Source organism: Erythrolamprus reginae, chromosome Z (genome assembly GCF_031021105.1).
Source record: "Erythrolamprus reginae isolate rEryReg1 chromosome Z, rEryReg1.hap1, whole genome shotgun sequence".
Classification (NCBI taxonomy): Eukaryota; Metazoa; Chordata; class Lepidosauria; order Squamata; family Dipsadidae; genus Erythrolamprus; species Erythrolamprus reginae.
In genome coordinates this window covers 114,191,465-114,335,643 of record NC_091963.1, presented here as the reverse complement: position 1 = coordinate 114,335,643, position 144,179 = coordinate 114,191,465, and the positions used below count along the sequence as shown (strand labels likewise).

At 39.4% G+C, this 144,179-nt stretch overlaps 2 protein-coding genes across 4 annotated transcripts; both read left to right on the top strand.

Annotated features, from left to right (window-relative positions):
* Positions 1 to 44,965: 44,965 nt before the first annotated feature.
* On the top strand, positions 44,966 to 59,235 carry PHB1 (prohibitin 1). 2 transcript variants are annotated; one of them, XM_070726224.1, is made up of 8 exons: positions 45,020 to 45,164; positions 46,326 to 46,360; positions 47,117 to 47,249; positions 51,252 to 51,413; positions 52,597 to 52,739; positions 53,808 to 53,924; positions 57,425 to 57,520; positions 58,851 to 59,235. In XM_070726224.1, the coding sequence occupies exons 3-8, from the start codon at positions 47,162 to 47,164 to the stop codon at positions 59,061 to 59,063; spliced, it is 819 nt and encodes a 272-aa protein (XP_070582325.1). In that variant the 5' UTR covers positions 45,020 to 45,164; positions 46,326 to 46,360; positions 47,117 to 47,161; the 3' UTR covers positions 59,064 to 59,235. The 2 variants fall into 2 exon arrangements, with proteins under 2 accessions (XP_070582324.1, XP_070582325.1); XM_070726223.1 differs by lacking the exon at positions 46,326 to 46,360 and having other exon boundaries at positions 44,966 to 45,164.
* A 4,018-nt stretch (positions 59,236 to 63,253) lies between these two features.
* Positions 63,254 to 119,669, top strand: ZNF652 (zinc finger protein 652). 2 transcript variants are annotated; one of them, XM_070767490.1, is made up of 6 exons: positions 63,254 to 63,441; positions 89,387 to 90,509; positions 93,392 to 93,539; positions 94,610 to 94,725; positions 115,430 to 115,574; positions 117,011 to 119,669. In XM_070767490.1, the coding sequence occupies exons 2-6, from the start codon at positions 89,604 to 89,606 to the stop codon at positions 117,529 to 117,531; spliced, it is 1,836 nt and encodes a 611-aa protein (XP_070623591.1). In that variant the 5' UTR covers positions 63,254 to 63,441; positions 89,387 to 89,603; the 3' UTR covers positions 117,532 to 119,669. The 2 variants fall into 2 exon arrangements, with proteins under 2 accessions (XP_070623591.1, XP_070623590.1); XM_070767489.1 differs by lacking the exon at positions 63,254 to 63,441 and adding an exon at positions 67,170 to 67,582.
* The last annotated feature ends 24,510 nt before the right edge of the window (positions 119,670 to 144,179 follow it).

The window sequence follows — 144,179 nt, the reverse complement described above, 5'->3', positions numbered from 1 at the left end:
AACAACTATACAAATAATAATTATACCGTGAAATGATACATTATGTACAACACTATATGCCTGCTCTTTTTAATCTTTGTATTGTAATAAAAAATTATTTTTTTTAAAAAGAAATATAGAAACATAGAAGATTGACGGCAGAAAAAGACCTCATGGTCCATCTAGTCTGCCCTTATACTATTTCCTGTATTTTATCTTAGGATGGATATAAGTTTATCCCAGGCATATCTAAATTCAGTTACTGTGAATTTACCAATCATGTCTGCTGGAAATTTGTTTTACTCTTTCATAAAATAATATTTTCTCACGTTGCTTCTGATCTTTCCCTCAACTAACCTCAGATTGTGCCCCCTTGTTCTTGTGTTCACATTCCTATTAAAAACACTTCCCTCCTGAACCTTATTTAACCCTTTAACATATTTAAATGTGAACACAAGCAGATCTATGATTCTGCATAAGCACCCAACTTCCATTCTTCCCTTTTATCTCTTTTTCTTTCATAAAAAAAAGTTTTCGTTTAAAAGTAAATACTTAATAGGGTATTAGAATTAATGCTGGAATTAATCCAAAACATTTTTCTTCCTGAAGCAGGACATTCATGATCAGTTCCAACCCACCTGCACCTCAAATCAATGAGCATATAACTAAAAATTATCTATGCAGTTGAAAATTCATCAGTCTTCTCTTTTCTTCTACAAATGGCAATAATAACATATGGAAAAGCAGTAGTTGATCACTACGTTGGATGCCTCATACACATTTCACATCTAAAAGGTCTGTACAGATTCAAGGTACTGGTGTTAGCATCCAAAGCCCTGAACAACTGTAGTGATTAGGCTTACCACACAATTGCATGCTTCATTTGTGTTGACTTCCAGAATCTCCGTGAGATACTCTTTACGATATGCTATGTGGATTTTCTACTTGGTGGCAATACAAAATGCACTTTCTCTGTATTCACACCTTTCCTTTGAAATGTAGTTTGTTGGATCTCAGCAGGAATACAGGTAATCCTCATTTAATGAACAGCCGTTTAGTGACTGTTCAAAATTTCAATGGAATCTCCCAGGGGCTACTTACAAATCCTTTTCAAAGTTCTAACAGCCGGATCTCCCCCTTCCCCTCCGCAACATACACATGGTTCTTTGAACATACTTTGCTGCCTGGCAACCAGTTTGTATTTACAGCAAGTTGCATGTCTGCACTTTTTGGCATTTTTGTTGACTTTTTTTGTTATTTACTTACAGTTTACTGTCAACTTCTCCCATTCCAAGAACGAAGTAAACATTGTTCTTCTTAAATGTTTCAAAGTTACAAACCTGTTTCATTTGGAAATGAAAATAGTTTATCTTAAACATCAAAGATAGGGAAGGTTGCTTCTGACGAGAATAAATAAAAATGAATTTATTAAAACAAAATAAAATATCTCAAAATAGTGGATAAGCTAATCTCTGTGAAAATGACATATATTATATATTCACTGTTGTTAGCCGCCCCGAGTCTGCAGAGAGGGGCGGCATACAAATCCAATAAATAAATAAATAAAATAAAATAAATATTATATATTGGGCGTGCCTAAGTGCATCTTTGTGCCTACCGTTCCTGTCCTAATGTGTTTTTATCTTTTCTATCTCTACTTTATACTTATATTATGTTAAACATACTACAATACAATACTATATTTGTATGACAAATAAAATAAATAAATAAAACTTCTGGATATTATTGCAATACAAATACTGTATAACTACAGTATTTGCAGTTTTGGGGTCTTCAGTACATGTACTATAAATCTTTCCCACAATATCTATTTAATTAATGTAGATAGAATATCAACATTGTTAAGCCTCCATTTCTTCCACCTATATTCTATTAGAGATAAAAAATGTGGGCTGCCTAGATATTGCAAGATTACAATTTCATGAAAAATAAGCAGCATGGGTAACGAAGAAGAATGCTGGGAATTGTAGTTTAACATTGCTTAACAGTCCTCTCTAAGTGGTTTTCAGAATCAGCATATTCTTCTGCTTCTGCTCTGGAAATCTCACACTACTTACCAGAGCTTACATAACTTTCACCAGACCCATCCTCGAATACAGCTCATCTGTTTGGAACCCATATCGCATCTCAGACATTAACACCCTTGAAAATGTTCAAAGATACTTCACAAGGAGTGCCCTTCATTCCTCCACTTGAAACAGAATGCCCTAAGAAACTAGACTTACAATCCTGGGCCTTGAAAGCTTAGAACTATGATGCCTTAAACATGATCTAAGTATTGCCCACAAGATCATATGTTGCAACGTCCTGCCTGTCAAAGACTACTTCAGCTTCAACCACAACAACAGAAGAGCACACAACAGATTCAAGTTTAACATTAACCGCTCCAAACCTGACTGTAAAAAATATGACTTTAGTAATCGGGTTGTTGAAGCGTAGAACTCATTACTGGACTCCGTAGTATCATCCCCTAACCCCCAACATTTTACCCTTAGACTATCCAGATTCCTAAGAGGTCAGTAAGGGGCATACATAAGCGCACTAGAGTGCCTTCCATCCCCTGTCCTATAGTTTCTCCTATATCTCGTTTTTCTTCTCTACTATATCCTCTATAACCTTCATTGTGTATTATTGTGTATTGGACAAAATAAATAAATAAAATAAATAAATATTGCTCCCAACAATCTGGATCATCCTTTTACCCACCTTAGAAGGATGGAAGACTGAATTAACCTTGAGCCTGGTGAGATTTGAACTGCCAAATTGCAGGCAGCCAACAGAAGTGATATATAGTACTGCATTCTAAGTATTGTGCCATCGCTGTTCTTACCCCAAATGTAAATAGCTAATATGATAACCGAAAGTTCAAAACAGCTGTCACATCTAGTTCCACATTTCACCCAAAATTGCTTATGTTCTCTATTCTGATGGAAAAATCAAACTAAATCCATGGGAAAAAATGGCTGGAGGAAAATTAACTTTTTACCCCTGCCTCAGCCACGCATTCTATTTTTCCATTTAGATTTGCAGTCTCCCATGAGTTGTTTTGTTTTTAGTAAATAAAAATATGCACAACTAATGTTCTTTTGCCCATCAAAGCTAGTTTGGCTGCATAATAGCTTTATTTATAATTTCCCTTCCCTGGAGCTGTAAATTATATGAGCCCACAAGCTTTCCTGAAACCAAATTGCTTGCTTCTACTGATCTCCATTGCCCAATCCCAGAGGAGGAACTGAGCAAACTGGAATCATTGTAATGATTAAGGAAGCATGCTGAAATCCTTAGGAACTATCCGATGGTTCTAAACTGTTTTCTTACTATAAATGGTGAAGAAATTCATTAGAAAAGAGGGCCCAGATATAAGCCCTATGATCAAGAGCTTTGACTAAGGATTACCAGATTTGGGCCAGGGAATAGACAGTCTCACAAGATGGCAGGAATGAATATTTCTTTGGTTGTCTGGATTTGCCCAGTTCGAGACCTGGTAGTCCTTCTTTGACATCCTCTCCAGAAGTTCACTTCAGTGCTCACTTATAATCTAGACTAAAGTCTCAAATCACACCAAGTGACAATAAGGTCCACATTGTCAGGTGGTTAGAATTCTTTCTTTAAAAACTTATACAGTGATACCTCATCTTACAAACTTAATTGGTTCCGGGACGAGGTTCTTAAGATGAAAAGTTTGTAAGACGAAACAATGTTTCCCATAGGAATCAATGGAAAAGCGATTAATGCGTGCAAGCCCAAAATTTACCCCTTTTGCCAGCCCAAGTGCCCGTTTATGAACCCCACCTCCAGACTTCCGTGTTTTTGCGATGCTGCAGGGGAATCCCAGCAGTGCAAAAACGGGTGCTTTGCTGGCAACGGAAGTTCGGAGGTGGGGTTTCCCAGTGAAGGGAGCATCAGTGAAATCGCAGCATCGCAAAAACACCAAAGTTCTCAAAACTCCACCTCCAGACCTCTGTGTTTTTGCGATGCTGTGATTTCACTGAGGCTCCCCTCGCTGGGAAACCCCACCTCGGGACTTCCGTTGCCAGCGAAGCACCCATTTTTGCGCTGCTGGGATTCCCTTGCTGGGATTCCCCTGCAGCATCACAAAAACACGGAAGTCCAGAGGTGGGTGTTCCCATGGAGGGGAGCCTCAGGGGAATCCCAGCAGCGTATAAATGGGTGCTTCGCTGGCAACAGAAGTCCGGAGGCAGGGCATCCCAGCGGCAGCGGTGGGTTTGTAAGGTGAAAATAGTTTGTAAGAAGAGGCAAAAAAATCTTAAACCCTGGGTTTGTATCTCGAAAAGTTTGTATGATGAGGCGTTTGTAAGACGAGGTATCGCTGTATTTAATTTGATGCTTCATGTCTGCACATAGGTCACACTCCTGACCTGTCTTCTTAATGTGCTCCCTCACCAGTATTGGGTTCTGAAACCCTTCAATACCAGTTTGCGCACATGGATGCAATGTGTGTCCTGCATAGGTGGGCGGAGCCTCTTGCGGCCGGCACTACTGGTTCACAGAACCAGGTTGAAGCGGGAGCAACCCACTGCTGTCCCTCCGATAACAGTTTCCTTCTCCTACATTCATTTATAGCCTTTTTAGGAAAAGAAATATGATCTGAAAGTTAATTGTCTGTGAAACAATTTTTAAAAAGAGATATCTGATAATTTGTCAGGGAGAAAATCATGTTTTTAATTTCCTTTTTTCTACCTTGCTAAACAGATCGTTTCAATAATGTAGCTTGAAAAAAGAAATCCATCTGAAACAAATCTTTAAGAATCCATTCTTACACTCTAGAATCAAAGCTCTCCATAACCCAATAGAGGAATCCAAACAATGAGCCGTACAAGCTGCTTTAGTTAGATATGTATCTGTGGAAGCTGATAATAAGGAAGTTCTCTCCATGATCCAGCACCTCTACTGGCTTTCTAAATCCTAATTCAGCACAGAAGTACAATGCTCTGATCCTAGATCACTATTACCAACTACAAAACCAGAAAATGTGAAATTCAGGAAGGGGTGTTCAACCTATAGTCAGAAAACTTGGGTTTATAGCAAAATTAGTCACATTGTACAGAACCTTAATTCATTTCTTCTCACTATAAGTTTGTCTAGGAGACAACTATTGTAAATGTTTGGGTAATCACTCCAGCTATGAAACCAAGAAATCCAAATGCCTGGAAACACATGCAATGGTACCTCTACCTAAGAACGCCTCTGCTTACAAACTTTTCTAGATAAGAACCAAGTGTTCAAGATTTTTTTGCCTCTTCTCAAGAACCATTTTCCACTTACAAACCCAAACCTCCAAAACTGAGAAGTCTCCGTGGGGCCTCTCTAGGAATCCCCTGGGAGGAAACAGGGCCGGGAAAGGTGGGGAGAAGCCTCCACGGGGCCTCTCTAGGAATCTTCTGAGAGGAAACAGGGCCTCCACCCTCCCTATGATTTCCCCAATCACACACATTATTTGCTTTTACATTGATTCCTATGGGAAAAATTGCTGCTTCTTACAAACTTTTCTACTTAAGAACCTGGTCACGGAACGAATTAAGTTCGTAAGTAGAGGTACCACTATACTACTAAGATAATAACAGAAAGCCATAGAAGGAAGTATAGGAAGCTCATGGAATTGGTAAAGCCACCACTGCTAATTTTCATCAGTATCTGGGAACCACTTTACATTCAACTCTGAGTCATTGTAGAATTGGTGGCTTTCAAGCCATCTGTTCTTTCCTGTCATATAAGCCATCTGTCTTTCTGGGTGGGTGGCCCAGAAGTTTGCACTTGCTAAGGACAGGAACAAGTAACTTATTCCTTATGGGTAGCAGAGTAGTTTGATCAGTGATAGTTAAATGAACATGAAATTTGGTTTAATGGAGAGAGCTAAGTTCTTTGCATCTAGAACAAAATGGCTTTTCAGACAAATGACAAATCCTACACTATGAGTTTATATTCTTCGCATTCAATCTACTTGTTTGTTTGTTTGTTTTATTTTGTCAAGTACATATTGGTAAGTATTCAATGATATAACAATGTTTATATACATATGGGTACTAATAATAGAGAAACATTAGGACCAGGACAGTAGGCATTTGTTATATATATAAAAGAGCTAAAACAATATTGGAAGGAAATTACTGATGTAATTCAAAAAAGAAATTGAAAAACAATATATAGCATGAATTTATATGCTCAGCATTGGAAAGATCCTACAATACCCACAATAGAAGAATGATTAATAAAGGTGATAAAACTCACAACCCTCATTAGAGAAAAAAATCACAGAAGAAATTCATCTATAATTGGAAGCCTTTTGTGGATTTTTGTAGGAGATGGAGAAAAATCAGATGTTGACATATGAATATGATGATTTTAAAACTTTAAAAATGAGAAAACATTTTTTTAATTTACTCCCCCACGCACCTTTTTGGGAAAATGGACATAAACTAAGAATCAATATTGATGGTCTTTGACCGTAAATAAAATTTTATTATTATTATCCATAGTTTTAATTATTAGATTTGTACTTATATTGTGTTATTGTTGTTGTGAGCCACCCCAAGTCTCTGGAGAGGGGCGGCATACAAATCTAATAAATTATTATTATTATTATTATTATTATTATTATTATTATTATTATTACTACTACTACTACTACTACTATTACTATTACTACTACTAATACTACTACTTTGGGATTGGGGGAAGAAACAATAGAGTCAAGTAGTGAATTCCAGGCTTTGAACACTCTATTGCTGAAATCATATTTTCTGCAGTCTAGTTTGGAGTAATTTACATTTAGTTTGTATCTATTGCATGCTGTTGTGTTGTTGTTGTTAAAGGTGAAGTAGTCGCTAACAGGGAGTACATTGTGATGTATGATTTTATGAACAATAGTTAAATCAGTTCGGAGGCAGCATAGCTGTAAATTTTCTAAACATAGTAATTGAAGTCTGGAGGAGTAAGGAAATTTGTTGCATGAGGAGGACTCTTCTTGTAAAGCATTTCTGGACTCTTTCAATTGTATTAATGTCTGTTATGCAGTGTGGATTCCATACAGGTGAGCTGTATTCAGGAATTGGTCTAACAAGCTGCGTAGAATTAAGTTTGTGACTCTTAGTGCTTTTGGGGAATACTGTTGCATTGAGCTCTGGCACTTAGGTCATTGGAAATGAGTAATCCAAGGTCTTTGACTGAGTGAGGGTCTTCTGCAATTTCAGTTTGTCCAAATGTGTTATTAGTATTCAGATTCTTTTTACCAATGTGTAGGACAGAGCATTTGTTGGATGAGATTTGGAGTTTCCAATTGTTAGACCATTCAGTTACATGGTCAAGGTCCTTTTGAAGGGTAGAAGTATTATCGGAGGTATTAAATAGATTAACATCATCAGCAAAGAGAACACAATTGTTTATAATATTATCACAGAGATTGTTTATGTAGAGTATAAAGAGAGTAGGTCCTAGGACACTGCCTTGGGGAACGTCACTGTTAACTGGAGCAGGATTAGATATGGCATTACCTATTTTGACCACCTGTTGTCTGTTTGACAGGAACGCTGATATCCAATTGTGCAGTGGTCCTGAGATGCCATAAGATTTTATAAGAAGTTTGTCGTGAACTACTGAATCAAATGCTTTGCAAAAGTCTCTATAGATTGCAGCAATTGATTTACCCTGGTCAATTTGGGTAGTCCATATGTTTTTGCAGTGTAAAAATTGCAGGTTGCAGGATTTTTTTAAAAACTGAATTGTTTGTTGGAAAGTAGGCTATTTGTTTCAAGGCGGAGTGTAATGTATTGGTTAATAAAGGATTCCATGACTTTGCAATTAACACAGGTCACGGGGATTGATCCATAATTTTCAACATTGCTAAGATCACATTTTTAAAAATAGGAATGACCATGGCTAGGGACCAGAGTTTGGGTAGGGAGCTAGTTGTAGAAGATATTTTGAAAATTATGCTTCAGCCAGAGTTGAGGTTTTTTAAGAAGTATGAACATAGTCCGTCAGGTCCTATAAACATTCACCCCACAAATTATGTATAGGTAGCAATACGAGCTATTTTATTCTTGGTCCTAAGACTTTTATTCTCCCTGTGTGATGAGAAAATTAAAATCTGCAAGTACAGCGGCATACTTCCTGTGCCCCTGGCAAAAAGCATTGCAAAAAGCTTTTCACATTTTACCCAAAGATAAGTAGCAATTAGCAACTCATCGATTGTTCAAGAGCAGCTAATTAGCAGTTTCCCTTGGAATCTGCTTTTGGTATCATCAGGCAAGCTCAGATTTGAGCACACTAGAGATTTCTGAGGTTTGGCCCAGAAGTAAAAGCCCTGGATCCTTTGGATGTGTTTTGTGAAGAAAGCAAAACAAATGAAGGGGAGCTGTGCTGAGGTGTTATTTTGGCTGTTTTTGAAGTCATCCAGAGGAAATAATATTCTAATTTGAACATTATCACATTTTCAGAATCCCAACATTCGGTGGTGTAATATGTCTCCATGTCATAGTTCCCTCTAAGGTGCACAGTGGGCTGGAGTGCACTAAAAAATGAAGCTTGGTGCATGCTTTTCTATGACTGCTCAGAGAGGAGGGTGGCGGAAGACCCCCCCTCACCGCCGCCCACTGCTGCCGCCACCACCAGGTCTTTGCAGGGACCGGCAAAGCGGCGTTTCACTCTTCCTCCTCCACCTCCTCCTCAACAGCAGCTCTGCAGGGCTTTGAAATGATATCAAGCCCTCCTCCTCCTCCACGCTGGTGGCTGCCCCCTGCCACCAGGTCCTTTCCATTGCCCAGAGAGAGAAAGAGAGAGCCACTGTGCTGGCGAGGGGCCAGTGATGGTAGAGGCACTGGCAGTGACATCACAACAGTGTCGCTCTCAGAGACCATGGATGGCGGAGAGGGCTGCGACGGCCGGTAAGGAGGCAGCCATGGGGGGGCAGTCCAGTGGGTGGGTGTGGCCTCTCTTGTGGGCTTTCCAGGTGAAGCAAGCAAGAGAGAGAAAGAAAGAGAGAGAGAGAGAGAAAGAGAGAGAAAGAAAGCGAGAGAGAGAGAAAGAAAGAGAGAGAAAGAAAGAGAGAAAGAGAGAGAAAGCAAGAAAAAGAGAGAGAAACAAAGAGAAACAAAAAAGAGAGAGAAGTGACTGTTGATTTAAAGCATATGGTAAAAAGCACCCAAATAATAACAGCCCCCAGTCCTCATCTGTTTTTGAGTTCTCTCTCTCTCTCTCTCTCTCTCACACACACACACACACACACACACACACACAAGGGAGGGAGGAGATGGATGAAAAAAGAGAGGAGACGTGAGAGGGGCAAAGAATGAGAGGAAGAGGGAGGAAGAGGGAGAAATAAGAAACAAACGAGAGAGAAAAGTGGGAGGGAGAGACAGGAGAAGTACCCAAAAATGAGTGGCAGAAATTTGAGGAGGGATGATTGATTATTAAATATGGATTGACTATGGAATGAGGGTAAAAGATATATTTAGGTGTTGTTTAATATTAGGATGTATTAATTCGTAAAATTGGATTAGAATTATACAACTATATAGAATTACATAGGTAAAATTAATGGAAAATACATATGATAAATAAGGGGGTTATGATATGTACTGTATGATTTTATGACTTTGCATTATGAATTTAAAATATACTTGAAAATGTAGAAGATTGATGAGAGTTAATAATAGTAAATGCTAAGTGCCTGAAAATTATTTGAGCTTGGAAATTTGAATGAAATTATAGCAAAGTAAATATGGAAATACTGTATATTAATTGATGCATTGGTGTTCAGATAGATTTTCATAGTATTATTAGATTACTATAATACTATGATAAATATTTAAGAAATGAAAATTTTAAAGCATGGATTTATTAATAGTTGTGTTTTTGGTTTTGCTGGTTGTTTTAGTTTTAATAGTAATAGATTTTGGTTTTGTTTTATTATTAATTTCTTTTAATAAAAAAGAAGGGATTTTTTTTCTTATTTATTTTTGTTTGTTTGTTTGTTTGTTTGTTTTTATTTATTTATATACCGCCCAGTCCCGAAGAGACTGCCGCTCAGACACTATACTTTTCCACCCACATCAAAAAGAAATTAGAGGGAACACTGCTCCATGTAGCTATTATAAGAATATGAATCTTATTGTAAAGTTTTAGCTACTTTCAGAAGTGACATGGAGCTTGGATTTTACTATTATTAAACCAAGTACTTTTGGAACTGATGTTCAAAATAATGAAAAGTTGCAGAAGGGAGGCATTTTTTCATATTTATTTAGGATTTCTCCATCAGCAAATAAGCTATATTGACAATGTAGAATGTTTGCACCCACCCCTCTCCTAGAAGAATGAAATATTTTGAGAAATATTAAAAATGCCAAATATTATATTTCCCCAGATGAGAAATAGAGAAACCTTTTTAGAGGCAGGAAGCAGACTCACTCTTAATAGCCACCACCTTTCTTAATAGCCCACAGCAGATGTCAGCATAAAGAGATAGCTAGCTCTATTCATAAGCAAATTCCTTGTAGTATGGTTTGAACAAAGATAGGATTAGCCCTCAGCCACAATAGGATTTACCCAACAAGCTTCTGCATTGCATTAGCCAAACGTCAACAAAACATAACTTAGACAAACTCCTAGGATTTGTACATGGCACCAGGGGTGTCTGACAACAGCTAATAGAATACACGTTCTTGCACAGGAATAGGAAGTTCAAGTGCAAAGCCCAAGAAAAGGTATAAATATCCCCTCTCCATGTTGTCAGCTGCCCCAAATCACCCATGTACTTCTGCTTCAACGATAAATGGACTCTCTCTCCAATCAGCCTTTAATTTCTATTTTGTCCCCAGTCCCTTTCTCCTGGATACTTCTTCCAAAAACTCCCTCAGACTTGCAAAATCTTTTTTAAAAATTATTACAGCCTTAAGGAAATACAGCAAGAACCAGGTGCAAAATATTTTTTTCAAAAGATACTCAGACCCTTCATTGTCCATCCTATCCAAGAACATAAATATGATCAAGTTTCTTGTTCGTAACTTGGAATGTCTATTATTTCTATTCCTTGATTTGCTTTTTGACTTGAAAAAGTTTTCTATCATTAGCTTCAAAGCCAAATAGATATGGCACATCTTACAGAATAATACTGTAAATTGGAGAGCCAGGAACTCTTGATATCTGTTCTAAATCAGCCAGGGAATCAGATTATGTATTTGTTTGTTTGTTTGTATTTCTCTCCGAGAATGCGGAGAAGGGTGGCATACAAATCTAATAAATTATTATTGTTGTTGTTGTTGTTGTTATTACTATTACTATTATTTCTCCAAGGGACTTGGGGCAGCTAACATAATAAAATGAATACAAAATACATAGTTTAAAAAACCCAAGTATAAAACTAAAACCCAAACAATTTAAAACTGTTGCGTCCAGAGACAGTTGAGAAAGGTGGCCCGCCCCTTATCTTTGGGCGGGAAAAATACAGAGCCTGGATTGGCTAGCTTGCCCTGGCAGCAGAAGATATAAATAGCTGCCAGGCACGGCCATGTTGTTGCTGTTGTTATAACTCCTTGCAGTTGCTGTTACTTGTACCAATAAAGCCTGTTAACAATTGCCAGGCCTACTGGGTTTTCCTTCTTGAGCAGACATAACAAAAACCATGCAAACTAATTCATTCCAACCACAATGATGATGATGATGATGATGATGAAAATCATCCCTGATTTACAGTACAAGTGTCAGCCACAAAACAATTGCCACTGATAATAAATGAAAGAACAACAGCAGAACACTCTTGCCTGTCTGTTACACCACTTCTTCTGTAATACAACTTTTTAATAAATCAGAGGCCCCATAATTAGTAAGGAAGATTTCTCCGCTGAGTCCTGAAAATCTGTGGGGCTGTGAGGCCAGGCTGACCCAGAATTCAACCAAAGCATCCTGTCTTTTAAGAATGCAATCAACACTCCCTAACCTGGAAAAATGAATGCTTTATGTGAGATGTAGTGTCTCCAGACTTAACACATAATCACAGTATCCTCATAATAAAACAGAAAAATGGGGGAGGGAGACATCAGTCAAACTCACCCTTGAGATATTCCTCTGACAATGGGGCTATTTTGTGGTTCCTTGTGCCTCCTCCCAGTCCGTTTAGAAAACATAACTGTCTCACTCTTTGGAATGTATCACCAGACTGTGACTGGTTGATGACAGGGACAGTGCATGTTGATTCCACAACCATAATGCACCAAATGCATAGAAGACAGTATAATAGCCCAGATATTTTGATCACTTTCCCTTCATTGTGCTTCCAAACAGTTGTGAAACTATGGCTTTTCAGGAGAGCATTAGGGATGAGTGGTGCATGAGTCCAGCTGTTACTGGTTGTTGTCATTTTTATTGTTTTCATTCTGCACTGGTCTGATGTAACTTGCCCAAAGTTTTTGGAATAGAATGGTCGATAAATCAAAATATTTAAAAAGAAATAATATCAGCCCAGCACTCACAATATCAACAATTTAGTGAACTTTTAGTAAATCAGCTATAAAATGATATATCTTTCAACTTGATTTCACAAAGTTATCTCCTTTTCCTCAGTTAGCATATTATTTTGTCTTCTGATCAAGCTAGCAGATGAATGGCACTTACCTGTTCTGTTGATGTCTGCATGAACTTACTAAGCAGAAAGTGACTGTCATAGTGGAAAGTTGCAAAGAACCATGAGGGGAGGGAGACATCAGTCAAACTCACCCTTGAGATATTCCTCTGACAATTGGGCTATTTTTTGGTTCCTTGTGCCTCCTCCCAGTTCGTTTAGAAAACATAACATGTTGCATGAGGATTATCTAGGCACTTGCCAGAACTCAAAGTTGGACAGGTAGCTTAAGGCTCAGTATCCTGACCAGGATATTCTTTATTCTTTGGGATTTGGCCATTTAGTTTACCCAGCCTGTTATGCAAAGGACATAGCAGTAAAGAGGTGCAGTAGTTCTCTGTCTAGCTTGTTTGTTACTTGATTCTTTCCCTAGCAAAGAGAACACCTTATGGTTATAGTATTAAGGAGGTGAAGGGATCGCATTTCAAGTGGATTTCAAAACATGGAGCCAGCACTGTGAATAAGTCAGCTCTCTGTACTATTCATAAAGTCTTAGCCGTACTGTCCTGATTGCAGAAAATGAATACATTTTGAGACCCTACTTAGAACCTAAAAATCATCTTGTTATGAACATAAAATAAAAATATATAAATTTGCTAGATGTTTTCAGCATAAATTTATTTGTTTGTTTGTTTGTTTGTTTGTTTGTTTGTTTATTAAATTTGTATGCCGTCCCTCTCCGTAGACTCGGGGCGGCTCACAACAGTAATAGAAAAAACAATGTAGAATACGAATCTAATAATTAAAACTAAAAACCCATAATTTAAAAAAACATGCTCACAACATACCATACATAAACAATATAGGCCTGGGGAAGTTATATCAGTTCCCCCATGCCTGACGACAGAGGTGGGTTTTAAGGAGTTTACGAAAGGCAAGGAGGATGGGGGCAGTTCTAATCTCAGGGGGGAGCTGGTTCCAGAGGGTCGGGGTCGCCACAGAGAAGGCTCTTCCCCTGAGACCCGCAAAACGACATTGTTTAGTCGACGGGACCCGGAGAAGGCCAACTTTGTGGGACCTAATCGTGCAGCAGAATTCGTGCAGCTGCGATTCGTGCAGCAGAAGGAGGTCCCGGAGATATTCTGGTATCTTATATCTGGCATGATGTGCTATAAACTGCAAGTTATGTTAGTATAATAAGTAAATTGTGTTTGTTAGATTCTAAATGTTGGCCTCAGGTACAGAAGCCCTCAGATGAATCTGAATAGAATGTATAATTTATTTAGCTATTGGCCTATTCTATCTAATAAGTAAAGGATAATCAACTGATCAAATCCTCCTAGGTAGAGAGAAACTAGTACATCAATCTCTCTGAAGAATTCTGTTCTGTATTCAGAATGTTCCAACTCCTTCAGATTCCAGGCTCCTTCAGATTAATCTGATTCTATATGTATGTTTCCATCTGGTTTAAATTTGGGGTTAAAGTAGAAACTGTACCGTTATCCTGCTAAACAAGCTCTGCCCAAAATTAATTAATCATACAATGTTGGGCTGAAAAGAACCATGGGGTTCTTTAATACCAAACTCTTCCCAATTATCCCCTTCCTTATATTATCTCCGACAGATGATTGGCCAGTGTTTTCTTGAAGATCTCAAGGGATGGAGCATCTATAATTGTTCTCACTATCAGGAAATTCTTCATTATTTCCAGGTTTTCTCTCTCTCTCCCTCTCCCAATTTCTCTCTCCCCCCTCTCTATTTATTTATCAGACATGTATAGCAGTGGTTCTGAAACTTTTTTAATGCCATGACCCCTTAATACAGTTCCTCATGTTGTGGTGACCCCCAACCATAAGCCTAGCACCAATTCTCCCAACAGAGTTTTAAGCTGATTGGCACGAAGGTCAGAGGGATACCCCCACTGTAAACGCCTGATTGGTCAGATTGTAAAAATATGTTCCAAGGCAACAGAATAGAAGCTTTACTTCCTCACACCATGGAAAATTTGTCTTTTCCTATGGTCTTAGGCGGTGAAATGGTCATTTGACCCCCAAAGGGGTCCCAACCCTCATGCTGAGGACCACTGATACATAGGACAGTAGTAGTTTGTATAAACATAAGTAAAAAGTAGTGATAAAAGAGGATAACAGAACAGTAGGACAGGGACGGTAGGCACATTGATGTGCTTATGCACGCCCCTTACAGACATCTTAGAAATGGGAAGAGGTCGACTGTAGACAATCTAAGGTTTCTCTCCCTCTCTCTCCCACCCCCTCCTCTGATGAACACCCATTGCTTCTTGTCCTGGCCTCAGATGCTATGGAGACTAAAGCAATCTCCTCTTCCCTGTGCTCTGCTCTGCACTCTTTCTAGTATCTCAACATCCGACATAATTAGTGCAGTATAGAATAGTACTAACACTTCCTGTGACTTGATGCTATCCTTCTGTTGATGCAGCCTAGGATTAAAATCACTGCTAACCAATATTTAAGTGGTGGTTCAACAAGACACCAACTGTAGACCTCTTTCATAGGCACTACTTTTGAACCAGGCCCTCTCTACTCTGTTCCTATGAATGTGGTTTTCCCTGCCTGAGTTAGGACTATTAAGATTAAGATTAGGTCTACAGTATTAAGATCCTTCTGAATCTTGAGTCTATCTTCCAAAGTATTAGCAACCCCCCCCCTCCCAGTTTAGTATTATCAGCAAATTAGATAAGTGTCTCTTCAATCCCCTCATCGAGGTCATTTATGAAGATGTTGAAGAACATTGGGCCCAAGACAGAACCTTTGGTACCTCACTGTATTCTTCCCTACATAGCAATAGCACTTAGACTTATATACTGCTTCACAGTGCTTTACAGCCCCCTCTAAGCAGTTTACAGAGTCAGCATATTGCCCCAACAATCTGGATCCTCATTTTACCCACCTCGGAAGGAGGGATGAGTCAACCTTGAGCCTGGTGAGATTTGAACTGGTGAACTACAGCCAGCAGTCAGCCGAAGCAGCTTGTAGTACTGTACTCTAACCACTGTGCCACCATGTGGATGTAGTTCTATTGAGGATCACATATTGAGTGTAATTGGTCAGCCAACTGCAAATCCATCTGGTGGTGGTCCAGTATATCTGTTCTATCTTAGCAAGAAGATGGTCTACTTTATCAAATGCCTTAACTAAGTCTAAAAATACTACATCTACATTTCTTTCATTTAGGCACTCCATTTAACAATTCCATGCTGGTTTCTAATAATCATCTTGTTATTTCTAGGTGCTTACAAATCCACATCTTGATTATCTTTTCTAGGATTTTTTTATTTTTATTTATTTATTTTTATTTATTTATTTATTTTTATTTATTTATTTTGTCCAATACACAATGAGGGTTTTAGTGGGTATATATATATATATATACACACACACACATAGTAAAATACATGATGAAGGTTATAGAGGAGATACTCATAGTAAAATATTTCTATGAAAGAATAGAAAAGAAGATATAGTAATATAACTTATCAATGAAAGAATAGAAGAAGAGATATAGGAATAGAAGAAAGGTACAGGAGATATAGGAGAGCAATAGGACAGGGGACAGAAGGCACTCTAGTGCACTTGTACTCGCCCCAGGTATTTTCTCAGGTATTGAGGTCAAGCTGATTGGTTTGTAACTTCCCAAATCCAATTTTTGCCCCTTTTTGAAGATTGGAACCAAATCAGCTCTTTTCTAGTTTTTTGGCAATTTGTCCGTGGCCCAGGACCCCTGAAATATTTCATTCAGTAATTCTGAGATCACTTTTGCCATCTCCTACTGGAGATTGCAGATCAAAATTTAAAACAACTACAGTAAAACAAGTTACAAACAACACAGAGATCTAACTTTCCACTCAATTTCCCCAAAACCTGATTGTTAGCAATGCATGGGCAATATACTGTAGATTACAAATGCAAACTTAGCATCTAATATGCTACAGTCCAGAGGTGGGTTCCTCCCAGTTCACACCAGTTTGCCTGAATTGATAGCGAGCCCATAGTGATGTCATGAAGATGTCACCGAACCAGATCAGTTGGTGCCAGTCTGCGGGTGTCGCCATCTTCCCCCCCCCCCCCCCCCCGATTTGGGGCACAGCAGTGGAAGTGATGTGCCGGTGCCTGGAGGCTGTTGGGGTCTGGATGGGTGTCAACAGACTCAAACTCAACCCTGATAAGACGGAGTGGCTGTGGGTTTTACCTCCCTAGGACAATTCTATCTGTCCATCCATCACCCTGGGGGGGAGTCATTGCCCCCCTCAGAGAGGGTCCGCAACTTGGGCATCCTCCTCGATCCACAGCTCACATTAGAGAAACATCTTTCAGCTGTGGCGAGGGGAGTGTTTGCCCAGGTTCACCTGGTGCTCCAGTTGCGGCCCTATTTGGACTGGGAGTCACTGCTCACAGTCACTCACGCCCTCATCACCTCAAGGCTTGACTACTGTAATGCTCTCTACATGGGGCTACCTTTGAAGAGTGTTCAGAAACTTCAGATCATGCAGAATGCAGCTGCGAGAGCAATCACGGGCTTTCCCAAAAATGCCCATGTAACACCAACAGTCCGCAGTCTGCATTGGTTGCCGATCAGTTTCCGGTCACAATTCAAAGTGTTGGTTATGACCTATAAAGCTCTTCATGGCACCGGACCAGATTATCTCAGGGACCGCCTTCTGCTGCATGAATCCCAGTGACCAGTTAGGTCCCACAGAGTGGGCCTTCTCTGGGTCCCGTCAACTAAAAACTGTCGTTTGGCGGGGCCCAGGGGAAGAGCCTTCTCTGTGGTGGCCACGGCCCTCTGGAATAAACTCCCCCCGGAGATTAGAATTGCCCCCACCCTCCTCGCCTTTTGTAAGCTCCTTAAAACCCATCTCTGCCGTCAGGCATGGGGGAACTGAGATATTCTTTCCCCCTAGGCCTTTACAATTTATGCATGGTATGTTTGTTTGTATGGATGTTTGGTTTTACAATAAGGGTTTTTTAGTTGTTTTAGTATTGGATTTACATGCTGTTTTTTATTACTGTTGTTAGCCGCCCCGAGTCTACGGAGAGGGGGCGGCATACAAATCCAATAAATAAATAAATAATAAATAAATATTTTGTTTTGTTTTGTGCATGCACAGACGTTGAATTTCTGGCACTGCATTTTGGTTTTGGCTTAATATTTTATTAATTGTATGCACGCACACACACACACACACAGCCCCACAGCATGGGAGGAAGCAAACTTGCACCGAAGTAAGTTGGGACCCACTTCTGCTCAGGTCTTTATCTACCAAGAGAAAGAGAGGGAAAAAATAACAGAAGGCAACCTTTACTGTTAAGAATAAGATGCAACTGTTGCCAAAAGGCCATTTTGGGACATGACCAGTGGTATCACTATAAAGATGACACTCAATTTTTCTCCGTGTAAATTTTAAATCCTAGTGAGACAATGGGTATTCTGAACCAAGGCTGGAGGAAAGTAATGGATTGAATAAGGGGGGGAAATTGGCATTCAGTTCAAATAAAAAGAGGAAATGTCTGGAATGAATGGTGCTCAATTTATCTTAGCAAGGACTGCGTTCCCATTAAAGGACTAGATACATATTTCCAAGATAGTTCAGCATTTATCATAGTCATTGGAGGCACAGATGGCCTTTAGAAGTAGCAGTGCCTTTTATCAGCTTAGGCCAGTTTCACAAAGTGACTCCTATGGGCATTAATTTATCTGCTAACATGTCCTTTGGCACTTACTGAGATCTCTTTTTCATCTGACTTTAGCTGTTCTCTGCTATGTTTTTAATTTTTAAAAAAATGAATAAATGGGAGCTGATGTGTAATATAGCAAACATCTATAGCTAGCATGAGTGGAGGACTCTTCTTGTGAAATATCTCTGGACATGTTCAATTGTATTAATGTCCAATAAACAGTGCAGCTTCCAGACAGATGAGCCGTATTCAAGAATTGAATGTTTTGTATGCTCTGATTAGTGGTACAATATTACCGGAGAAGAAGCTACACAAGATTAGGTTTACAACTCTTAATGCCTTTTTGGTAATGCTGATACAATGGGCTTTGGCACTTAGATCATTAGACACGAGTACTCCAAGGTTCTTGACAGAGTGAGGGTCGTCTACAAGGTCGAATCCACTTACCTTGTATTTTGTGTTCTGATTCTTTCTGCCAATGTGTAAAACAGAGAATTTGTTGGTTGAGATTTGGAGTTGCCAATTGTTTGACCATTCTGAGAAAAAGTTTTGAAGGGTAACAGCATTGTTGTTGATGTTAAATAGTTTTACATCATCAGCAAAGAGACGCAGTTGCTTATAATATGATCGCAACGGTCATTCATATAAAGTTTAAAGAGTGTTGGTCCTAAACACTGTCCCGGGGATTATGCTTAGAGGTTCAATTATAGCAGTGGAAAGCTTTTTAAAGTATGCACATAATCCATCAGGTCCAATAGATAGAGATGGTTTTAGGCCCTTTTCTTTTATATTTTTTATTTATATTTTTCTTCAGTTTCTTTTTAATTTGTTTTATTTTCCCTTTTTTTTCTTCCTTTTCCATTTATCTTTTGTTCTTTGAAAAGAATATTAATCAATACAATTTTTTTAAAGGAGAGAAATAAATAAGATTTTTTTAAAAAATTATGAATATGCATATTCCGACTTACTTGACCTCTAGTCTCACTCACAATGCTATTCTCAACATATTTCATACTTAGAACATTGTCCATCAACATTAAAAAAATAATATTGCTAATTTGAAAGAGTTGTCTGACACTCCTGCTATCTTTGGAGGCCTTCCTTGAGAACAATGGCAGAAAAGCTGTAACCATCTATAGGGAAAGTCTGAAGGGATGTCTTGGTCAGAGAAACAATTATATCTTAACTTCTTTCAGAAATTTTTTATAGTTTAATTTTGATTTTGAGTGTCCCTACTAAATTGAAATAGTCTTTTTATACGGTAATATTGAGAAACTTTCTTGTCATTTAACTACACTGTTTCACTATTTTATTTTAGATGTTTCTAGCCATCCAAAACCCCTGTTATTCAGTGAATTAAAAATATGGTAAATAAGTAAATAAATCTATAAATCCTGATAGGTTGGTATCGTTTAGTTCAGACCAGCAGTCATTTAATTTCCATCCTCCCGTGTAACTGCTTTTCCACCCAGGTGTTTCAGTCAGAGGAGTTTAATTATTCAAGGCTTCAGCAGTCAACAACTTAACCCCAATAGCTGGTCCATTACAGCCTTGATCTTCCAGATCCAATCAACAGTCCCTCTAATTGACAGTTTAACTTTTATTACAATGTCTGACATCTCTTGCTTTTCCTTCCAGCCATGCTCTCCCCTGAGGACCCTGAATCCTCTTGCCACTTCCTCCCTTGCTTCCAGTAAATAGGTTATTAGAAATTTTTGAACAATGTCCAAATTTATTATGTCATGGTCTCTTTCCCTTCCTCCATCCCAGGAGATAAGCCACCACGCACCTGTAAGCATCTTCCCCCTTCTCCCTTTCCTTAAATTCTGCTTGCCAAAGCTGATCAGACATAAAAGAACTTTTGTGATTGCGGGAGAAGGATTTGACAGAAATGCAAAGCCCTTTTCTATACATCCGCTCTATCATACATCTCTTCCATGCAGCTGGTGTCCAGTGCAATATGGAACCCAGGTATGTTTGTACAGTATTTTTAAAAATAAAACAGGAACACATTTGCAGCCAGAAGGGACATCAGCCACAAACCTCTCAGTATTCAGGATTCTTACACGGGATGGAATAAAGAGGTTATGTTTTAGATGTTTGGCTGTGAAAGATCTTTGGTGATTCATGAACCTTGAAATCTGTTTTTTTTCTGGATATGATGCTGGTTGAAGACATGCTTGTTCATTGCAGCTGCTTTTTAGACCACCCACTGTCGTCTGAGTGTAAATAACAGCAGCCGGTTGTTTCTCTTCATCAACCACTTCCCTAGTCTCTTAAAAATAAAGTTATACATCTTACATGTTATAACATAATCTGCTAACTGTGAGTTAGCAATACATGAATATGCAATGTAATACTTTTATTTAATGTCTTTAAATAGCCTCTTCCATTCTGCAAGTCTTGAAAGAGCCAACTTTTCATACAGAATTATTAATATTGATTGTTTCTTGATTGCTTATTTGACCCCTATCATTAAGTGTTGTATCTCACGATTCTTGACAAATGTATATTTTTTGTTATGTACGCAGAGAGCATATGCACCAAAGACAAATTTCTTGTGTGTCCAATCACACTTGGCCAATAAAGAATTCTATTCCTATCCATTCCATTCCATTCCATTCCATTCTATTCTATTCTATTCTATTCTATTATAGAATGGTTTCCGATGGCCAACACAAAACTGGGAACAAAATGGCCTAGGGTTTCTCTCCACTACAAGCAGACACTATTTCAGGCAACATAACACAGAATTTCTTCAGCACTGGTAGTGACACTCAGGGCTTGAAAATGGGATTTCTTGGCCTGAGACAGCCAGGCCAAAAAAATCAAGAAAGTTTCAGGGGATAAAGCATGAAAAGACTGGGATTAATCACGTTCCCAGAGACATTTTGTTCCATGATTTTCTATATATCTTTTTGAAGCATCGCACATTAAGTTCTATTTATTAGACATTAAGAAAACTTTTATTGAGAAACAAAATTAATTTCCCAAACTTAAAACTCTAAAACACTATCTACTCCAGAACACACTAAAACTTCAATAAAGAGTGCAACTTTTATGGATATTTTTTGGAGGTTCCATTGAATTATTACTAAATAACTATATCTCAGTTATAAGCATAGGAAATTTTAGATTGAGTAGACTGTCATAAAATCCAATAAAGAAGAAACTTCAGGCTAAAATTTGTGGGAAAGCAAACATTTTAAGATGCTTAGCAAAATAGCAACAATTTATTTCCTATTATTCCACCAGGTTTTGAATTATCATCATCACACCATTCTTCACAATGGTACACTTGAAGAACATTATTAGAAGCAGTTTCAGAAATATGAAGAAAACCATTGTGTTGCTTATGTAACTCCTAGCCTGATGATGAAATTAAAAAAAACACACAAGGTGTTCTCACAAGCTTTGAGACAGGATGGTTGTGGGGCCCGTTTATGTGTTTTATAACACAGCTATAATTCACAGAATGCAGCTTGCCTGAACACATATTATCTTTCCCCCCCTATCCTTTAAGCCTTTTAGAGTTATTTTTGAGTTTAAGCAGCCTCTAAATAAAGCCACATTGAATATGTTAACTGGAGATCTATATAACAGAGTTATGGTGTACTTAAGCTTTCATTTTCAGAAAGATGCTTCAGAGCTTTCAAAATTGTAGGTAGATGCAAATATAGCATCTATCTACAACTTCATTAATCAGGTTTTCCCCCGAGTTCATGTTGAAAGCATATGCAGAAAGCAACCCAAAGTAGCTTTTTAAGGAGTTGCAGAGAGATTCAACAGCTTCAAATCAAGCTTTCCTGATTTTGAAACAGCTAAGCAAAGTTTATACCTGGATTTGAGACAACAGCCCATATCTGAGAAGGAACCCGTGGCAAACTTCTTCTATCCTAATGCTAAGAAAATCATATAGATTTTCCTAAAGGTGCTTTTTCAAAAGGCAACTAGACTTCTTACTTTTTCTTTGAAGCTTCTTGGATAAGAAGTGAAACATCTTCAAAGAAAATCCAGAAAGACCAGTTGTCTCTTGAAAAAGGGCCTTTGGGGCAACTATGACCTGGAGGGCTGAGAATCTCCAGACTTAACAAAGATTTTATGTAGGTAGGTAAAGATAAAGGTTTCCCCTGTCCAGTCTAAGGAGAATATTTGCCTCTATTTCTTAGCCGAAGGAGCTGGCATTGTCCAAAGGCATTTCCAGTCATGTGACCAGTCTGAAAAGTGCTTTCAAACTTCAAGGGAGCCAGAGCTGGGCAAGTAATGGGAGCTCAAACCTGGGCTTTCAGCTTTCCTGACAAACTCCATGTTATTAGCTACTGAGCTCTTTGTATATTCAGTAGTACCCCTAGATACGAGCATAATTCGTTCCATAAGGGAGCTTGTATCTCGAGGCAACTCGTATTCTAGAACAAATAACTTTTTTCCCCTCTGAGATAACCAAAAGCAAGGATTCTAACCAAAAGCAAGGATTCTTGCGCCACCTAGTGGACGCTCGGCTCGTATCCCGAATTTGAGCTCGGGAGTAGAACAGAAATGTCTCTCCCCTCCTAGCTCGTATCTGGAAATACTCACATGTAGAGTAACTCGTATCTAGAGGTACTACTGTATAATGTTTTAAAATTTGAGGAAGTATTTTCTTCTATTGCATTCTACAAATTAGGACAAAAGAGAAAATGGCATTCATACGTATTAGTACACCACTCTTCAAACCAGAAGTGACAAGGAATACAGGTAGTCCTCAACTTATAACAGTTCATTTAGTGACCGATCAAAGTTACAGCGGCACTGAGAAAACCATTTTTGACACTTATGACTATTGCAGCATCCCCATGGATGCATGATCAAAATTCAGATTCTTGGTAAGTAGTTCATATTTATGACATGTTTATGCTGTCAACCCCAGGGTCATGTGACCAGCTTTTGCGAGCTGCTGGCAAGCAAAATCAATGGGGAAATTCACTTAACAACTGTGTGACTAACTTTAAAATGCAATGATTCACTTAACAACTGGGGCAAGAAAAGTCGTAAAATTGTGCAAAATCACTAAACAAATGTTTCACATAGCAACATAAATGTTGGGCTTAATTGTGGTCATAACTTGAGGACTCTCTCTCTCACACACACACACACACACAAACCACTGCTATGCTAAAAGGCAACTGGACTTCTTGCCTTTTTCTGCGAAGCTTCTTGGATAAGAAGCAAAACATCTCCAAAGAAAAACCAGAAAGTCCAATGGCCTCTAGAAAAAGCCCCTTTGGGGCAACCATGACCTGGAGGACTGAGAATCTCCAGACTTGACAGAGAATTTATGTACATAGGTAAAGATAAAGGTTTCCCCTGTCCAGTCATGTCTGAATCTAGGGAAAAATATTCTTCATCTCTAACAAAAAGAAATGGAGTGGTATGAAACATCAGCTATTGCCTTCTCTTCAATTTTGTAAAATGTCACATCACTTATATCCAGCATTGTTAGAATTCATATTTATTTTTGAGTTTCAGACTGAACTTAACCCACACATAATCATGTGGAACAATGACTCACCACGCTTGAAATACCCTCCTGTTCTCTTCTACACACATGGCTTGTTCATTCCGGCTTAATTATTTAACAGTTCATTAGATGACTTTTGCCTCCATTGTCATATGCACATACAGTAGATTGCTTACAAGTGAAAAAAGGAGCTTCTGAGAAGGAATATTCCTACTGGGTAGAGCCATTCTCAATGTTCAGTAGACATTTACCTTTGACTTTCATGGATTAATTGCTATTCAGTGCAGTTCTATATAATTTTCTCTTCACTGATGCTTTCGTTACATTTCATCTTCCAACTTCTCAGTGCTCTTCTTCTGGTTCAGCTCACTGGGGGACTTTGGTTAAGTTTCTTAAAGCAACAAAAAGCCATTTTTGACTAATGTCCTATAATAAAGTTGACTTGTCCTGATGTAGCAGGATTGATTGGTTGATTGATGGATTGGTTGGTTGGTTGGTTGGTTGGTTGGTTGATTTTCTGCATTGCCCATCTCACTGACTTTAAAACAACATAATAAAACAATAAAAACACATGAATAAAAGCAGAATGAAAAGATTAAAAACTGAGTTAAGAACAAAGTGAAAACTTTACAGGTTGAAAGTGAAAATCAAATTTTAAAAAATTTCAAGTGGCCTCAGGTATTACTTCTGCTATAACAGCCCTTTCAACTCCATAATTCTATACCCCATTGTAGAAGTAATAGTAATAATGTAATACTATTACTAATCGTATAAGTTCTACTAATTAACAAAAATCTTAGGGACAGATTTTATTAAGAAGAAAGGGCATACGAAGGACCATGGTAAAAGAAGGTTTGGGCCCTATCTAAGAACTATAATCTCTGTACTAGCAACAACTTACACCTAATAAAAATTTATGAAATAAATACAATAAAACAAACAGACAGTCATAAGCTGCACTTTGCTCCTAAGGGTTTCTATTCAAAAAAGTGTTTCTTTAGAACATGGAAATAAACACCAATCCTAAACTGAAATCCAGACTCCATATTATTATTATTATTATTATTATTATTATTATTATTATTATTATTATTATTATTTATTAGATTTGTATGCCACCCCTCTCTGTAGACTCAGGGCGGCTCACAGCAATAATAAAAACAATGTACAATATTGTTTAATATTGTAATATTTAAAAATATCTTAAAAACCCTTATTTAAAAACAAGACATACACACAAACATACCATACATAAATTATATAAGCCTGGGGAAGATGTCTCAAGAGTCTTCGGAGAGGGGCGGCATACAAATCTAATAAATAATAATAATTCTCCCATGCCTGATGGCGAGGTGGGTTTTAAGGAGTTTATGAAAGGCAAGGAGGTTGGGGGCAACCCTAATCTCCGGGGGGAGCTGGTTCCAGAGGGTTGGGGCCACCACAGAGAAGGCTCTTCCCCTAGGTCCCACCAGACAACATTGTTTAGTCGACGGGACCTGGAGAAGGCCTAACCGGTTGCTGGAATTTGTGCGGCAGAAGGCGGTCCCGGAGATATTCTGGTCCGATGCCATGAAGGGCTTTATAGGTCATAACCAACAATTTGAATTGTGACCTATTACATTATAGTTCCTTATAACAATAAGTTAGTGATTTTCCTTTTCTATTCTTCCTGCAACAATGAAGCAGCACAGCTTTCTGCAATATTTTTCCTTCCTTCTCATTTTCCATAAAAGCATGAATACCCCGTCCAGCAGCTTTTCTCCATACATATCCAAGTTTTCCCTAAAGTAATTTCTGCCCCCTAATAAGCACTATGACTTATTTTGCGGAAGTCTTTTTAAAAAAATGCATGTATGGAAGGCGCACTTTCTGCTTGTTCGTGGCGGGGCAAGTGGATATGTGGTGTACCAGTGCTGCCACCACTAGTCAAGGGATGGAGCTGCCCCACATGCCCCGCACCAGCTTACCTCGGGGGGGGGGGGGGCACAGCCAGGCCAACCATGCCCCGACAACTTCCTCACCTTGTGGCTATGGCTCCAGTAGCCTTCGTTCAGCAGTATCCGGCGTAGCCATCTGTCCCTTTATGCTTGCTTGAGGCCACAACGAAGCAGGAGACCAAGCAACACGCTGATGCTGCAGTTACAAAGGCTCCCTGCTGCACATGGTTGCTGGTGCTGCCGCCGCAAGATAAGAGTCAAGGCATGGATAGCACGCTTGCAGGGCCCCCGTGGTAAGTTCAGGGCACATGGGACAGCTCCACTATCATTCTGCCTTGTCTCACGGCTCTTAAGCAGGGCTTATTTTGAAGGTAGGGCTTATATTAGGTGCATATGTACATACCTATTTTGGAGGTAGGGCTTATATTAGGTGCATATGTACATACCTATTTTGGAGGTAGGGCTTATATTAGGTGCATATGTACATACCTATTTTGGAGGTAGGGCTTATATTAGGTGCATATGTACATACCTATTTTGGAGGTAGGGCTTATATTAAGTGCATATGTAAAAATTTGCTAGGATTTATTTTGGGGATAGGTCTTTTTTTCAGGGAAACAGGGTGCTATATACAGTACTGTAATTATGTTTTGTTTCTATGAGGTAAACCAAACTTTGAAAACCAAATAGAGAAATAGGAACAATTGAAGGTAGGAATCTCTGGAACAAAACAGAAGAAAGAAGCAGAGTTAAGCAAACAATTTATAATGCCTAGTCATATTTGGAGCAAAGAATGCATTGTTTTTCTTACTACACAATGTTGAAAAGAGCTCAGCACTATGACTGTGGAGTTATTAATATGACCTATTCATTTTGATAGGACTAAAATAGAAGAATTCTCCACTGTAATATACTATAAAGGAAGACCTATTGTTTGGAAGCTCTCTCAGCCTCATTTTGCAATTCATGAAATGATATAGAAACATAGAAACATAGAAACATAGAAGACTGACGGCAGAAAAAGACCCCATGGTCCATCTAGTCTGCCCTTTTACTATTTCCTGTATTTTATCTTACAATGGATATATGTTTATCCCAGGCATGTTTAAATTCGGTTACTGTGGATTTACCAACCACGTCTGCTGGAAGTTTGTTCCAAGGATCTACTACTCTTTCAGTAAAATAATACTTTCTCATGTTGCCTTTGATCTTTCCCCCAACTAACTTCAGATTGTGTCCCCTTGTTCTTGTGTTCACTTTCCTGTTAAAAACACTTCCCTCCTGAACCCTATTTAACCCTTTAACATATTTAAATGTTTCGATCATGTCCCCCCTTTTCCTTCTGTCTTCCAGACTATACAGATTGAGTTCATTAAGTCTTTCCTGATACGTTTTATACTTAAGACCTTCCACCATTCTTGTAGCCCGTCTTTGGACCCGTTCAATTTTGTCAATATCTTTTTGTAGGTGAGGTCTCCAGAACTGAACACAGTACTCCAAATGTGGTCTCACCAGCGCTCTATATAAGGGGATCACAATCTCCCTCTTCCTGCTTGTTATACCTCTAGCTATGCAGCCAAGCATCCTACTTGCCTTTCCTACCGCCCGACCACACTGCTCACCCATTTTGAGACTGTCAGAAATCACTACCCCTAAATCCTTCTCTTCTGAAGTTTTTGCTAACACAGAACTGCCAATACAATACTCAGATTTAGGATTCCTTTTCCCCAAGTGCATTGTTTTACATTTGGAAACATTAAACTGCAGTTTCCATTGCTTTGACCATTTATCTAGTAACGCTAAATCATTTACCATATTACAGACCCCTCCAGGAATATCAACCCTATTGCACACTTTAGAGTCATCGGCAAATAGGCAAACCTTCCCTACCAAACCTTCCCCTATGTCACTCACAAACATATTAAAAAGAATAGGACCCAGAACAGACCCTTGTGGCACACCGCTTGTAACCTGTCTCTGCTCAGAATACTCGCCATTAACAATAACTCTCTGATGTCTATGCTTCAGCCAGCTTGAAATCCACTGAACTATCCAGGGATTAAGTCCAATCTTCACTAATTTATCTATCATAAATTTATTTATCTAATTTATTTATCTAATTTATCTAACAACCAGAGGTGGTTGTTGTTATTTTCATTTTAATACTATTAAATTTCTTTCAAGCTGGTTTAATATACAGTGGTACTTCAAGATATGAACCCCTTGTCTTACGAACAACTCGAGATACGAACCCGTGGTTCAGAAAAACTTTGCCTCTTCTTACGAACTTTTTTTGTGTTACGAACGCCAAACCCGAACTTCCCGGTTCAGCGTTCGGGAGGCTGGGTGGATGGGTGGGTGGGTGGGTAGGTAGGTAGGTAGGAAGATAAATAGATAGATAGATAGATAGATAGATAGATAGATAGATAGATAGATAGATAGATAGATAGATAGATAGATAGATAGATGATAGGTAGGTAGGTAGGTAGGAAGGTAGGTAGGTAGGTAGGTAGGCAGGCAGGCAGGCAGGCAGGCAGGTAGGAAGATAGATAGATAGATAGATAGATAGATAGATAGATAGATAGATAGATAGATAGGTAGGTAGGTAGGTAGGTAGGTAGGTAGGTAGGAAGATAGATAGATAGGTAGGTAGGTAGGTAGGTAAATAGATAGGTAGGTAGGTAGGCAGGCAGGCAGGTAGGAAGATAGATAGATAGATAGATAGATAGATAGATAGATAGATAGATAGATAGATAGGTAGGTAGGTAGGTAGGTAGGTAGGTAGGTAGGTAAGTAAATAAATAAACAAACAAACAAACAATTTATTGGAAATTTATTCCCATCATAAGTACAAATAATAATAATTATTATTATTATTGTTGTTGTTGTTGTTGTTATTATTAAATGCTATTGCTATCGATCTAACTTCTGTTCAAGCAGAGGATGAGTGCTCTCTAGAAAAAGAGTATTAAACATGGTTTAAAAAACAGGCCTAGTCCCCCACCACCACCACCACCAAAGCATTATTCTGAACATGTAAAAAGCTCACAAGTCTTTAGAAACATTTCAAAAAGTGTTCCTCGGGCATTACACAGGCAGTTTTGAAGCAGAATAGGCTCTAATGGATATGGAGGGCAGTGTCTCCTGACTGAGGAGGCCATTCCTCCAAGCCTATGAACACATCATGACCAAAACACTGTATAAAATATCCATTACAAAAATTATGTTGGGACGGTAGAACTGGAACAGCTAAGAACAATTTTAATAGTTTGGACTTAGGATGGGACAACAGGATTGCCATGGAATAATGCCATGTTAATATTCTTAGCAGGGTATCTTATTGTTATGGGTACAGGAATATAAGAATGAGTGCACAGTATTATCTACCAAGTTGTGAGCCAGTGGGAATCGAAATCAGCATAGCGAACAGGAGCTAGATTAATATACTAAACCCATGCTCTCTTTCTGCCTAGGCAAGCACAGGTTTAGCATCTGCCAGAACTTGTCCTCTGCCCTCTTCATCTGCCCAGGCTGGAAGAAGTGTCAGGTAACAGGAAAGATAAACACTTTACCCCCAGAACAACTGCCAGAACAACTGTAGGATGAGAAATGTGTAAGTTGAGTCACCTCCTCTTTCATCTGCATCTCTCCCAGGCTGGGAGGTATAGCAAAGAAGAGTGGGTGACTTATCTCAAATGTCTGATACGTGCAGCACAGCTAAATCTGTGTTTGGAAACATCCAGACCACGGTGTAAAACTTCTCCTGAACTGTAAAACCCTTTCCACTGTGCTTACAGATTGTTTAGTTCGGCTCTTCCACATCTCCTCCAGCCAACCTTATTTAACAGGTGACAAGCACTGGAGATGTTGTGTGCTTCAATGATTATTCTGATAAGTAATCAAGCACAGAAATAATAAATAAGGCCTGGCCCATGTTCCTCTCCAGCCTTCTCGCTGCCCAATTCTGCTGCCAGCTCCACAGGCTGCTGGTGGACCACAACGACAGATTCTCATAATCTCATTATACCTCTCTGCTGAAGAGCCAAGCAAGCTGCACTATGCTCTCCTACTACTGCAAACACCTGTCAGACTATTTTTAAATGTAAGGTCAAATCATTAAATCTGTATTAAAAGTACAGTTTTTACAAAATTAGCAGTTGTCAGGCATGGTAGAAAGGACTGTGTGGCACAACGAATGAGACTTTATCTCCTGATAAATTATTAGCCACCTCCCAGCTTGCTCCTTTGCACCTGTCACCTACTAATTGGTTGATGTATCTTTTAGTTTTTGAGAGGGGTTCTGAAGGAGAGCCTCAGGCCTCGCCAACATAGTTCTAGAGGAAAGTTTTTTAAAAAAAATAATGATAGGGTTTTATATGTTTTTAATATTAGATTTGTTCCACTGCTATATTGTTTTTATTGCTGTTGTGAGCCGCCCCGAGTCTTCGGAGAGTGGCGGCATACAAATCTAATAAACAAACAAAAAATAAATAAATAAACAAACAAACAAACAAATAAATAAAATAAATAAAATAAATAAAATAAATAAAATAAATAAAATAAATAAAATAAATAAAATAAATAAAATAAATAAAATAAATAAAATAAATAAAATAAATAAAATAAATAAAATAAATAAAATAAATAAAATAAATAAAATAAATAAAATAAATAAAATAAATAAAATAAATAAAATAAATAAAATAAATAAAATAAATAAAATAAATAAAATAAATAAAATAAATAAATGAAATAAATAAAATAAATAAAATAAATAAAATAAATAAAATAAAATAAATAAATAAAACAAATAAAATAAATAAACAAACAAACAAATAAATAAAGTTCTGGAAGGATCGGAAAAGGGGGTATGTGCTTGCATCTCTGCAATAGCCTAAAATAGCTAATGGGAAGTTGGCTGATACCACCAATCCTATGGAGCACCTGACTGCACAACTGATGAAATTATTGAAATGTCCCCAATTGTATCCATGGCATAAAACATCTTAGAAAAAGAAGGGAAAGTTTAATTTAACACCAGAACAACGGAGGATTATTTAAGGTTCATTCACGATGACTTGAAAATCAGATAAAGGCAGATCAGAGAAACCAGTAGGAAAAAAAGAGGTTATCAGAGCATGTTTGCATCATGGTTGGGTGCAAGTGGGCGGAAACTCTTAGTTTAGGCACAGACTTAAATCTGGATACGTTGGGGTTTGGTCCTAATTAGTATCTAGTTAAGACATTAGCAGCATTATAGCTAGAATGAGAAATCAAAAAGCTTGAATAAGATTATAATAAACTACTTTCATATGTTTGTCAAGAAAAAAAAAAGGTCAACTATATTGTACTATAGCTGATTGATAATAGTGACTATTAGCCTAAGGCAGGAGACCACAGTCCTATTGAAAAGTAGTCGTAATTTGGCTTGCCAAGATACCAGCCCTGTCATAGGACACATGTGCTTCCTAGGTGCGAGATGGGTTCACACCAGAGATAAAGATCAGCTGTTCTTCCCGCAGTGTCACCCAAAGCCTTCTCTCTTCCTGGAGCTGCCTCACAAATGGGCACCCCAAGCATAAATATTCAGAGGCCTGAGGAATCTGCCTGCCTGCATAGAACACCAGCTTGTCTCCTCACTGAAGTAGTACCTATCTATTTACTTACATAGAATATGATTTCTAACTGTGATCTTTGCAGAAGCTGAGTAACAGGAGCTCATCCTGCCATGCAGTGCTTAGTCTCAAACCACCTTAGCTAAGACAATGCAGTGGTGAGGGGGGCGTTTGCCCAGGTTCGCCTGGTGCATCAGTTGCAGCCCTATCTGGACCGGGACTCACTGTTCACAGTCACTCATGCCCTCATCACCTCGAGGCTCAACTACTGTAACGCTCTCTACATGGGGCTACCTCTGAAAAGTTTTCGGAAACTTCAGATCGTGCAGAATGCAGCTGCGAGAGCAGTCATGGGCTTTCCCAAAAATGCCCATGTTACACCAACCACAGTCTGCATTGGTTGCCGATCAGTTTCCGGTCACAATTCAAAGTGTTGGTCATGACCTATAAAGCCCTTCATGGCATTGGACCAGAATATCTCCAGGACCGCCTTCTGCCGCACAAATCCCAGCGACCAGTTAGGTCCCACAGAGTTGGCCTTCTCCGGGTCCCGTCAACTAAACAATGTCGTTTGGCGGGACCCAGGGGAAGAGCCTTCTCTGTGGCGGCCCCGACCCTCTGGAACCAACTCCCCCCAGAGATCAGAACTTCCCCCACCCTCCTCGCCTTTCGTAAGCTCCTTAAAACCCACCTCTGTCATCAGGCATGGGGGAACTGAGATAACCTCCCCAGGCCTATACTGTTTATGTATGGTATGTTGTGTGCATGTTTTTTAAAATTATGGGTTTTTAGTTTTTATTAGATTTGTATTATATATTGTATTTCCATTACTGTTGTGAGCCGCCCCGAGTCTACGGAGAGGGGCGGCATACACATTTAATAAATAAGTAAATAAATTAAGCCAGCGAGCCACCATGCCCCATACAACAGAAGGGGTGTTGATCTTATCTGATATGTCTCTTCTCATCAGGTGAAGCCATCATTCAGCTTGGGATCTCCTCGTGCAGTCAGAATGAGGACCGAGGCTGTTCTTTTCCCTTTTTTACTGGATCTGCCCGCCTGGAACCCAAAAGACCAAAAAGCAGAGTCAACGTGGCTACCAACAGGATACACTGAGGCATGTGAAGCCCTCTTTTCCCGAGACCACCAAAAGGGAGGCGGATGTTAGCCAGCAAAAGGTCCAAAACTGAAGAGTGGCAGAAGCCAAAGCTCAACTCCGAGCGCTCGCTGTTAAGTAGCACTATTGAGCTTTCAGCGTGAGCCGTGAGAATCCTCCAAAGAAAGAAGGGAAAAGGTTCACTCACAGAAAGTCCTGAACATCCAGATCGGAAGTAATCCAAACTCCACATTGGCAAAAAGAATCCTAACCGCACATACGAACTGAATAAGCAATCTTTCACTGTTAACCCACATTCTGTAAAGGAACTTGGAATACTAATATTGAATGACCTAAGTGCTAAAGCCCACTGCAACAATATCGCCAAAAAAGCCTCTAGAGTTGTTAACCTGATCCTACGCAGCTTCTGCTCAGGCAATCTCACTCTACTCACAAGAGCCTACAAAACTTTTGCCAGACCCATCCTAGACTACTGCTCATCTGTCTGGAACCCATACCACATCTCAGACATCAACATCCTTGAAAATGTCCAAAGATATTTCACCAGAAGAGCCCTTCACTCCTCCACTCAAAACAGAATATCCTACGAAAATAGACTAACAATCCTGGGCCTAGAAAGCCTAGAACTACGGCGCCTAAAACACGATTTGAGTATTGCCTGCAAGATCATATGCTGCAATGTCCTACCAGTCAATGACTACTTCAGCTTCAACCGCAATAACACAAGAGCACGCAACAGATTCAAACTTAATACGAACCGTGCCAAACTTGACTGTAAAAAATATGATTTCAACAATCGAGTTATCGAAGCGTGGAACTCATTACCGGACTCAATTGTGTCAACCCCTAACCCCCAACACTTCTCCCTTAGACTCTCCACGATTGACCTCTCCAGGTTCCTAAGAGGCCAGTAAGGGGCATACATAAGTGCACTGGAGTGCCTTTCGTCCCCTGTCCAATTGTCTTTCCTTTCTCTTACTTATCATATATATTCTCTTCCTTTCATATATCCTCTCCTCTAAGTTCACTTTCACCCTCATTTATATTATCACTTGTATAGGAAGACATATTTTTCTTCCTATGTATTTGTGTATTGGCCAAATGAATAAATAAAATTCAGGTAGCTACGATCGTCCTAGTCTGAGGACCAAGTTGAAACTGGGTTCCAGGAGGGCAGATCCAATAAAAAAAGAAAAAGAACAGACTCGATCCTCATTCTGACTAAAGAAGGACATCCCATGATGAATGATGGCTCCACCCACGATGGAGAAGATAAGGGATTAGGACTAGTAAGTAACCAAGAAGGAGGAAGTTAAAAGTTGAACTCGGTTACTACCACTCTGAGTTTATTCGTCATCACTAAGAAAGAAGCAAAAGGAAATTTAGGATTCATTAAAAAGAACAGTTCATACTAGAGGGATGTAATCCCCGATGCCTGGCGCAGAGACCCTCCACAGCCTCTGACTGATGCTTTGGGTTAAACGTAGGACAGCAAGGCAAAGAGACGGCAATAAAAATGATTCATTTAAAAGCTCATAAATCAGTGCTGTGCCATTGAACAAGGAGAACCCTCCATTAGTGGCTGGTTCTCTCTGACCCTAAACCCTCCCCCCAGTTTCTCTTTCTTATTCGTCTTATGTTTATATGATACCTGATAGATGTCAAAATCCAAGCTGCTTTCTCGCAAATCACTAACCCCGAGACTTAATGAAGACCCCATGCTTGGAAGTATTAAGCTGAAGGCAGGATAAAGGGGGGACATTGCTAGAAGTGCCCAAGACACAGTACAGAGAGAGGGAGGCTTAGTTAGGAGTTAGCTGATGTGAAGCGAGCTATATATATGCAAGCATTATTTTCCCCTTTTTGGAATACAATCTGGGAATAAAACGTTTGCTTCGGCTTTTAAGCAATTCTGATAATTTGTCATCCTCTCGCCCACAAATGTCCGATTGCAGAAGAGGACAAGGATGCCCCCCAGTGGCCATTCAAGGGCAGCAACTTTTTCTAGGGAGGGAAATTAAGATGGGATGGAAGTCTACCTTGAATGAACAGTTTCTTCAAGATTACAGGCAGCTTTTCTCAATCTTAGCAGCTTGATGATGCCTGGACTTCAACTCTCAGTATTCCGCAGGTAGCTAGCTGAAGTCTTCAGATCGTGCAGAATGCAGCTGCGAGAGCAGTCATGGGCTTACCTAGGTATGCCCATGTTTCACCATCACTCCGCAGTCTGCATTGGCTGCCGATCAGTTTCTGGTCACAATTCAAAGTGTTGGTTATGACCTTTAAAGCCCTTCATGGCACTGGACCAGAATATCTCCGAGACCGCCTGCTGCCGCACGAATCCCAGCGACCGATTAGGTCCCACAGAGTGGGCCTTCTCCGGGTCCCGTCAACTAAACAATGTCGGTTGGCGGGCCCCAGGGGAAGAGCCTTCTCTGTGGCGGCACCGGCCCTCTGGAACCAACTCCCCCCGGAGATTAGGACTGCCCCTACTCTTCCTGCCTTCCGAAAACTCCTTAAAACCCACCTTTGCCGTCAGGCATGGGGGAACTGAAACATCTTCCCCTGGGCATGTTTAATTTATATATGGTATGCCTGAGTGTATGTCTGTTAGTATATGGGGTCTTTTTTAAATCGTTAAATATTTTAAATTTGTTTAGATTATTTATGATTTGTTTCCACGTGTTGTGAGCCGCCCCGAGTCTTCGGAGAGGGGCGGCATACAAATCTAAGTAATAAATAAATAATAATAAGTCTACGGTATCTTCAGACTGCTAAGGTTGAGACATACTGTCCTACGACTCTCTCCACTTGTTTTTAACTGTATCAACAAATGAGCCCTAGTCAAAAGAAATCTTCTACATCCCCATGATGTGGCCCTTACCTTATACCCATTAGTCATCTTTAATTGAACTGGGCTTAACGAAGGTCTTTCCCCCTTATTCCATTTCCATCAGATGGGCAGCCTTTGCCCTCAGCTATGTTGAGGGAAATCAGGTGCCTGAAGTGAGTTGAAAGAGAGGCAACAGAAGCAGGATAAGGACTAGCAACATGGGCAGCAAATTTTGTGCTGGTAAGGACTCTCTCGGTCTTTATGTTTAATAAACAGAATGAATGCAAATTATTCTTATGCACAATTGCTACCTTCTTACCCACAAAACTGGTGCTTCCAACCAGGAAAGAATATCTGCACTATTAGGAACTTATTTGTAAAAAAAACCCAAAAACTATCATTATATTCATAGCTTCTATGCTGCAATGGAACTTTAAATGTTGCTATATTCAATGCAATATTGTTTATCTGTTTTTAAAAAACATTTATTTTCAAATTTGAAGTATTTATCAGCTATCGCCAATCTTAGTGAATGATAAATCTCTTTACATAAGTAATTTGTGTTAACAAGATTTAAAAGACTGCTTAATTGCAGCCTTTAAAAATCCCAAGGGCTATCTCCTTGACTGACCATTTGACTTTTAACTGATTAATCCAAAGATTTAATTAAATTTAAATAGACCTGTGTGTTTTTTTGAAAAATAAATGGATCCATGTGATTACAATCACAATTATTTGAAAGTAAAACCACATCTATTTCCTATCGCAGTAATATTCTTAATCCAAAATAATCCTAAAAATAAAGTGCATTGCACATCAAAATTTATTTAACCAAGAAATTTGCTAAATTGGTTGAATCATGTAAAGATTAGAATTCTTCCTAAAATATTAATTGAATAATGTCAAATTTTTCCTTCATTAACTCTGGAGGCACATACTTTTGATCTTATAGATACAATATTCCATCCACAAGTTCAAACCACACAAAAGATGATTTTATCCTTGAGCCAGGGGACACAATCTGAAGTTAGTTGGGGGAAAGATCAAAAGCAACATGAGAAAATATTATTTTACTGAAAGAGTAGTAGATCCTTGGAACAAACTTCCAGCAGATGTGGTAGATAAATCCACAGTAACTGAATTTAAACATGCCTGGGATAAACATATATCCATCCTAAGATAAAATACAGAAAATAGTATAAGGGCAGACTAGATGGACCATGAGGTCTTTTTCTGCCGCCAGACTTCTATGTTTCCATGTTTCTATGAGTCTATCTTTTATAGTTTTAACTTTCAAATAGTTTAAAACTGCTAATGTAATTTGACTCTAGTCCAAAATGAAATCTTTAATTCTGTACAGAAAAAATATGTTTCCAACCACGGTGTGATTTTTGGCTACTTGCATTGAGTGAAATGAACCAACCAGATTTGGGCTGGGCCAACACTAGGACAAGGATTATTGAAAAAAGGTATCTGGAAGGCTATTCATAGTGGACACATCGGCATAAGCTGATAAAAACTGAAGCCAGATGGAGAGAAAAATAGTACTAGTAATGACCAAGGGTCACCATTGGCAACATGCAAGTTCTATTATCTTAGCCCAGCAAAGTCTACTATTCATTAAATGTTAGCAGTCACCCATCTATGCTATATCAGAGAAATAAGATCCATGAAAAGCAATAGCCACAATAGTCTCAGAATCCATCCTATCTCTTTGCCGGAGGCCAAAAGGAGGAATTGACCATAGCTTAATATTTTCCTGCCCAGTGACATACCAAACTGCTTTAAGTCTGTAAGACTAGAACAAACATTCATTACAAATTTGGTGGGTGGGTAGACAGACAGACAGACAGACAAATAATCCATGGTCCACAATTGGATATGATTAACCTAATTATAGCTCATTGTATTGCATCCTAGGCTTTTTCACCCTGGGCTTCTAGATCTGCCCTACAAAAGAATGGATGACTATTAGATGCTACCTCTGGTAGCCTTAATAATGCATTTTCATGGGCTTGGAATAATAATCCAAAACTTAAGTACAAGGGTGTCAAATAAAATAGGGCCGCTTATCATTTTGGCTCTTCACTGCTAGGCTTTCAATGTTGGTTGTTGCTTAGCCGAATGCCCAATAGTATAGTGCTCACATTGTGCTTTGGATCTTTTCAGAGGCATTAAGTTAGCTACTTTGGATTTTTGATTACATAGCTTTCAGATCAGCAAGGCTCTTCTTTCATTTCAAACAAAATGGGCCCAACCCTCTAATGCCATGATGGCGAATCTTTGGCACAGGAGTCCAAAATGGCACATGAAGACATGTCACCCAGCATACGCAACCTTGCCTGTTTGTCTTCTGGGTTTCTGGCGTGTATGTGCGTGCAACAATCAGCTATCCTGTGCACGTGTGGCAGTGCCGAAAATCAGTGTGCGCATATGCGCTGGCGAACTGATTATCGGGCGCACATGCATGCCAAAACCTGGAAGTTCCTTTTCTTCCAGAGCACGATCCATTTGCACGTGTGGCAGTGCTGAAAACTGGCCCGCGCATGCGTGCTTAGCTGATCGCCAGCCACACCTGCGCACTAGAACACAGAAGTCTGGCTTTTCCAGAGCATATGTGCAATGAGTGCACACACGCATGCTCAACAAGCACGCGCAACGTTTTGTGCCTAAAAGGTTTGCCATCACTGCCCTAACAGATGCAGTTGTGGAAAAGCAAACACGCTATTGAAAAGATAGCCTTTTGCCACTGATATTACCTTCAAAATCAATCATTCTTGTTCCTGGTGAGACAGGTGAGTGTATTATACCTCCCAAAGATGCTCAGTCGGCAAATCCTTTGGCTTCTTTTCTTTTTTTTTTCTGTGCTCTATTCCTAGAAATGTTGCTCTCTCAGCAATATGTTGAAATAAAGAAGGCAATTTTCTGCCTTTTCTTCATTTTTAATGGAAGCTATATAATGGCCAATTGCTTTGATTCTGCCTACTTAGCGCTTAATGGAGGTTTGAACCACAGTCAGCTAAAAGAGAATCAGGGAAAAAAGGAGGGGGTAGCGGAGAACAGATGGAGATAGAAATGCCATCAAAGGCATCATTTGGTATGCGAGCTATTTTCTTACAGGGTCTCAGGTGGATCAGAGAACCACCCAGTGACATTCTGCTCATATTTACAAGTGTCATTGTCTTTCTTATTGATTCAGGAATGAATAGAAACAAATATTTTTTTATTTGGATCTACTGTAATTCTTAAATGATTTTTTAAAATCTTTGCAACTAAAGTTTGAGCGTTCAAACAATGCTAAGATTTGACTGAGTTAACACTCAGAGCAATACAGTACTCTCCCTTTACAGCCACAGGATTTTCTGTCTTATCTTCTATTATACTTTTAAACGCTGCAATTAGAAAATATTAAAGTGGCAGCCAGCACGCTGCGCAGTGCTAAAATTTTACACACATCTACAGGAATGTCTATGGATCCCACATACTTTATGGATGTTGAAAAATGGTGAACAGCTGAAGCTTAGCACTTTGAAAAAAATGACCACTTGATTGGTAAAATTAAAAGATGAATTAGGAGTAATAAATAACACTTTAGCTGTTTCCTTTGGTAGCTATTTTATAAATAGGAAAATGTTCAACAGAATAGTCCCCTTCTGAGAGCATTTAAAAATGTTAATAAAACTTCACAGATGTTCAGCAAAATGTTTAGCTTGTTCTTTACTAGCTGGTATCCTGATAATAAACACTAAACTAAAGCAAATCACGCAGGTATTTCCTAAGAAGTGCTTGCGATTTGATTTTAAGCAGGATAGTATCTTCATTTCTATTAAATGGGAATAGAGGTGGCAGGAGGAAATTATATTCCCACTATAGATACTTTCTCTGTTGGCTTAGTCGGATTAGAGGAAGCAGCACAACATGGGGAAGTTAAAAAATACTAAGAACCATTCTACCTCGTCTTACCCCTGAATGAAAACACAAAAGATCTAGTCATTCCAAATTGGCCTATCTGATTTGCAGGCGCTTTCTTGAAAATATTGCATTGTTTTACTGATTGCAGTATATCTTGAAACAACTAAAATAGGCTATTTTACAGGCAAGCTGAATCATTTTTACTTTTAAGGTTATGCTGTCCTATTAAGGTTATCTGCTGCACGAATCCCAGCAACCAATTAGGTCCCACAGAGTGGGTCTTCTCCAGGTCCCGTCAACCAAACAATGTCGCTTGGCGGGACCCAGGGGAAGAGCCTTCTCTGTGGCGGCCCCGGCCCTCTGGAACCAACTCCCCCCAGAGATTAGAATTGCCCCCACCCTCCTTGCCTTTCGTAAGCTGCTTAAAACCCACCTCTGCCGCCAGGCATGGGGGAACTGAGATATGCTTTCCCCCTAGGCCTTTAAAATTTTATGCATGGTATGTCTGTATGTATGTTGGTTTTTATATAATGGGTTTTAACTGTTTTTAGTATTGGATTATTGTTATATACTGTTTTATTACTGTTGTTAGCCGCCCCGAGTCTGCGGAGAGGGGCGGCATACAAATCCAATAAATAAATAAAATAAATAAATAAATAAATAAAATATTGCAGTGAAAGCACAAGCATGTGTGCTATCACACATGTGTACATGCTTATACCCATAATTCTTTTTAAAAATATATTTTTATTTTTCTCCACATTCAACATACAACTTCATATACCTTCAATACAACTTAATATGCATACTGTATATCATTTTTCAAGTACAATAAACTAGATCACATTCCAATTTTGCTTTACACTGTTCCATCACTTTTCGCGGGGAATGCGTTCCGAGACCGCCCCGAAAGTCGAATTTATACATTATATTTGGCTATGAACAGTATCACAAGCCTTCCCTTAACGCTTTAAACTCCTAAATTACAATTTCCCATTCCCTTAGCAACCATTTAGATTATTACTCACCATGTTTATTTATTAAAGTTTATTTAAAAAATATTTATTAAAGGCGGAAGAAAGTTTAGCGATGACATATAACGTCATCGGGCGGGAAAAACTGGTATAGGGGAAAAAACCGCGAAGTATTTTTTAATTATTTTTGAAAAACCATGGTATAGACTTTTCGCGAAGTTCGAACCCACGAAAATCGAGGGAACACTGTATATTGTTTCATCTGTATCCATCTTTCTTCTCTCCACTTCCCTCTTTCTACCTCAGGCGGCTATTCCGCTTCTACTACCTACTTTCTTACTCCTTCTATTACCAATCCCTTCTCTTTCCTTCTTCCTCCTACTCTTCCTCTACTCTCTCCTTTATCTCCTTCTTTCCTACTTCTCATTTACCCTCAAAATCCTTCCCTAAGTGGATAATTCTATTACAGTTATATGAGACTTGAATGCTTCTCTAGATCTTACCCTTCATAAACATCCCTCTTATTTCTAAATCTCCTATCTCTTATATTTAAATCTTAACTTTCAGTATATGTATTTTAACTCGTGCTACCTCCTTTTACCTAGTTTTGTCTCCTGAGTCTACCCCCAGCCAATTCAATTTTTGTTCCAGAGTAGTTGCTATAGCTAAATTTTACAATCCTTTTTTGGGCTTCTATCAGCAAAAAAACCAGTCACCAACTTCTGTTTGCTACCTTCTTCTCACTCTCCAGCACGCTCTTATATCTTCTTTCCCAGGTGACTTCAATCTTCAACAATCAATCCAGCTGTTCGTGGCCGCAGCTAGGACATTATTTTACATCACCGCAGGCCAAGAGGACTTTGTCAGCTCCCTGGGTAGTTTGCCACCCCACCCCAGCTTGCTGGCAGGCACCTCTCTTTTCCCCCACCCCTACAGGGCAGTTCTGGTCCAATTCTGATTGAGCCAGACCTTCTAGTGGCAGGGATATCAGGGTTCCCCAGCGGAGCATGGGGAACACCCATCTCACCATGGCATTTGGCCATGCCCTCCCCATTACACCCATAATTCAATGACTACCTGTGCATGTGCACATGAACCCCTGCCATGCTAACCCTCCTGTGCATGTGCACATGCCCCTGGCTCCCTGTCTTCTGCTGGACTTGGTAGACCCATTTTTTGCCCTCCCCAGGCTCTCCTGACCACACACACACACACACACACACACACCGGAGGCTGAAAATGCCCTCTCAGAGCCTCCTTTCAAGCCAAAAATCAGTTGGGCAGTGTGCACATGTGCACTGGAGCTGAGCTGGGGCAATGGCTCTTATGCTGAGAGTTATGGCTCCGCGTACCACCTGGGGCAGTTGTGCCATAGGTTCGCCATCACGGTCCTATTGCAAAACAAAATTACTCACTAGATTTTGAATGTCAAATTACCAAACAATAGAGAAAAATCTACTAAAAGCCACTAGTGACAAAGTGTTTGATTAGGAAGCATATACCTTTGTAAGTAATTAAACAAGGATTGTGCAACTTTTAAAGAGACAATTATTACCCTTGGGCTTAGATGAACTGGGGGTCATATTCCAAAAGGTGGTGACTCATATTCAGTTCAAAAACTAAGTTCCATTTCATTTGCATTTAAGAGTATTTAAATTCAATTAAATATATTTATTTGTCTCTAGTTTTATATTAATATTACCACATAAAAAATTTCTGATAGTTTTGGGCTATCTGTAATGTTACACCCAACTCTGGGTCTCAGATGTGTAACTTCTTAATCATTAAACTTTCTGGTATTTGCTATTAAAGCCAAATGGCATCGGACCAGAATACCTACAGGACCACCTTCTGCAGCACGAATCCCAGCAGCCAATTAGGTCCCACAGAATTGGCCTTCTCTGGGTCCCGTCGACTAAACAATGCCGTCTGGCAGGACCTAGAGGTAAAACCTTCACTGTGATGGCCCCAGCCCTCTGGAATCAACTCCCCCCCGGAGATTCGAATTGCCCCCACCCTCCATGCCTTCCGCAAGATGTTAAAGACCCATTTATGCCACCAGGCATGGGGAGAATAACCCTCCCCCCCATCTTTCTGACTCTAGCATTTGAGAATGATGTGTTTGTGTAGAATTGAATGGGGTTTTTTTTAGTAATACAGTAATGGGTTTTTAAATTACTTTTGATATTGGATTTGCTATTGTGAGATACTCCGAGCCCTTGGAGAAGGGCGGCGTACAAATCTAATTATTACTATTACTATTACTATTACTATTACTATTACTATTATTATTATTATTATTATTATTATTATTATTATTATTCCAAGCAACAGCAAAAGCTATAGATAAAATATCTATGACTATCCCTCCAAGCATGTCATGGAGCAATTAGCTGTTTTTCCCCATTATGTAACACTCTGCTCAATATGTTATGCATGAATGAGCAGGGCAATACATAAAGGTACACAAACAACTGATGTTCAGTCCCAACCACACAACTTCTAGAGCAGGGGTTCCCAACCCCTGGTATGTGGACCCGCACTGGACTGCAGCATGCCAGAAACTGGGCAAGAAACACCTGCAAGATGCAGGCAGCGCACAAAATCACACTCCCTCTGATCCACGAAAAATCTTTTCTCCACAGAACTGGTCCCTGGTGCCCAAAAGGTTAGGGGCCACTGTTTTAGGTAGGACAGAACACAATCATCTTACCTTTGTATTATGTCTTAAATGGGTAAAAATTATTTGTCCTCCTGAAGGAAGACTAATTAACGGGTGGGGGGGGGGAATGCAGTGATGTTTAATATTGGATACCCGTCAATTGAAATGTGATCACTGTTCATTGAAAACTGTTCTCTTGGTTAAGTATACAAGCATCATGAATCTATTGGTACAAGAATATGATCTGATGCACTGAATGCAGAGTTGTCAAAACAGATAAAATAATCAACCATTATTCACAGAATTTGTATAGATGGGGGACAACACTTACATATACTGTACTTCTGTACTGTATGCATAGATATAAATTACCGTAATGAAAAGCAAAAAGTGGGCATGGGGACCATGAGCCATGAGATTGTTCCCGATTGATTTGAATGATGGAATTGGATGAACGTGAATGACTGTGTAAGGGGTTTTGTAGAATTTTTATTCATTTTGTATATGTCTTTTTAAAAATACTTAGATTTCTTCACATATTGTCTGCATTTACAACGTTGTATGCCACCCTGAGTCGCTTTGAGGGCAGCATAGAAGTCTGATTGATAGATAGATAGATAGATAGATAGATAGATAGATAGATAGATAGATAGATAGATAGATAGATAGAGATAAATATTCTTTTTGACCTTTTAGTTAAATGTTTCTTTGAAAAAATTTTCCTTTAATTCAGTCAACATCTTAAAAAGTCGAATGCAGTAGCTATACTTCTAAATTTTTATTTTTGAATTAGTGTTCCCTCGATTTTCACGGGTTTAAACTTCACAAATAGCCTATACCACAGTTTTTCAAAAAATATTAATTAAAAAATACTTCGCTGGTTTTTTACTATACAAGTTTTTCCTCCCCAATGACATCATACGTCATCGCCAAACTAATAATTTTTGCAAATAAATAACAAAAAAAAATATTAATAAATAATTATGTTTATAAATATCAGGATCACTAAGTGTCTTATTCAACAGTGAGTACCAGTAATAATGATGAGTAAATGATTGTTAAGGGAGTGGGAAATGGTAATTTAGGGGATTAAAGTGTCAAGGGAAGGCTTGTGATACTGTCCATAGCCAAAAATGGTGTATTTCCTTCCGCATCTCTACTTCACGGAAATTTGACTTTCACGGGCGGTCTCGGAACGCATCCCCCACGAAAATCGAGGGAACACTGTATAGTTGTTGAAAGAGCCTTGGCCAATCCAGTTTTCTGGATTAAAATAGCATCTGAAGCATAAATTAGTCATATAGCTGTTATATTTTTATTAGCAGTCATTTGTTTGGATGAATTATCTCAATTTGGATAAAAAATTCAAAATGAGGAGTAACCTATCTTTGCATATTGAAAACAAGAAAACCTCAGCATTTGGATGAAATAGCATTTGGCATATCAGTGCTAATATCGGAGTGGCAATGTTGCTCTTGTTAGTTTGCATATAGTAGTCATACTTTTATAATACAGCCAGACAATTTTTAATAGATATTAAGTAAATTTAAGAATTAAAATTAAAAACTAAGAGTAATGGGTTGCCAAGTAAATGCCTGGAGAAAAAACATTGACTAAAATCTAACTATTAATAGAACTGCAAACCTCACTGTGCTAACTATCTATGGTTAGATTCTCATTCACACCCAATACGTTTCATAAATCATGATTAAGTAAACCATGAGTTATGTCACAGGACCAGCTTTTTCTTCCCGCTCTATATTCTTAAAACACGTGGGAACGCGCGAATTACCCCCCCCCCCCCTTCCGTTTGGAGATGAACTTAAAGCTCCAATATACCATTTTGGACTGCGCGTAGCAGCGAAAGAACAGTGGGGGGAACGTGCTCCGTATACTGTACATCATTCTTCTCTTTGCTACAACTACTCCAAAAATGGCATACAGCTTTAAGCACTAAGTTCATCTCCAAACGGAAGAGGGGGGGAGGAGAATAATTCGCGCGTTCCCACGTTCACCTTTCCCCCATGCTTACCGCCTGGCTCAATTCAATCTGCCAGCCATTCCCATGAAGCCCTGCGGCGTCCGCCAATAGGAAAGGGCGGGCCTTTGCATCGCGGTGCCCTTCGGGATTCGAAGTTTCATCTTGCTTGTACATGGCCCAGGGTGCTGAGGCTATTGTTTTGTACTTAGCGTTCAAAGAACTACGAATCCCGTCAGGCACTGCCGCAGTTAGCAAAGGAACGACGCTCGGTTGCGCTTTGTGGGTAAGTACAGAGGGACCAGGTGGCTCGGTGGAATCTTCATGTGGAGGTCAATTCTTCCTTAGGAGGTGAGTTATGCCTGTGCCTAAGAATCGTTGAGCTTCGCCTTCTTTTCCCTTCTGCTGAACGGGGTGTATCTTTTGTTGTGAAATAACTGCGGAGAATTTAGCAATACGCGCCGTGATGAAATGCAAAAGCATGCTTGAAAAGAAATCCTGATATTTGGAGTTTGCTTTAATGGATGCGGTGCAGAATTCTCGCAAATGAACGTTTTGCAACGCAGATGGAAACGCATGACCACAATGGAGAAACGGCTGGGATAGATAAGGGAATTTGGGAGATGGGCGGATTCTGCAAATAAAAAGAATTGCACATGCTCCTGTAGTCTTCCAGAACCGGAGTGAAGCTAAATGCTTGGGCTGTCTTATTTCAGTAGAGAGAGTAGGGATTAGACAGGATTTGCAAAGGGCGGTTTCCTGAGAGAGGGGATTTTATAATGGAGAGAGTGACTAGACTAAAAGTTGCTGTGGAAATTTATATTAAAACACATTAAAGAGCTTTGGAAACGGCTGTATCTTAAAAGAGATCTGTTCACTAGATTTATTCAATTTTTAAAAAGTTTGTCACAGCTATTGCGTTAACAGCCTAGAACACCCAAGGAGTATCGAATGTGTACTATCTTTGGGAAATAGGTATCCCATCAGACCCATCAAGCTTTAACAGAGCCCTTTATGAACAGTGCAGGATTCTAATAATGTGTCCACAGAAAACATTGCAGTACTGAATGTAGAGATAATTGTTGGGGGTTTCCTCAGGATGAAACATTTGAAAGTCACACGGGTTAAAGAAACTTGCTCATTTGCCAATTTAGTCTTTAATGTATTTGCTAATTGCCCCAAGACAGAAAAAATGTAGCTGGATTAAATTGAGCAGACTATCTTATTATCTTAATATTCTTCCATCATTTGTATTCAGTAAGAACATTTTATTCTGTTGTTAAAGAACAATATTAAAAGATTAAATTTACTAATTTAACTAATTTAATTCTAGGTTCTAATAGTCTTAAATATGGGAGAATAAGTTTTAGGCAATGTTCTATATACAGACAGAAGAAGATAAAGCATTTGGAAAATTACTAGGGCTGTGAAGCAATCTAGATTCAAAGAGGAAAAAGGTCAGGGAATTTGTTGTGGAGCTGCTTTACTAATCTCCCTGCCTTTACATTCCAGCTCCTTTCAGTTGGAGACTTTGACCTGCCAAAAAGGTGATTTGCGTGTTCACATAGCACATTCAAGATCATCTTAAATCAAGCATACCTTTTTCCTGAAATCACATTATTTCTTTAAAGATATATCAGCATTCTAATAATTTCTAATAATAATAATAATTGTTATTATTGCAAGGATTGTATCTTAAATTATCTAAATAGCATACAGTGTTCCCTCGATTTCTGCGGGGGATGCGTTCCGAGACCGCCCGCGAAAGTCGAATTTCCGCGAAGTAGAGATGCGGAAGTAAATACACCATTTTTGGCTATGGACAGTATCACAAGCCATCCCTTAACACTTTAAACCCCTAAATTACCATTTTCCATTCCCTTAACAACCATTTACTCACCATTATTACTGGTACTCACCATTGAATAAGACACTTAGTGATCCTGATATTTATAAACATAATTATTTATTAACAATAATTATTTTTTTTGTTATTTATTTGCAAAATTTATTAGTTTGGCGATGACATATGACGTCATCGGGTGGGAAAAACCGTGGTATAGGAAAAAACCCGCGAAGTATTTTTTAAGTAATATTTTTTGAAAAACCGTGGTATAGGCTATTCGCGAAGTTCGAACCCGCGAAAATCAAGGGAACACTGTACTTAAGTAACTATTGTATTCTGTGAAGATTGTGTGTGTGGAAAGGAAGCTGCTGTTGCTGTTTATGCAGAAGTATCATCTGAGAAGCCATTTCTTTGCTTTTCTTATTACTGGATTTTTTTCCCCCTCCTATCTGTATAGGTGTAATTGTATCAGAAAACAGAAGAAGGACCTACATTGACACTAATGGCTTCCAAAATTTTTGAGACAGTGGGGAAACTCGGCTTGGGGTTGGCAGTTGTTGGTGGAGTTGTCAACTCTGCTCTGTATAATGGTAAGGAAGACTTTCACTGCAGGGTTGTTGCTTTCCTGTGAGATAACCAAGTAAATATTAAGATAGAAATTGATGAAATATAATCATTTCAGCTTGTACAGTAATAATTTTGTTTTAAAAATCTCAAAAGTCCACATTCTTAAAAAATTCCCCATCAAAGAATTTAAAAACAAAACTATAGAAAACAGCATCTCTCTCTTTTTTTTGTCTTCTATTGTGATGGCTGGAAGAATGACAGAAGAATGACTAGAAAAATTAAGCCTATAACCAAGTCCATTATTTCCTATTTTTCTCCTGGGACAGTTATTCTTCTTTAGTCATTGAAAAATACACTGCTCCAAAAAATAAAGGGAACACTCAAATAACACATCCTAGATCTGAATGAATGAAATATTCTCATTGAATATAAGTTGGATGTGCTGACAACAAAATGAAACTGATTGTAAATCAGTGTTACTTCCTAAGTGGACAGTTTGATTTCACAGAAGTTTGATTTATTTGGAGTTACATTATATTCTGTTGTTTAAGTGTTCCCTTTATTTTTTTGAGCAGTACAGGTAATCCCCGACTTACGACGGGGATCCGTTCCCACGGCCCGTCGTAAGACGAGTTTGGTGTAAATCGGAATATTCCAATTTTCATGAATATTCCGATTTACACGGTGGCGGGGGGGCACTTCTTCAAGAAACCAACAGCCGCCGCTTCCATTCGGGCGAGGAGATCAAAGCGGTGGACGCCTCGGAGGCTACAGCAACGCAGCGCCGAGAAGGCCCGGCTTCAAGGAACCAACAGCGGGGCCTTCTCGGGGCTGCGTTGCTGCAGCCTCTGAGGCACCCACCGTGGAGATCCCCTCGCCTGAATGGAGACGGCGGGGGCAGCCTCAGAGGCTGCAGCAACACAGCGCCAAGAAGGCCCGGCTTCAAGGGACCAGCGAGGGACGTTTTCGCTTTAAATCTCTCTACCTCTCCCCTTGGAATATACAGCTGTCCCCGGGTCATCGTAACGACGAAACGTCGTACATCAGGGACGACGTAACCCAGAGACTACCTGTATACTTTTCTAACTCATGTAAAATTTAGTACAAATGCTGTTTATCTCATATACCAGTGACATTTTAAGAAAGGAATGTCCATATTTTGCAAGAAGGTTTGCAAATATATTTTAAACTGTGCAACTAAATGTCAGATTTAAAACATAGCATTACACTGTTTTACTGATCAGAAGTTGAAATATGGGCAATATTTCTGCCTTAAAGAAAAGTCTCAGCAGGTGGCAGCACCCTTTGACCTTCTATGATCTTGAAGAAGCTTAGCATAGTAGATACGAGCAATGCTTTGATAGAAAAGCACTAGGAAATTTCAGGACTGTAAGTTAGATAGGCTGGAGAGCTTGCGACCCCACCCCATCCTGGTTAATTACTTTTAGCAATTAAAGTTAAGTGCTTTAAAAGCACTTTTGTGGTGTTGCCAGGAAAACAATATGAATGCAATCTCCAAGAATGGAATAAATAAATAAATTGTACCTCACTTAAAGTATATTTTACTGTATCTCTATATTTTCAAGATATCAATGCACTGTTGAAAAGGCCCAGTGTCTGTTGATTCTGATAACATCTAAGAGCTTCTAAAATTAATACGGAAGCAAGTGGTAGCTTATTTCAAAATTTTAGAATGTTAAAGGGCAATAACAATTTAAATACAAAAACAAATAAGTAGCCAATGTAATGGGCACACAACAGTGAACTGTGATCTGAATGCATGGCTCCTACATTATTCAAGCGTTCTAAACTAATTGAAATTTCCAAGCTGTCTTTAAAAGTAGATTGGTTTCAAAAAAAATAAATCAATAAAGGTTTCTCAAGCAGCCATAGTTTGTGGTTCAGCATAAGCAGATCAATTCCTCATGGGGTGTCAGAGTGACAACTTATGCTGAGTAAGAGAATTTTCCCAAATTGCACATTTTGTCTTTGAGAAAAGAGAAGTTACTGAGCAAATGAAAATCAGAGGACAGCACAATTGTCTTACCCTTTCCCCAAATTATTACTTGTTCTTAAACATAGTTTCTTAGTCTGATCTAAATAGTGGGACTGAGATTACAGCATCATCCCAGTGAAAGAAAAGAAATTAGCAAGTTTCAGAAACCCCAAGACTTCCAGAAATATAAGAGAGGAAAATCAATGGAGAAAAAAGATCTAGGTGGGATGATTTTTTTCAAAATCAACCCCAAGTGTAGGATGAAAGGAGATGTAGACTAATTTGAAGAATAAATGGATGGGGCACTCTAGAAGAGGACATTGTCGTTTGGCGGGGCCCAGGGGAAGAGCCTTCTCTGTGGCAGCCCCGGCCCTTGGAACCAACTCCCCCCAGAGATCAGAATTGCCCCCACCCTCCTCGCCTTTCGTAAGCTCCTTAAAACCCACCTCTGTCATCAGGCATGGGGGAATTTAGATATTCTCTTCCCCCTAGGCCTATACAATTTATGCATGGTATGTTTGTGTGTATGCTTGGTTTTTAATAAGGGCTTTTAGTAATTTAAATATTAGATTTGTTTTATGCTGTTTCTTATTGTTGTTAGCCGCCCTGAGTCTACGGAGAGGGGCGGCATACAAATCTAATAAATAAATAAATAAATAAATTGTTGTCTGAAATTCTGAACAGCAGCACTGTACTCTTATTACAGTCTCCATTGAAGTACAGGTAGTTCTTGATATACAACCAGGAATTTCCTTTGCTAAACTAGGCAGTTGTTAAGTATGTTGCACTTGATTTTATGACCTTCTCCCCATTGACTTCGCTTGTTTGAAGCCATTGTAAATGCATGCTGGTTGCCAGGTACTTGAATTTTGATCACATAACTTTGGGGAGGCTGCAGTGGTCATAAGTGTGAGGACTGATTCTAAGTCACTTTTATCAGTGACATTTTAATTTTGGTCATTATATTAATGGTTCTAAAAAGAAGACTACCCATATGCAAACTGACAGATCATATAAAAGTTCCTCAGCAAGGTGTTTTTCATACGTTTTGGGATTTACCTCACAATGCAAATTCTGATGGTTGTAATATTTCAGGATTGAGGAAGATCTGCCTTAATTAATGAGGCAGAGATGATTATGATAGAAAATAACAAAGATAAAAACTAAACGGATTGATTTTTGTTACATGATTTGATATAAACAAGAACATAGAACTATCATTTCATGGGGAACAAATTATTATATATACAATATTCTAGATTTAGTCACTGACATCTTTAATCAGATTCAGCATGGACTGGAGTTTAGGGCGTACTGGGAGAATTATAAGTAATCCAGTCTTAAGCTACTTTGAACTGGTCAGTTAATGATGTAATTAACGCAACGGTAATGTGTTTTCTTTTCTCTGATGGGGCAATTTGTTGTATTTGGACACAGACCTACAAAACACATGAACTGGAGATGATTAGTTTTCCACATATAATAATGGTAGTTAATGAAATGAATTGTACTTCTATGTATCCAGTGAATACTTGATTAATGAAAGCTACCATCTGGAAATAATACAAAAAACATTCAACATTGCACTGCTCTAAAGTATTTGGGAGTAACTCTGGACCACGCACTTACCGTAAAGAACCACTGTTTTAATACCAAACAGAAAATACTTGCTAGGAATAAAATAATGGGTATAAGTTGTGGTGCCCATTCAACCAAACATAGGGGGTTAATATCATCTTCAACCCCCTCTCCACCACCACCCTGGGACACTTTGGTTTGTTTGGGTGCATACAATGTCATTCAACATCTGTGAAAGAAAACCTCATGCTAGCAAGAGAAAACACTATTTTATATACTTTTTATATGTGGTATATTTCAATGACCTATTTTATTGGCTCACAGTTTAATGTTGTTAAGTGTGTGAATTTGTAGATGCTTCTGACACAAAGAAAGAAAGGACACAAAAAGTATTCAATTTTTCCTGCTTTTCTTGCATTCAAAGTTCGAATGTTTTTCTCCCTATTTGCAGTGGATGCCGGCCATCGGGCTGTCATATTTGATCGGTTCCAAGGTGTTCAAGACGTAGTAATGGGAGAAGGAACCCATTTTCTCATTCCTTGGGTTCAAAAGCCAATACTCTTCGACTGCCGTTCCCGCCCTCGCAATGTGCCTGTAATCACTGGGAGCAAAGGTAAGCGGTGAGACAGTTATCCTGTTTTTATTAATGGAATGGAGAGCTGGAGCTAGGTAATTGGACATGTAAAGCTAGAGCATATAACCTCATCTGGTAGAACTTCATCTCAAACTAAGACAAATTGCACTTGGCTAATACTTGAATGACAGGAAGTCTCAAGAAGATAAAGTAGGCATCCATGACCGGCCACTTTTGTATCCCTGCAATGAATATTACATGGACTCAAAACTATCTTTTAATGAAAAGTTAACACCCAAGCAAATCAGCCTGTTATATTTCTATTATGGAAATAAGAGTTAAAAACACATCCGCTTGTTATCCTTCTTCCCCCCCCCCCCCCCCACACACCTACATTTTAGGGGAGGGGCAGTGATTTGCAGATCATCTTATCTGGTTTTGGATCATTTTTTCTTTCCCTCCCTGGATCCTGTAATGGAGAAGGAAAATAAAAGCAAAGTTTACTAGATAGGATTGGAGTAGGGGAAAAAACTATTGTGATAGTCATCTTTCTCTCTGGTAAAGTTGTCCTAGAACTACTTAGAACAGAAAATTGAGTTAGATTATTTGGCAGCAGATCACCCTTTATTTTGGAAATTGTATGTGCAAGGCTTATCTAAGAATCTTCTGAGTCAGTATACTGATGGAATTCTGGGAATTGTATTCCCAATAGACCAGTGATGTCCAACCTATGGCATGCGTGCCACAGGTGGTACCTGGAACCATATCTGAGGACGTGCGAGGCATTGCCTTATGTCAGCTCCAGCACCCATGTGTGTGCTGCCCAGCTGACTTTTGGCTGTTTTCGCTCTTCCCCAGGCTTCAGGAAATCTCCTGAAGCTTGGGAACGGTGAAAAACGGCCTAATGGGACAAATGGAAGTTTATTTCCAAACTGCCGTTTGGGCCATTTTTCACCATCCAGAGGCTTCAGCGAGGTCTGTGCGCATGGAGGGGGGGGGCAGCACAGCAGTTTGTGTGCATGCATGGGGAGCAGCACAAGGGTTGTGCGCATGTGCAGGGAAGGGCATGGTTTGGGCTAGCACATGCATGTAGACCCTTTTGGCACTTGAGCAAAAAAGGTTTGCATCACTGCAATAGATTCATTAAAAAACTAGATGTGGGAAGCTTGGTATAGGCTCAGAACATGTAACTGCTACAATCTGCTTCCTATCTTCTGGGTAGATCTACAGAATGTGAATATCACACTCCGAATCTTGTTCAGGCCAGTCATGACACAACTCCCCCGGATTTTCACCACTATTGGCGAAGATTATGATGAACGAGTATTGCCTTCCATCACAACTGAGATCCTCAAATCTGTGGTGGTAAGAGAGAATAGGATAAGACTCATGTCTCTTCTTATGAGCCTAGGCATCATTTTCACAATTCTAATTGCTTCATTTAATGAGATACTGCAAAGGGCAGGGACTATTTATTTTATTCTATGGAGCCAATTACTCCTGTCTGTCAAAAGACTTTCTAATTCCATTTCCTTCCTTTTTCTGTCTCTGTGGACATATTCTTGTGCAACCTATGAAAGCTCCCAGTGAATCTGTCTCCTGTCCGTTTCACGTGCGGGCATTGCATTTTTCTTTCTTGGAAAAGGGGAAGATGCCAGTACATAGGCAAAGGAGGAAGGCATCTTAGAAGGAATATTCAGGGATTATTAATCTAATACACTCCAGAGCAAACAGTTTGCACAAAGTGAATAATAAGGAAGGAAAAGGAAAACCAGGCATCACATTAAAAAATATAATTTGAAGAGGTAGAATCATGAACTTGAAAGTGTGTATAATCTCTTTATCTGATCCAATCTTTATTCTCCCATTTCCTATCCTTGTTATCTCATTGATAACTACTTTTTGTTCATTTTCTCTAATGGAACAAATGAATGGATTGTAGAATTATGTTTCAGTGTGTAAGAATGATTTGAAAAAGTGAAGTTGAATGTGAAATTCAAGATTAATTTTACAAAGGTATAAAAAAATAATTTCAAGCAGTTTTATTATTGTTTTAAAAATAAGAAAATGTTGTCCTGACCTTTTTATAGCATGGCTTCTGACAGATCTATATATTTACATACTCATTGATGTGACATTTTTGTACTTTTATTAGAGAAAGAGATAATGAAGTTTGTAATCCAAGACATTGTAGGGATACCAGATTGGAATCTAATCCAGACTGACCTGTTATTTCCCATGGGAGCAATTGAAACCTGTGGGAAGACTATCACTGAAGTAGCAAGAAAATAATGCTAATTATTAAATGTTGTGCAGAATAGTTGTTGATGGGCTAAAAGTCTATCTAATTTATTAACTATTAATAAATCAATAGTTCTAATTTTAGCTTTGCTATCTGTTCTAAATTCTGCTTGGCATGTCTTATTATTCCAGGCTCGTTTTGATGCTGGGGAGCTAATCACACAAAGAGAGCTGGTTTCCAGGCAAGTGAGTGAAGACCTAACAGAAAGAGCAGCAACATTTGGACTCATTTTGGATGATGTTTCCTTGGTAAGAGGCATTCTACATCTAGAAGCTGTGTAATTTTAAACATTCGTTCATAGGCGTCGGGAGAACTATATATGTCTTAAGGTACAGGGCACATAGCTCTCGCAGGGAACTTCATGGGGGAAGTTTGTGTTACTATCATATAGCGGGAAGCCAATGGAAGAGAACAAGCAGTGCCAGTGGTCAATAGATCATTGACTGGCATTGTGGTAAAGGTTAGAGCTGAGCATTCCCATTCCATTCGCCTCCAAGTGCAAAGTGCGCAGTGTAATCCGCTACCTGAATGCTAAGGACATGAACACTGCTGCGATTGGTGCCCAATAGTTAGTTTATTAGATTTGTATGCCGCCCGTCTCCGCAGACTCGGGGCGGCTCACAACATAGCAGTGATACAATACAATACAAATCCAATAATAAAAAGTTAAATCAATTTAAAAAAACAATAATACATAGTAAAATCCCTAACTATACAATCATACACATTCAACCTAATCCATCATACAGTAAGGCCAAAAACATAATAAAAAAGGGGGGAGAAGGTGGTAATTATTCCCACGACTGGCGACAAAGGTGGGTCTTCAGCATTTTACAGAAGAAGAAGAGGGTGGGGGCTGTTCGAATCTCTGGAGGGAGTTGATTCCAGAGGGCTGGGGCCGCCACAGAGAAGGCTCTTCCCCTGGGTCCTGCCAGCCGACATTGTTTTGTCGAAGGGACCCGGAGAAGGCCAACTCTGTGGGACCTAATCAGTTGCTGGAATTCATGCAGCAGAAGGCGGTTTCGGAGAGGCTTACTGAAGCACACAAAATCCACAGTCAGTGCCGCCCAAGAATTTCTTGACCATTTCAACATTGAAGGCAAGGCTTTTCTCAAATGTATATTGACAAGAGATAAAACTTGGGCTTATCACCATACTCCAGAGAACAAAACATCAATCAATGCACTGGCTCCATACCCATTCTCCCTCAGCCAAAAAACTCAAAACTCAGCAATCAGCGAGAAAAATCTTGGGCACCCACCACGCACAAATCTTGGGCATACATCACAGCAGCGTTCATGCCCTTAGCATTCAGGTGACATATTACAGAGCGCACTTTGCACTTGGAGGGGAACAGAATGAGGATGCTCATCTCCAACCTTCACTACAACGCCAGTCGATGAGCTACTGACCACTGGCACTGCTCGTTCTCTTCCACTGGCTTCCCGCTACACGATAGTAATACCAACTTCACCTGCAAACATTTCCCACGAGAGCTACATGCCTTGTAACCTTACTTTCCGGATAACCCTCATATTTCTGGAACCCAAGTCCCATCCCTGAACAGTGGACTGGGAGCTGTGATCCATCAGTACCTAGCCATCTCTGTCGAGAGGAAAAATCCTCATCTAGAATTCTAAAGTTGCAACTAATTTCTCTATTATTATATTGTATAACTTTGATACAGAATCAAAAGATCCATTTCTGAATGGATGGGTCTATAGGGTTTTTTTCTGTTTTTCCCACTCTTATTATAAAGGTAATGTTTTCCTTTATTTATTTTTTTAAAATCTACAAAATATGCATGATTTAATAAGGAACAGTGAATATCCAGCCTGCCTCTATATTACAGATCCTAAATAATATTTTTAACATAATAAAAAGGTATGAAATTAAAAGATTAAAAGGAAAGAAAATACAGAATTACAGAACTTTCATCTTTCTTTTTGTATGATTGTTAAAAAAAAAATTCATTTGACTTCTGTCTTTCTATTTGGTAATTGTTATCTTATTTCGTCTCCTTCCAGAATCTTTGACCTTTCTAAACCCCATGTCTATAAATCATTAATTCAGTTTTCTTTTAACAAACAAATAAATTCCCGACTTCCAGTCTTTTTAAGTCTATAATCTTTTCTTTGGTCAAACCAATCAGCTTTGCCATTTCCACAAATTTTATTAATTTTATAATCTAATCTTCTACTATGGATATTTCATTTTTCCATCTTTGTTTATAAACTGCGTTTTGGTGCAGTTATGAGGAAGGGAAGTTTCCTCCTTATTTTAACCCTAACCCTCAATTCATGTCTGCCAGTGTTTGTCTCATTCTCTATTCTTCTCAAAATGGAAAGATATAGGTTGGGTGAAACTAGCATATAAAGCTGGGCCTGACCTATATTTTTGGAGAGAGCTGCTTGTCTTGCCTTCAGCCATCATAATTCAGCATTTTTTCCAGGAGTAGATGATATTTGTGGAAGGAAAACAGGACTTTTGTGATGGAATGGGACTTTGCTATGATTTTGCTTCATCCGTGGGAGTGTTTATGGTTATATCCAGCTTTTGGGTCAAATCCTTCCACCTACTCATGCCTGAAGATTAAAAGCAATCTCTAACATAGATAAATAATTTTATAATCGGCAACAGATTGATTCTCAGGATAAATACTAGAGAACTTAGGAAGTTTGGGAGTTCACCCTACTGGATGTTATGAAAACATCTGCGTGATCAATTGATGTCAGAAAAATTATAATAAAAAAACTGATACTATTTGCCATAACTCATTTTATCCAATTCTCTTTTGATTAATTAATTGTTTATGTCACCTCCATAGCAATTCATAAGCATCATTAGCTACTATTTGCCAAACTTTTATAATATCTTCTAAATTGGAAGGTTTATCTTTTTTTTTAAAGGAATTACTTTTATATAGGTTAGATTAAAAATCATACTCTGGAAAAATAAGAGCTTCTTATAGAAAATGGCTTTAAATTTCACTTCACGAAATCTACTAAAAATACTGTATATCAGGAGATATAATAAATATTTTAGAAAGGTATTCAAAGCTTGTAATATTCTAAAAAAAACACTGAAATAACAAGAATATAAAAATGCTCTCTAAGATTCTACTCTGTACAAGGAAAGGACAAGTTAAGTGAATGCGTCAGCAAAAAATGCCTTCAATTGAGTATGTCCCGAATAATGTCAAAAGAATCCCCCACCAAAAAACCTGGCTCAATTAAGAGCCAGTTATTCAAAACTTTACCAGATGCTGTTATTTGAACTTTTCTTGGTTTCTGCAATCTTTCTTTTCCTTGCACACAAAAGCTTTATCTGGCTTTGCGGCTTCTTATCTCTCTGTGTACATTACAACACAGCGCTACTATTAATTTTGCTTAGGTTCCTAATTTGTTTTTCCGATCCAATCTTTCAGTGAGGTACAGAAATCTAACTAGTAATATAATTTGTGGGGCGTGAGAATGAAAACAGCAGATCTCTAGAAGTCAAACTTTTCTTATTTTTCTCTATAATATATGTATGCTAGGAGGATATGTTTACCTGTGGGAATTATACTAATTGTTTATATCAATGTTTCTCAAAATTGGAAACAAATATATATCAACTTTAACTCCCAAAGTTGCCAATATGCTTGCTAGGGGAGTTGAAGTCCACACATCCTCAAGCTGTCAAAGTTAAGAAACAATGGTTTATATTATTATAACTCACTAGTGTTATTTTTCGATTTACATCTCAGACACATCTGACATTTGGAAAAGAGTTCACAGAAGCAGTAGAAATGAAGCAAGTTGCCCAACAAGAAGCTGAAAGGGCCAGATTCATAGTGGAAAAGGTGAGAATATGTACAAGCAGCCTTCATGCTGAAAAGATTTTTGTTTCCTTTTTTTTAATGCTTCCATTTTCAGAATTTGTCATTTCCCGCATCTAGTGTACAATATTGCTATAGCCATAAATAGGAATATGCAGAACTTACTAATTTAGGAACTAATTCCTGAAACTCTAGAACATTTTGTTTCCCCTCCAAGATAATCTCTGGACCCTATTATCATTGCCAGTTTAGTAAGTTTCAAAAGCAATTCCACTAAATTGGAAGTGGTTAGAGATGTCCTAGATATGACATTCCTAATGCAAACAGCCTAGTATTGCAACTGAACTATTAGTAGGGTATATCAAGCTATTTTTAGATCCAGAATCACCGAAAAGCACCTAGAATAGCATGATCTATGGAAAGAAATGGAATTGCCAAATTCACCAAAACTTTCCTGGTTTGATGAGTTTTGCACTAATAGTATCCCTCATTGCACATTGTATGTGTTTTTGGTTTAACAAGTTGTATGAATCCAACCATTTTGGCTTAAACCATGGTTAAAATAAGACATGCTTATTGTGATGACAGAATCCAGTCTCACCTTTATTAAGAATATTGTTATCAAAATGATAATGTTGGGTTCCATCTTTTTCCTCCTCCCCTCTGCTGCTGCTTTTCTTTACCTAACATTCACTATTCTTAGCAACTGAGCATAATCATAACATTGCTTGTTTAAACAGAGAGTTGCTTCCTTGAAGAGACTATTTCATGTCTCATGGGAGTTTCTAGTCTGGAGTTGGAAAAAAGACCTTTAATATCAGATACACATCCTAACCTAATAGATTTTTCTTTCCTGATACCTAGAATTCCATATTCAGCTGAGAGAATCTAGGTCATGGCAAAAGCATAAGTCAAAATATCGAAGCCTCTACCATGCATTCAATATAGTGGGAACTTTCAAAGAATCTGTTTAATTGGTCTTAGGTCATACTTTCCAGCTGCTTGCCCTGGGAGAAACGTCTTTAATGTTTCCATTAAAAAGGACAACAGGGATTGTTCTTTCTTGACATCTGCTATCTGTCATGTACTAGGAATAGTAGCAGTACCAATATTAGAACACTAATATAGGAAGCAGAATTGTTACTCTTGCTGGATCAAAATATTGAAAGTACCACTTTGATACTGTTTTTTCCAAGCATATTCATTCTCTTTGTCTTTTATTTGTTTTGTTAATTGCCTTATTTTAGTTACTCTCTTGTAACTACCAGAGTTATTTTATTAGCGCAATAGTACATGAACACTTAAACCTTTTTTGCCTGAAGTAATTTTTTTGCTTTCTGTTGCATTTCTACAGGCAGAGCAGCAGAAGAAAGCAGCTATAATTTCAGCTGAGGGGGATTCAAAAGCAGCTGAGTTAATTGCCAATTCATTGGCTACAGCAGGGGATGGTCTTATAGAATTGCGGAAGCTTGAAGCAGCCGAAGATATCGCTTATCAGCTCTCACGGTCCCGTAACATCACCTATCTGCCCTCGGGACAGTCAGTGTTGCTTCAGCTACCCCAATAAGTGTCCTCCAAATTCACCCACTGTCTCCCTACCCTTTTTTCTACTCTTTCCTTGAAGGAGGGGAGACAAATTTGCCAAAAGTAACCCTAAGCTTTCTCAATTGAGTTGAAAATATAAGAAATTAAGATTGATTGAAAATCCCATCAAGTAATAAAGGCAATCATTCTTCATATTCTCCTTCTAGAGTATTCTTTTTAGCAGATCAATATTTAGAATAAATGCTGAAAAGATTGCTGAATTGGCAAGATAGTGCGAAGTAATCTAAATTATACATGTTATGGAGAGAGCAAGTTCTTCCCATATGTTTGTTGGCCATCTCTTTCTCATAAAACAGTTTAGAATATATTCAGTCCACAGCCTAATGTTAATACAATTGAGGAGGATCATGATTATTTTAAAAAGATTCATTTAGCATGAAAGCTACCAACAGTGAAAATATTATTTTTCCTTTGATAAACCATCAAATATTTTTAGTACTTTTATTTAATAAAGTGTGATATTAACAACAGCTAATATTGATACCATAGTTCATAGAACAGAATTTTCAAAATGTTTTCTAAAAACTTCATGGGATTGGACAGCATAGAAGTAAAATTAAATTAAAATAGATATTGATCAATATTGTATATTTAAAATACATCTGGATAAAATTGCAATAATTTGAATCACTTCAAGCTAGTCAGCATACATAATTGAGGAATAAAATTAATAAGATGAAAGAGTTAATACCACACTGTAGGAAAGAAATATTAGTTGTAACTACTGAAAATACACCCAAAACATCTGGAAAAAAACAGAAAAGTTCCAGATTACTATTGAAACGATGAGCAACCACCCCAAAGTCCTTCTCCTTAGCCATGAAAATTAAGGCTTATTTGAAGAGTCTTTGTACTTAACCTTAACTCAGGATGAATACTTAGCGGAGAATCACAATCCTATCAGCAGTTAAGATTTCAAATTCATAAGAAGAGCAATGCTGCATCAGATCACGAGGGCATCTCTTCCTATAGTGATCAGCTATAGATAATAGAAGAATGGCATCTTCAAAAAAAAAGCAGCACACTAATGCTTGGCTGGAGCAACTGGCAATCTTATCAGTGGAATACATGAAAGATTCACTGCATGCTAAGTGGCCAGCATTCATCTTGGAAAAGGAAAGACTTTACATTTCAGGTACAGCTTGAGAAACACTAGGGAGCATGCTGACAAGAATTAAGTGGATGATGGAGAGACTAAGAAACAAGGTTCTCTACCTCAAGGAACAAAGCAATATATCAGATGGAGGAAGCAATAAGTCACATTTTGAGAAATTGGCTTTTAGCATCCAGGTTCACCAAAATGAAGAAAACTCTTCATGGGGCATTTCTGGACACATAATTCATAAATATATTACTGAATATTATAGTCAATTAGTTGCATTATCAGCATATCCTGAATCCTTAGGGATTGGGTGGCATAGAAGTCAAATTAATAAATAATAAATAAATATTCTGTAGACACTAGATATCCACTAGATTTCAGGTAAGGAGAAGACATCCTGTAATCATTCTGTTTTCAACAGCAGAGAACAAACAAAATACTTCTGTGCCCAAGATGACAGAATAATATGAATTTATGCCCTACTGACACTGTGACTTAGACAATATCGGTATTCCTTCCTAGGTATCTACACTTGCCAAATTAGTTTGCAAGGTGAAAACCTTCAAGGTACAAATGATCCTAGTTGCTCACTTCTAGCCATTTGATTTTTTTATGGTGCAAGGGAGGAGCCCATGCAACTGCCATATATTTGCTGTCTAGCTATAGGTGTTTCAAAATATAGGCTATAGGTGTTTCAAAACTATTAAGAGTCTTCCTAACCATTATAAAAGGGCTAGCAGATATACTTATGCAGACAAATAATAACCTTGTGTTCTGAGGTCTCTAATGGATGCTATTTTGATTTTAATTTCTGTTCAGAAGAATGTCCAATGGTTCTCTAATAGATTGACTTACCATAAGTTACTATTATATTCATTGAAAGATAGACTCAATAGTACAACCTTTTTAGAAGTGGGGAAAATACAGAGAAGACTTATGTAGGATGATGACTCAAATCTCTAATAGCAAGGATTAGGCGGGTCATGATGTCTCTTGATAGTCAGTTTAACTGACTACCACAGAATATATGCTGTGTAAAAATAGAGAAATACCTCCTACTATCACAAGACTATGGAAATAAATTCTATAAAACTACATGAGGTTAAATGTAGTGAAAAATGAGTGGTTTTTTATTGAGTTGGGAAGGTGGACTTTATATATCATTGTGATAGCTTATGATTGTAGTATGGATAAGTAATTTGACCTAACAACAAATTGTTATGTTCTTGAAAGTAAAGGAGAATAGATCATAGCTCTGTTTATAAAATGTATTAAGTTTGGAGGTGCATCAAAGCTAGGCTCTCGGGGCCAAACCACAAGTGCCTAATAAAACATCCAGACTGACAAGCAGGTTAATAGCAAAATGCACAAGCTGCATTGCTTGTTTAAAACATTTTTTAAAACCTCTGTAGGTATATAAAGTGTAGTTGAGAATGTCAAGAGAAACAATGGATTCCTTATTCCTAAATTCAAGAAAAAAATTAGAATTGAATGAACGGATTGACAACAAATAGGGGCCAATAGAAAAATATGCTAATTAAATTTGGTGGTATAGAAAGAATACAATTTATCAATGACCACTATTTCGTGCCCAGTTCATTTCTGAACTTCTGGTGGGCCCATTGGGCCATTTTTCACCATACCAGGGTTCAAGAAGCTTTCCTGAAGCTTTGGGAGAGCAAAAATCAGCTGGTCAGTATGTGCACACAAGCTAGAGCTGACCTAGGGCAATGCCTCGCCCTCAGATATGGCTATATGTGTCATTGGTTCACCATCACTGATCTAGAGATAACAAGTATTTAGAAATAACATTCTGAACTTCCGGTTGGCCCATTGGGCTGTTTTTCACCATCTTCAAGCTTCAGGAGTCCGGAGACCAGTGAGGCTTATGTTCATGTGCAGGGTAGGCAGCATGGGGGTGTTGTACACATGCGTGGAGGGATAGTGCAGGGGTTGTGCTCAGGGGTGGGGGTGGGCATGCGCGCTAGCATATGAGCCAAAAAACATTCGCCATCACTACTCTGGATGCTTCCATTGCTATTTACAATGTAGATAGATGTAGGATTATTTGGTAGAAGGAAAGGGGATCTATTACACACACACACACACACATGTGACATGATGTCTAGGGTCTAGTCTAATCCCCACAGCCTCTTCTCTCAAATTTCTATACTCTCACAAAATCATGCTGTAAACAGAAGCAAAAGGCCTCTGCCAGTTTCCTCTGTGACCATCCCTCTAGCTAATACCATCAGGAACCTTTGACAACTCTTAGTGAAAAAAATAACTGCTTGTAAGAGCAGAAATGGTGGAAATACAGACCCAGTGGGGCAATATAGGGCTAGAGGATTATCTCCTTACCCCCTTCTGTGACTGCTTTCTTGTGCACTTCTATTATGTTCTCTCCTTTGTAGTTGTTTATTCTTTCTTGGTCCAAATTGACCTGAGAGGAAAAGAAGTTTCTCTTCTTTACCAGAGGGAGAGTTTAAACTGAATTAGGAGAGATTCCCAGTACCAGATGCAGACATTTAAACCCTGCCTCTGGATTTTAAAAAGGTGAAAATTTTTGCCTGTTGGCTCCATTATCAGTGACCAATAGAATAGAATAGAATAGAATTTTATTGGCCAAGTGTGATTGGACACACAAGGAATTTGTCTTGGTGCATATGCTCTCAGCGTACATTTAAAAAGATACATTTGTCAAGAATCATGTGGTAGAACACTTAACGATTGTCATAGGGGTCAAATAAGCAATGAAGAAATAATCAATGTTAATAAAAATCTTAGGATACCAGCAACAAGTTACAGTCCTAAGTGGGAGGAAAAGGATGATAGGAATGATGAGAAAAATTAGTAGAAACAGAAGTGCAGATTTAGTAAAAAGAAACAAGAATATATAAAGTTTTTAAGAAGAAATTGGGCAACCATTATTTGAAATAGCATAGGGCTGTAATAGCGAGGCACACAGAGCCATAGCTGAGGACACGCAAGGTGTTGCGCTGGCCGGTTGATTTTCAGCCTTCTTTTTGGTCGTTTTCCCCACAGAGAAAACGGCTCATCTGGAAGTTCACTTATGTGCTCACCCTCAGCTTCCTTTTCACTGTCAGAGGTCTTCAGGAACTACTTCGGCTTTGGACAGTTGCAGCAGGCCTCTCACATCTCAGCTCATTGTTTCTGCACTCGGCAAGGCTTTCCTGAAGGCCTGTAAAGCTGATAACAGAGCTCCAGATCTGTTTGGGTAAGAATAGCACATTTGCCCATGGAATGCTTTGCACATGGTGTTTTTGACTTGGTCCCTGAGGAGGGTAAAAGATATGCTTCATTGGGTGTGATACATACTGAGAATGCCATTTCAGTTTACTTCAGTGCAAGGGGAGACCTGAATTTTAAACCATATTATGATTATTATTATATCTTACATTATTATTTTTATGTGCCCTCTGCCATGATGACAGAAAGTAGCAGTTTAATTTTTAAACCATTATGCCAAAAAAACTAGGGAGTGTGCCAATTGTGCCCTTTTCTAGATCAGGGAGCTTGGTCACTCATGGTTTGACTACTGAAACACAAGATAGAGGGAATGCCCTTGAAGGCCACCCAGAAGCTTCAACTGGTCCAGAACGCAGTGATAAAAGCAGTGAAGGGCATGCCTCTATATATCCATGTAATATATTTGCTGTGGAAACTGCACTTGTTCCATCTGCTTCAGGTTATTGAGGATCCACCCATCTCACATCCGCCTGGTTGGTATGATCTGACATAGTTGATGTCCGGGTTTCTTCAGTCCTGCCCTCTTCCAGGATGCTAAAAGCAGTCTCTTTATAATATGATTCCTATGGAACAGTGATGGGGAACCTTTTTTTGCTTGGGTGCCAAAAGGGAGCTCACATGCATGATACTGTGCATGGTGTGCCCACACCCATAATGTAATGCCACTATGTGCATGCGTGCACAATCCCACACTCCCCCTCTGTCCATGTGCACAGGGCTCATTGAAGCATCCAGAGCCTGTGGATGGCAAAAAACGGACCCAAGGGCTCAACTGGAAGTTCAGAAAACGAACTTCCGATTGGTACGTTGGGCTGTTTTTCACTGTCCCCAGGCTTCAGGAGGCTTTCTTGAAGCCTTGGGAAAGCTTAAACAACTTCTCCAATCTCCGGAGTTTTGCCTTGGGGCTGAACTTTGGGGCATTTGAACTGTTTCTAAATTCTATGTCTTTTTAGCAACAATTATGACTGAAGGATTAGCGCTTTGCAGGGGTGGGTTCCAACTTACCTCACTGCCAGTTCACTTCCTCTTGCTGTGTGGTCGCTTTGCATGGCTGCGCATGCGCTTTACGCATGCACACTGCAACCCCCCTCCCCCAATATTTTTTTTAAATGCCAAAAATAAAATGGCAATGCAAATGGTGTCAGAAACTTGACTTCGGGGTATGTGCAGAAGAAAAAAATTGTAATTTTTTTTTTCAAAAAAATATGGCAGCACCCACGGATCAGCACTAACTGATCTGGTTTGGTGACATCATTGTGACATTACCAGTGGATTACTACTTGTTCAAGCGAACAGGTCCAAACCAGGAGGAATCCACCCTTGGCGCTCTGTAAGGTATAGATGGCCAGAACTAAGTTATATGTGTCCAGTGACAATTATGCAATTTATCTCTACTTAAATTTTGGAATCCAGAAAAGGAAGCTAAATGCTTTTATTGATTTTAGACCTATAGCTTAGATAGGTTTAAACCTTCATTACAAAATTACTTTTTATTGTTGTAATAATATATTGCAGGGTTCCCTGAAATCAAGTGCCTTCTAGATAGATGTCTTTGTACAATTGTCAGAATTCTTAGCCACATAGAAATCACAATTAAGTTGAGGGCAACAATATCAAACACTGTATATTGAAGATAAAGATCACACACTTCACAATTGTTGTCTTTCACTGAGTGGGGTAAGCTATGTTTGTTGTGGTATTATTACCTGGAATTTTAGTCTTTATTATTAGCATTTTAATATTAGTATTTTAGCATGGAACCTGTGCCTATTTTCGAAGTTTAGGAAACCACTAAACCATTTGTTAGATCATCATTTTTAAGATATTTTCTTACCAAATTCCTCAGTGTCTCAACAACAGCAGAGATTCTAATGGAGGGCCTTGAGTTGAAATTCAAGGAAATATTCAGAGCTATATCTGCTTTGAAATTATATATTATTACATCTGCTTCAAACTGTATAGTGCAATCTCTAAGAATGACCCACAGCAGACATTTTATGATATTTTGTAGTGTCATAAAATGTTTTATAACATTTGTCAAAATTAAATTTCATGTGATTCATACCATATTTTGAATACATTCTGTACGTCAGCCTATTTGATGTACCTAACTTCAAACTTGCTGTATGATGCTTTGTTTCAAAGTTAAAGGTTACAGACACGAGTTTTAGTAATATGATAAACCATATTTTTCCTTTTAGCAAAAGCCATTTTTTTGATATGCGAAAACTAGCTCTTTCAGGAACTCACAATTAAACATTCTAAAGTCCTTAATTGCTATTCAAGAAATGAAAGGGGGAAGATGCAACATTTTTAATGGTTTCTCATATTTAATCAATATATTTTGTTTTGAATTTGTAGCTCGCTGATCCAAGGCATACTATATTCTGAATTTGTGCATTTTCTTTCTGCAGTTTATATGAAGATTTCACATTTTAATAAAATGCTTTTGGTTTTGTCTGAGGCATTTGTGGTTTATGTAGGTAGGAAGTGTGTGAAAAAAACCACTTTAAAAGGAACTACCATAAGTGTTTCTCTCAAATTCAAGAACTAGGTTCTTTACAACTCCACCTTGAGTACTTGAGTTTCTTAGGCAATAGTAATGTTCCAGCAAATAACCTAAAATGTAATTGTAATTGCTGAATTATTTCAAGTTAATCTTGTTTGTATTATTTTGTACAATTCCTCAACCGATCAATCTTAGGTAGTTTTATGAAATTTAGAGATCACTCATCCCATTCTCAATAGCTACTTTCGAAGTCTATTCCCATTGCAACAGTACAATGTTTTCATTCTGCTATATAGGTAGTACATATAGAAATGTGCCATTAGATTCTGATTTACCTTTTCTAACTCAGCATTAATATATTAAAAGATAATCAGATTTTTTTGTATGGGCTAAACTATTATTTTTGAATTCTTTCCCCCAATTTTAATAATACTGTAGCTTTGTTTTGTTTATTTCCCCTAAAACCTTTTAACAAGGATGCCTGCTAAAATATTCCAGATAAAATTATTATTAGATTTTGTATGCCGCCCTTCTCCGAAAACTCGGGGCGGCTCACAAGAATTGCTTTATTCAATGGAAAGTGTGAACCAATCTTAACAAACCCTTTGAATAAGGCTTTGGGATGTATCAGATATAATTTGTTTCAGAAAAGCTTCGGCGGGGAAAAAAAGGCTTTCTTCAGCACCTACGTTTAGTCTTCTTCCAGCGCGCGCACACACGCGTGTACTCACAGAGAGCAGGTCCTTTTCTGTTATGGTGGGGGATATTTTATGCTTTGTTTCTCCCCCCCCTCCCCCATCCAGCCTTTTTTTAAAATCTTCGGCTCTCACTCTAGGCAAAGAGATTGCCCCCTTCTCCGAAAGCGCCTTCATTTTTTACCACTGGCCAGCCAACCTTTCCATTGTAATGTGAGCGCGTTCATTCACCCGGGACTAGGCCCGGAGGTGCGTGTTGCGTGTGTGTGTGGGGGGGTGGGGTGGCAGAAACAGTTGGCACAGTGGGCAAAATAAAGAGATGACGATAGATTAAGCTCTTTAACTGGCGCTCAAAGATAGAGGGACTCGCACTTATGCGCGCGCAGGAAGCACGCCGGGCGGTCGGTGGGTGGGTGGGGGGAGACGCAGAAATCGCTGAGGAAAAAAACCAGAAAGCTGAGGAAAGCCGCGCGCTCTCGCGCGAGAGCCTCTACGCAAGCGCATTCGTTGTCTTCCTCAGCACTAGCCAGAGAGCGACGCTAAAGGAGAAAAAAAAAACCGAGTCGGGAAGGAGGGGGGTGACAAGGCGAGCAGGCGTATTCGTGAGGTTGACTGACTGACTGCCTTGGTTGGCTGCGGCGAGGGCCACGTAGCGCTGCGGCGGCGGCGGCGGCAGGGCGGGCGAGCGAGCGAAGGATAAGCAGATCCACGGCGGAGGTAGCTGCAGAGGGGCCAAGGCCTGGTCCTAAAAACAGGCGGCGGCGGGGGCTCTACCCAGGGGAGGGCAGGAAGGAAGGAGGGCCGTGACCGCCCTCTCCTTCCCCCTCCCCTCCCCCGCCCAAGCATGGATCACGGCGGTGGCGATGAAGCGTTGGAGGCGACAACAGCGGACGACCCCGGCCTGGGTGAGTTCGTGCAAGGCAAGAGGCCCATTTGGTAGAAAGAGCAGGGCAAGTTTCCCTTGATGAGCCCCCAAACCTCATTTGCTCGATTCGTCGTTATCTCCCACTTTTCCAGGAAGCTCAAGGGATGCAGGTTTCCAGCAAAATAAAGTATGTTTCGCCAAATGTACGTCTGAGCATGTTCAAAGTAACTGATTATTGATATGCATTGGATAAAGTAAACAAGATTTAGTCCAGAGGATACAGCTTTCAGATAGTCATGTTTATCTTGAAACTCTTGTCTTCGGAAGAATATTTCTTACAACCCTCCCTCCACTGCAGAAGTGGAGATCATGGAGCTAATGGAAATGATTATGAGCTTCGAAGGTTTTAAGTTTAAGTTTATTTGAAGGATAAAATTTTGAAAAGCTGAGGTAGAAGCTGGCTTGAGAGATATATGTAGAAAAAATGTTTACTTTAACACTCTAAAAATAATGGGACTTCATCATCTGAAACATTTAGCTTTGAAATATCTCAAGATTAGTAGTAGTATAATCTGCATTTTGCATTCTTACATTAACAGCTCATATTTGTTTTCTGAATTCCATCAGAAAGCAAAGAGGTTCTTGATGATTATAAACAAGAAATGTTATAATAATATTTTTTCTGACATTTTATGCATGGTTTTCCCCTTCCAATCTGCAAATATTGCACTCGTATATCTACTAAAAATAATCTCCACTGAATTTGCATTAGATTTGCTGTACTTCAAATAACATAAATAAAAAGAAATTCAGGAGTTAACTCTCATGCTTTCCCCAACTGAAGTTGTCCAAATAGATTAATAAATAAAATACCAAAGTATGCATGGTTGCAAAATACTTGACCGTGTGATTTTCACAAAGCATGGATGTGTATAAGGATTTTGATGATGCATCAATATGAAATTCGGGTTCAGACATTCTACATAAGAATACATCTTATTTCTTCAAGTGTGAATCATTTTCTATACGTTAATGAACTGTATATTTTCTCTGATAACTGTTGAAAATGATATTATGAGAAAAATTGAGAAATTTTGTTTGAAAAACTAATATTTGTGACTAACATAAATATGTGTTCCTTGATGTTCATTCTGCCTGACAAAAGAGTATAATTTCTTTCAAATGAGTTGATCTTTGGGGTGTCATTGAAGAGTAGAAGAGTACAATATGGTGAAAGGATACTGCTCCCAAGAAAAATGTGCAGTTGTGAAATAGACCTGCACTATTTCTTCAAAGATGGTTTTTGCAATAATTATACTACCTTTAAGATGGAAATAGGTATGAGATTTCCCAGAGCAAGAATAATATGAAGAGAAATAAAATGTGGAGAGTGGGAAAGATATTGTACTTACAACATTTGATAACATTGTACATTACTAGCATCAGATGTTGATTGTGACTAAAGGATAGAAAAAACAAGACAGTAGCTGGTATTATAGAGGTGCTTAACAACTTGAAAACCAATCTTTAGTTATTCTGTTTTCCCTATTGTCTTTATGCCTGATAAAGTTATTACTTTCTCTATCTTGTCCCATAAAGTTGTTGTACACTGAAACAAAATCTGAACTAATATAATTCTGGCAAGTTATTACTTGGGTTTGTTTCAGTGTACAACAACTTTATGGGACAAGATAGTTTGCAGATGCATAAGTTACATCCTTTAGAGAGAAAAAATCCACTTTATGTTGAGATATGTTTATATTTCTTCTAGATGCAGTTCAACAAAGCTGTTATTTTTAAAACCTTTCAGGGTTTTGGACCAGAGTATATCTGGGATTGCCTAGTTCTGATTATATCTGCCTACCCATTAACTCCTCATTTCTTTCATCCCTAGAATTACATTCACATTCTGTTATTTTGCAGAGGTTATTAAAAACTGCTACATCATCAGGACTGGCAAATGGATATCTTATGATTTTGTTTTATCTTGTAATATGGCAGCAATTGTTATGGACAACTGCTCACTTGATGAATAGAAAATAGATGTTTCTCTCTCTCTCTGTCTGTCTCTGTCTGTCTCTCTCTCTCTCTCTCTCTCTCTCTCTCTCTCTCTCTCTCTCTCTGTGTGTGTGTGTGTGTGTATAGAGTGATACCTCTACTTAAGAACTTAATTCATTCCATGACTAGGTTCTTAAGTAGAAAATTTTGTAAGTAGAAGCAATTTTCCCCATAGGAATCAATGCAAAAGCAAATAATGCGTGCAAACCCATTAGGAAAGAAATGAAAGCTCGGAATTTGGGTGGCAAGAGGAGGAGGAAGAAGAGGAGGAGGAGGACAGTTGCTGCCGAAGGAAGAAGATGAGATGAGGGGAATCAAAAAAATCCAAAACTTTAAGACTTTAAAATAAAAAGAGGGACTCTGAGGCGGTGAGGAGGAGCACGCGCCTCCCATACATCCGGCGTGAGGCTGCCTCCCATTCACTGCACCAGATAGAGAAACCCAGGTGGGCGAGAGGAGGGAAACCTCCCGCTCTTTTGACCGAAAGGCGGCTGCTGCTGTTACCTGCTTCTTTTTCCCATGCTGAAGGATTCCCTCTCCTCTCGCTCGCTTGCTTTGTAGCCGGTGTCTTTCCTTCACTGTGGTGACTCCTCGGTTTGGCTGAAGCTGAGTTGATCCAGCCAGGTCAAAGCGCCTGCTTTTGCCTTTCCGCACCCAGATGCTCCGGGAGGCAACTTCACGCCACGTGTATGGGAGGCAGCGGGAGGAAGCCATCACAGCAAAGTGATTTATTCCCTCTCCAAGCGCCCAGTAAAAGGAATACTCTCCGTTCACTCTAAGCTGCCCAGAGTGAAGGGAGCGTTTCTTTTCTCTGGGTGCTGGCACAGGTTTATTCCCTCTCCAAGCGCCCAAAGAAAGGAAAATCCTTCATTCACTCTAGATTGCCAAAGGCTCTTCTTGCAGCCCAGAAAAGCCCGAGATGGCCGGGATGAATGGGGGAATGGCAGGAAACTGGCCAAGCCTTTCTTAAGTAGAAAATGGTTCTTAAGAAGAGGCAAAAAAATCTTTAACACCTGGTTCTTATCTAGAAAAGTTCTTAAGTAGAGGCGTTCTTAGGTAGAGGTACCACTGTATCCTATTTAGAAATGAGGGCATATAAACCACACAGACTTGATAACAATTGGAATAATATATAAGCCTAAATAAAATAATAAATAGGTGAATAAGTAAAAATATATTCAGGTCAGTGTTTAACATTGAGCCTTTAACATGAGAAAGATGTCTGAGCCATATTTGCATTCTGTAACATGTTATGGTTTCAATGGAATTGCTATATTAATAATCTATATACTATATGGTAGAGAAATAGAAGACTTAAAGGAAGACATTTGGGTAGTTGAATCATGATTTGCATTACATGATTAGGGAAGGAAAGGATATTTTTTAGTACCAGTAGACTTAACAGTAATTTTAAAATATGGATATTAGCAAGATGCACTAGAGTTTTTAGATATTACAATCAGTGAGACTATTTCCCAGATAACTGTTCCAGATAAGAAACCGGATTGATTATAGTTATTGTAACAATCTGTGTTCATTTGGAGGCACATTAATTTTTTTCAGTTTAACATAATGAATGAAATGTTTTCTGCAATGGCGGCATGATGTGCAAGGATGCTTTAACAGATTTAAAATTAATCTAAATTTGGGAGACACATTTTCATTCTGTATTCTAGATAATGTAATTAAGAGTAGATTTAAATATTATTTATTCTTTTATTGCTTGCTTTAATACAGTGCTAGATTACCTGTGCTGAGAGTTAATGACAGGACAATTTCGGAATAGTTACTGAACCTATGCCTCACTTCAAATTAAATTCCAAAAGGTGCAGCACCTGCTTTCTGTGGCTGCCATGTAAACCTGTTTTAAAAAGTTGTAGACATGTTTATGCTCCTGCATTCTGCAAAGCACTTTTTAAAAATCAAATTAGAAACGCTACACACTCAACTAATAATGAAAAGCCCTTTTACACTGTATTATTATGAATGCAAACAATACTTACATATATCCAGAGTAACATTGTTTGGTGTGCAGGCCTGGGATTATTGGGGACAAGATTCTATACCATTTTCTTTTTAGGAATGTTTTTGGGTGTGCTTGTTGATTTTAATATTATAAAATTTTAATTAAAATTTTCTTTAAATGTATTTTAGCATTGTTTTTGTATTTTTATTATAATTTCTGTTTAATATAAAAATACTTTAAGAAAGAATACAGTGAATACAAGTTTTATCTGCTTACACTGCCCAACATCAATCCTCTTTCCAATGTTACCTCTCCATCTTCCCAAATTACAGCAATTGAGTAATGGAATAGATTCATTTGTTAGTGTGTCCAAACTGTTTATGTTTACAAGGATAATGACATGCCATATGAAATCACCATATGCTGTATTATTATTAATTTTTCTTGTGCGTGTACCGCATCCTGCAGGGACGATAGTAATTAAAGTCCCTCATAAAGGCTACTTTCAATGTAAAGTTACATCTACCAACATTTTATTGATTTCAATTCTGAATTGTGTCATGTCCCTCAAGTATTTGGGTTAAGAAGCTAAATCAGCCCTTATTGGTAGATCTGCCTCTTTTTCTCCTTATTAATTGAAAGTGGGATGATTTTTTTAAGGCTCAGGAGTATATTACATTATTTTTAATATTTTGGATGTCTTGTTTTACTTGTCACTGCTTCACTGTATACAGTATATTAAATTGTTGGGGGATTTTTTTTATTTTTTATTTTGCTTTAATCTGCTCTGACACTGTTGTAAAACAAACAGCTATTTAAAATGTCTAATTAAATAAATATTTAAAACATTTACAGTTCTAATGTACAGGCAAATTATATCACTTCCTCTTCAATCACAGATTCCAGTTCATCTAATCTTTTTAACAGAGAAAAGAATAAGTAACAATGATGCCTTTAAATACCCTCAAACAACAAATGTCTATCTCGGGTCCTTGGGAAGGACTCAAAAGGCAGCTAAAATGCCAAATCCAGTCTAAATATCTGACTGACTATGCAACCAACCATTAAAAATAACATAACACAGTGATCAAAATTATTAAATGGGACATATGTAAAAATATAATGTACCAATATTGAAAAATTGATAGGAATATAGAATTGAAACAGTTATTGAAAATGAGATTAAAATACTGTGGAATTCCAAATATAAACGATAAAATCTTTGTTCATCCAACAGGGTATTCACTCACTGCACATGAATGCCAATACTAGCTAAACAACTGACAGTTGTGGTGATGATGATGATGATAATAATAATAATCATTTAGCATTGACAAAAATCACAATCAGTTGATTTCAAAAGACAGCTTTATTTGGAACAGTTCATATCCTGCCACCATACTTTAACATTTTTAAACAACATCTACCTATTTCAGATCCCTGGAAATAACTTGATAGGTAGATAAAAAAAGTCAGATCCATTCTAAACATCTGGCTGATTTTGCAATGAACCTTCATGTGATTCAAGCTACATATGGATAGTTTAAATGCAGGTGTGATAGAAACTGAATTACATCTTTTAGTAAAGTAATTTTTATACCTTTTGTTATCATTCATTTCTGCTTTTTCAGCACTGTTCATTTCACATTTTCTGCACTTGCATGTGGAAATGTGCCAGATTCTGTGTTTTGTTCTTTTCCACCTTTCCATGAATATACCTAAATTATCAAATACCGGTACATCTTTTCTATGTGCTGAAGAAATTTGAAAAAAATATATCTAATGTTTCTGTCCTCTTATAAATATCGCAATAAAATAATGTATTATTTGCATTCTCTTGAATAAATATTATTCTGGAAAGTATGAGCCAGAAAATGCAATCCTGAATTCTACTAGGAGATTCTTCTTTAAAGGGCAACTTTTATGTTGTATGTTTTGCAATGATCAGAACTCAAAAGAGTTCAAATCTCAGATTATGATATACTGTATACATTTTTAAAAATCAAACTGATGGATATTTCATTGTGGTATCATTTAACTTTCTTCTCTAAATAATATCTTCGCATACAGCTTTGGATGGAGGAAAATCTAATAAGTTCTGTGGCCTTTGGGATCTGATTAAAATAGTCTTATATGGTCCTAGGTTTTATAAAAGTAATTTGCTTTTTCTGGTTAGTTGACACTCAGGGTATAATGCCAGTACTAGCAATTCCCAATAAAAATGAAATTGAGGAAGTAAACCGCCTTCTTACTTCATCTAAGATTAGTATTTTAAATTACATAGTTTTATCTGTTTTTTGATTGATTATATACTATCATGTTGGTATCCATTTTTAGCAGTTACACAGACCGTTTTTCTCGATCTGTCCTCAACTTGGACTTTCAAGATTTCCATTGATGCACCTATTGCAACTGTACTATCTATCCACTTTGCTGGTTGGTCATCCCTTCCTTCTGATTGTGCCACACACATGTAGGTTTGGATTATTTCCCTATAAATAAATGAACAATTTGACTCATTGTTGCTTGGATTATCTTTAGTTTTAGATCTTATGTGGGAAACAGATCCCATTTTAGACTATATTTATGCAGAATATTGAAAATTCAGTTCAAAAACTTTTAACAACCATTATGGGTTTAAAATGCATTGAACCACATATTTTTTCATTTATTATGTTAAACTGTGGCTTTTTAGTGGGCGGAAGAGAGGAAGAAAGAGAGAGAAAGAAAGAAAGAAATCTGGAAACCTTGATCAACAATCTAGAGGATTGTGTGGTTGTGTGTATGTATGCATATACAGGTAGTCCTTGTCTAAGTACAGATACTTTACAGTCTGTAAGTATTTCCAGTCATCTGGATTGATCCAGAGCTCTCTTATCACCTGCAGAGGTCTTTCCTGAAGGCCTTTGTAGCCGGTAACAGAGCTCCGGGTCGATCCAGAACTCTGTTATCACCTGCAAAGGCCTTTGCTAAATACATTAGACATAGTATTTGACTTTAGCTCTTAAGCAGTTTCTTCAATAGTGTTTTTAAGACTCAAATAAGGTTGTGAGGCATTTCTTTATGTGAAAGATGTTTTATTTATTTTATAGCAGGCTAGCAATTCAGTTAAGTAATATTTTAAAAAATCAGGAAGCAAGTGACTAGCAATACCAAAAAGCATTCTAATTGAAACTTTGGTATATTGAAGAAATAAGAGGTAGACTTTTAGTATGAATCAGTTATGTGTCCATTAATAGCTAGCAACTTCTGCAGTATAACAACTTGCAAAGAAAATATGCTATGGAATTTTTTCTCAAATTATTAATAATTGTTGTGGTTCTTTTAATGGAGAATGTGCATAGCCATGATCTATTTCTCATTCAGATATTACCTAATCCAACAACATTGTGCTGAAGGGAAAATAGTTCTAATGCTGTAAAATATGATTAATGTTGCACAGATTTCCTAATCCTTTCTTGATTTTCTAAATTGTATATTATTAATTGTTTTATTTGGATGGATTGTGGATACTGAGGAGATGTCTCTTTTGTGTGATTTGCTGTTTGCCTTAACTTCTATAGGGTTTTTTATATTTTAGTAATTGATGGCTTGTGTGTGTGTGTTGAGAGAGAGGCAGGGGAGGGAGAGAGAGAGAGAGTATAAGTATGAAACATATCTGAAGACAGAAGCAGAAAATAAGCGAGCAGCCATGCATCCAGTGATCAGATAAAGCCAATAGTTGTTGGCAGGGAAGTTTACTCTTGTTTATGAAGAAGAATTCCAGTTGTTGCAGGGAAATCTTCATTGGAATAAAGCAGGACTTTGGGTTGAGGCCCACAATGTTCTAGGAAGTATATTAATGTTATTTTTAAGAACAAACACTATGTTGACCCAATAATATTCTTTCTGCTTTATTTACATTCTTACATTTCAGGTGGAAAGATAACTGAATCCAGAATTAGATTTAGCAATGAAACTTTGTTTTTAAGAAATTAGATAATTGTGTTCAATAGAATTGCTTTTCTAGGAATGTTGTGTAAGATTACTAAGATTTACAATATTGTTTACGTTTATACCACAGGTTTTTGTACAAATTAAATACTTGGGTTTATAAAATATTGCAGATGAAAAACACTAAAAAAAACTTGATTTACTAAAATTTTCCTTAATTCTAAATGTTGTCCTTATTTCCTGTTTTAAGTTAACTTTTTTTACATAAGATACTAGTACATGCATTCTTTATCACCATCATACAGGTAGTTCTCAACTTATGACTGCAATTGGGACTGGTTTTTGGTCACACATGACAGGACCTGATTTTATGATATTTTTTTGCTGTGATTCTTAAATGAATCACCATGGTTATTAAGTAAATCTACAGTTATAAGTGCAAACCCAAAACCCTCTTCCAAAAGTGTGCTTGGCAAAAACTGGCAAAAAACATTGCAAACCACGATCACACGACTGTAAGATGCTGCAACTGGTCAAAAAGGTGAATTGGTCATCAAACACTTGAAATGCGGGAGTGAAATGACATTTTACAGCAGCTGAAGTGCTTTGTGAGCTATAAAACAACTCCAGGGCTGCTGTAATTTCAAATGGTTGCTAAGAACCAGTCGTAAATTGAGGACTTATGAAATTATTAGCATCCTCGATAATTATGCTAATGTTTAATCTCAACAATATAAAAATAATCATTTGGTAATTTTTATTTGCTTTCCTTTTTTTACAAGTACATAAGACATTTTATTATTTTTTAAAATTAATGACATTTTGCTTGCTTATTTAGGCTATCAATATTTTTGATAAATTCCTGATTTAGTTTTATTTACAATAGGACCATTTATTTATTTATTTATTAATCAGATTTGTATGCCGCCCCTCTCCGCAGACTCGGGGCGGCTCACAGCAATCGCCATACAATGTAAACAAATCCAATATTTAAATTAATTTTAAAACACCACGAGTTAAAACCAATCATACACACTAACATACCATACATAAATTTTTGTAAGCCTAGGGGGAAGGGAACATGTCAATTCCCCCATGCCTGACGACAGAGGTGGGTTTTAAGGAGCTTACGAAAGGCTAGGAGGGTGGGGGCAACTCTGATATCTGGGGGGAGTTGATTCCAAAGGGTCGGGGCCGCCACAGAGAAGGCTCTTCCCCTGGGTCCCGCCAAACGACATTGTTTAGTCCCATGGTACGCGTGCCACTGGTGGCACAAAACACCTTCTCTGTGGGCACATGTGCCTTTGCCCCAGTTCAGCTCCACCGAACCTGCGCATATAACTCCTGCTGGCCATTTGGTTGTTGGGTCTCTGTCGTGCATGTTAGGGATGTGTGCAAGGGCCACAGGTGCATGTGAGGAGAGCATACGCAAGCATGGGGTCAGGGCATGTGCAGGGTGCATCCATAAAAGTAGGGACATGTAAAAATCCCATATGTGAATGTGGGGGGGAATGTGCGGGAGGTGGGGTGCTTGAATGAGCGGGGTGCAAGTGGGGGGGCCTGCACGCACATTGCATTTTGGGGGGGTTGGGTATGTGCACACTTTGGGCATTCAGTCCAAAAAAGGTTAGCTGTCAATGCAATAGGATACTGTACTTCACACTATGTTCTGCAAAATGCTATGGTTCTGTGACTAATGAGAGGAAAAATCACAACGAAGATATTTTTTTAACATACAACAAAAGAAAAGGGGCTTGTTGTTCAAGCCTGTGATTCTCACTATGATTGCCATTTTGAGGATTGGAATTCTGGGATTTAAAAAAGCTAATTTGATTTGTAAGAAAATTACTTAATTGGGTCTTTCAGCCTAAAAAAATATAATTGATTATACAGCTCTGTCAGGAAAAAATATTAATTCAAGGTAATGAAAACAATTATAAAATAGTTACAGTTATTTTTTATTATAAATAAGTACATTGAATTCATTTTTTTCCAAACTGCATTCATAATCCATACATTCATAATAATGTATATCAAATCAAAAGCTATGGTTTTTTGCTTGGAATGAGTGATGGCAACTGGCTGAAAGAGATCAAGTTAACATAAATTTAAAATTATTTGAACTGGCATACTGTAGGCATAATTTATGTATTGTACTGCAGTGAGTTTAATATGCCTCACAGATACATCTTTCATGAGAAAGTGTTATGGATGCTGGCTAGGACATCTCAAAAGAAAAAATAATGTAAATCTAAGAAAATTTAAAAACAGGTTAAACTTTATTAATGTGCAGAAAATTGGATTGCAGTTTAAGGAAATAAAGTTGATAGAACCAAACACAATTTAAAGATTGTTAGAGATAGAATAGAGTACTTCGTGTATTTTGAATGTCCATTTATATCCGGAAAAATGGAGTCAAAAGGCATCTACATGGAGGGAAGTATACAGTGGAGTACCCTAAGCCTCTGTTTTAGGCCCAGTCCTCAATATCTTCATCAATGACTTGGACAAAGGGATAGATGGGGAACTCATTAAATTTGCAGAAGACACAAAACTGGCAGGAATAGCCAATTCTTCAGAAGATAGACACAAGATACAGAATAATCTTGACAGACTTGAACATTGGGCACTATCAAACAAAATTAAATTCAATGGTGAAAAAAGTAGGTTTCTACATTTAGGTAACAAAAACAAAGTGCGCACGTACAGTATATGTGGTACTTTGCTCAATAGTAGTAACTGAGAGGGATCTTGGAGTCCTGGTGGACAGCTATTTAAATATGAGCCAGCAATGTGCAGCAACTGCCAAAAAAGCCAATACAGTTTTAGGATGCATTAACAGAAGGATAGAATCAATATCACTATATTTTGCCTTGGTAAGGCCACATTTGGAATGCTGCATTCAGTTTTGGTCACCACAATGTAAAAAGGATGTTGAGACTCTAGAGTGCAGAGAAGAGCAACAAAGATGATTAGGGGACTCGAGGCTAAAACATATGAAGAACGTTCACAGGAACTGGGTATGTCTAGTTTAATGAAAAGAAGGAAACATGATAGCAATGTTCCAATATCTCAGGGGTTGCCAGAAAGAAGCGGGAGTCAGAATATTCTTCAAAGCGCCTGAGGGTAGAACAAGAAGCAATGGGGGGAAACTAATCAAGGAGAGAAGCAACTTAAAATTAAGGAAAAAATCCCTGACAATTAGAACAATTGATCAGTGGAACGACTTTCCTCTAGAAGTTGTGAATGCTCCAACACTGGAAGTTTTTAAGAAGATGTTGGATAACCATTTGTTTGAAGTAGTGTAGAGTCTCCTGTCCAAGCAGGAGATTGGACTGGAAGACCTCCAAGATCCCTTCCAACTCTGTTGTTGTTGTTCTTAGGTATACATTTTTATTGTTTTTTCACACCTTACAGAGATTCAAATTCACATACCTCAAATTAGAATACAATACAATATAATACCAAATGTCAAATTCTTAATCCAAATTTCCTAATTATTTATCCAAGTTATTCTGGTACATATCATTCATCTTGTGCTACCTCCTTTTCAAATCCTATCATCAGGATTTCAGATATTCTCCTTCGCCCTGATTTGAATTCAAAGTGCCTTTAGCTCTCTCAATTTCTCGTGGCTATTTGCTGTTTGTCTGCCAAAACTGTGCCGTCGTGCTACAATCCATTTCTTATATTCTTACATTCATTCTTACTTTTTGAAAACCCTCATCTTATCGTAACTGCCCTTAATAAAAGAAATTTCCAAATTTACTTCTCTTTATATCCCAGGAAGGAAAGAAAAGATAACCATACATATCAAATCTTAAATTAATTATAACAATATCAATATACATAGGAGGAAAAGTTGTGTTTTAAAATTTTAAAAAATGTATTTCCCATTCATTTCATTTCTTTCATTCTGTAGTCCACAGTCAGTGGGTTGACCTCCGTCCGTCAACCAATCAGGACTGAGCCCATGTTATAAAAGCTCAAATTCGGTCAGTCTTCCCACTTTTTTCTTCAGTCGTCAGCAGGATGTGTGTGGTCAACTCACTGTCTGTTACTTCACCTTTATTTCTATCCTCTTCCTTACTTTCCAGGTAAATCCTTAAATTTTAAAAATAATAATTTTTAAATAATAATAATAATTTTTAATAATAATAATAAATACGGTAGCTAAATATGCTATGTATATTATTTTATCCTTCAATTTTGCAGTCCACAAAAATAATTCTATGAAGTAGATAGGGCTCAGGGAAAGTGACTGTTACTGGGAAAGTTACCCAGTAAACATGATTGAATTTGAGTCCAATTTCTAATCTCTCACTGTACAGTGTATACAGCGACATCTTAACATCTTAAGCTACATTTAATTGCATTCAGTGTAAAGAAGCAAATAAAGCATCCATAATTTGAATCCAAGCAAATTTGCTTCTAACATAAATTAAGCAGTACAATCTCTGTATTCACACAAGCAATATGAAAATATGTCCTGCAAAACACATAAAATTCCCTGAAAATCTGTACCCTCCGGGATGTCAAACATTCTCAGCAGAATATCACTAGACCACGTGGAGTGGCGCCTAAATCCATTCAATTTTCAGGAGATAATGTACCTATTCAGCCTCTCAGAAGTGGATCTGTTTGCTATCCTTGCTAATGCCCAATTACCAAAGTTTTTCGCCAGGTTTGCGACTTAGGAAGCAGAAGGAACTAATGCCCTCTGCAGCCCATGGCCTCCAGGGCTGCTGTATGCATTTCCACCCCTGCCATTCATTCCCTGTATGATCAGGAAGATCCTGGCAGAGAAGACGGATGTTGTAGTTCCCCATTGGCCCAGGAGGCTTTCATTTGCAGACCAGGTAAACTTCTTGGTGACATGATCTTGGAGGATCCCTCAGAACTCAAATCTCCCTCAGCCAGGGGGCTCTGGTCCACCCAGACCCACAATTGTTCCAGTTGATCACCTGGTGCTTAAGCAGGGCGTTCTGCATCAGGACAATTTCTCCAGGGTACTTAGGATAACCCAGGCTTCCAGACATCCCTCCACTTCCCACATCTATGATGCCACCTAGGGAGCCTTTTGCAGGTGGTGCACCAAGGCAGACATTATCCCAACAGCCACTTCTATGGCCCAAATCCTGGAGTTCCTCCAGGATGGACTGGACAGAGGACTCTCGTCTAACATTATTAGGAGGAAGGTAGTGGCTTTGTCTTCTGTATTGGCTTATGGATGGCTGAAATCCCTCCTTTTACATCCTGTGGCTTGTAGATTTCTCCGGGGAGCCAACAACCTCTGTCCTCTGGTAGTACCCAGGTACTGTACCTGAGACCTGTCCAAAGTCTTAAATTCACTCACTGTGGCTCCGTACAAAACTTAGTCGGCCCAGCCTGTGCTACCTTACCTGTAAGTTGGCGTTCTTTGTGGCCAAGCTGGCCATTCGGTCAGTAAGGAAAGATATGTGTGTACAGTATTTCATAAGGACAGGGTGGTTTTGCATTTGGATTCCTCCTTCATCCCCAAAGTGAACTCTTGGTTCCACAGGGCAGAAGAGCTGATTCTACCTAACGTTTGCCTAGAACCAATCCATCCCTTAGAAAAACAGTGGCACACCTTGGACATGAGGAGGGCTCTCTGCATATACCTCATTTGAACTGCATCTATGAGGAAGACAAAGTCCTTATTTAATGCATTCCAGCCCGTCACATTAAGCAACAGGATGTCACCCTCAACTGTGGCTAGATGGTTGCTGTCTACCATTGCAAAGGCCTAAGAACTGCAGGAGCTTCATTTACCCAAGGGGATTACTGCTCATTCTACATGCAGTGCAGCCACCTTGATGGCAGGGGCCACTCAAGCTTCCATCGAAGAGGTCTACCATGCAGCCACCTGGTCCTCCCCGTCTCCATTTATTAGACATTATAAATGAGACATCTACACATCTGCAGATGTGGCCTTTGGCAGATGGGTGCTTCAAAAAGTCCATGAGTACCAGGAGTGGCTGGACCAGACCACAACCCTCCTGAAAGGACAACCAGCTTTGGTATGTCCCATTCTTGAATGCTATATCCACGATTATGGAGAAGAGGTGTTGGTTTACCTGATATGCTCCTTCTCATGGGGGTGGATATAGCATACAGTCCCACCCTGTTGGCAGTCTGGTCGGTGATATGTTGGAGGAGGACTTTACTTCATTGACCATTGGCATGTCAGTCTGTCTTTCATCTGTCAGTCAGAAGCTGGAAGTGATAGCAACAGAGGCTTGTCCTCAATAGCTCTGGCAGACTCAATCCAATCAGCTTGGAAGACGAGGTCAACCCATTCCTGGATGCTATATCCACCCCCACAAGAAAGAGCACATCAGATAAAACAATCTCCCTTTTCCTCAACGGCTGGTTGAATTGCTAATACAGTATACCATAAACTTGTATTATTTAAAATACATGTATAAACAGGTATGAGTACACTCAAAACATGTTTTAAAGTAAGAAAAAGTATTTTGCCTACTAACTGCTAAGTTTTTGAACAAAGTCTACTTGTTGAGCTATTTGTTGTGGGCAAGTTGTCAAACACAAAATGTGTGTACTGGACAAACAGCATTAAGACAAAATTTGGGACCAGTAGCCAGGAAGTTATATTTGAGAAATGATATTTATCTCTTAATATGGAATATGTTAAAATTCATTGTTCATAACAAGTGAATCCAAAATCAGTATCCCTGCTTCTATCCAATTTTGGGGTTTTCTCATAAAGTCAGTTTGGTATGAGAAAAGGGTCAATTTTTTTTTAAAAATCAGACATTCCATTCCATAACTTCCTGACTAACATAATTGTTTCCAGAGATACCAAACGTTCGCATATTTTGATCATAATCCTGTCTTTCAAATGAAAGCTGCTGTATATATTTTCCAGAATTGCCCAGTCAAAAACCCAATTATTTGCTTCCAGTATTTAATACTAGAAGATAAGCATAATGGTATAGGTTTGTAAAAATTTATAAAAACAAATCCTGATTAACTGATACTGCATTTTTCGGAGTATAAGATGTCCCTTTTTACCCCCCCAAAAGAGGGTGACAGGTTCGGTTCATGTTATAGACCAAACGTAACCCCGCCCAGCCATCCCATTCTTTGGTCTTCCTGCCAGCAATTTACCTCCTTGCAGCAAACCGCAGCAGAGCCTGCTTAGCACAAGCCACTGGGGTGGGGTGGGCCCTCCACCCCATCCCCATTGATTGAAGTTGCTGGCAAGCCCACCTACTAAAATGAAAGTGAAACTAAATCTGTACAGAAGCAAATTGCCTCTGTATGGGAATCAGACTGTACTGAAACTGGCTGTTTGTTTTTTTGATGCAAGGAGATAAGTCAATAACTATGAATGCCTATCAAATGTTCAAATTATTAGACTTATTTTTTAAAGACTGCTTTATTATTAACTTAACAAAATGAAGAAGCTTTTTAAAATAAATGTTTGATCGGAAGATGCTCATATATTCTTTTAAAAAGCAGGGAATACTTCCAAAAAGCCACATCAATTTTTAAGATCTGCAAAAGTATAATCTAAAATATAACAATGATCTGAAATATAACAGTGTCCTGTTTTAATATTAACATAATGCAGCTTTAGTATTAAGATAAGGCAGTTAAGCCATCACTTAGTCATGTTTGGAGTAGATCTATTTAAATAATTGGGAGGAGTTAGTGTGATTACCTTTAAGAAAACTTTCTGAGATTAATATACTGCCTTAATGTTCATTTCTGCAATTCTTTGCTATTTCTATGAGTCAGGCACACATGCACAGAAATAGACAGAAAACAGTGTATATCATCTGTTTGCTGTTTGGCAAATTGCTAGGAGCAGAGGCCTTTTTTCCTTGTTTTCCTCCCCCAAAACTAAAATACGTCTTATACTCTGGTATATCTTATACTCCAAAAAATACAATAATTGTACTTTCTGTAAAGATGTTCTAGGAATCAAATATAGTGGTGGGGGGGAGAGGCCTGTAATTGACATCATAGGTAGACCTCAACCATGAGAGACAACATGAGAAAATACATCCAGAAAATCACATTGTCTGATTTTTAATGAATTTATTTCCAAATTATGGTGGAAAATAAGTATTTGGTCAATAACAAAAGTTCATCTCAATACTTTGTTGTTGTTATTATTATTATTATTATTATTATTATTATTATTATTGTTTGGATTTGTATGCCGCCCCTCTCCGAAGACTCGGGGCGGCTCACAACAAGTGTAAAACAAATCATAAATAATTCAATTAATTAAAATATTTAAAGATTTAAAAAAACCCATATACTAACAGACACAGTTATATATTCTTTGTTGGCAATGACAGAGGTCAAACATTTTCTGTAAGTCCTCACAAGGTTGGCACACACTTGCTGGTATGTTGGCCCATTCCTCCATGCAGATCTCCTCAAGAGCAGTGATGCTTTGGGGCTGTCGCTGGGCAACACGGACTTTCAACTCCCTCCAAAGGTTTTTTTATAAGATTGAGATCTGGAGACTGGCTAGGCCACTCCAGGACCTTAAAGTGCTTCTTACAAAGCCAGTCCTTCGTTGCCCTGGCGGTGTATTTGGGATCATTGTCATGCTAAAAGATCCAGCCACGTTTCATCTTCAGTGCCCTTGCTGATGGAAGGTGGTTTGCACTCAAAATCTCACAATACATGGCCCCATTTATTCGTCCTGGTCCCTTTGCAGAGAAACCGCCCCAAAACATGATGTTGCCACCCCCATGCTTCACAATAGGTATGGTGTTCTTTGGATGCAACTCAGCATTCTTCCTCCTCCAAACATGACGAGTTGTGTTTCTACCAAACAGTTCTACTTGGTTTCATCTGACCATATGGCATTCTCCCAATACTCTTCTGAATCATCCAAATGCGCTCTAGAAAACTTCAGGTGGCCCCGGACATGTACTGGCTTAAGCAGGGAGACAGGTCTTGTACTGCAGAATCTTGAGTCCCTGGCGGCGTAGTGTGTTATTGATGGTAGCCATTGTTACGTTGGTCCCAGCTCTCTGCAGGTCATTTACTAGGTTCCCCCATGTGGGTCTGGAATTTTTGCTCACCGTTCTTGTGATCATTTTGACCCCACGGGATGAGATCTTGCGTGTAGCCCCAGATCAAGGGAGATTATCAGTGGTCTTATATGTCTTCCATTTTCTAATTATTGCTCCCAGTATTGATTTCTTCACACCAAGCTGTTTGCCTATTGCAGATTCAGTCTTCCCAGCCTGGTGCAGGGCTACAATTTTGTTTCTGGTGTCCTTCGACAGCTCTTTAGTCTTCACCATAGTGGAGTTTGGAGTGTGACAGTTTGAGGTTCTGGACAGGTGTCTTATACTGATAACAAATTCAAGCAGGTGCCATTACTACAGGTAATGAGTGGACGACAGAGGAACCTCTTAAAGAAGAAGTTACAGGTCTGTTAGAACCAGAAATCTTGCTTGTTTGTAGGTGACCAAATACTTATTTTCCACCATAATTTGCAAAGAAATTCGTTAAAAATGAGACAATGTGATTTTCTGGATGTGTTTTCTCATGTTGTCTCTCATGGTTGAGGTCTATCTATGATGTCAATTACAGGCCTCTCTCATTTTTTTAAGTGGGAGAACTTGCACAATTGGTGTCTGACTAAATACTTTTTTTCCTCACTGTAACTATTTTTAAACAAATAATTTATTTTCTGAAAACTTCAAAGAGCATTATATAAACCTATCAAAATTTAAATTAATGTTGGAATAATGTTCATTTTACAGAATACAAAATAACAGAATTGGAAGGATCTTGGCAGGAAGTCTCAAATAATCCCAAAGAAATGGCTGTCCAATCTCTTTTTTAAAAACCTTAATATCTGAAGGCAAGATATTCCACTGATTATTTGTTGTCCGAGGCAGGCAATTTCTTCTTAACTCTAAATTGGATGTCTTTGTTAATCTCCCATCCATTATTTCTTGTCTTGTCTTCAGGAGTTTTGGAGAATAGGTTGATCCCTTCCTTTCAGTGATAGTCTCTCAAATATTGGGAGCCTGCTGTCATGTCACTCCTAATCCTTCTCTTTGTTTTTAGACTAAATATTCCCAGTTCTGCAAATGTTCATTGTACAGTTTAGCCAAACTCCTAATCATTTTTGTTACTCTTTTCTGCGTTCTTCTTAGATTCTCCAGAGAGGGCGGAGACAGCAGTCAGTGAGTTGACCCTCTGAAATCTCAACATCTTTTTTTGTATTGTTATGACCAAAACGTGATGCAGTATTAGAAATATGGCCTTATCGGTGTAGCATAAAGCAGTACTGCTTCATGTGATCTTAATATTATCCCCGTATTGATGCAGTGTTCACTTTCCCCAAAGGGGTATCAATATCTAAGATATGTTATTTATTACATATTAATAATATATAATAAATAATATTACATATTAGTAACTGCGTTATATCCTTTGGAATATAATGCATTTGGTACAAATACAAAATTGATATAAATTAAATGGATAAGTAACTCAATTTTTACATATTGGCATCAATTTTCGGAGAAGAGCTGCATACAAGTCTAATAAAAAATAATAATATTAATTCTGATTTGACATTATAACATTATATACAGTATATTATTATACACCATATTTTTCGGAGTATAAGACGCACCCTTTTCCTCCCTAAAAGAGACTGAAAATTCAGGTGCGTCTTACACTCTGAATGCAGCTTTTTTTGAAGCTTTTTTCCCCCAGCCCTAACTAGGTACTAACAATCTTCCCAGCTCTTACCTTGCAGGTTCTTTCATTGTTAGTCTCTGATAAGAATGTTTTCCAAGCTCTAAGTCTTTGCAGAGTTTTTTTCTACTACAGTAATCCCTCGTTTTTCACGGGGGATGCATTCCAAGACCACCCGTGAAAAATGAATTTCTGTGAAGTAGAGGAAAGATATTTTTTTATGTATTTAACAAGTATTTGGACTTTTAAAACCCACCCTTTGCATTAAACAGTCATTCTATAATGTTTCTCAGCTGGAACTACATGTAATATCCTACCAGTTTCTTTAATAGAGTACAGTAGTACTGTAGAAAAGTTTTATAAATTTTCAATGGATTTAAAATTTTCAATGGATTTAATGGATTTAAGCCCCCTTTAAAAACCGGTGAAGTAGCAAATCTGCAAAAGATGAACTGCGAAGTAGCGAGGGATTACTGTAACTTGCTCCAAGTAAGTTTCTTTCCAGCCCAAACCAGGTGCTAATGAGGTTCCCAGCTCTCATCGCTTGCAGGCTCTCATTATTTCTCTCGGCTAAGAATGTTTCCCAAGCTCTGTCTTTACAGGGGGGTTTTCATTGCTCTAACTTGCTCCAAATGTTTCTTTCCAGCCCTAACCAGGTGTTAATGATGTTCCCAGCTTTTATCCGCTTGCAAGCTCTTTCACTGTCACTCTCTGCAAAGAATGTTTTCCAAGCCCTAAGTCTTTGCATTTTTTTTAATTGCTCTACTTGCTCAGAATTTTTCTTTCCTGCCTTAACCAGGTTCTAATAATGTTCCCAGCTCTTGCTGGCTTGCAAGCTCTTTCATTGTTACTCTCTCTAAATAAGTTTTTTTTTAAAAGCCCTAACCAGGGGATTAAATAATGTGCTGAAACTGACCAGACTAAGGATGCCAGCCAGATGAATATCTGATAAGCAGATTCTTTTCCCTATTTTCCTCCCCAAAAACTAAGGTGCACCTTATACTCTGAAAAATACGGTAACTGAATAAAATTGTAAAAATTTATAATTTATATTCATTGTTTTATAGATTTCCTATTGGAAGGATTACCCTAGCTCTCCTTATTTTAAATGATTAGCCAATACATTGCTGGATCTTTTATTATTCTCCCAATATCTGCTGTGGATATGTAAACATAAATTTTGTCAGTGAGTGGAAAGAAGCAGAAGATAAGAGTTAGTAGAGAGGTGATGAATGGAGGGGAGAAAAGGAGTAAGAAAGTAGGAAGAGGAGATGAAGGTTGAGGGAGGGGAGTGTAGGGATCGACTGAAGAATAGGAGTTGAAAATGGATGCAAAATAAGATATTGGTTTATAAAAAATTGAAAATGTATATGTATGTCATTGATATATTTTAAGGCATATTGTGTGTTGTTATAAAAATGAAGTTTGTGGAGAAAAATAAAATAAAAACTTATTTTAAAAAAATCTGTCAGCTGTGACATTATAGGTGTTAATACATATTTCTTTTCCAATATTTGTATAAAACTGTAGATGGTTATCTAGCGATAAATGTTTCCATTCATGTTACAAATATTTTCCCTTTTATTTAAAATTTTTGTATTGTGTATAACCTTTAATTCTATCGCAAATGATATGCTTTCCATTCAAAATTTGGACACTTGGTATTTCTGAATTCAAATCAAAACTTTGTGGGATCTCTACCAGCATTTTTTACTCTGCTATACTTTTTGGCTTTTTTGTTAGAGTACTGTTTATTTTATTTTATTATTTTTGACAATATGTGTATCATTGTCAATATTATCTTGTGTTTTGCTCTTTTTTTCTTTTGGTTATTAATTAAGAAGCAAAAGCTACTTTTTAAAGTCATCTTTTCATCAAATTTTCTGTCTATTGAATGGGAGGAAATATTTTTGAATGGACTACACTACAGTACAATATTTGTGATTTCAGGATAAAAAACAAGAGACTTGCTACTCCTATTATTCAGTATGGCAGAAATTGGAAATATTTTGAATTTTGTTCCATTGAAACAGCCAAGGTCAAGCCTTTCAAATTTGGAACAGAACTTTTATTTGTCAATTTATATGCCCTTCAATCAAAGAGTGGATCTAGGAGACTTACCCAACAGAGTTAAATTATATGTTCACTTGTAAAACTTTATCTTGCTCATTTTCTCGTCCTCTGGCTATAAAAATGTGGCGGAGATTATTAGATAGAAATAACAGCAAAAATCATGAAAAAATTAACAGAAAAATATATGATCTGCATAGATAGCTGACCCAGATATGTTCCCTACCTGAAAAAAATATTGAGCAAGTCACTCTCTTGCGTCAAGTCTTTATGCATGGGTTATATATTATGCTTTTTCTCAGGAACAGCCTATCTCCTGAGGTAAAGATTGCTTGTCTTGTCGTGGCTTTTTTAGAATTTGGGAAAATGTGGCTTTTCCAAAATGTTGTGGGTTAACAAAAAGAAGAAAGAAATAGAATGTATTTATTGTCTTTATCCAAATGAGAAATCTACTAATCCATTTTTCACTTCTGAAAAAGAAAAGATGAAATTGGATTTCCTCTATTAATTCCTGATACCTCTGGTGAAAAGAATTAGGTAGCAAGTGATGAGAAAGACGTGAGAAGTAGATACCCAAATGATACTAGGTTTATTGACAACATAGAATCTCAGAGATTCCCATTTCATTAGGAACAATCATCATATTTCAAGATAAAAATACAAGATACAAATGTAGTTACAAACCTAGATTTTTTTGAAAATTGAAATTATAAATGTTCGTTATATGCAAGGTTCAGTGCTTTATCACTCCAAACATTTAATTACATCAATAATCTTACATAACTGCAAGAGCTACCTTGTAAGAGAATAGTAGAAGAAACTATTTTGCACCATCTTTTAACAATAAATCCAGTTCTTTTTAACTAGATGTAGCACCTTCTATTGCTCTAAAATTCAGATAATAGTATATATTTCCCCATTTTTATCCTGTAGATAATAAAATGATTAGCCTGTTATTAATAAAAATAGTTAATAACTGTTGGAGTAAATCCTGTACATCATTTATATTAAGCAATAGATTTTTCCAAGAATAACTTATTCCAGCTATGCTTAAGCCACTAACTTCGTTTTCTCCTTTTTTTCTAGACAATTTTTTCATCTGTTGAATGACAGCTTTCTTCCTGTGAACTGTTGTCGATGTCTTCGTACAATACAACCAGAGTTCCATGACCTACACGTGCTTTCCTGCTCTGCTCCCCAAAAACAGTCATGAGTTAGCTATTTCCCGATATCCATCTTGTTCCACAGGAGTTACTTCATTGATATTCTGGAATATAAGGTGCTCAATGAATCGAGAGCCCCCATGAATGAAACAGCCAGCTCTTGCCAGCAGATGGCTAAAAATTGCACCACACATGTAGCAGGGATGGCACAGGAGGACAGGGGTCAAGTACCACCCACTTTCTATCATGATGCCAGCCAGGAACTTGATTTGTCCACTAAGGTATACAAAAGAGAGTCTGGGAGTCCTTATTCTGTACTGGTGGACCCAAAAGCAAGTAAGCCACATCTTCATGACAGAGAGGAGCAGCCATATTTCAGGGAGGACAGAACAGTAGGAGAGGCCCGAGCCGTGAAAGAAGACAGGGAGAACTCTGACGACTTGCAGGAGGAGGACGAGGAAGAAGATGAAGTGACTTACAAAAGGGAGCAGATAATAGTAGAGGTAAACCTTAACAACCAAACATTAAATGTATCAAAAGGGGAGAAAGGGGTCCCTTCCCAATCCAAAGAAACTGCTGTTCTTAAGACCAGTAGTGAGGAAGAGGAGGGTGACAGTGGGGAGGAAGAGGCCACTGAAGACAGTAATGATGATGAGGAAAATGAGAGGCAGAAGAAAAAAGAGCAAAGAGAGGAAAATGATAGTGTTGCACAAAGGAGGACAAGGAGAGCTGCATCTACTGCAGCCACCACATCTTCTCCTACTTCCAGAACTACAAGGGGCCGTAGAAAGAGCATTGAGCCTCCCAAGCGTAAGAAGAAAGCTGCAAAGGAGCCCAAGGCACCTGTGCAGAAATCAAAGTGTGAAGAAAAGGAGACTTTGACTTGTGAGAAGTGCCCCAGAGTGTTTAACACACGCTGGTATCTGGAGAAGCACATGAACGTCACTCATAGGCGCATGCAGATCTGCGACAAGTGTGGGAAGAAATTTGTTCTAGAAAGTGAGCTCTCCCTTCACCAGCAAACAGACTGTGAAAAAAACATTCAGGTAGGTTTTTCTCACTGGTTTGGCAGATTTCCCTACCTTCTGCTGTCCCCTGGACACTTTGCAAGGCGGGAAATCCTTTGAGGAGGACAAGTTCCCAAACTTTTCTACTTTGATCAACATTTCCTCTTGCATAGTTAAGGAAATGGACTTGAACGGATGTGGGGAGGAGAGGGAATTATGCCTGGCTATAAGAGTTCTCTGCACAATCTTGCAAGAGAAATGGAACATCGGGTTCTAAACCTACATATATATATATTGTACATTGCTTAGTATTAAATGGAAGGTAAAGACACATTAGTTTAAAAAAATTAACCATTATGCAAGATATATAGACTTGCATATGTAAACAAGATTTGACAGCATGCACAACTAATTTGTAATAATGAAATTGTCTAAATCTTATTTAGCTATTAATTGTTTAGGAAATATATGACAATGAGACACTCATGTAAATTAAACAGCCTATTGTACTTTTCAGTAAATGTATCAAATATCCATTTGCTATTTACAGTGCTATGGATTGTTGTTAGATTTTGAAATAATTATTTAGAAATAAGTGACCTATATTTGGGGACTATTAATTCCTCAGAATCCTTTTGGAACTGCCTGAATGGGTACAGCTGGATGAATAAGAAATAAAGCATTCCACCAGAATAAACAAGCTCAAAACTATTCATATTGTCACAATTTTAAAAACAGTATTTTAGCCTACCTATTTGTCCATTTTATCAGAGATTGTTGTTGTTTCTATTACCAACATAAAGTTTGTGATCTTCACAAGAATTGTTACAAGAAAATGTTTCTTCTGCCTCCAGCTGTCTGGAATAGATGGGGGGGAGGTTAATTTACCCTTATAATCATGATGAAGTCAAACTATGGACTTTATGATCGCTAATGGGAGATGGGAAACAGCAGTTATAGCAGATCAATCAGACAGCAAGAAAAAAGTGGGTTTAGGTTCCATGTTTCGATAAAAGATACTAGTTGTGAATTATACACAGGTAATTCTAAATATTGGGAAACTAATAAATAAAATACACTGCATGTTTGCATGCATGTAATTTATTCAGATTAGTTCTTGGAATGAAACTGAATACAGTATAATTAGATAAATACCTACAAACTAGGTATTGTATACAGAGATTATAAGGGAACTGATAAAGCAAAGTGGTGGGGAACAGTTCCCTAACAAAAGTTCACTTGTTTAAAAAGCATATTTTAGTTAATTCCCCATAGAACTGGAGGTTGAATTCAAGTTAGTAGGTTAACTAATTAGCAAGGTGGTCCTATAGCTTATTCCTCCTAAGATTCTTGGTCCTGGAAATGACGCAGAATAAGCAAATCCAAGAGTCTTTGGACAAATACAAATTAAGAATCCTTATGTATATGGTTAGCATTAGTGTTGTTTAATAAATGAATCACCAAGATGTTTATTTTCAACTATAGACACTTTGCCTGAGTATATCAATATGGTAGCATTTAAACCTTTTCTAATCGATTTTGACTTTTTAAAAGAATTATTTCAAATAAGACATAAAAAATATAGAGTAACCTTTAAACATTCCTTCTGTGGGTCTGATATTTATCTTTCACTTACTAGCTATGAAATGTCCAGTCTTAATTATGTGATTGGTTTGCATTTGCTTCCTTGCTTCCTTCAGTGTGCTCATTGTAATTGCTGGGATCCCAGGTTCTGATTTAAACTGTCTCTTCTGTAAGCTGGATGTTATATTTCTCATATATGTGTGAACCCAGAGGAGTAAGACACAGATGATCCTCCTGCTACTGCTCTGTCCACTTATTGTTATTCCTTGTGCCAGCTTCAGCAATCCTCTGGCCCAGAATTCTTATGCTGTTATACCCTAAGAACTAGAATCCACTTACTTTTGTCTTCCAATTTGAATGGAAAATAAGAACGAATTATTTTCAGTCAGTTAATTCTAATCTGTATTTTGTAGTAGTTTTATTACCTTTAAAGTGCTTTAGACTAACTTTAAAAAAAATTATGGATCTTATCTTTTTTCGCTAAATGTGTTGCTTAAAATTATATTTTGCTAACTTACTCCTCTATGTTTCACACATTCTAAATAATTGATAATGTTCTGGTTTCTTGGCACAGAATTTAAATTTGGGGACAGAGAGAGCATTACTTTCTCGTATAACTGGTCTGCTAGGGTTATGGTAAGAGGTATTAATGACTACTTGCACTGAATAATGATATAAATTGTGTATATTTTTATTTTGCTTTGCTTTACTATCTTATCTTAAACAAGATAAAAATTAATTAGAAAGTATCCTTTCCAACTTAAATCAGTTAATACAAAATCACATTACTTTGTTTAAATATGATCTGTCATGATTTCGGTTGAAAGGAAATGTATAACCATTTTCTCTTATTTCCTATCCATAGTCTAACTTTCTATACTCCAAATAAGAAAAATAATTGTTTCATTTTGAGTAATTTACTGTAATCCTGCAATTCATGTTAAAAATACAAATGAGCTATTTTTTGATATCAAATATCATTTTCAAAGCTGGAAGGCTATCTCACTGAATTCAGTCAATATTCTTCTTCCACATCACTGCTCATTCCATTAATGTATTTTGTGTCTATGAAGGCCTGGTAGAAGCCTGCACGTTGCTGGTGATCTGCTCTTGAGGAAGCAGCAGGTGGCGATATAAGCACATGAATACGGTACTCAGTTAAATCTGTGGTTTCAGTGACAGAATGAACTGAGTGGCCTTTTAATACTTGTCACAGTGTACATACAGCTGCAGCCTTTTCCTTGTGTGTGTTCATTTCATTTGATTACAGCTTCCTGGTACCATCTGAAGTGAGCTTTGTTTAAATTATTCTTCTTTGTCCTGTCCACCCTATTCAGTGTGTTTCCTGTAATAAGTCATTCAAGAAACTTTGGTCCCTCCATGAACATATCAAGATTGTCCATGGATATGCAGAGAAAAAATTCTCCTGTGAAATATGTGAAAAGAAGTTCTACACCATGGCTCACGTGCGAAAGCACATGGTTGGTGAGTTTTTGCTGTCTGTTTTTGCATAGCATAGTGCTTCTTTCAGGTTTATGATTCTGATGTTCAGTCAACTGTCCATGTAGCATTTAAGTAGCTCCTTGTTTACAAATAGGTTAGTTATTTTTTAAAACACCTCTTTGTAACTATGCCCTTCTTATTCTCCATTAGTCATTACTGGAAAGGATAGAGAAAGCCATAGATAGCCTTTCAAGTAAAAGGGGAGATTTTGGCATCTCAGTCTGTCCAATGTAAAACATTATCATGTTATAATGTGGGAAATCTGTTTTAGATGCAATTAGAGAGTGAAATGGCACATTAGTTTATTTGTAATACAGAGATTTGGTGTTTAGTTAAGTGACATTTATTACTAGTTTTATAATTAAACTTCTGTACTTTGATGTGCATCTTCCTGAGTGCAAGCACTGGAGTTAGAGAATTTATACAATTCCTCTTGCCTTTGAAACTGAAATCTATATTTGGAAGAATTGAAGTTTATAATATTGGTAAAATGTGGGATACCTTCACTGTAAAATACCTATCCATAGATTTAAGTGATATAGGAAGAACATTTCCATGACAAGTTGAACTTCTTTTAAGGGTGAACTGAACTATTAAATTATTCTTACTTGGTTGAAATAATTTTGGCTTGGTAAGAAAACTAAAAATTTATCTTTGAACGTATGTGGGATATTGAGAAAGGGAGTTAATGAAACAGGGCACTATAGTCATATTATTACACAGAGTTTAATTATGTAGTTATCTGTGTACATGCCTACCATAATTTATAGTCAAATTATTTTTACTGTGTACCAAGCAGATTTCTATATTATAAGGCACAGTAAATAACATTTTTATTTCCTGAGTATTAATTGCTATTTCAAGTCCTTTTGTTTATATTATAATTTAATTACAACCACAGGAACCATTCTAATTGAATGACACCCTAATAAATACTAAATAAAATAAAAAGTCAACTGGATCCAATCTTATTTATGCTTAGAGTATACCTCTTGAAACCACTTAGACTTAAACTAGTTATGACTGACTTACTTAATTGACTGATATTTCAGCACATACTAAGGACATGCCATTTACATGTGAAACCTGTGGAAAATCTTTCAAACGCAGTATGTCGTTAAAGGTTCATTCACTACAGCATTCAGGAGAGAAGCCTTTCCGATGTGAGGTATGAGTTCTGCTCAATTATGAATTGTATAATTGTAAAAAAACAAGCATAAAATTATAGATATGTTAAAATTGAACAGACATGAACAATAAAATTTGTGCTACAGATCAAAGTTATCTCTTACCTAACATTCTGTTTCTACAATGACCAGCATACAAATAAGGATAATAACATGCTTACGCTCCACTGCAGAAAAATAGTTTTTGTCTCATGGTGTCTTGTTAACTCTATGGCAAAATAGATTATATATATATATCGATGATCAAAATTATAATATTTATCAATGCTTGAAAAGAAACCAAAGATATTGTTGTGCTGCATTGCAGCCAGATGAAGATTTATTGGGTAGTGGAAGACACGGTGGAAATCAGTTTAGATCACTGTCAGATATATGAAGTAAACCAGGTTAGGAAACTGACTCCACTGAAAAACTAGAACTATATTTATTGGGATATGTTATAGCAGGGGTCGACAAAGTTGTTCAGAATCTAGGAGCCAGCCAAAAAATTTAGGAGCCAGAATTTTTTTTAAGCAAACTTGGTTTTTTGCCGAGTCTCCACCTGACATCGCTTTCACCCCCTCCCCACCGGCGCAGGCCTGGCTCCGCCGAGCCGGCTCTGCTGTACTCCCGTCGGGATCCGAGGGGAGACCGTTAGTCAGAAACCGAAACAGAGAAGAAGGAAAGGGAGACCGGGCCGGGGACGCGGGGGAGGGGGGAGGAGGGGTTACTGGTCGGAAGTCACCGCGCACGCGGCCGGAGGAGGAATGAACAAAACCTCACGCCGGGAGGGGAGGGGCTTCCGCTTCTCTCCGAAGGCGGGTGAGCGGCCAAGATCGGAGCGTCTGTGTGCGGTGGGGGGGAGTGAAGGGGTTCGAGTAGGAGGCGGAATGGAGGCAAGGGGGGGAGGGAGAGACGCACGCAAGCGCAGGGGACGCTGGGAAAGCAGCTCGCTCCGAGGTTGATGGGCGGAGCTACGGAAGCCAAGATGTACCATTTCTGGGCGTAAACACAAGGCGGGAAAAATATACTGTATACACATACAGCAGTGTTTCCCAACCTTTTTGGAGCCGCGGCACATTTTTCATATTTTCAAAATCCTGGGGAACATGGGGGGGGGCGCTAAAAAAAGTTTGGACAAAAAAAATCTCTCTTCCTCCCTTTCGCTCTATTTCTCTCTCCCTCCCTCTTTCTCTCTCTTCCTTCCTTCCTCTCTTTCTGTCTCCTCCTTCCTCTCTCATCTCTTTCCTTCCTCTCCCTCCCTTTCTCTCTTTCCTTTCTCTCCCTTTCTGTCTATCCTTTCTATCTCTCACCCCTTCTCCCTCTTTCATTCCCTTTCTCTCCCTCCCTTTCTCTCTCATTCCTTTCTCTCCCTCTTTCCTTCCTATCTCTCTTTCTTTTTCTCCCTCCTTCATATCTTCTTTCTCTCCCCCTTCCTCCCTCTTTCCTTTCTCCCCCTCCCTTTCTCTTCCTTTTTCTCTATCCTTTCTACTTCTTACTCTTTCTTTCTCTCCCTCCTTCATTCAATTTTCTCTCCCTCCCTTTCTCTCCCTTTCTCTCTCTTTCCTTTCTCTCCCTCCCTTTCTCTTCCTTTTTCTCTATCCTTTCTACTTCTTACTCTTTCTTTCTCTCCCTCCTTCATTCAATTTTCTCTCCCCCCCTTCCTCCCTCTTTCCTTTCTCTCCCTCCCTTTCTCTTCCTTTTTCTCTATCCTTTCTACTTCTTATTCTTTCTTTCTTTCTCTCCCTCCTTCATTCAATTTTCTCTCCCGCCTCCCTCCCTCTTTCCTTTCTCCCCCTCTTTCTCTTCCTTTATCTCTATCCTTTCTACTTCTTACTCTTTCTTTCTCTCCCTCCTGCATTCAATTTTCTCTCCCCCCCTTCCTCCCTCTTTCCTTTCTCCCCCTCCCTTTCTCTTCCTTTTTCTCTATCCTTTCTGCTTCTTACTCTTTCTTTCTCTCCCTCCTTCATTCAATTTTCTCTCCCTCCCTTACTCTCTCTTTCCTTTCTCTCCCTCCCTTGTTCTCCCCTGGGGCTGCCTGTGCCTGCCCTGCACCACCCAACACGGACGGACAGCCCCCGGTCGTCGGTTCGTCGCCCCCCACCCCCCCACGGAGGGAGATCAGGCTGGCGAGGGCGGTAGAACTACGTCACCAGCCACTGGAGGGAGATCGGGCTGGCGGGGGCGGCGAATCCACCTCCCCAGCCGCGCGGAGGGAAATCCGGTAGGCGGGCGGGTGGCCGCGGCTCCCTGCGCGCCCCTGGAAAAGCGTACAGGGAACGGTGCCCGGGGCCGCTTTAGCCGCCCCCCGCTCCCCCCGCCATCTCCCCGCGACTGCCTGTGCCGCTGCAGCCGCGCCCCCCCCCCCCCCCCGCTCCCACCGCCAGTGCCCTCCCGCCGGGCCCCAAAGGACACTTGCCGATGACGACAGGGAACCTTCAGCTGGGCGGGCGCTGCCGTGCCGGTGCCTCCGACCTCCCGGTTCCTGCTCGATGCCGCGGTTTCTGGCACTCTCCTGCTGGGCCCCAAAGAAGGAAGGCGGGAAAAAGGCGCGAAGAATGGAGCTCTCCTTCCTGCCTGCCTTCTTTGGGACCCAGCAGGAGAGCGCCAGAAACCGCGGCATCGGGCAGGAGCGGAGAGGTCAGAGGCACCGCAGCGCCCTGCCCAGGCGGCACACCGGTTGGGAAACGCTGACATACAGTACAGCAGGCAACATTTTCTAGGCGCCAGACAACATTTTCTAGGCGCCACTGGCGACCAGGCGCCTGGGTTTGTCGAACCTTGTGTTATAGTAACAGAATCCTAAAGGTTTGAACGGACCTTAGTGCTCTCTGAACTTGCTTGTTTTCTTTCAGACCTTTCATTACCTAAACTAGGTAACATCATCAGTGCTAGTAAAAGTGCAATTTTTTGTCAGTTTATATTCTAGTGGCTTTTTTACAAATTCTTTGTTTGGGTTCAACCAAAGAATTTCTAAGGCCACCCCCACGAGCACTGACAGGGCAAGCCACTGGAATATAAACAACAAGCAAGCTCAGAGAGCACCAAGGACTCCTCATTTCAGCCCTCAGCTACCAATATTCTCCTTTATTTGTCTGCCAATGTTTTTACTTCTTTCCATCTTACCCTCTGTGAATCAGGAGAGAAATATTACTTTGTAATATTCCTAGCATCACTGTTCCGATTCTCAAAACCAAGAAACAGAAATAAAAGGTTTGATTAATCGCTTTTAATTCTGGCAGACGGGGAAACATCAGCACATAGCATCCAAAACAAAGGCAGCAATAACTGTTTATTTATTTAACCATAGCCCCTGCATGTGCCTACCCCACCCACATGGCTGTTGTACTAATCTAGAGGCCTGAGAGGCCTGGAATCTTTTTGTTGGGCTTAGTTCTTCTGCTGCCAGCTTGGTCTCCAGCTGCTTGTCCAGCTGCTTCTTCATTGTCAACCTCCTACGCTGTGAATCTACTGTTTTTCATTATTCCTATATGCCTTCCCCCTCAAATGGCAACTCCGAGATAGTTCACCGGAGGCTCACCATTTTGAGGGTGGACATCTAGGCTCTCTGGATTCATCATTTACTTCTGCATGTACTCTCCTTTTACTGGCTTCTGGATGATTTCTCCAACATCATGTCCATGCTCCTTATAGCTACTTCCAAGGACAAGAGCCTTGGTATTTGGTACCAATCTTGATAGATTCTTATGCTGTACCGCAAGATCTGGTAATGAAAATTCAAATGCCCTGGTTTTTAACTGTTGCTACTTAATGGATAACACTAGTTTATAATAAAACTCTCCTCCTTGAAAGCTTAATTGTGGATGAAAAGGCTAGATGGTTTTTCAATTACGAAAACCTAGCTGGCTACCAAGGGTATCCCAGGGTTAAAGTAGTGGTGTAGTCATTGTCATCTGAAAAGTCTGATGGCTTTCAGGTGCACTGTTCTGTTGTACCCAGTTACGAATTTCTGCTTCCTGCAAGTTGGACAGTAGGGATTAGAGGGAATTGTATTTATGCTCCTATTGGAATTCATAGCTGGGTTGGCAATATAATTCCAGGAACCTATGTGGACTTTAATGTGCTGATTTCAGATGCAGGCTCGGGGGCTATTGAAGTGGCTACCAAATACCTCTATGCCAAAACACAGACCAAAAAGTGTCACATATTGAGCCTTATATTGATCTTGCCATGGATAGATAATTTCCACTTTGTCTTTGATATTTTGGGGGCTGTAATCCACCACAGAGAGGTAGGGATAATTTGATCAGTCTGCCCTAAGCTAGCTGGGTTTCAGAAGGGGCTTAGGGTCATTAGTCACCATTTGCAATATAAGAACAATTGTGTCCTTAAATCAGATCACACCTAAGCAGGCTTTCTATACCATAGAGAATTCTCTAATTTTCAGAGGAATTCAGGTGTAATGAAATGACAGAACATTGATGGAAAAAAGCAAAGAATGCAGGTAATCCTTGATTTATGACCACAATTGTTTTTGTATCAGGAAGCAACTGAGGCTAGGAAAAATTTCATCCAGTACCCAAACAATGACCATAAGCTCCCCTCAGGCTAATAAGCTCTCTCCATTGTTCTTTTCTCTCTATACCAATGACTGCATCTCAGGGGAACCCTTTGTTCTGAAATACTGTATGTGGACTATTCAACAGTCATTGGTCTCATTGGAGACAGTGATGAGTCTGCTTATAGACAGGAGGTTGAAGAGCTGTCCCTGTAGTGAGCCATAATAATCTGGAGCTGAATACACTTAAAAGTGTAGAGATGAGAATTAATTTTTGGAGGAGGCCTTCTGTTTTACCACCTCACCATATTGAATAGCACTGTATCAGCAGTAGAGTCCTTCAGATTTGGGAATTTTATGATCCCCCAGGGCTTGAAATGGACACTTAACATGAGAATCATCATTATAAAGACACAGTGAAGAATGTTCTTCCTGCACCAAGTCAGAAAGTTCAGACTGTCACAGGAGCTCTTGATACCGTTTTACAGAGGAATTATTGTCTCTTTTATGTGGTTCTATAACTATTTCATTTGGTATAGATTCCAATGACTAGCTAAAATTATAGAAAGAATAACTGCAACCAGCCTGCCTTCCATGGAAGACCTGTATATTATATGGGTCAGAAGAAGGACCCTAGACCCTCATATCCTGTATATAAACTCTTTGAATTCTTCCACTCCAGACAGCCTACAGGGAATTGCATGCCAAAAGAACTAGTTTTCCCTCTTGCCATCACACTGCTGAACACCATTCTCACAGTGCTGTGTAATGTCTATGTATATTTATCCATGTAATATCGATGTAGCATTATTCTTTATCCTTCTTATTAGCCGTCTAAGTCCCTCCTTTGATGATGATGATGATTCTGTTGCTTTGCATGTACACTGAGAATTTCCGTACTGGAAACAAATTCCTTGTGTATCTAATCACAGTTAGCCAAATAAAGTATTCAATTTCAATTGACCTTAACATTTCCATTGTTAAGCAAAACAGTTGTTATTGAGTTTTGCCCCATTTTACAACCTTTTCTCCATACTATAGGAGCGGGTCCAGCAGTCACGTGGGTTGCTCGCTGTCCAATCCGCATAAAACCGAGCTGTCTTTAAAAAGACTGCTGGATCCGCCCCTTCCCCAGAATTCGCTCGGTCCTCCTACCGGCAGGATGTGTGGTGGCTCAGCTCCTCTCGAAACAAACACCTTCCCTTCTTCTACCAAAATTCAGCAAAAAAAAGATAATTAGTCCTTTCCTCGACCTTGAACCAATTCAGCTTCCAGCCAGCCCTCTTGGGCTCGTCTCCGAGCGGAGAAGCAGCGATAAGGCTTCCAGTTAATTGCGTAATTGCCGTGCCTTATCGTTTCAGTTGGCCATATTTCTTCTGCTAAATCTACCTGGCTGGGAGGTTTTTTATTACTTGGCTATATTTATTTTTCACCTCCTGCGGAGTAGGACGCTTTACAAGGGCACTTGTTCTGTCCCCCAGACTTAGTTTTAAACTATTGAGTTTTCTTGATGCGAAGGCCCTCAGTGTCCAGTAACACAGGCACCAACGGCCCGCCCACGCACAGGCCATCTGGCACCATAAAGTCTGCTGTGTGGCCCAGACTAGGCTGTGAGAGTCTCAGGCTTTTACTCCCGTGCTAGGCCTCTCAACCAGTGTGCTTTGGTTGCTTAATCATTGAGGCCTAGCCCTTCTGGTCTCACTGGCACGAAGTCTGGATTGATCCAGGCTTGTCTTTGAGGGCAGATGCTCCTGGGCCTAGGCTCAGCCTATTGCTTCTTCCAAATTTTTGGCTCCAGACCTTGTCCCTGTAAATTGTTCAGGCCATGGCTTCTGCTATTCCCAAGAGAGGCACTTCTTCCAGAAACAATCAGGACCCCAGGCCTACTGGTGATGAGATTCAAACCATCCCCCAGGTCTCGTCCTCCTCTTTCACAGCTCCTCCAGTGGCTAGGCCCACCAGAGCTGAAAAGAGAAGAGATAAAGCACTCCAAAAAATTCATGAACAATCAGCTAAACACTTAAGAGTGCAGGCCCAAGTGCATGTTAGTTCACCTGAACCCCCAGACTCCTTTGAGCTGCCTTCCTCAGGTGTACCTGTCTTGTCTCTGGATGACCCAAACCTAACTTATGGGTCTTAGGTTTAGAGATACCAGACCATTTGAATTAGGGCCATTCAGAACCTGAATCTTCCAGGGCCAACAGGGTTCCCTCTAAGTTTTCTGCTTCTATTACTAACCTTCCTCCTGAACTGCAATCTATGTTTTCTACCTTATATCAAGCCATTGATGCCAAATTCAAGGCCATCAATGCGCAGCCCCATCCTCGTAGTCAAACCCGCATTAAGATCCCCGACTTCCTTCTCAGCCTACAGAGTTTATCTCCATTCCCCCCAAACATTTCATTTAGTGCCCTTCTCCTAGATCCCCTTCCTCCCATCTCCGAATGGAGGAAGCGATCCATCATCTCCTCTCCATTAGGGCTATTCAGCCAGTTCCTTCCTCGCAAAGAGGACTTGGTTTCTATTCCATCATCTTTATGGTCCCTAAGACCTCTGGAGGATGGAGATCCATTCTGGATCTTAAAAGATTAAACCAGTATATCAAATACAGAAAGTTTAAGATGCATTCCTCTATCCTGGCATCTATTCACTCTGGGGACTTCATGTCCTCCTTAGACCTTACGGAGGCCTATCTCCACATTCCCATTTTAAAAGGCCACAGACAATTTCTCCGCTTTCCCTTTCAGGGCAAACACTCTCAGTACAGGGCCATGCCCTTCGGTCTGTCCTCAGCCCCTTGAGTCTTTACTAAGCTCCTGGGCGCCCTGGCAGGTCATATCCGGGCTACCCTCATTCATATTTTGTGCTATTTGGATGACATTTTAGTTCATGGTCCCTCCAAAGAGGGCACCCGTACAGATCTTCAGTTATCCATGTCTCTCCTACAGGAGCATGGTTTCTCCATTAACTTTTTAAAAAATCAGTTTCATCCTTCCACCTCCCTTCAGCACCTCGGGGCAGTCATAGATTCCAACCTATCTCAGGTTTCTTTTCTCCTGAAAGGAAGATTAGTATCAAAGAGCTTATCATTCAAGTCAGATCCCAAAGAAAGGTCTCCATTTCCACGCTATCTTCCCTACTAGAAAAGATGGTGTCCTGTATTGGTATCATTCCCTGGGCACGCCTCCATGCTAGGGAACTTCAGTGGCTTTTATTGCCATTCCAGAGATCAGGAACCAGCAACTCAGCACGCTCCATTCTGATCCCTTCCATCGTCCTGAGATCCCTCTCGTGGTGGACTTCCTCTGCTTTGGGCAAAGGATCCCTTTTCAGGATTCCAAACCAGTTTACCACCACCACGGATGCCAGTATCCTGGTCTGGGGAGCCCATGCTCCGGGCCTGATAGCCCAAGGCATGTGGTCAATTGGCTGGAACTGAGAGCAGTGTCGTTAGCCCTCAAGACGTTCAAACCACAAATTCTCAACCGACATGTCCTAATCCTAACAGATAATATGGCTACGAAGAGCCACATCTGCAGACAAGGAGGCAATCAGTCCAAGGCCCTGATGCAGGAAGCTCTGAAGCTGGGCTTTTGGGCAGAGAGACACTTGCACTCTCTGTCGGCCAACCACATATCGGGAATCCTCAATGTGCAGGCGGACTGGCTCTCCTGATCGATGCTGGATCCAGGGGAGTGGAGTCTCAATCCAGACTTATTCCAGCAGATCTGCCTCAGATTCGGTCACCCATCGCTAGACCTGTTCGCGACCAACGCTCAGCTCCCTCGGTTCTGTTCCAGATTCCCATCCCCGGGAGCAGAAGCAACCAACGCATTCAGAACCCCTTGTCCTCCAGGCCTCCTATACGCCTTCCCACCAATTCCAATCCTCCCAGACGTGATCCACAAGATCCTCCTCAAGCAGGCCCAGGTAATACTGATAGCCCCTCACTGGCCTCGATGACCTTGGTTCGCGGACCTCCAGCGGCTATCTGTCCAGGCCCCCTGGCGACTCCCCACTTTGGAAGATATGTTGCAGCAGGGGGTCTCTCACCATCCAGATGCGGAATGGTTCCACCTCACCCCTTGGCTCTTATCCAGTGCGACCTAGACCTTCGAGGTTATGATCCAGACACCGTGGAAGTGATCCTAAAGTCTAGAAGAATATCTACCAACAGGATCTACGACCATACCTGGTCCAAATTTCACCAGTGGTGTTCCCAGGAAGGCCTCTCTCCCTTGTGTAGTCCCACTCACAGAATCGTTTCCTTTCTCATGAAAGGCTTCCACCTAGGTCTCTCAGCCAACACTATCTGGCGACACCTAGCAGCCTTATCCTCAGTCCTGGCAGAACCCCAAAGACAACCGCTTCGTAGTTTCCCTGAAATACAAAAACTGTTAAGAGGCATCTCGAACCTCAGGCCTCCCACTGTTCACAGATATCCATCCTGGGACTTACCTGGAGTTCTACATTCTCTTACCCAAACTCCATACGAACCGCTAAATTCTGCCTCCTTCAGACGCCTGTCTACAAGGTAGCATTCCTGGTGGCAATCACCTCCGGCAGATGCATTTCTGAGCTGGCGGCGCTCTCTATTTGCCAGGATTTATGCCAATTTCATCCGGACAAAGTAGTCCTTCGATTGGACCCCACCTTTCTACCAAAGGTCAGCTCCATGTTTCACAGATCCCAGGACATTGTAATGCCTTCTTTCGGCTTTAACCAAAACCACCATCTCTCTGTCAGATGGCACACTTTGGACCTTACTAGAGCTCTGCAAATTTATCTCCAACGTGCTAGGACCTTTCATAGGTCAGAAGCCCTATTCGTAGCTTTCCACCCCTGGTCTCTGGGGTCCAAAGTCTCATGCACTGTATTAGGCCATTGGATTCGAGGGACAATCTCCAAAGCTTACGAGTCACCATCCCTCAATGTCCCACAAGGCATCACGGCACATTCTACAAGAAGTGCAGCCACATCAGCAGCCTGGGCAACTCAAGCACCTTTGGAGGAAGTTATCAAGGCGGCCACATGGGCCTCTCCCAATTCTTTTATAAGGCACTATAAAATTGACTCTTACGCTTCAGCGGATGCTGCCTTCGGCAGGAGAGCCCTCCAATCCATTATCTCTCATGATAGCCAACTAATCCCTCCCTAGGGACACATCTGTTGGGTATGTCCCACGTGATTGCTGGATCCACTCCTCCAGCAGAGAGAATAGGCGTTGATTTCTTACCTGAATGCCTCTTCTTGTACGCTAAGCGGGTACAGCAGTCACTTCCCTCCCTATGTCTTTCTGACTATGCTTGTGCCTTTATTCCTTCCTTTATTATCTATGAGAGTAGAGCACTATTCAAGCTACCACTTTTCGAGCCTAAGTCTACGGATTCACGAATTCTGGGGAAGGGGCAGATCTAGCAAGACGGGCTCGGTCCTATGTGGATTGGACAGCGAGCAACCCGCATGACTGCTGTACCCGCTTAGCATACGAGAAGAGGCATTCAGGTAAGCAATCAACGCCTATTTGCCACAATTGTTAAGTGAATTACTGCAGTTGTTAAGTTAATAGCATGGTTTTTAAATGAGTCTGGCTTCCCCATTGACTTTGCTTGTCAGAAGATCACAGAAGATCACAGAAGATGAATCACATGACACACACACATACCCTGCCCAGGACATGACAGTTGCCATAAATACGTCCAATTGCCAAGGGTCTGAATTTTGATCATGTGACAATGGGAATGTTGCAACAGTCGTAAGTGTGAAGAACAGTTATAAGTCACTTTTTTCAGTGCGGTTGTAACCTCAGACGGTCACCAAATAAATGGCTGTAAGTTGAGAACTACCTGTAAATCTGATCAAAAATGGGTAAGAGCCTTTTTTTTTTTTTTGAAAATTATCTTGTAATGATAAGGGTGGTAGAATGTGATATTATTTGCCCTTATTTCAGGCCAGCAGCCTGTTTACATGGTCCTAGTCCCTCTTGATTGAATCAGGGAAATATTTGCAGAAAGGTATCCAGGAAATGCTTTTTTCACTTCTTGATTGAATTAATTCTAATGCAATCTACATATGAGCTGCAACTTATTTAGAAGGCACAGGCAGTTTTGTGTGTTTATGATAAGTTGCACTGGCCCCCAGTTGTGGAATGACTTGCTTCTGATTATTTTTGCTTGCCTGTAGACAAGGACGTCATGGCTCTGGCTAAGGCACTGAGCTTGTCAATCGAAAAGTTGGCAGTTCATCCAATCAAATCCCTAGTGCTGTGTAACAGGTTGAGCTCCCGTTATTTGTCCCATTTTCTGCATGTAAAAAGTGCAAATAGAAAAATAGGAACCACCTTTGATGGGAAAGTAACAGCGTTCCTTGAGTCTTTGACATTTAGTCATGCCAGCCACATGACCACGGAGATGTTTTCCAACAGTGCTGGCTCTTCAGTTTTGAAGCAGAGATTAGCACCGCTCCCTAGATTCGGGAATGGCTACCACATATATGTGAGGGGGATCTTTACTCATATAGAGATGAGTTTGAAAAAGATATTCAATAACCATTAGATAAACACCAGCTTATCTGTGAAAAAGAAGATAAAGTAGGAAGAAACTCAAGATTTGTGATACTTTGATTCTCTTGATATAAGCCGAGGGAGGGAGACAATCTATTTTAGGTTTTCAAGATTGTGTTATTATACTTCATAACAATAAAACAGTCCTTTTGGAGTTTTATTTCCTGACCTGGCCTACATAGCAGGACTGACATCAGTTTTGAAAGCCTCACTGCTTTCTAATTATGAAGTCATTATTTTTTTTAAAATGAAACTACAGTACATCAATTTTGCTCAAGCATGATAGAACAATAACAGAAAGTGGAAATAAAAATAAACCTGCAAAATATCTTCATACAGTTAATGCAGTAGTTCAGACAGGATTTGTTTGGGCAGTTCAGCAATCTGCATCCCAGCCAGTATTTCTTTGCTCTCAAAGAAATTTCTGGAGAAGTTTGAAGGAGACCAAGATTAGATTTTTTACTTTTATGACTTAATTTGAGTTGTTTATGAAATGTCAACCAACAGCATTTCCTACAAATTGTTCCAATGTTTGTTCTGAATCTTTTGAAAGATGGAACAGCCAAATAAGCTGTGTTCTTCATCGAAAGCAATGTTCGTATTACTGCATAGTTACCAGAACATCGTACACAGTTAAAGTTGCATTTGATTATTCAAGTAAGGTAGCAATAACAAATTGAGAGATCTGCAGAGAATTTGAAAGTACTGTTCCAATACTGAATGTTAATAGAAGGTGATTGGAAGACTTGAGGCATGGAGAAAATGCAAGATTTTTCACTCCTGCTCCACCCCAATGACCTTCTCAGATACCAGTGTCAAATAATTCAAATAGAAGTAATAAAGAGATGCATGTCCTCAATAGAGAATGAGATACTGAAGTTTATGCTTCTACTGTGTAACCCTAGAATACAAAGTCTAGATTTAGCATCACAAAAATAGGTACCTCTGTCAATGTGTCACCTGTGGAATTGCAGCCCATGTTATAAGCAAGTGCCCCACCTGTCCAAAAGCCTTATCTTTGGGAAAAGATAGGCTCCCCTCTCAGGAATCCACCAGGAGAGCCTTTTAGCTATTAAAAAGGGCCCAGGCAGCCAACAGAAAGACATACCTTTTATGTCAGAGAAGAAGAAAAAATCTCCAGGGATGTTCATTCCATATGTCCAAAACCTCCTGGGTGTGATCTCCTGGGTAGTGTACACTACCTCTTATTTCAGACCTACTAGACTTCCTTCAAAAGACCCATTTTCACAAAATTGGATTTGAGAGATGCATATAATTTAAGCAGAATAAAAGATTGACACGAAAATTTGCTGAGATACCAGGTATGGCAAATCTAAATACATAGGAATGTTGTTCAAATTAGTTAATTTCAGTGTGACCATCTCCACATACATGAGTGAAATGTCTAATGTCTCGGGTAAGTATGCCTTAGTATGTTTAGTGACATATTTATTTTAAGAAAATACATCTTTGCGTGGATTTAACATTTAAAAGATTTAAAAGACTTTGCAAATGTAGCTTTTTTAAAGTTGTAAAAATGTGTGTTTTATTTCCCCCAGCTGGATTACTTGAGTTGCCAGTTCTCTACAGAACAAATAAAAAGAGACCCAGTACACTTCATATTATCATGGCAGCCACCTAGAAATATGAAAGACATTCCAAATGTTTTCTGGACTTTGAATTTTTTTTTTGTAGAAAATTCATCCTTAGCTTTGTAGAAGGCAAAAGACTTTTGCCACAATTCCTAAAGAAAAGACCTAAATTAAATTGGTATAGCAGTAGTTTAGGGTTTGAGTGTTATCGTTATTAGCCACTGCTTATCCAGAACTTTCCTCTCTTGGAGCGTAAGCACATACATTCATGTGGCAATAGCCGCTTCTCGTTCTGCTCCTTTCTCCTCCTTCATTGAGGAGGAGGGAATTTATTTATTATTTAGATTTGAATTTCCTATCATTTCCACTCTAATTCATATTGCTTCTCACAGGTGAGAAAAATTAACATTTCAATGAAGTATTGTTTGCAATAAAATAGTTTTCTATTGGAGCACCTTCAAAATGTCAAATTTCTCATTTCATTGGATCAGGTGGTCACAATTTTTTCCTATTTCAGTTTTTATATCATCTTTATTCCCTGTTTATAGAACAGCACAGCACATGTGTTATCACAAAAAAATGATTTTCTATGCTCAGCTGTGCCTTCTGTAGTTCTGAGGCCAAGCAACCTTGGTTTTCCTTAGAGACTAGACCATCCTGGAAGATTGGATATAGAAAGGCAGGCTACAGATTGATTGGATTAGAGTTCAAGAGCAACAGGATGCATGTGTTGTGGTCAAATGGCTCGCCTCCAGAGAGACTTTTACACGGATTCTTTACATTTCTGTAAAGAAATTATTATAGACGACTGTTTCTCAATAGTGAAGCAAACATGTTCTCTTTAGGAAAAGATATTACAAGTCTACTGTAAAAATAGAACTGCTGGACATGGAGGGAGTACTTAAATTATGTTTGGCTATTCTGATCTTTAATATCAAAGCTAAGAGCAAATGGCAAGGACTAGTTAGTTAGTTTTAGTTTAGTTTATTAGATTTGTATGCCGCCCCTCTCCGAAGACTCGTGGCAGCTCACAACTTAACAGTGATACAATACATTACAAATCCAATAGTAGAAAATTTAATCAATTTAAAAAACATTAATAACAGTAAAATCCCTAACTATACAATCATACACATTCAACCTAATCCATTCAACCTAATCCATCATACAGTAAGGCATCATACAGTAAGACTATGTATTTATCCATTCTTATTTGTCACTGGGCCAAGATTGCTTCTGAAAAATCAGTCATTCACCACCACCCCCTTTTGTCGAGCCGATACAGAAGTTGGGGGTGGGAACCATCAGCTCGCCACACCAACATTAGAAGGCCTGACACCTTTATTTTATTTATTTTTTTGGAATTTTTGGAAGGTTTTGTTTCAGTGGGTTTTATTAACATATTTTAAATGTGCTTTTATTGTGTGCTGGCAAACAGAAAATGAGTACTAAATAAATGTATTCTGGATGCAGGAGGATACATTTGAAATATCTGATTCACTGGAAGGGCTACCAGGAATCTGAAAGTTTATGGGAAAGAATAGTAGAACTCCATGCCCTATCTTGTATACCATTTTATTTGAGATCCCTGTACAGACCCGATCCTGTGAGCTCTTATCAGAATCAATGTGCAGTGAATTTAAGAATGAAGAATTCTATACTCACCACTATGATAGACTCCATCCAGTACAGGCCACCATGGAACAAGAATGGTGGGGGGACTCTCCAATACTTTATAACTTGTCTAGCAACCTTGAGGGCCTCCTGAGCATGGGGCGGGTATGAATCTCTATTTGCCCATATTTTCTTTGCTCTTAGAGGGGATACTGGGCTTGACAGGGAAAGTTGTGCTGAGCAGCAATGTGAAACTCATGTCATCACTGCAGCATCACGTGATTATATTGTGCCTTTCCTCCCTTTGCTAAAACATGGGCCTGGCAAGTGTGTGATGCATCTGGGCCACAGGCCGCAAATTTGATATCCTTGGTGTAGAGGAATATAAAGATGGTCTTAATACTCAGCAATTGTAAACTAAGTCTCAAAATAGAAGAGGCATTGAGTAAGAAATTCAGGATTGTCATACCTGGATTTTCTTGGTGTAAAAGAGGGACACACTATTTTTCCAGGTCCTTTTATTAGGCAGTAAAATAGAGCTAAAACGCCCTTCTAAAGTCTGTATCTTGAGGTGGCCTGTCTTCAAAGGCTCAAAATATTAAACTAGAACCATTAGGGTTCTGATTTATTAGGAAATCGTATCTTCTCTTTTGCCACCCTTTGCCCCTGAAGCACCTTTCCCCACAAGATCCAGAAAGCTTCAACTCAGTTGGCCTTTCACAAGGCATTAAAGATTTGGGGCAGAAGGTTAAAGCAGCCCTGTTGATGCATTGATTTGGTTTTATTTATGCTGATTGAAAATTGTATCATATGTAGACCCCAGGTATATGTTATATTATTACTTTGGATTAGTACTTGGAAAGTTGATTTTGTATATTACATTGCTGGTTTGCGTTTAATATTCTCTGTGCTTCTTAGAATCATTGCTGTATGATGGGCAGTTATATAAATTGTTTAAATAAGAAAGACATTATAGTTGATTGACTATAGTTGTCATTGCTGTTATATTTGTGAATCCATGAGAAGCTATTGTACAATAAATATTAACTATCAACATTGCACAGAGTGCAGTAGATAGGTTGAATAAACAGTTTCAAATATAAAGGCTTAACTATAGAATTAGAGAATGGAATAGTCAATACTGGTGTGCATAATTTTTTAAAAAAACATTTCAAGCTGTGAATAGAACAGTTCAATTCAAAAGGTGTAGACAAAATAGACAAAATTTTGTTATAATTTTGTTATAGTCAAAATTATAGTCCTGCCAAGTGTGAGACATGGGATGTAAAACTGAGATACTTAGTCATTTTTCTCATATGAATTGACATTGTCTTTTGATTATTTATGTCTAATAAATGTTTTACTAATAACTCCTTCCTTTTCCATTACTTTCACATCCTTCAGACAATTCTGTCTGTCTATCCTGTCCTGTCCTATCCATTTATTCATCCATCTATCTATCTAATCTGTCATAAATACACTTTTTAAAAACTTTTAAAAGCACAATTTTCATTTGCTTATCTTTTTGAGGAGATTTCATATTAATCAGTCAGATACTGCCAAGGAGGGGGCTTTTTTCTCCCCAGTTCAACTAAAAAAAAATCCTAGCAACGATAAAGAGTGGAATAATTTGACTTGGTATATGATACTTGTCAGTGTGGATTGACCACCAGGCATGGTTGACTGGCTGTAAATATCAACATTTAGAACTTGCACAATCACAATGCTTTCAAATAATAACAAATATTTAAACTTCAATAAAGGAACACGAGCAATCTTTTCTAATGTCCAAACTAGTTGGTAGTGATTTTTTTAATTAACTACCTACCCCACTCCCTCCTCAACAAAACAGCTGAAAAATACTACATTTATTTCTAAGAATATTCAAAATGACTACTACAAACTTGAATTGGTTGGAATTTGGATTAAATCAAAATAAAGTACTACTCTTCTCCTGTGCACTGCTAAGGAGAGTCCAAGTATGGGATGAATTTTGATCAGTTGCCAAGTGACTGTGTTATTTTTAGGTTGAAGCACTTCCTCTCTGCTGCACTGGCTATGACGAGTCAGTTTTCAAACTCAGTTGGCAAAGAAGGGACATGCTTAAAGTTTTTCAATAACAACTTGAGCAATGACTGAGATTTTTGTCCTACTTGGACTTTCCTTTATTTGAACAGTACATTATTGGAAAAGAGGTAATTTCTTGCTGCTATTGGTGTGCAGGTTCATCGGTACACTGACGAGAACTGCCATCACCAAACTGCTGGGCAGCTGGAGTCACTGCCCCCCGGGGCTCTACTCTTTGAGCGAAGTAAATGCAGGCAGTAAGGTTTATTCACAGCATCTGGCTTATCGTCCTGAGTGCCATTGAAACACAGGTTGGTCTTCGTTTCTTCTTGGCAGGGTGCAGGCTCAAATTTTGACTGGGAGGGTTGCCTTTTGCCTGTGTGATTGGCAGTGGCCTCAGTGTCTACCTGTTGCCAGGCAGATTTCTTCAAAGCTGGGGAGTGGCAGTGGCCATTTTGTTTCGCCATTAGCCATGTTTTTGTCTCCCTGTATGCTGGTGATCATTTTGGAAAGGCACAACCAAACCACAAGCCTACCAATCCCCATTTTGCTGGCGTTCTTTGCCACACAGCTGTTTGGATTGCCTTTCCTTCTTCCCCGCTATCTCTATAGGTGGCTTGGGTGAGTGTTTGTCCTGGATATGAGTGGTTGGATTAATTACCTTCCCACCCGGTCATTTTTATTGGAGTCACTCAGGGCAATACTCCTGGCAGCCCTTGGAGACTTAGTGTTCTAAGTCAGATTTCCTCCACCTGGCCCTTCTCTTTGCCTCACCCTTGGCTGGAAAGAAAGACAAAAGGCAGGAGGCATCCACTTCCAGTGGTCCCAGAAAGGCCACCTTTAAAAGCCAGACTTCCTCCAAGGATAGGGCTGAAAAGGCCTCAAAGGGCACTAAGAAGCGGGCAGCAGCAGCCAAAGGATGCAGAAGACGACTTCATGCCTTGGAAAAACAATTTGCTAAGGCCCAACAGTAAGCAGTGTCCCTTTCACTGGCACCTGAGCAGGTACCTCAGCTGATTTCACAGGCTTCTCCACCTTCCCAATTGCTGCCTCCTCCAGTCCAGGGGACTCCTCTGATGGCCATGGTTCTCTCAACCTGTAAATACAGGTACTGCATCTGAACGGAACTTGTCTCCAATTGTATCCTAGATCATGGAACAGGGGTACTCCTCCTTACCAACTGCCTCTGTAAGCCTTGCCCTGGGCCCCTTAACCCTGGAGATGCCTTCCACTACTATGTTTACACCTATCACAGCAGGCCTCTGTTTGGGGAAGATACCTGGCAACACCTTTCAGCAGATATCCAAGATATGATTGCAAATACCTGCTCACAGGGCATTGCAGTCGCGCTTCAGCAGCAATCACCCTGCACAGTCAACCCTGCCCCATTGCAGGAGATCTGGTCCCATATGGAGGAGGTTTATTCTCACCATTCTTCCAGCATCAGCGAGGTTTCCCTTCAAGGTGAGAGCAGTATTGTGGACAAGGAATTCTCCAATGACAAACATGTGATTCCTGACCAACCGGTATTCATAGGCCTGTTTAAACCGGCACTTTTTAAAACGCTTCTCCACAAGGCCAAATTTACAGCCAACCTTGGCCTGTCTTCAAGATCATCTGACCCTTCAGTGGGTATTGACCCAGCTGCCAGCTTGTTCTCGGAATCTAAACAAAAAACAGAGACCATTCCATCTTCCAAAATATTCATTGACACTATCAAGCATGCATTGGATCATCCTTCTGCCGCCTCTGGTCTATCTTTGTCCAAACGCAAATTCTACAGCTTTGGACAAGAAGTGGAAGAGCTGTTGCAATTTTTGTTGCCAACCTGGTATCCTCAACTGTGTTCCCCTCTAATGTGTCGGAAGGCCTTAGCCTGATGACCATAAGGCCAAGTCTGTGTTGTGTAAGGCCCACCAAGTGGCCATTTGGTCCTTTCAGGAAGCTACAGCTGCATAATTCTTCATTAGAACTTTAATTATGCAGCTAAGGGAGATGCAATCTAGATTGAGGCTGGAGGATTCCCGTGTAATTTCGGATGCTATTTGGAACGCTGATATCCCATCTGAAACAGGATTTAAATAAATTGTTGCCTCCGGCAGAGTTCTCCACGGATGAGATTCTTAACTCTGCAAAATTTGCATGGCAGCTCTACCAGCGAGTGTCACCTCTCACCGTCACCCTTAGGTGAGCAATTGGCAGGATAACAGACCTAAATGGTGAGCAATTGGCAGGATAACAGATAACAGACCTAAATGGTGAGCAATTGGCAGGATAACAGATAACAGACCTAAATTGTGCCAAGCGGCAGCTCCCTTTAAAACAAATAATTATTTGGCAAGTCCCTTGACTCTATCTTAGTAGAGGATAGAGACAAATGAAAGGTTCTGCCCAGAGTAAATAAGTAAGCTGACCATCATGCTGCCCCTTATTATCGAAAGCAGCCTTTTTGTCCAGATTCTTCCTTTGGAAATCCCCAGTTCTAAAGATCATATTTTCAAGGGGCTGACAAACCCCAGGACAGATCTGCCACCAGGGACAGGGGCAGGCAGGTTTCCCAAACCAGATGCCCCTCTGGGGATCCGAAAATAAGGCTTTTCATCGACCCAACACAAAGTTCAATACCATTGGGGGCAGTCCTCACTTCCCACTTCAGTCCACTCCTACTTCAGTCCAATCCCACTGCAACATTTTGTTGCCCAATGGGAAATCACAACCATGGACTCTTTGGCTCTCCACACCGTCAAATTCTGCCTCACCATCATGGCCCTCGAGCCACTTCATCAGGTGTCTCACTCCATCCAATGCCACAAAAGGGCACAGATGGATGCTGAGATCCACCACCTACTCAAAAGTTTGGCCATAGAGAAGGTCCCGTCCCCCCCGACAGGAGGGACTAGGAGTCTATTCTATACTTTTCCTAGTTCCCAAGAGTTCAGGGTCGGGGTTGAGAGCCATGCTGAATCTGATGCAGTTCAATGTGTATGTAGTGTACAAGCACTTAAAGCTGCAGCCCCTCAGGTCCATCTTGGGATGTATTAGGCAACAAGATTGGCTCACATCTATCGACCTCAAGGAGTCCTACCTCCATGTGCCAAAACATCCGTCATACACGAAATTCCTAAGGTTTTGCTTTGGGGAGGGGGATTCATTTCCAATATCGAGCTCTTCCCTTTGGCTGTCATCACCAAGCTTCTCGATGTAGTGGCGGTGCATCTGTAGGCGCGTCCATTGCATCTACAATGCTATTTCGATGATCTTATCATACAATATTCATCACCCCATTATGCACACAAGGACCTCTTGTTCACAGTTCGGAACTTCCAAGTGCACAGCTTCTCAGTGAACTTTTCAAAGAATCACCTCACTCCCACCACCTCGCTCCTCCATCTCAGCCCTGTCATCAATACTGAGACTTGCGAGGTCTTCCTGTTGCCGGACCGTCACAGCCACACCAGTTTCTCTGGTGGCACTGGTCCATCAGCAATGCTCGGCCGCCGTTTCTCCGCTTTCACAGTTCTATGCACATTTGTGTTAAAACTTCCAAATCAAAATAATTCTAACAGCTTAAATCTTGGTTATCCAGTCAGTCAAAGAAGTGAGACAAAACAAACTTTACTCAAGCCACTTTCTATTTTGCCTTTTATCTTTTCTTTCCATGCATACCTATTCATTTGCTTCTAACACAGTAATGCAATAAAATCTGTATACTATCAAAGCTCTTGTGTCACTAACCTTTAATTTGGCAAAACAGTGCATAATAGTGAAACATCTTGGACTCAATATCCCAATTGGACTACCTTATGAAATCTGTCCAAAATCAGTACCCATGTTTTCCTGATTCCCATGGAATTGATTTTTGGCAAATTTTATAAAATATTCTGATATTAAAATTATGTAGTCAGTTCTTGATGTTTAGCAGTGACTATAGTTCATCATGGGCAACTTTCAAGTCACATACATCTCCAAATATCTCCCCATTTAGGAACTTCTCAAGTTATATTGGAAGCTCTTCCATTGTTGAAGGCATTGAGGAATGTAATAAAGAGGTATCTCTGAAAAAATGACTGAACAAGTCATAATTGTCTAGAATTTGCCTAAAATATTTGTTTCACTTTGAAACTATTCTCTTACCAAAACCAACTCATCCTGAATAGGATTCCATTGCATTTTTAATATTATAATTGTTAGAAGTATTCGTATGATGCAATATTAGTGTTGAAATTTTTAATGTAAAATAAAATGTCAAATATATTTATATAAACTTAGCTCTGTTCTGTTTGATATACTGCTACTGTATCATAACTTTCTTGCCTGCAAGTAGGAGACTGGTTACTCATTATGTGTTGCAGAATTGTGATGAAAGGTTCCAGTACAAGTACCAACTTCGTTCTCACATGAGCATCCATATTGGACACAAACAGTTTATGTGTCAATGGTGTGGTAAAGATTTTAATATGAAACAGTACTTCGATGAACACATGAAAACGCACACTGGTAAGGCTACATTTTGATTGTTATTTTCAGTATAACTAAACAAGAAGATTCTTGTATCATCTTAATTTCAACAGTAGAAAGCAAAAGGAGAATGAATTTAAGGGAATAAAATTGCACAGTCTCTTTGGAAGTAGAAAGCTCTTGACACAATGCATGAGAAAGTCTCAGGCCAGAAGACAGAACAGAAAATATAAAAGGGATGCAGAAAGCAATAGAAAGGCACTAGGGAGATTTAAGAAGAGGTGTTGATAGAAATATGTGAGAGTGATGTAAAAGAACCAAATGAAAATGAAGTTTTAAAAAAAGGAGTGGGAGATTAAGAAAATGAAACATTGGGGCTAGAAGTGACAGAGCATAAAAGCATGCACTGTGTCAAATTCCTGCAGATCTGGTGAAATCTGATAAATTATGAGCAAGATTACATTAAATATAGAGAACAAAAATCGGATTATAGAAGGTTGTAAGCAAAAGAATAATTGTGATTAAAGGGTTATATTCTAAGAATCCAAAGCAAGATATAAAAAATGTGGTTGAATATTTGGATAGTCATAAAATAAATAATAATGGGAGGGTTATTGATGCTGATATTTCAAATGAGATTGGAAATTGGGAAAATGGTTTAAAAGTATACAGTGGTACCTCGTCTTACAAACTTAATTCATCCTGTGACGAGGTTCGTAAGTAAAAAAGTTTGTAAGATGAAAAAATGTTTCCCATAGGAATCAATGTAAAAGCAAATAAAGCGTGCAATCCCAAAACTCACCCCTTTTGCCTTGCGCTGCTAGGAATCCCTCTCTCCGGACTTCCATTGCCAGCCAAAGTGCCCGTTCTTGCGCTGCTGGGATTTCCCTGAGGCTCCCCTCACTGGGATTCAAAGTAGCACCGGCAAAAATGAAGGGAATCCCAGTGAGGGGAGCCTCAGTGAAATCCCAGCAATGCAAGAACGGGCGCTTCGGCTGGCAACGGAAGTCCGGAGGCGGGGCATCCCAGCAGCAGTGGCTTGGGTTCGTAAGGTGAAAATAGTTCGGAAGAAAAGGCAAAAAAATCTTAAACACCGGGTTCATATCTCGAAAAACTTGTTAGAAGAGGCTTTCGTAAGACGAGATACCACTGTATTTTAAAAAAGGATGGATTGGAAGAAATTCTATAGATATCTCTATACATGTTAAAGATGAGGAAGTGAATAGTATAGCCTGTAGAACCAGAGGTTGGAAAGGAGTGAGAATTCTTGTGTATAAATCAAGTCAATGCATTGGGAGTTCTAACTTGACATATCTGAGATGAATTATGAACCCCAGCCAAAATAACCAACCATGGATGATTTTAGAAATTGTAAATCAACAATATAGATGAGTCTTTGATTTAGGAATTGCTTTAAAAAATTTTTTAATGAAAATTGAATTTGATTAAAGGTGCCATTTTATAACTTTTAACAGGAGAGAAGCCTTTTATTTGTGAAATCTGTGGCAAAAGTTTCACCAGTCGCCCAAATATGAAGAGACATCGCAGAACTCACACAGGGGAAAAGCCATATCCGTGTGATGTGTGTGGCCAGCGATTCCGTTTCTCTAATATGCTTAAGGCACACAAGGAAAAGTGCTTCCGTGTTACCAGTCCTGCTAATGTGCCTCCCTCTGCCCAGATCTCACTTGCCACAACGTCATCTGCTACCACTGTACCTTCTGTTGTGAACACACCGAATCCGCTTGCCCCTACTTCAGCAATCAATATGAATCCAGCGAGCACACTTCCTCCTCATCCAATTGGCCATCCATTTTCTCATCTGCATCTTCATTCACATCATCAACATCATCTTCCAGTCCCTGTCCCTCCAGTCCCTCATTTGCCTCCACCTCCAGCTCTATTTAAGAGTGAGCCTTTAAATCATAGGGGCCAAGGTGAGGACAGTTTTCTGCGACACCTAGCAGAAAAAAACAGTTCAGTGCAGCACCACTAACTGCTTGTCTTCTGCCTGCTATTGTCTTGATTTTAAAAATTTGGAATTGTGCTCATCCCTAAGAAAAGGTACCATTTTGGCCCCAAGTAAATTTGCATTACTCTTGGTGATCATCCAATTTAGGGGAGCCAAAAGAACAGATGCCTGATTTGGCTTGCACGTTTTACTGTTGACTTTTATAAATTTTAATAGGACTGAGAATTGTGGATTTTTTAATAATTTCATATCAGCTAATGAGGTATGCTTGCTTTTATATTCTGGATTTTCTCCTCAAATTGGGGATGAGTCTGGTTTCCTTTGTACTAATCAGAAAGACTGTGAGACTAAATCCCAGAGCATTAATGATCACTGTGTATTGTTAATTTCTTTTCTGCTCTGTATGTGTGCGAGAGAGAGTTTGTGTGGATGCGGGTGTGCTGGTTATGGGGTGAACCAGCCACGTGATTGCAGAATATGAATCATAGGAAAAACAACAATAGTAAACAGAATTTAATCTCATTTGAATAGTTCTCCTAACACACTCTTTATTTTATTATAAAAATTATTTTAGAGTTTTTGTATAGACCTATTTAGTAGCCTGTTTCTAAAATGAAATGTATTTCAAATAAGCGATGTAATTTTTTTCAGTGTAGCTGGACCTATGTTGTTACAATAGATAATTTTTATAATCATTCAAATGTGATTCTTTTAAGAAAAAAGATGCAAATAGCTTCTATAGTAAAAATTATTCTTACATCTGTACTGCTCTAAAAAGGTGCTTTGAAGTGTATAGGAAGAAGCCCAAGAAGTCTCTTGTAAAGCTGCCTCAGAAGTGGAGATAATTTCAGAACTTTATATAACTTATTTGTAAGGGGAGGGAAATTTTTACTGTGAGACATATCTTCTTTCAATGTCACTTGAGGGTGATTAGAAAAGGACATTGAACTACTGTATGCCCCAAAATTTCATTTCTGTTATACTGAAGCATGAAACATTTCAGAAAGGATTTCTCTTAGAATGAAAATTGCACATGAGGGACAGTCTCAACCAAATACGGTTTCAAACATAATATACTACCTTATCATGGTATACCTTAGCATACCTTAGAACTAGTTCATTATAGAGATGTGTATAAGGTATGAGTTAAATTGGGACCGATTTGATGCTGCTTGTTTTTTCTTAAGTTTGTTAGGTGATAAGCAAGGCAACTGCAAACTAGATGCAATTCAGTTGAATCTGAAAAATTAAACCTGAATTAGGGAAACTAGTATGAAAGCCATTGTCACATTGGCTGAAAAAAAAATGAATATCATGGAGTGATAGTGTATCTACATACACTAAAGTTGTGTGAAGGACAGATAGTACTGATTACAGAGGATAATGTCTTAGGTTTGACCATGTTCTACAGATAAATAGAAAGAAATGTTGAATGTTAAGCAAGTTGGTAATTGTGCTTTTCTCAGTCTTCAGTGGCTCTAAGTTGTGATGAATAAAACCATGGTAATTAACTTTGGATAAAGTACAGCACCATTTAAGGATCCACTTACTTCCTTGAGGAGAAGGCATAGAGATTCCTTTATGGTTGGAATCTAAATTTTTTCTAAGTTTAATTTTCATGCTCAAAGACCACCATGCTGATTCCTAGGATATTATTCTGCTTTTGAAAATTAGGCTTTAAGTCTAATTTAGAAAGGGATATTATCTTGGATGAAACAGAAAGCCCTTCTTATTGCATTCCCTTAGGCTGCTGATTGTGTTTCCGCCTTTTATTAACTTTGCATTAAGAGTAAAATAGCTGACTTTTCGGTATCTATTCATATTTGACTGAAAACTTCTTAACTCCTTTTTCTGAAGAAAAAAGTATTTTTAAAATGTTGTGATAACACTTATATGTTCCTTCTCCTTTTTTAGGCAGTAAAGTTATCTATAAAAATGAATAATATTTAACAGTTCATTATCATCTAATATGTTGATTGGTTTTATACATTCCATGTCATCTTGTAAAATTGCAGTTCTGTATAGAATGCCACAGGCCAACAATGTGGCCTTTAAAATTCACTGTTCCAAATTTAAAGGAAAAAGTCACACCTGATAAATCAATTGTAATCCAATTTGCAAAAAGCGTTTTCCCCCAATAAATTTACAGTATTTGGCTGCTATTTATGAATCGTACTACTTGAGAGGGGTGTATTTCTGTGCTTTCTATTCTAAAAGTTAACTTTATTCATGTCAGAGCTGTGTTCTACATAGAATGAGTAAAGGGAACTAGAAAAATGAATCAAGCACCATTGAAGTTTCTTCATTCTTGTGTGGATGAATTTGCATCTGTCCTATTGCAAGACTTAAGGCTTCTTTTTAGAATTAATTTGGTTTATTGAAATGTCGTCCCTGTAATCCCAATCATTAATGGGTATATAAACTAATAGAGGTCTACTCTTTTATCTTTATGCAATGCTGTTGAATACTTTTCTTCTCTTTTCAGTTTTATTTCAAAAATATTTTCAAAACACATTATAAATGTGTAACCATCAGAATCCATTTCAAATGTGTGGAACATGAGTGTGTCATTCTTGAAGTTTTTAAAGCAGCTGCCTATTTTCCTAGGAACTGAACAACTTTGTGAAATTAAGTTGAAAACATTGCACAGCCCAAGTGCAAAAATTATTCAGTCAATATATAAAGTACCCTTTATTCAGGGGTGGGTTCCACTTACCTTCGCTACCAGTTCACATCACGATGTTTCACACGCATCCCCTTGTGCAATTCTGTTTCTGCACATGCTCAGTAACTATAATCAACCCGAAATACAACTGAGGACCTGATCAGCTGTGCTTCAGGCGAAGGAATAAAGGTAAGTATAAACCAGACAAGGGGGCCCTTTTTCAAGCAGCAACAAAGGAAAAAACTTTCAAACAGTAAAAAATTCGGAAAAAATTCCCCCAAAAAGATGGCGGCTCCCACAGACCAGCAGCAACCAAACCGGATCCATGACACCATCGTGATGTCACCAGCGACTCTACCAATTCGGGCAATCCAGTTCGAACCTGGAGGAACCCACCCCTGTCTTTATTAGATCTTGGATTTTGAAATAGAATTATAATTTTGGGACCCTTTTTATATTGGCACATTTTACACATAAGATGTCAAAGTTTTCAAGCTAAATCTTTAAAACAGTTTATGTTTGTTCATTTGATTGTATAGTAGCAATAGCATTGGACTTATATACTGCTTCATAGTGCTTTACAATCCCCTCTATACAATTTACAGAGTCAGCATATTATCCCCAACAATCTGGGTCCTCATTTTACTGACCTTGGAAGGATGGAAGTCTAAATCAACCTTAAACCAGTCAGGATTGAATTCTTTGCAGTGGGAATGCAGAGATACTGTAGCCTGCAATAATGCATTCAAATTACTGTACCACCACAGCTTTGCAATTCAACAATATTTTTCCTTCTGTTAGAGTTGCAAAGTACTGGTCTCTGCATTATAATTTTGCACGATGATTTGTGTTGCTACTATGATAGATATTGAAGCCATAGGATCTGATCCTATATTTTTATCATCAGGAACATCCCATAAACTAGCAATTTTCAGATTATGATTCATTATAATCATAATGAATAGAATGGTTTTAAGAAAATTATTTCGCTAATGTTTGCCCCAAAACGCATAAAAGAGTTTACAACCAATTTTTGCACCGGGCCTGCTCCAGGACAGTTACATTGCCAACATCTATTCTCAGCATTAGAGTTTTGATTTATCTTGTCAAGCATTTCATAAAATTGCAGTGAGTGTTGAGATTAAATATGACATTGTGTAGCTCTTCAGAGGCAAATACAATTTCAACATTACAGTTATGAATTTCTGTTCATTTGTTTCTTGTCAGTGACTAATAAAAAGGACTATTCTATTAGTTTTTTTATATTTGCATTTTAATAATTAATCCCAAAGGAAGCTCTAAAGATCAAGCAAGAACTGTAATTTGTTTAAAAGCTAATACATTAAACTTTAAAATTGATTTTAATTTATTAAGAATACAGCATATGTGACTCCCTCCCCAGAAAAATGATACGTAAACCAGCCCCTCGAAAACTAAAAAAGGCAATTGCACAAGGCTGTAAGAATACTGTTCAGTTCAATTCATAGCAGGCAAAGAACATAACTATTTTCTTCCCATCAATGTATTGGTAGTCCTCAACTTACAACCATTTGTTTAGTGACCATTCAAAGTTCCAGTGCTGAGGGTGTGGCCATACGCTGTGCGACATGGAGTTCCCTGCACTCTGCTGGGGATCCCGATATCCATGTTGCCTGGGGGGGGTCTGGTTCCATTGGAATCAGACCAGAACACCCGGGAGGGGTGGGGAAGAAGTGGGACTCTGTCAGTGATCTGGAAGGGGTGGCACTCCCCCCCCCCCCCCCCCCAGAAAACCAGCACAGAGCCTTCAACCAGCAGCGCTGGAAAACGGCTTCAAATAAGTCATCCAAGCCGCAGCAGCCACAAGTGGGCTTGTTGACTTGTTTGAAGATCGGAAAACGTCACCTGGGAAGGAAAATGCAAGTGGGTGCTGATGGGTGAGAAGAAGGTAGAAAATAGAAGCTGATGAAGGGGTTTTTTTGGTTGATAGAAACTAAATGGATGGTTTAAAAAGAAACTAAAGAGAAACAAAAGAACATGAATTGTGTAAAAGCAGCTATCTAGCCTACAAAGGATCATAGCGAAATTGGGGGGGGGGGGGAGAGATGATTATGCCCAAACTCTGAGGACTTGGAACTTTGTTAAAATTGAAATGGTTGTTTAATAGTTTTGCAAGGAAGTTTTTCTTTTTAATAAAAATACTTTGCTTGATAGATCTGAGTAAAAATGCATATTAAAATTACTGCGAGGGTACCATTTACAGATTGGAGGAATAATTGCAAAATAAAAGTCCAAATAATAAATAATAAATAAATAAACAGCAGCAAACTTTCATGCATGTTTTTACAGCTGTTGACCTTTAACAGAAACGTTTTTGATATTGTCTGTGCAAGGAGCAATTTATTATTCTACTGAAATTTGTTTGAATCAGACTGAACTTTTAAGATACTTTATTGTGGAAAAGAAAGAGATTGGGGGTGTAAAGGTATATAAAAAAGCTGTGGAAGCAGACATCTGCTAACAGCTGGACTTTGTAACAACAAATGCTTGATATTGACGATATGAAAACATGAAAATGGATGATTTAGCGAAGAAAGGAATGGGTCTTTTTTCTTTTTGTTTTTCTTCTTTTATACATGTTATAACATTATTATGGTATATGAATACTGATTAATGAGTTGAAAGATTGGTTATTTTAGATGAAGTTCCAAATTTAATCAGTGGAGGAAAATATAATTTTAAGCTATTATTGTTGTATAAATTGGTTATGATATCAATGATTTATGAATTTGATTTAATTCAATCAAATTAGCGAATTTAATAATAAGATGATCATATGTAGTTTCTATTTTCTTTTTCATTTATATTAGATTACAGTATATTATGATATAAAACATTGTTAATCTTTTATTGTAGATAGACGTACTTTTACTAAGGAAATTTACAAAAACAGTTATTGGAAGTAAGCATAAATTACACAGTTAATGTGTTTACATATAAAGTTTTCCTGATAAAAGATTTGAATAACCTACAATTTATAAATGTGAGTAAATCACAGTGTAAGAATTATGATGATATAGGTGTTACTGATGTACACTTAGATACAAAAGAACAGCATTGTTAATGTGAGACCACAAGATAAGTGAATGTTACATTTTGGTTTTTTATTTGGTGTAAAGAAATGGTTGGAGAAAAAATAAAGTTAAGGTATCAAAGGAGAGGAAGCAATGAGGCCCAAAATTAAGAAGTACAAGAAATAATAATTAGCTGTGTAATTTAGCTTTAGCAATGAATTTGGAATAAAAATGAATTGGTTGGTGGCAGTCCCAGGAGACAAAACTAGGATAAGGAGATAGCACGAGTTAAAATACATATACCAAAAGCTAAGATTTAAATATACTGACTGGAGATTTTGAAAAAAGAGGGATGATTATGATGGGTAAAAGCCAGGGAAACATTTTAATCTGTTATGTAATGATAACAGAATTATCCATTTGGGGAAGGATTTAGATGGGAAGTGGGAAGGAAGGAGAGAGGGGAGAGAGCGGAGAAAGAGTAGAAAGTAGGAGAAGGAAGGAGAAGGAATAAGAAAGTAGGGAGTAGAGCGGAATAGCTGCCTGAAATAGAAGGAGGGAAGTGGAGAGAAGAAAGGTAGATACAGATGAAATAATATAAAGCAAACCTGGAATGTGATCTAGTTTGTTGTATTTAAATAATGATATATGTATATTAAGATGTATTGAAGGTATATGACTTTGTATGTTGATTGTGGAGAAAAATAAAAAAACTTTGGAAAAAATAAAGTTACAGTGTTACTGAAAAATGTGATTTACAACACAGTCCTTTCACTTATGCCGTTGCAGCATCCCTCTGGTCATGTGCAAATATATATGATGGTTGCAGCCTCCCAGAGTCATGTGATCATTATTTTCAGCCTTCCTAATCATCTGAAACAAAAGTCAGTCTGGGAAACTGGATTTGCGGGTTGCGAGTCCCTCTTGATGAAGTTGGACTTAGGAGTTCAGGTGGGCTTATTTCTCACGTACCTGCCTCCCAGCTGCGTGTCAAAAGCCCTGCCTGTGCTACTCGAGGAGGTAGCCAGGTTGGCGGTAGAGTTCCCCAGACTCATTGTCTTGGGGGACTTCAACCTGCCGTCACTCGGCGAAACCTCTGGGTTGGCACAGGAGTTCATGGCCACCATGACAGCCGTGGACCTAACTCAAGTAGTTCAGGGTCCGACTCACGAGGGAGGGCACGCACCTGACATGGTATTCCTTTCCGAGCAATTGAGTAATGGTCTGAGACTAAGGGGCTTAGAAGTGTTGCCTTTGTCATGGTCAGACCATTTTCTACTACGGCTTGACTTCCTGGCTCCAATCCTCCCCCGCAGGGAGGCGGAACCAATGAAGATGTTCCGCCCCAGGCGCCTGATAGACCCAGAGGGCTTTCAGACGGCGCTTGGGGTTATTCCAGAGGCACTCATCCACAGTTCGGCGGAGTCTCTCGCGGAGGCCTGGAACAGGGCTGCGGCGGGGGCTCTTGACCGGATTGCGCCTTTGCGACCTCTCCGTGGCGCTAGACCCTGTAGAGCCCCATGGTTCAACGAGGAGCTCCGAGAGTTGAAACGCCAAAAGAGACGTCTAGAGAAGCGATGGAGGAAGAGTAGGTCTGAATCCGATCGAACACTTGTAAGAGCTTTTATTAAGACTTACAAAGTGGCGCTCAAGGCGGCAAGATGCGCGTACCATGCCGCCTTGATTGCATCAGCGGAATCCCGCCCGGCCGCTCTGTTTAGGGTGACCCGCTCCCTTCTCAACCAGGGGGGAGTTGGGGAGCCCTTACAGAGTAGTGCCGAGGATTTTAACACGTTTTTCGCTGATAAAGTCGCTCGGATCCGGGCCGATCTCGACTCCAATTGTAAAACAGAGTTGACTGACAATGAGTCAGTCGAGGTGACTGGGGCACGTACTTGTCCACCTGTCTGGGAAGAGTTTGATCTGGTGACACCTGATGAAGTGGACAAGGCCATAGGAGCTGTGAGTTCCGCCACCTGTTTACTGGATCCGTGTCCCTCCTGGTTGGTTTCGGCCAGCAGGGAGGTGACACGGAGCTGGGCCCAGGAGATTACCAACGCTTCCTTGGGGAGGGGAGTTTTTCCATCACTCTATAAAGAAGCGCTCGTGCGCCCCCTCCTCAAGAAGCCCTCCCTGGACCCAGCTGTGCTTAACAACTATCGTCCAGTCTCCAACCTTCCCTTTATGGGGAAGGTTGTCGAGAAGGTGGTGGCACTCCAGCTCCAGCGGTCCTTGGAAGAAGCCGATTATCTAGGTCCCCAGCAGTCGGGTTTCAGGCCCGGTTACAGCACGGAAACCGCTTTGGTCGCGTTGATGGATGATCTCTGGCGGGCCCGGGACAGGGGTTTATCCTCTGTCCTGGTGCTCCTTGACCTCTCAGCGGCTTTCGATACCATCGACCATGGTATCCTTCTGCGCCGGCTGGAGGGGTTGGGGGTGGGAGGCACTGTTCTTCAGTGGTTCTCCTCCTACCTCTCTGGCCGGTTGCAGTCGGTGTTAGTGGGGGGTCAGAGGTCGACTCCTAGGTTTCTCCCTTGTGGGGTGCCTCTCCCCCCTGCTATTCAACATCTACATGAAACCGCTGGGCGAGATCATCCAAGGACATGGGGTGAGGTATCATCAATATGCGGATGATACCCAGCTCTACATCTCCACCCCATGTCCAGTCAACGAAGCGGCGGAAGTGATGTGCCGGTGCCTGGAGGCTGTTGGGGCCTGGATGGGTGTCAACAGACTCAAGCTCAACCCGGATAAGACGGAGTGGCTGTGGGTTTTGCCTCCCAAGGACAATCCCATCTGTCCGTCCATTACCCTGGGGGGGGGGGGAATTATTGACCCCCTCAGAGAGGGTCCGCAACTTGGGCGTCCTCCTCGATCCACAGCTCACATTAGAAAAACATCTCTCAGCTGTGGCGAGGGGGGCGTTTGCCCAGGTCCGCCTGGTGCACCAGTTGCGGCCCTATCTGGACCGGGACTCACTGCTCACAGTCACTCATGCCCTCATCACCTCGAGGTTCGACTACTGTAATGCTCTCTACATGGGGCTACCCTTGAAAAGTGTTCGGAAACTTCAGATCGTGCAGAATGCAGCTGCGAGAGCAGTCATGGGCTTACCTAGGTATGCCCATGTTTCTCCATCACTCCGCAGTCTGCATTGGCTGCCGATCAATTTCCGGTCACAATTCAAAGTGTTGGTCATGACCTTTAAAGCCCTTCATGGCATTGGACCAGAATATCTCCGAGACCGCCTACTGCCGCACGAATCCCAGCGACCGATTAGGTCCCACAGAGTGGGCCTTCTCCGGGTCCCGTCAACTAAACAATGTCGGTTGGCGGGCCCCAGGGGAAGAGCCTTCTCTGTGGCGGCACCGGCCCTCTGGAACCAACTCCCCCCGGAGATTAGGATTGCCCCTACTCTTCCTGCCTTCCGTAAACTCCTTAAAACCCACCTTTGTCGTCAGGCATGGGGGAATTGAAACATCTCCCCCTGGGCATGTTTAATTTATATATGGTATGCGTGTGTGTATGTCTGTTAGTATATGGGGTCTTTTAAATCTTTAAACATTTTAAAATTGTTAGATTATTTATGATTTGTTGTTACATGTTGTGAGCCGCCCCGAGTCTTCGGAGAGGGGCGGCATACAAATCGAATAAATAATAATAATAATAATTTAATCATGTGTTTTACTTAACCACAGTAATTTGCTTATTTACAGATCGCAGCATAAAATTGGATGCAACACTTAAAAATCACCTCACTTAGTGACAGAATATAAGGATTACCTGATATTAAAATATGCTTGATTTGAGAATAAATTTTTAGTCTGGCAACACAAGCATTGTTTCGTATATCATGAATGGTAAATATTTAATGGTTGAATTTAATTTTAATTTTGCAATGAGTGGAACAGTACGAAATATTCCTTTGCTGGTTTGCCTTAGTGTGGTGATGGCAAACCTTGTTTTCCTCGGGTGCCAAAAAAGTTTGCCTGCGCTATCACGCATGCATGAGTGCCCACACCCATAATTCAATGCCTTGGAAGGGCAAAAACAGCTTCCCCTGTCCCCCAGAGACACTCTCGAGGCCAGTAACTGCCTTTTTCCAAACTTCTGGTGGGCCCAATAGGCGTGTGTTGCCCTCCCCAGGCTCCAAATGCTTCCCTAGAGCCAGAGTAGGGTAAAAACACCCTTCCCCACCCCCATGGAGGCTCTCTGGAAGCCAAAAACGACATCCCAGAGCCTCTATGCTAGCCAAAAAATCAGCTGGCCAGCACACACTTGCACACTGGCGCTGAGCTAGGGCAACAGCTCGTGTGACAGCACATATGACTCCGTGTGCCACCTGTGGCACCCGTGCCATAGGTTCGCCACCACTGCATTAGTGGAATATTTAATATTGGGAGGGGGGCTCCATTCTCCAAAAAACTAGACCAATGGAAACAACACAAAATAAATCTTCCTTCCCTCCCTCATGGTGAGTTGGCTGTAAAGTTGATACTTTTATACTTACAAATCAATTTAGATTTTTGAATAAGAATGAATGAATGTGTGCTCTTAACAGTTTGATTTCAAGATGGCATTTTAAAATGTTGAACAAATTGGAGAGGTCAGTTAATGACATGTTACAATTTTGCCTGTGTATTGTAGCATAAATAGATTGTGTGTATGCTTAAAGGGAGAATTGTACAGTGTTCTGAGGTAGGTGGGTCTTTTTGCATAAATAACATTGGGTAAGAACTTTAGCATAAATATCAACTTAAATTTTGGCCGTGACTGCAAACAAATTTGCAAAAATTAAAAATTCTTTGCTATGCTGTTTTCTGACAGGAAGTCTGTTTGCTTTGGCAGCTCTGCTATGTATTGCTGAATACATTCCCTGTTCTCCCTTTCTAATCATTCATATATCTCCCTAAACAAATAAAGTGTAAACATACTTTTACAAACTTCGAAAAACGTATTTTAATTCATTCATCATAGTTTTTATGTTTTTCCATATGAAAAAACTTATTTGAACTTAGTTATTTGCAGACTAATGAAACATTTCTGTACAGATCTTAATTAAATAGGTCTTCTTCTATAGCAAATCTGACTCTTAAATGAAATGGAATAAGTTAAATTCACAGCCATAGTCTGTTGGACATATGTAATATTTCTTTTTGCTGAAAGTTAATATAAATGCGCTCTGCTAATGACAGTATTTTCTGTTCTGAAAAGGCTGCATTTGTTGCTAAACTACCCTTACCACTGCTAACCTTGCATGCTAAAATCAAAACTGATTCAAAGGCAACAACAAAAATTAGGTAGCAAGTGAGCATGAGTTGTTTGAGTATTTTTGTTCTTTTTCATTTTTGTTGTATTAACTTTGCTGTAGTTCCTTGAATCATTTGACTCTTCATGACTGCACAAACATAGTCAGATAGTTTTGTTTGACAATAAATTCCAAAATAGCTTGCAGTTGTCCTTTCATTGTGCTAACTGCCACTTTGTAGAGATTTGCAATATTCCTACAATGTTGTTAAAAGGACAAATTTGAGGACAAATTTCAGAAAGTAATGGTGGTCACTGGGAAGGCACATCGTTGATGTCTCATAAAGTGGCAACACCTCAATGAGAAGACCTTGGAGTGCTTCCCTGTTGAAATATGTGGGTGGGGCAAATACCTTAGGACCATGATGAACCTGTGGCACATGGAGCCATATCTGAGGGTACACAAGATGTTGCCCTACGTCCGCTCCAGCGTCCATGTGCACACTGGCCAGTTGCTTTTCGCCATCCCCAGGGTTCAAGAAAGCTTCCGGAGCCTATGGCGAAAAGTGGACAAAATGGGCCTACCGGAAGTTTGGAAATGAACTTCTGGTTGGGCGGTTTTTCATCCTTCCTAGGCTTCAGGAGCTTTCCTGAAGCCCGGGGAAGGCAAAAATAACCCCCCAACCTCTGGGCAGCCAAAATAATATGGAATCCGTTTTTTGTCATCCACAGGCTGCAGAGGCTTCAATGAACCCTGTGCACATGCACAAAGGGGAGAGTTGTGTGCATATGTGGGGGGAGGACATTGCATTATGGGTGGGAACATGTATGCACTTTTTTGGCACCCAAGCAAAAAAGGTTCACAATCACTGCCTTAGGGAATAGACAATTCTCCACTACACTTGGAAGGAGAGTCCAACATGGGTAATTTACCAATCCTATTGGTAGACACTGAGTTTAATTAACATATTAGTTAGACACCGCCTCCTGGTAGCCCTCATGAACCCAGTTATAAAATCTCAGTCCAAGAGTAGAGACTGCTGAGTTTTTCTCTTATTAAATAAATGTCTGTGTACCTTGTGTTTAATAATTTTTCTTTTCTGTTCTTCTTTTTCAGACAATGGAAATATCCTAGATGGGTTCTCTGCCCTCCGCGGGCACCACCCCCACCGTTCTCTCCTTATGGGGCCTCTTCCTTCAGAGGGAACTGCCCCAAAGAGGAGCATCTCAGCCTGGGGTCTCTGGCCTCTGAGGCCAAACCCAGCTGCGAGCCGAAGGTGAGGTGTCCGCCCCCCCACACTGGGAGGCTTGGGGGAATCCCTGGGATTCCCCGAGGAGAGCGGCAAGCAGAAGCGGCTACCAGTGCCTCTCAGCTGTTAGGCGCCCATGCCGCCGCAGCCGCCACCATGCCCAGGAGCAAGATTGGGAGCCAATACGGGCTCCAAAGATGAAGGAGCGGCGAGCTGCCTCATGGAAGACTGGCACCATGGGGAGCCGCCATTTTGCCCTGGATTTTTCCCGCACCCGGGCAGTTTTTCTTGTCCTCCAGTCTTTCACCTTTCTAATTCAGGGCAGACATGTGTTGGTGCTAACAGACAACATCACGACCAGGGCCCACCTAAACCATCAGGGGGGCATGAGGTCACATTGACTGATGAGGGAAACTACGAACCTGTTCAACTGGGCCGAAACCCACCTAGCATCGTTGGCAGCAGAACACATTGCTGGAACCAGCAACACTCAAGCAGACTGGCTGAGCAGAGCTACCCTGGACCCCTCGGAATGGAGCCTGGACCCGGGACTATTTCAACAAATAGTTCATTGATTTGGGACCCCATTGGTGGACCTTTTTGTGACCCATCTCAACACATAGCTCCCAAGATTTTACACCCACTTCCCAGCGCCAGGGGCAGAAAAGGTCAGTGCCCTACTATCCCCCAGGCCTCAGGGTCTATTATATGCCTTCCCCCCCAATGAGTCTCATCCAGAGAGTAGTGGACAAAATACTAGAGGAGTGAGCGGAGGTGTTGATGGTGGCACCTCATTGGCCTCACCGCCTGTGGTTCTCAAACCTAGTGGCTCTATCGGTGTCCTCCCTGTGGAGGATTCCAGATCAAGACATCTCTCTCAGCCAGGGGATCTTACAACACCCAGATCCTCAGTGGCTCCAGCTAACCATCTGGCACTTGAGAGGAACAGACTAAGAAATCACCAGCTACCAGAGAAGGTCATTGCCACCATGCAAGCTGCTTGTTGTCCATCAATCTCCAGAATATACCAGGCAACGTGGTCAGCCTTTTGTGAATTCTGTACCAAACATCAGATCAATCCTAGGGAGGCATCGGTGATTCCAGTCTTGGAGTTCTTACAGGCGGCAATTGAACGGGGTTTGGCCCCTAACACCCTAAGAAGACAGGTGGCGGCCCTTTCAACCATCATTCAGGTGATAGAGGCTCGCTCATTATCTCACCATCCATGGGTGAGGGACTTCATCTGAGGAGCTTCTAACAAACACCCCCCACCGATCCATAGGTTCCCATCATGGGACCTACGGGAACTCAGTGCACCCCCATTCGAGCCCCTGAGATTGATTTCTCTTCAGTTCCTATCCATTAAAACAGCTTTTCTCGTGGCAATAACATCGGCTCGTAGAGTGTCTGAACTATCAGTTCTATCTGCGCCTCCGGATCTTTGTGTCTTCCACCCGGGTAGAGTCATTCTACGATTGGACCCATCCTTTGTACCAAAAGTGAATGCTACCTTTCATGGGAAACAAGAGCTCGTACTCCCTGACTTTTGCACTCATGGTAACCATCCCGCAGAGCTCAGGTGGCACAAGATTGACGTCAGACGAGCGTTGAAGATCTACATTAGGAGGATTGAACCGTTCAGGAAGTCTGAGAAGTTGTTCATCTCCTTTTTGCAACATAAAATGGGACTTAGAGTGTCGTCACAATCCATCAGTCATTGGCTTCGGGACTGCATTAACGAAGCTTACAAGACAAGCGCTCGAGCCTCGCCATCGGGGGTAACAGCTCACTCGACCCGGAGTGCCACTACATCAGCAGCATGGTCGACACAGGCGCCCATCGAGGACATTTGCCAAGCAGCGACCTGGGCAGCTCCATCTACATTTACTTGTCATTAAAAGTTGGATTCTTTTGCTTCGGCGGAAGCAGCATTTGGGAGACAAGTCCTACAACGGATGTGCTCTCCTCCGATGACCCTGACTCAAGCTTCTCCCACCCATGGACCTTAATCTTTGGTATATCCCATGTTGGACTCTCCTTCCAAGTGCAGTGGAGAAGACCTGTTGTACCTACCTGAACGGTCTTCTCGATGCACTGGAAGGAGAGTCCAAACCCACCTGGCATTGTTTTAGTTCAGGGACGCCGCAGTATTTGGGTTTACTTAAGTTATATGTTTCTTCGTTATTGTTTGAAATAAATTCTAGTTATCCTTATATTGTCTTCATTTTTAAAACTGAGTTCATGGGGGCTACCAGGGGGCGGTGCCTAACTAATATGTTAATTAAACTCAGTCTCTACCAATAGAATTGGTAAATTACCCATGTTGGACTCTCCTTCCAGTGCATCAAGAAGACTGTTCAGGTAGGTACAACAGGTCTTCCATGAGTAAACTGCAATTGGGTGTTGAACAACACCTTAAATTGCATCTGAAATCCTATAGAGAATAGGTGCAGCTTATGAAGTGGATATATCATGTAGCCATAACAGGAAATACTCATAATTAACTACACAATCACATACTGGATTATCTTCAAAAGTAATTTCATTGGGGCTGGAGGGTTGGACTAGATAGATCATAACAAGCAGGAAGAGGGAGATTGTGATCCCGCTGTATAGAGCGCTGGTGAGACCACATTTGGAATACTGTGTTCAGTTCTGGAGATCTCGCCTACAAAAAGATATTGATAAAATTGAACAGGTCCAAAGACCGGCTACAAAAATGGTAGAAGGTCTTAAGCATAAAACTTATCAGGAAAGACTTAATGAACTCAATCTGTATAGTCTGGAGGACAGAAGGGTAAGGGTGGACATGACCGAAACATTTAAATATATTAAAAGGTTAAATAAGGTTCAGGAGAGAAGTGTTTTCAATAGGAAAGTGAACACAAGAACAAGGGGGCACAATCTGAGGTTAGTTGGGGGAAAGAAGTAATGTGAGAAAATATTATTTTACTGAAAGAGTAGTAGATGCTTGGAACAAACTTCCATCAGACATGGTTGGTAAATCCACAGTAACTGAATTTTAAAAAGCCTGGGATAAACATCCATCCTAAGAATAAAATACAGGAAATAGTATAAGGGCAGACTGCCGTCAATCTATGTTTCTATTTTAATTTTTTTTTTTGTAGGATGGACAAGAATCTATGGAACAATAGAGTGATGCTTTTTCCCTAAAAAAGGAAGTTGGTCTGTTGTTGACGAACGTACATATGCTGTATTGTTTTATAAGAAGTTTGTATTCTGCTTGGCGCTGTTAAAACCTGGAGGAGAAAGCCCATCTTAATCCCTACTACAAAGAATACTTGAGAATTTACATGCAAATTTAATTGCATTTAAAGCAGTAAGGGGAAATGCGTTTATGAAACGGTTTTTGAAATGAAAAGAAACAGAGGACTATTTTTAATGTGAAAACTAAAATATAATTTAAGTATGGTTTTCTAGGACTGTGTACTGTTGTACCTCTCTCTTCTCTCCACCTATTCTATGGGTCCCTTTCTATTTCCCAGTTTCCTTTTCTCCACCATGATCCCCCCCCCCATATTCTTGCTGATATATTTCAAATGCTGTAAAAATTAAATATTGAAGATTTTTGTTGAATTACATAATCAAAACTATTTTATAATGTATGCAACTCTTAGTATAATTGAGACGAATATTCTTGCAGCATAGCTGAGACATTTTCCTTGGCCTGTAGAATCCTGTATATAATCTGAGAATGAATTTAATTTATGCAATTTGCTCTTTTATTCTTTATATGCTTAATGATAGATATATAGAAAAATGCACACTGAGGGGCCAAGCAATTGTGCTACTGTGATACTAAACAAACTCTAGTCTTAACATTTAGGCAGATATTCCAACACCATTTTTGATTATTTTTGAAATAATTTTGAAACAGCTGCAAGTTGATGTATCATTTTCCTCCCTCTATGCTTGGAGCAGCTTACTTTCTATATAAAAAGTTCTTTTTGTCTTTTTTTTAATGTGTAACTGAAAGCTTCTTGGGACAGAAATAATGTAATCTACTGTTTGAATATTCTGCTGCAAAGAAATGCAAGAGTAGAGAATGGAAACAAGGCAGAGGAGATACGATCTCTGCTTTATTTTACTACAGTGCCAGCTTTCTTTCATCATCTTTATATAAATTTAAATTCTAAATTCCATGACCATATGTTTTTCTATTCAAAAGAGCACACGGTCATAAAACAGAACTGTAATTTTTTCCTCGAAAAAGCTAGTTATTTTTCCCCCTAAAAATTAAATTAGCATTTTTTTTGCATACTTTCTCTTTTTCTAGAAGTGTGTATGCATATATGTCTCTGTGGTTTGATAGCATATTCTTTTTACATTAAAGCTTTGTTTGGGTAAAAACAACAACAACATAGGCATTGTAGCTCTTGATTTTGTTCTGCTTTGGCACATTGAAATCTAAATTATTAGGTTGGATTTATTTTTCAGTTTTATCATCTGGCAAAGAATATTTTATCCCCCCCATCACATATGCAAAATAATATATCACCAATCTTGAAATACATTACAATGATTAATTTTTTTAAAATTCGGTATTCATAATCCATCCAATGCTGCCTCCTTTACATTTGAGATCTGGACAAAAACAATTACTCAAATTTTTTATATGCATTTAAAAAGCTATTAATGAATACAGTTTTTAGGCTGCCTCTTTTCTCATCACATCTAATCATTTAGGCTGTAGTGCTTCAATCTTCTCCATATATTTTTAATATCAATTTCATGTATATTTCTTACCATTACTATTATGATAGTTGCAAGAAACAAAAATTCCCAATCATATCAACTAGATCTTACATTTTATCTAACTGTTACAGGGATCCAAAGTATATCAATTTGAGGGGGGGATCCAAATAGTTTGTCATATATGTCCCAATTAGCCAAATTAATAATTCCTTTTAGTAAGAAAAGAAAATTTAAAAGAGAAAGAAAAAAACCAAAAGAGGAAAGAAAAGAAAGAAAAACCTTTTCGCCTTTTCTTTCATATATCCCTTATAAAACCCAATATGATCATCATACCTTAGGCAATTTTATGATTCATTTAAAAAAACAATAAAATCCTCAAACTCTACTATTTCAAATCACTGTAAACCCAGTGGAATCATGCCCTAATCTAATTATTTCAGTATAAACCCTATACATGGGATTTATCACTGTAGGCCCAGTGAATTAATCATGCCCTACCCTAATTATATCACTGTAAAACCAGTAGAATCATCATGCCCTACTCTAATTATATCACTGTAAACCCAGTGGAATCATTGTGCCCTATTCTTAAAAAAACACTGTGAGCCCAGTAGAATCCTCATATCCTACTCTAATTGTATCAGAGTAAACCCAGTGGAATCATCAATAAAGCTTACTCCATCTTATGGGACAATAAGCCCAATAAAAACCTCATACCCTAATATAATGTAAGTCACTGTAACTCCAGTAGAGACATCATGCCCTCTCTATTTATATCAGTATAGTTTATAACTTTCTATAAATTTATAAAAAGTTATAAATATAAATTTTAGTCTACATAACTTGCTTAAATTCTGTAGTTCTATAACTTCTATAATCAATATTTCACACTATCATTAATAACTAAAAAAAACCATCCAATATAATCATCATTATTTTCTATTTTCCTAATTCTATTATTCGATTATAATATAATTCATCCACCTGCATAATTCTCATAATCTTTGCTTATCTCATAATTAAACCAGCTTACCTATGAAATTCCTTCTCTAGTTTTTTCACCTTTCTCCTACTAATATTAAGAATAATAAGAATATTAATAATCCAAAATAGTCATAACCATTTTCTATTTTCATTATTCTGCTATTCCATTTTTCCATTATTTAGCCCCAAGAATAATGCTTTTTCAGTTATATTGACCACAACTGGATGCCTTAGCAATTAAGCTGCATTTGACTTGCGTTGAACAGATAAAAATATAACAGGAATTTCTCCTGTGTGCTGCTAAGGAGAGTCCAAGTATGAGATAAACTTCAGTCAATTACCAAGGGACTGATTTATTTTTAGATTGAAGCACTTCCTCTCTGCTCCATCGGCTGGGACATATCAGTTTTCAAACTCAGTCGACAAAAAACGCCCATACTTAATTTCTATCCATATCAACCTGAGTAAACAACTGAGAATTATTCTCCTATTTGGACTCTCGTTTTTTACAAATCAGCTCCTGTTGTGATCATTTCTTGCTACCTTTGAGTCAATATGCTGACCAGAAATGCCCCACCAGAGGCATTTGGGCAGCCAGAGTCCCTGCCCCCAGGACTATACTCCTGAGTCCTGAGTGGAGCAAATGCAGGCAGTGTAAGTAATTTCATCCTGAGTGCTGCTGGAACAGAGGATGCAGGCTCTAATTTTGGTTGGGAGACTTGGCTTTTGCCTCCGTGTCTGGCAGTGGCCATTTTGAAGGCAATGTCTGTTATCAGGCAGATTTCAGCTCAGGCTAGAAAATGCCGGTGGCCACTTAGTTTGACCATTAGCTGGGTTTTTCATTCATTTATGCTGATGACCATTTTGGAAAGCCATGAGCCTCCCGATTGCCATTTTGCTGACATTTGTGGCACCAGATGGCTGTTTGTATCCTCTCTTAGAGAAACATTTGTCTTCTTCGCTTCTCCAGTATTGTAGGTGGCTCATGTGAGTCCTTGCCTGGTCAGACCTTCCCACACAACCACATCTATATGTGTCCTTGCCTGCAACCTTGTTGACCAAATACCCTCCCGCCTGGTCACATTTATAGGAATCCCACCCTCAGGGCAAAACTCCTTACAGCCCTTGGAGACTTAGTATCCTTATGAAATTTTACCTGCTGACTTGGAGTCCTTCTCTTCCATCTGCCATGGCTGAAAAGTCAGACAAGGGGCAGTAGCCCTCCACTTCCAGTGGCTCCAAGAAGGTTACTTCTAAAGTTAAGATGACCTCCAAAGATAGGGCTGCAAAGGCCGCTGAAAAGCAGGCATTAGCAGCAGCTCTCAAGGATGCAGAAAGAAGGCTTTGTGTCTTGGAAAAGCAATTATCTAAAGCTCAAAAACAAGCAGAGGTGCCCCTTTCACCAACACCTCAGCAGTTGCCTCAACTGCATTTGCTCCTCCAGTCCAGGGAACCTCTGTGATTGCCATGGCCTCGCAACCTATGGACACAGGTATTGCATTGGAGCGAGAATGTTTGCCGAACTGTCGCATTGTATCCCAGAACATGGAACAAGGGAAAACCCGCAAACATACACACACATCAACTGCCTCTATGAGCCTGGCCCTTGGCCCATCAACCTCACTAACACATTCTGGAAAAAGTAGCTGGCAACAGCTTCTCACAGATGTGCAAGATATGATTGCAAATATGTACTCCAAGGGCAATTTGTTCTTTTATTCCTTATATATGTTTAATGATAAATATACAGACAAATGCACATTGAGGGGCCAAGCAATTATGCTACTGCAATACTAAAACTGTAGTCTTATTTGGTGACTCCCTTGACTCAATCCTAGTAGAGAATAGGGGAAAATGAAAGGTTCTGCTCAGAGTTCATAGGTGACCTGACTGCCATCCTGTCCCATATTATCGTAGACAGCCCTTTCGTCCCGATTCTTCCCTTGAAAATTCCCAGTTCCAAAGGTCGTATTTCCAGTGGGCTGGCAGATCCCAGGACAAATCTGCTCCCAGGGAAACAGGCAGTCAGGTGTCCCACTCCTTTCCGGAAATCTAGGAATAGGCCTTTCGTTGATCCAAATGACTCTAAGTCCACTCCCATTAGGTGCAGGCTTCAAAATTTCGCCATCCAATGGGAACCCATGACCATACTCAGGCTCTCAACAAATTCAGCCTCACCATAGACTTTGCTTCATGCCCTCCCCCAGCCGGTTCATCTAAAGTCCTGTTCCATCAGATCCCATCAAAAGGGAATTGAGGCTGAGATCCACTACTTCCTCAAAATTTCCGCCGTAGAGAGGGTGCCCCCAGGACTGCAGAGACTAAGATTTTATTCCTTACTATTCCTAGTCCCAAATAGCTTGAAGATGGTGGAGAGCCATCCTACATCTGAAGTAGTTCAACCTGTTTGTCATGTACGACCACTTCAAGATGCAGTGCCCCAGGTCCATCTTGGGATGCATCAGACCTGAAGGAGGCCTACCTCCATATGCCAGGGCCTTCACCAAACTTCTTGATGTTGTGGCTGCATAATTGTGGGTGCGTCCATTACGTCTACAATGTTATTTGGATGATATTACCATACAATCTTCATTGTCCCATCATACACACACCAATTTCCTATTCACATTCAGACCTTGCAGGCACACAGTTTCTCAGTGAATTTTCCCAAGAGCCATTCATCCCCACCATCTTATTCCTCCATCTCTGCATGATCATCAATACCAAGACTTGTGAGGTTTCCTGTCTCCGGACCGCCGTGACAGCATTATTTCTCTGGTAGCACAGATTCGTCAACAGCACCCTGTCTCTACTTTCACAGTTGCTGAGGAAACTCATATCGTGTATTGATGTGGTCCCATGGGTGAGACTACACACTTGCACCCTCCAGTGGAGCCTACTTTCATTTCAATGGGCATGCACCAATCTTTCCAACACTGTGTTGAGCATGCCACCAGTGGTTCTTTGTTCACTGGTCTGGTGGGCGTCCTTGGTTGTTCAACGGGGCTGCCTCTTCAAGGAGCCCACCCAAGAAACTATAACCACAGACGCCAGCCTGTTTGGGTGGGGAGCCCATGCCCAGTCCAGGTGTAGGAATTCAGGACTCCATCAGACTTAGTCAATGCCAACATCAACCTGTTGAAACTCTGAGTTGTGTACCTCACACTCAAACTTTGAACTGTTAGTGAGGGACTCCCATGTCTTCATCCTAATGGACAATGTCTGCGGAGAGGGGCGGCATACAAATCTAATTAATGATTATGATAATGATGATGATGATGTCATGACTTGCTTCCAGGGGGGCACAAAGTCCAGACAGCTCATGAAAGAAGTGGAGAAAATCAGACTGTGGGCAAAGCTGCATGTGAGCTCACTTCGAACGGAATATATCTCAGGCACCTCTAATATGCAGGTGGATTGGCTAAGTTGCTCCACTATAGATCCAGCAGAGTGGTGCCTGCAGCTTGACCTATTCAAGACCTTGTCCAGCATCTTTGGTCAACCAGGAGACCGTCTGGCACTTGAGGAGGAACTCCTGCAAGAGGACAAATCCTCCGATAAAGTGATTGTCACTATTCAGTCTTCTCATCATGATTCCACTATTTGCAGGTACAATCTGGACCCCTCCTTCCTGCCTAAAGTCCTGTCGGACTTTTTCCTAACTCACAACATCCATCGGAAAAGCATTGACCCAGGTTCACCTGGTGCACCAGTTGCGGCCCTATTTGGACAGTGAGTCCCTGCTCACAGTCATTCATGTCCTTATCACCTCGAGGTTCGACTACTGCAACACTGTCTACATGGGGCTGCCTTTGAAGAGTGTTTGAAAACTCCAGATCGTGCAGAACGCGGTCGCGCAAGCAGTCATGGGTCTTCCCAGATACACCCATGTTTCGTCAACATTCCACGGCCTACATTGGTTGCTCATTAGTTTCCAGACACAATTCAAAGTGTTGGTGATGACCTATAAAGCCCTACATGGCATCGGACCAGAATACGGGACTGCCTTCTGCCACATACATCCCAGCGGCCAATTAGGTCCCACAGAGTAAGCCTTCTCTAGATCCTGTCGACCAAACAATGTCATCTGGCGGAGCCTAAGGGAAGAGCCTTCTCTGTGGTGGCCCCAGCCCTCTGGAATCAACTCCCCCTGGAGATTCGAACTGCTCCCACCCTCCTCGCCTTTCACAAGAGCCTGAACACCTATCTATGTCACCTGGCATGGGGTAACTAATGTATCCCCTTTTCTGACCATTAAAATTATGAGTGGGTATGATTGTGTAGTATCAATTGTTTTTAAGATAATGGGTTTTAGATACAGTTTTAATTATTAGATTTGTTCTATATTGTGTTATTGTTGTGAGCCGCCCTGAGTTTTTTGAGAGGAGTGGCATACAAGTCTAATAAATTATTATTATTAATTATTCATTATTGGCATAAGCTGGATGTCAGAAGGGCTCTCCGCATTTATATCCAACAAATGGCCCCGTTCCAGAGGACTGAAGCATCCTTTGAAGCATTTCAACTGGCTTCCATGGGCCACAAGGTCACGCCCAGCTGTTGGCTTAAAGCGTAAATAGCCCAGGTATACAAGGACCAGTCCAAGCCTGTTCCAGCCAGGATCGCTGTGCATTCTACCTGTAGTGCAGCCACCTCAGCGACCTGTGCCACGCAGGCATCTATAGAAGAAATATGATGGGCAGCCACATGATCTTGCTGTTTCCCTTTGTCAAACAATATAAACTGGACTTGTTTGCTTCAGCTGAGGTCTCATTTGGCAGGCCAGAGCTACAGAGGGTCTGCTCCACATCTGCTCTCCTGGACCTGCCTTCTCCCACCCGTGAGCCTTAATACTTCACTGTATCCCATACTTGGACTCTCCTTAGCAACACACAGGAGAAATGCTGTTGATTTACCTGAATGATCTTCTCCATTCCCACTGCGAGAAGAGTCCCAAACCTGCTCTGCCTTATCCAGCCCCTGATCATGGGTGTATTGTTTCGCTGTGTCCTATCTCAGAAGGATGTCTATGCCTTCATTCGATAACTGATACATCACAGCCAGTGGAGCAGAGAGGAAGTGCTTCAATTTAAAAATAACTATTCTTTGGCAACCAACCGAAGTTTATCCCATACTTAAACTCTCCCTGCAGTGCACAGAGAAGACCGTTCAGGTAAGCCAATGGTACTTTCTGTAATTCACATTAGAAAAACATTTAGCTTAGCATTCTGTTTCCCCAGTGGCCATCCACTTGGGGAAATCCTTATGCAAATCATTAAAGATTAGCTCTGTGGTTCTTCTGTTGTATTCAAAGGCCTATCAGTTCTACAAATTAAGTGTAATTCAGGACAAGTTAAACAAATCAGTGAAGGAAAAAGAAACTATTGTACTTCCAGAATCTCACTTTTTAGTAAAAACCTCAACAAAGGAACCCTAGCTAAGTTATATACACAGTATATTTATTTATTTGTTTGTTTATTTATTTATTTATTTGTTTATTTATTTTGTCCAATACACAATGAGGGTTTTAGTGGGTATATATCTATATACACATAGTAAAATACATGATGAAGGTTATAGAGGAGATACTCATAGTAAAATATATCTAAGAAATAATAGAAAAGAAGGTATAGTAACAGAACATATCAATGAAAGAATAGAAGAAGAGATATAGGAATAGAAGAAAGGTATAGGAGATATAGGAGAGCAATAGGACAGGGGACGGAAGGCACTCTAGTGCAGTGGTCCCCAACGTTTTTTCCACCAGGGACCAGTTTCAGCAAGACAATTTTTCTATGGCCCATTGGGGGCGGAAAGGGGCGTGGTTGGGGGCGGGATTAAGCATGGGGGTGCTAGTCCTCCCCGCCCCTCTTTCCCACCATCGTCCTGTGGCCGGCAGAACCTGCCTCCCAAGCCCTCTTGCCCAGCATGAGGGCCGGCAGCTGCTGACTCCACGGACTGGTGCAACATGCCCCGCGGCCCGGTACTGGTCCGCGGCCCGGTGGTTGGGGACCCCTGCTCTAGTGCACTTGTACTCGCCCCTTACTGACCTCTTAGGAATCTTGAAGATCTTTAGCATAGTTGAATAACAAAAAAGGCTAGAGTTCAAAAGTGAAGCTTTTGTATATCTATTTGTGGTGCAAGTGCTATATCTTATATTGCTATTATAGACCCAGGATGGTATCCATTATCATGTGCTATATTAGGTCAGAGTATTACTTACTTGTGGATCCTAACTGACTAGTTAATGTTGGGAAATATTCCGTGCTGTCATTGGTAGTTGAGATAAATATTTTAAATTCCCACCAGTTGCATGTCAGTGAGCAAACTGTTGGTACAGTGAATACCTTCAACCTTATCATATTTAAGCTATAAATACACAGTTTGTGCACAATTCAAGATCAAAGATTCCAACATGTATTCAAAAACTGTATAGTAGGAGAGAATGAAACCAGATACAAGGATGGGAGTTGGAGGAAATGCAGCAATTATGAAAACAAACAGAATGTAATAGAAACATTCTGTACTTTAAATAGAAACCTTAATCTCGCATTTGTACTCTTGTTTTCAAAATTGCCTGTGTTTGCTTTCGTTTTTAATGCAAATTTGTTTATCAAAATTGTGCAAGAGAAAATGGTTATGAAGAATGCAATTTACTGTTCCTCACATTTTTGAATCAGTAATATTGCTATAAGAGCAATTTAAAAATAGGATTGCAAAACCAAGATCATCGTTTTTGTATTCAATTTCAAATTCTCTTCATACAAAATTGAAGTATAAAATTTTGCACTGCATTATTAAACTTGTCCATTTTTGTTTTGTAACATTTCATGCCTAATATTAATTAACAATTGTGCAATCCTTTAATAATTTTTTTAATATTTATCTTCTGAGGGGGTAAAATATGTTTCTTGTGTAAACCCTGAAATCTATTAAATAGATGGTTTGCCTTTATTTAAAATACCTTGTTTTAAATTGTAGTTCAGTTCAGAATATTGAAAGCTATCTGCGTAACTTTGGACCAGATATTCTCTCTCCACACATTCCGCCTTACAAGGTTGTTGTGTTGAAAAGAGGAGGAAGTAAGAGTATTGGATATTTTCACTGTCCTGAGTTATTTGTAAAAATAACAAAGGTGGAATACAAATAAATAAAACAATTTAAGATTTAATCTTTTGAACTGCAGCTATCCAAAATGAAAATTACATGGAGAATCTCACAAAATTACATTCCAGTTTATCCGATGTTTCATCTATCAGATTAATAGCAGTACGTGTATTATCTACCAACAAAAAGCTAATCAAAACACCATTGATAGCCCATTGAAAATTTCAAAATCCAGTTTGTGAATTTGTTCCTTGAGTTTGTATGCTGAATGAGGTCTGAAGTTAAACCTTGTGCACAATGCACAAATTCAAATTAAATGTTCCCTACCAAGTAACTGGTACCCTCTGCTTTAATACATCCAGTAAAAGGAATCTACTACATTTCTAGATAATTTAGCTCATTATTTATTTATTTATTTATTTATTTATTTATTTATTTATTTATTTATTTATTATTTAGATTTGTATGCTGCCCCTCTCCGCAGACTCGGGGCGGCTCACAGCAAGATACAGCAATTCGTGACAAATCCAAATAAATTTAAAATATTTTAAAAGATTTAAAAAGAACCCCATTTACTAGCAAACACACACACAAACATACCATGCATAAATTGTACATGCCCGGGGGAGGTGTTTCAGTTCCCCCATGCCTGACGGCAAAGGTGGGTTTTAAGGAGTTTATGGAAGGCAGGGAGAGTAGGGGCAGTTCTAATCTCTGGGGGGAGTTGGTTCCAGAGAGTCGGGGCCGCCACAGAGAAGGCTCTTCCCCTGGGGCCCGCCAACCGACATTGTTTAGTTCACGGGACCTGGAGAAGGCCCACTCTGTGGGACCTAATCGGTCGCTGGGATTCGTGCGGCAGAACGCGGTCTTGGAGATATTCTGGTCCAGTGAGTTCATTAATTCTGAAGGTTTTTTAAAAGCAATACTAATTGAAATCAGCCATACAATCAATACAAAACCATTAATTCATATTTTCCATTCTGGAATAGCAGAGAATACCCTGCTATCATACCCTCCTTACATTTACCTAAGGCTAAACATACCAAGTCTGTTAAAACCCACTTCCACAGACTCAACATCACTACTCAATCTTGAACTATTTCTAATTTCTCTGATTTGATTCTTAGAATATAGTATTCAGCACTAAATATAACAGCCTTACATATATCTCCATTATTTTTTTCTATGTTAGCTTGTTTTTCCATCCTGCCATTTTGTAATATATTTCTGTCCTGAGGTTTAAGATGTAATCCCATCAGACCAATGACATCTGCAAGTATGAAAAGTACTCCACCCACCTCCTTAAGTAATTTATAAATTAAATCCATTATTACAGTTGATAACTAAGGTAGAAGTTCAACTCAGTAGAAGCACTGAGTAGAGAAAGGCAAAATAATAATTATTATGTTTGTTTGTTTGCTTGCTTGCTTGCTTGCTTCTTTATTTATTTATTTGTTTGTTTGTTTGTTTGTTTATTTATTTATTTATTTATTTATTAGATTTGTATGCCACCCCTCTCCAAAGACTCGGGGCGACTCACAACAATAGTGAACAATATATAACAAATCCAATAATTGAAAACTGTCTAATAACCCTTATAATTAAAAATAACCACATCATACCATATATAAATCTTATTAGCAAGGAAAC

What these genes read in the sequence shown, in the direction of transcription:
- PHB1 (XM_070726223.1), top strand. Translation starts at nt 47,162, where the DNA reads ATGGCTTCCAAAATTTTTGAGACAGTGGGGAAACTCGGCTTGGGGTTG. An exon ending in CAACTCTGCTCTGTATAATG is followed by an intron (nt 47,250 to 51,251) that starts GTAAGGAAGACT and finishes CCCTATTTGCAG; the next exon opens with TGGATGCCGGCCATCGGGCT. An exon ending in TTTTGGATGATGTTTCCTTG is followed by an intron (nt 53,925 to 57,424) that starts GTAAGAGGCATT and finishes TTTACATCTCAG; the next exon opens with ACACATCTGACATTTGGAAA.
- ZNF652 (XM_070767490.1), top strand. Translation starts at nt 89,604, where the DNA reads ATGAATGAAACAGCCAGCTCTTGCCAGCAGATGGCTAAAAATTGCACC. An exon ending in CGTGCGAAAGCACATGGTTG is followed by an intron (nt 93,540 to 94,609) that starts GTGAGTTTTTGC and finishes CTGATATTTCAG; the next exon opens with CACATACTAAGGACATGCCA. An exon ending in AGAAGCCTTTCCGATGTGAG is followed by an intron (nt 94,726 to 115,429) that starts GTATGAGTTCTG and finishes TATGTGTTGCAG; the next exon opens with AATTGTGATGAAAGGTTCCA.